At 45.8% G+C, this 144,179-nt stretch overlaps 1 non-coding gene across 1 annotated transcript; it reads right to left on the bottom strand.

Annotated features, from left to right (window-relative positions):
- Nucleotides 1-115,276: 115,276 nt before the first annotated feature.
- On the bottom strand, nucleotides 115,277-115,430 carry LOC144756852 (5.8S ribosomal RNA). The gene has a single exon (XR_013595357.1). It is a non-coding gene; the product is annotated as a 5.8S ribosomal RNA (ribosomal RNA).
- Between the last annotated feature and the right edge of the window lie 28,749 nt (nucleotides 115,431-144,179).

Raw genomic sequence — 144,179 nt, 5'->3', positions numbered from 1 at the left:
CGGCGAACAGGAAACAACAAAGAACAATGTCTGGATTGTTGGTCATTCATATGTGAAACGAGCGGAATGTGTATTCCTGTCAGGTGATAAGAAAGAAAGGGCGGCACAACTAGGGTTGAATATCACGTTCTTTGGCAGAGGCGGGTTGTGTCTTCACGAGTTTAGGGGTTTCTTCCAAGGGCTGTTAGCACGCCAGCGGTCTCCACCGTCAGTGGTGATACTTCACCTTGGGGAGAACGACTTGGCAACACTGGGCAGGCGCATCTTGATTGAAGAGATTATCTCGACAGCGGGTTGGATAGCTAGGACCTGCCCCGGGTGCACGCTAGTATGGTCACAACTCATACCTCGACTTCAGTGGCGGGGGGGTCATTCGGTCAGGGCGTTGAATCACTCGGTAAAGAGGATCAACACACGGTTGGATAGGTTGTTTCGAACCCCCGTGTTACAATCAATACCTCATGGGTGCATCTGGGGTCACAAGTATTACTTGAAGGACGGGGTTCATTTGACAGAAGAGGGTAATGTCCTATGGTCTGACAATATCTGGGCTTGGCTAGAGGGGTGGGATAGGAGGAGTGTGTCCTTAGGCAGGGGATAGAGGGGGAGGCCAGATCGTCGGTTAACAATACTGGCCTGTGGCGGTAAGGTCATTATCGGTGAGCACATATTTGAGGTCTGAGGGGGCGGGCATCATCCTATGGAGGTTCCCGCCCGGGGGGAGGGGCCTGCGGGCCACTCCCAGTACTCCAGGGGCAAGGTAATATGCAAAGGAGCGCGGGTAGGAGTAGTTCACGCTTTCCTTAGGCTGGTAGCCACCCCGCGCGCGTGGACTCATGACGCCACCGGCGCAGAGTAAGGGCCCTCCTTTAGTGGGTAAATGGAGTTTGGGGCGTAGACCGGGCAATTCCCGGGGTAACACTGCGCATGCGCACTTCTAGGGGGAAGGCGCAGCTTGTAGGACCTGACACCGGTAGTGACCCTGCCATATGGCCAGAAATGTACAAAAATCAAGGTAGGATGTTTAGTTAAGCTAGGAACAACTTGTATTAGAGTTTTGTTAAGGTCAGGCTCTCAAACTTGTTGATAACAATTGTATAACTGAATGTCCTGCTGATTTTTGTATTCATTGTTGATTATGCAATTAAAACCTTTTTTAATTTCATACTTTAATAAATACGGCCGGGCGACTAGCGCCCGCCTTCCAAAAAGTAAAACACGTCTCGTGTCCACGTTCCTGGGTGTTGGGTGCCGGATTGGGGGGGAGGCGGCAGCTAGTCGCTGACCATGTGAAAAGGGGGGGCCCTCGGCCCCCCCGCACGCATGGCGGCGCGGCGACCGCCTCACCTCCTCTCCCCCTCGGGTCCTTCGACGGTGGGGGCGTGCCCTGGGGCGCGGCCCACCGCCGATTGGCCGGCGCCCCTCCTGACCCGGATTCAATGGACTGGTTCCGGGTCGGGGGGGGCGGGCGATAGGAGGGGCCACCCGGCCCCTCGGGAATAAGAGGTGGGGAGCGCCCAGGAGACCCCCTTGTCCCTGGACGCTCCCTCGCTGAACGCTGTGCCCCGCGTTCGGGGCTTCTTTGTTTCCCACCCACCATCCCTTGGTACAAAGTTTAAGCAGCATTATGTCCGGTTAATGGTAAGTTTCAAAGGTATGGACCACGGGAGAGAGTAGGCTGTTGTTATATTTTGTGATCTGTTGTTAGGACTTTTTCCCCTTTGTAGAAAAGTGATGTGTGAAGTGAACCGTATTTGAAGATATGTGTCTTTAGGCCTTTTTTCCCTTAGTAGCTATACGTTGGTATTGTAATTTTGAGTAACATGAGTGAACCAAACTGTAATGTTATGCCAGGTGTCGTTAGGCCTTTTTCCCCTTTTAGCTATGCGTGGATACTGTTATTTATTAGCTCAGTGTAGTTGTCCTTTAGAATTTTTCCATAGGTCGTCGTATTTATTAGGTATGGGACATGCGGTAAGGTCATTATCGGTGAGCACATATTTGAGGTCTGAGGGGGGCGGGCATCATCCTATGGAGGTTCCCGCCCGGGGGGAGGGGCCTGCGGGCCACTCCCAGTACTCCAGGGGCAAGGTAATATGCAAAGGAGCGCGGGTAGGAGTAGTTCACGCTTTCCTTAGGCTGGTAGCCACCCCGCGCGCGTGGACTCATGACGCCACCGGCGCAGAGTAAGGGCCCTCCTTTAGTGGGTAAATGGAGTTTGGGGCGTAGACCGGGCAATTCCCGGGGTAACACTGCGCATGCGCACTTCTAGGGGGAAGGCGCAGCTTGTAGGACCTGACACCGGTAGTGACCCTGCCATATGGCCAGAAATGTACAAAAATCAAGGTAGGATGTTTAGTTAAGCTAGGAACAACTTGTATTAGAGTTTTGTTAAGGTCAGGCTCTCAAACTTGTTGATAACAATTGTATAACTGAATGTCCTGCTGATTTTTGTATTCATTGTTGATTATGCAATTAAAACCTTTTTTAATTTCATACTTTAATAAATACGGCCGGGCGACTAGCGCCCGCCTTCCAAAAAGTAAAACACGTCTCGTGTCCACGTTCCTGGGTGTTGGGTGCCGGATTGGGGGGGAGGCGGCAGCTAGTCGCTGACCATGCTCTGGCACCCACCTGACCACCACCCCCGGAAGTTCTTTTGTCAGTAGTGGTAAGAATTCGTTCTTACTACGGTATTCCCTAGGTGCCATAGTTCAGTCATTGGTCCTCTTTTCCATCCTTTCTCCAGTTTTCTTTTCTCCTGATACTCTCCTTCTGCAAGTCTGGATCCGACGCCATCTTGTCAAGACGGCGCCTCTGATGCCTGTGGGGGTCTCCGTGCCCGCGTCGGCCCTGGAAGATGCCACTCTGAGCTGGCACCGGATGCCGTCCTGATTCTCCCTGCCCACTTTGTTTATGTAAATACAGTCTTCTGATTGCCTGGCAGTGTGTCGCGGCGATCAGCAGGACCTGTCCTTCAGGCTGTCAATTTAGTGGCACCGACGTGCTTATCGTTGGCGCGCTCTGGGCGTCACGCCGCGGCCTGTCATCCTCGCCCTGCAGGACAGTGTCGCCCGTGGCTAGGAGAGGAGCTGTTGTCACACTGGCCTCGGGGAAGTGGGGGCGGGGGAGGGGGGCGGGGGGGCGGGGGCAACTATAGCATCTTCACCGTCCCTTTACCAGCAAATAATGAATTACCTGATGTGCAGACACAGTGACAAGGGATGCGTGGCGGACTTTTCTGAACTGCGCCATCCAGTCAGAGATGGAAGTGGACACGAGTAGGGGACAAAGGGAGGGACTATCGGAAGTGAAGGCTCCTCAGAGAGACAGTTACTCCCAATGTCTCCAGAGACCGAAATGTGAGACGAAAGGCTGGGTGAGTAAAGGCAGCAAGTGGCGCACTACCAAACGAAATAGAGGGGGGTTTGTTACTTTTTTCTACATCGAAAACATGGTCATAGGGGAGACCAGAGCACTTCACAGCAAGGAAAACTAATTCGACGATGTGCAGAAGTAGTTTTAACAGTCCAAGTCGTGGAAAGAGACATTACATTATTTGCCGATTGGTTGAATGATGCATTTAAAACCTCGTCCTGAGCCGGGGTTATTATAACCCATTATTGTTTGTTTATTTTTTATTATGGCTTTTAGCAGTTTGTATAGCACGGGGCGCCGAAATGCATAGCTGCTCTTTACACAGTAACAGTAACTGCGGTGCACCGTCCTACGATGACCTGGATTCCGCAGCAACCACAGCACCGAGACCGCCCTCCTAGTCGCCACTGATTAAAACTGCATGCTACTGGACCAGAGACACACGTCAGCCCTCATCCTGCTACACCTCTCACCTGCTTTCGACACCGTTTCACATCGCACACTCACAGCCAGACTTCAGGATGCAGGGATCCATAGCTGCCAAGGTGTCAGATTGCGATGTGTGACATTTTCATAATTTCAGTGTAATTATGAGTAACGTTTCAACAACTATGAGTGACACACTCTCGCCAGCAAAATCCAGCAATGAAGACAATTGTGATTTACCACCCTTTAACAGTGACCCGTAAGTCTCCATAACCACTTTCTCTCACATGCTTTTGTGTTGCTTTTTAGAGCTACTTGTACCATTTTAGGGTGTCAGAGGACTGTACATCAAACATGGAGACATCCAAGACAATAAATCATACGAGTGTAAAGCAGTGTATATGAAATGTTGCAAAAGAGGTATAGGAAAGGAGTCATACGTCATTCATACTGGGTATAGTTTGAGTGCTTGATCTGAAGAAGCACAAACTCAGAATTTAAAATATCCCACCGTGGTTTGGGGTTGTCATTACTAATAACAATTGATTTCTACCCAACTGAAGCCGTTTTGCAACATTAGGATAATGAAAGATCAGGGGAGATTTTCATTTGTAAATTGCAACTATTAAAAGGATCTCTCCAACAAAAGCAGTAACCAAATAACCAATTTACATTATATGCACTTCTGTGAGCTGCATGATGCTCGTGCTTTGCAGCAGGCACATTAACCTTCTGTGTAAAATTTCCACTAGACAAACCTTGATCAATCCCCAGCGGGTTCATTAGTCACCAGAGTTTACTTAACAGTTTTATTGGTGCTCGAAACATACTGGAGGCAAGCAAACTGTCAGGTGCCTTTGGAATGTGGTAGACACATTGGCGGGTGTGGGATATTGCCTGATGGGAGGTTAGTGCCCCTCACCATGGCCAGTATATGTGCAAAAGGAGGTGGGTATGATACCACTGATCCATGAGAAGGCCTGCGGGGATGTCTGAAAGGCCTTGAATTAAACTCTGTCAAGTCAAATGAAGCAATCGGGTGAGCACGGAACAGCTGTGCACAGTGATCATGTCATGTGTCAAAACATCAGTGCTCAAACCTGCTGCCATCTTTATCAAACATTGTTCCAAATATGTAATTTGGACTGCGGGTTAGGGTTGTTTAAATGACACGACCCTGTGCGCTGCAGTGCACTACATTTGTTGCTGCAGTCATGAACCGGTGCCCCATTAGCCCATATACATACAGCGGGTCAAGTGCTCTTCTCTGCCTTCCCTGCTCTTTGGTGTACATCTGGGCGTTGGGCGTTGCTTCGCTATCTCAAGGAATTACACACTTATTCTTGAATTACTTTAACAGCAGGCACGTACTCACTTTGTGAGAGGAGAGGAGCGGCAATTCAGTGTGGGGCGCATCGTGGCTGCAGCGACTTCCAACGCAAATGTCATCTGCTCGGGCATACTTCAGTGACTCTCAGCAAAAGGTGAGAGTTCCAGCAGCAGCCATGGACTGTGGGGTTGGGGCGGCTCCGGACGGTCGCGGGGATCTGAATTTTCATTTTTTTAATTTTATTATTATTTACTACGAGCAGCTCTGCCATTACAAGTGAAGCCTTCCATCCACAACCACCCGCTCGCGACGGCGCGCTCTTACTGATGTCATCTATCAGGGTTGCGGTGCCACATGGTTATTACTAGTGTTACAATGTAGCACTTCAGCTCAGCCACTTCCGAAGCCTTCCAGAAGCAGGGTGCATAGCGCACTGCTAAATTTAGCTTTACGTACAGTCTGCATTGAATATTAGTGCATGATTAGCAGCGCTACGGCCTGAGAGCTGAGGAGGTGCTATACCATTTATGCGTGACTTTCCATTTCAATGCGGTGATACGAATCACCACACTGAAATGCATTAGTGTCACGTCTGATGCGTGATACTTGACAGGGCTGAGGATACAAGGAGCCGCCCTCGACTGGATCCAATCCTTCCTCTCCGGTTGAAGGCAGAGGATCAGACTCCCTCCCTTCCACTCCAAACCCACCGATATCAACTGTGGAGTCCCCCAGGGATCATCTCTCAGACCTACGCTCTTCAACATTTACTTGGCCCCTCTCGTCGCCATTGTCAAACATAATGGGCTCAGCATCGTATCCTACGCCGACTACACTCAGCTCATCCTCTCCCTCATGAAGAATCCCGTAGACAGACTCTTCTTCCAGGAAGGAATGAAGAATGTGGCAGCCTGGATGAAAGGCAGCTGTCTGAGCCTCAACTCAGAGAAGACCGAGGTCCATATCCTCAGACCCTGCTCCACCACCTGGGACGACACCTGGTGGCTGTCCACCCTCAGAAGCCCACCCACCCACACCGACCACGCACGGAACCTTGACATCATCCTCAACTCCTCCCTTTCCATGAACCGCGAGATCAACGCTGTCACCTCCACCAGTTTCAATTGCCTTCGCATCCTCCGTAAGACCTTCAAATGGATCCCCCCGACTGCAGAAGGACCGTCACACACAAACTAATAACCATAGACATGACTACGGCAGCTCCCTCTACGCTGGAATCCACAGAACTTTTCTAAACAGACTTCAAACCATCCAGAACACCGCATCCAGACTAGTTCTCGGAACCCCACAGCGGGAGCACATGACCCAACACCTACATACCCTCCACTTACTCCCCGTAGAGAAGAGAGTCACTTTCAAACTCCTCACTCACACCTACAAAGCCCTCAACATCAGACCTGAATACCTCAACGAGAGTCTCCTTCCACACACCCAAGAGAAGCCTCCGCTCCACCAACATCACCCTGGCAGAGGTCCCCTGCATCCGCAGAAACAAAACCGGAAGAAGAGCCTTCTCATACATTGCAGCCAAGACCTGGAACAAGCTCCCAGTGAACATCAGACTCTCCCCGACCCTGCACACGTTCCGGAAGGACCTCAAGACGTGGCTATTCGAACTGATCCGGAGCCGTCCTCCCCTCCCCCGAGCACCTTGGCACCCTCACAGGTGAGTAGCGCTCTATATAAACCCCTAATTGATTGATTGATTGAGCTGTAGACAAAGAAGCGAGAGGGATGTGAGGAAAAAGGTGAGAGACTGTGTATATTGGTGTGGGAGAGCTTAGAGCGTGGCAACAAGGCAGAGGGTGAGAAAGGGGTGGAAGGTTAGGTAGGAGACAATACAGAAGAAGGTGAGGAGACGGTCAATGGGCAGAGAGAAGCACTAGGCTTGGGCAGTGAAGTCCACTCCGGTCATGGAGTTTTCCGCATTCCGCATAGCATGCTGCGTTCCAAAAAACTCCGCTCCGACGTTAAGTTGGTGAGTGAGGAAAATTCAACACTAGACCACCTCCCAGTGAGAATTCTCAACATGGATGGTCGCGGATGGTCACGAACGCTCAAATTGAGAAACCATCCATTCCCTTTGAGGAAGCTGCCACTCAAGTAGAAAATCTACTCAAGTGGTAGAAAGAAGCAGCTCCCTCTTGTGCTGTGCACAGTGTCACTCGTGCTGATTTTCCAGCGCAGGACAAACAACCTGTGCTAAAAATCAGCGTGACCTATTGCACTCCTGCGCAGGCCTAGGATTTTCGTCTATTGTTTGAAATAGGTAGAGATCACAGAAGTTGTAGATTATTGTGGAGGCACAGGGCAGTCATGAGAGATATATGCCAGACATATGCTAGGTATAGTAGGAACAGTGATGATTGGTAGAGTGTGTAGGAGGGAAGGAGGACAGGGTGCGTAAAATAATAGGGGGGCTTTCCATAATTCAACTGGTAGAGGTGGACAGAGGCAATGAGTTTGAGGGAGCACACGCTTATTTAGTCCACAGTAACTCTGTTTCGGAGAAACTGAGAGTTATAATTGATATCATAGTAGACCTGAGGAAAATGGGCTAAGTAGAAATGAAGATCCAGAGAACTTTCACAATCCTTCAAATATTGATTGGTGTGAGTATGGGAAAAATGTTGTCAAGTGGACCACTCTGTCGAACAACCCTTTTGGCATTTTAAGTCAACATCACTTTGCATTAAGGAGCTTAGAGTTTTGATATTATTATTATAGATATGGGTCTTCAAGGCACTGCTTGTAAAGTGCTTTGCATAAAAAAGCAGGAATAAATGTGGGAGAGGCACGTGACATGGGCCGCTTGCCATCTCCATAAAGGATGGAAAGCTAGGTCTGAACTGGAAACCTAAATCAGTCCTGGCAAAAATGTTCAAACCAGCCTTACACTGCAGGAAACCACAATTAGAAAGGTACATGGGTGATACCTGTGTCATGACAGCCCATTCTGTGCTTCAAAAAGCTCCTAAGCTTAGGCTCCCCGGGAAAGAGTAATTGTGGCGGAAAGTCCAGTTTGGATGAAGACGGAGAGTCTGGAAACAAAGAAAACGGTGCAGTGGGGCTACAGAGGCATAAAAGAGAAGGACTAAAGTCAGTGGCGGCTCTCCCACTAAGGCAGAAGAGTGTCACGCCACTGCTTTAAGAGCAGTGTAGATGACAAATAAAATGATAACAAAATATTATTATCATTTATTTTTCAATTCCTAGGTGCAGGGAGGGGCGGGGATGGCCAGAGCTGGGGCTAGGGGAGGAGTGGTGAGCACACTTAAAGAGAGAATGAATGTTTGACAGGCCGACTTGGGCTGGACAAACATTCATGCACACTTTGCATGTTCCTCACCAGGCTGCATTACACAGCCTGGTGGGGAAACATGCACAGGCTTCCTGTTCCCGTCTGAGGGTCGAACCATGGTGCTCAGACCAATCACAACTCTGCAGTGCAGCATTGTTTTTTGCTTAGGAGAACCAATGTTGTCATTGGCTTAGGGAGCTTGGGTGCCCCTGTGCTTCCTGCGACAAGGAGAGGTGGCAGAGAGATGGCGGCTGGCGACACAACCAGCAGGTACGTTTTCTTTACTTTTTCTTTATTTTTTTATTTTCTACCGACCCCACATCCCCCTGCCGCTCCGCCACCATTCCCTACCAGCTGCCATCGACTAAAGTAAAGGAGGTAGGATACCTCTAGCACCCTTTAGGAATTGGAATAAAATTGGGTGTTGAAACACGATTTGGGGGCTTATTTACAGGCCCCTTGCACCGCCGGTGAGTCATTTTTATATAGGAAAAAGTGACGTACTGGCGGCACAAGGGGCTTGTAAATAAGCCCTTGAGTTTCCACCGGCTTTTAAGGTATCATTGCCACCAGCCTTTTCTTCATGTTATTTGGGTTGCTATAAGATGCAGTGTCACAAGGGCACCTACATTTCAAACCTGGCTTTTGTGTTTGCTTATTGTTATTTTCAGTTGTCACAACCCTCTGACTTACACAGAACGAAACGCAACGAGTCCAATAACACAGTGATTGGTAAATAAAACCCAGAACTGCAAACCAGGTGAACCCGTGACATGCAGCCATGTGGTTACCTTAGCTGTATTAACAATTTTTTTGCCTAGTGTGAACCAATTTAATCCTGAACATAGTTCCTCTTATAAATTCAAAATGAGAGGACACTGAACTGAATTCACCACTATATAAGTGATAAGAAGAGAAAGGAGAACTGATGGGTAGATGACGCTAAATGAGAAAAGGTAGGCAGTAAATAGGTGAATATTGGTACCTAAATAAAGGACCATGAGGTAAAAGGAGAGCCATTTTCCAACAACCATTGCCAAGTAGAAAATCAAGCTTTGACAATGCCTGTGGTTTGGGGTTTTATATAGCTCAAAGTTGTTGATGTTCCACTACTGGTGTCTTAATTTGGATCCACAAACACTTCAGAGTCGGCGCCAGTGTCAGAGGATGTATTTGCTGTTAAGCTGTCCAAGTTTTTTTTTCATCCGTATTTATTGATCCTTTTTCAAAGACCACATAGCAATTCAACAGTTTATAACATGGACTTCGTTATGCACTCATTCGTCATATCAACTGGCAGATATGTATCTGAGTGCTCCAAAATCATAACCAACATTGGATCTAAAACCCCAAGTTATCCCCTCCCCCCGCGAGTAATGATGCTTTCATGGAAAGCAGCCTGAGTGAGTACACTCATAAGGAGCATTCGACAGACGATGAGGGAAAATTAATTATTTACTTAATTTCCCCTTGTGATCGTCTGTTAAATCCCCCCAGCCAGGCCCCACCGCCTCACTGCTCTTACCTGCATGGGCAGCGGCTGCTGCTTAGTCTCCAATGCACACACACACACACATGACAATGGTACGTTCTCCCCTCGTCCTCTGCTTTGGCTGCTGCCTGCTCTGACTTGTAAATGGATACAGAAGCAACACTACTGCAGGTGGCAAGTGTGTGTCAGTCAGGTCAAGGGTAGGGAGCTGCATCTTGGATAAGAAGGGAGGATATAGAGGCACTGGAGATTTAGGGAAAGAGAAGAGTGGAAACCCACAAATGGTAAAACAAGAGTGAGAAGGATGGAATGAGAAGAAGAGGAAACAGTGGAGGAAAAGAAAGAAGAACGAGAATGAAAGAGTAAGTACATTCACAGAATTAAGTAGATTCCAAGCAGAAAAGAGCCATGAGCATGGGAATGAGAAAAATAATATTGCAGAGAAAAATAAAGGAGAACTTGATTTCAGGTAATCCTCAACTTAAACAGAAAAACAAAGTCAGCACTTTGGCTTGCATCTCATTGGGGAGGCCAAGGACTGAATGGTCATGGAAGAGAAGTTTGCTGTGGAGGACTCTAATCTAGCCCACCATTGCAGGTCCCAATTAGCTACACACTATAACCGCTTTTTTACATCTCACAATGACATTAAGATATGGGATGATAGAGTGTGATGCAAGCTGGCTCTGCCAATTTCATTCTTTTTTTTAGGGAAGCTTGTGCTGTTATTACTGATTATTGTATTCTCTGTGTGCGATTTTGGTATACCCTGTATAGACAGGGCAACTGGAATTATGAGGCAGGGAGGACACAATTATGCAGCAGGGTTGACTAAATTATGCAGCAAGAAAAGGCAAATAATGCCTCATGATTTGGCACATTTTGCTCTTGTGTTACCTCCTTATTTTGTCATATTTACATGCCAAAACTAATTGGGCAAAGGGTTCACTTCATTATTACCCGAATAGAGCAATAAGCAACTGAACGTTGGCCAGTCAGTTTTTGTGTGGCGATACGTGTCACAGCATATTTAGTAACTTTTGTTCTATGTAAATTAGAGCTATTTCTTTTTCAATCTGCAGATTATGCGGTAGAAAATAGATTATGTGGCAAATGTGGCAAACCTATAACTATGCAGATAATCCTACTGATGCAGAATCACACAATTCCAGTGGCCCTGTGTGTAGTCTACTCATTGCGTTGTGAGTGTTACTTGCATGAAAACATCTTGCAGTACTGCTTTATGTGCTGTCCCTGTCCCCTGATTGAGAGAGTGCACATGGTTGCCACATATACCATTTGATGTGTGTGAAGAAAGCATACACCACTGTTGTTGCCTACTCATGCACCGCTTACTTCATGTGCAAACATGAAAACCTTGTATCTGATCATCATAGTGGTAACCAATACAATTATCAATTGTACTAATAATTTGAAAATCTATTAACTCAAAATCTGTCAAGGAAAGGATCAATAAATCCAATTTCTACATATTTACCAACTGCCCACTTTAAATGCTTGACTATGAAAGTTACAGAATTCATTCAAAAGAGGGCTTGGCTCATGCTATTTGGTTTGGAAAACATCTAGGCCCTGCTTGATTAAGGTTTTCTGGTACCCTTGCACCATGCAAGGGGATGCAAGGTGATGCAAAACCTAGAATGAGATTTACCAAGCCACCTTGGGTGCCCTGAGTGGCCTGGCAAATCTAAAGTAACGCTAGGCAGCGCAAGTCACTGCCTTGCGTTACTCTACATTGGGGGCCGTTACATGAGTGGAGAGTGGGTGTTCCCACGTATTCCCACAATGTATTCTGAAGTATTCCCAGATTTACCAACACTGATAGACCTGGGAATGTGTCATAATAGTACATCTTCCCACCAGAGGTAAATGAGGAGACATATATTAATTTCTCATCTTGGCTTCCTCTTTCTAAGTGTGCTGCATTCTGCACAAAAGTAATCCTGCTTGTAACACAGGCACCCTTGTGCAAGAGCTCCTACGTTGGCGCTAGGCTGCAGATTTTGTGCCAGGGCAGGCAAAGAACAGGAATACACCATATCTTGATCAATAATGTGCTGCACAGTGCAGTAAGTTATTTGCTGCATTGCGTTGCATGACATTTTTTTTAATCTGGTCCTCAATGAATATGGAGCAAAATGTATAAAAGTGATAAAAAATCGGGTTTCCGAATTTCTAAATTTCTAAATGATATCAAGGCAAACACCATCAAAAACACTGATCAACCAGAAAATATTAAACTACAATGCAACCCAATATAACACATCCCCAGAAAAAACATCAATAGTTTCAGGTAAAACAAGCAAATCTGCATGAAATCTGATCTATCTCTCCCACATACACTTTTAACACAAGCAAGCTTATGGACTGAAACACAGTCTCTGCAACACCTTCTTACCATATTTGGACCTCACACACATCCCCCAATGAATGCTTTAAATCGGAATAAGGAAGCCCATGTATTTACCAAATTGAGTAGAACTTGGTTTGGGGTGTGGCTAACCAAGGAGCATTTAATTAATTTTATATTTTCTTGGTGTGCAGCTGCAGTAGGCTCCCATTATGCAAAATGGGCTTCAGGCACAGATTTACTAACCCTTTGTAATGGATTTGCATCACAAAGTGGCGAAAACAAAGCGCAAAGTGCTATAGTGGACTTTAGTTTCCAACGCAATATATGGTTGGTGTTGGAAAGTTATCTAAAGTAACAAAAAGTAGTACTATGATTTTCTTTGCGCTACTTTGTGTCGAGGGGGTATACTATGGGCAGTACATCGGGGTTCCCACGCAACCACCCATGGGTTTTGTTGCAAATTTCTATCTACTAGCATTGGTAGAGAGGGATGTATACTTAAATATTACGATTTCTTGAGGCAGACGTAATTGTAGAGCATCTTTGAAAAGTTGGCACATTTTCCCAGCTTGGCATGTGTGTTGCACTTTGCAGCACATGTGCAAAGTGGGTTAAAGTATTAAAGTATAACTTGTGTACTGGAAGGGTCCCCTTTCAATGCAAAACCTGTGTTTGGCATCATGCATAGGCACTTGCAGTACGGTGCAGAGGTGTGTGCATGGCACACATCAACCTAGAGTGCTCCAGTGCAGGGAGAGAGGGAAACTGTGACATATCATGGTAATGCCACCTGGTAAATCCAGGCCTGCACAGCAATTCCCCATTCCGTGAGGTTTAACTCGGAATTGCATGATACTCGATGTTTGTTAATGCACAGTATTGGTAATAACTGGTGTGAAGTTTGCACCCCGCAAGTCAGGGCTTTAAGTGGGATGAAAAAACTGGGGGGTCTCGCAAAGGAGTTAGGCCAATGTAATTAAGGGCATGGCTTAAAAACACATAAGCTAAAAATCTATGCTTAGCATAGTGTGACGCCCAACATGTATTTTGCTGTTTCTATCATTGCATCCAGATGTATGGTACGACAAGTAACATCATACCTGCAAGTCAGGACTATTGGCATTGTCAATGGTTGTTAGTTGCATAAGATAAATAAGCAGCAACTATGGCTTGTAAATAATATTGAAAAAGCTTCAACTTAAAGCCCTGCTGACACCACGACAATGTTGCTGCTTCAGAATTTCAAAAAGAGAAGGGAAATACAGAGAGAAAATGACTCTCTTTAAAGGATTTTCCTCCTCCTACAACGCTCACCTGGCATGACGTCAAGACGTAACTTCAACACTAGTTATAAGTGAGCAGTGTGAGAACATGCACATCGATGTGCCTGCTGTCACTGCAGTCCGGAAAAAAACAGACTGTCGGTGCCAGGGCACCAAACAGAGCCCGATAGAGACCCATTTCGAGTCTTTCTTTAAAAAACGGCGGGTCCTCAGCACCTGTGAGACCCGGTCCACTCAAAGCCCTGCCGCAAGTACTGGGCAACATTTAATTGTAGCCATGTTGAGCTCCTTAAGGTGAAGAGGAACAGATAAGCAAGGGTGTAAGGCCTATTTCTCACACTCTACCACATTTAAAAATACACAACAGGGGCCATATCACAGATACTGTTTAAATAATAAAGGGGAATGATTTGTTTGAAGAGATCAGAGGCTAGAATAAAAAAGCTAATTTCAACAAAACAAGGTACCTCTGACACCATAAATCATGCTAAATTTTTAACAGCAGGAAGCCGACGCGTTTCGACCTTGCAGTTGTGGGACCAACACGTTAATTTATCTCAAGGTCTTCATCAGGACTGGTATCAGTTGTGGTAGGACAGATTTAGGTGTCGTCTTTGTAGCAAAAGAACATGAACTTTTTCCTTTGCTACCCTCTCTCTTATGATTTATGTATTTTCCGTGGTCCAAATTTATCGATGTTCATGCAGCTGATTAAAAGGTCGAAACATGTCGGCATAACTCAGTGGTCTAGAAAGATCTATTTTAAGACAAGTTGGCTTTTCTCCATCTGGTTGAGTTGGAATAAGATAAACTCTTCCGTTGAAAATAAATTATAAAGTTCTTTTCAGACCACTCAAAAGGACCACAAGTCAGGACAGGTGGATGAGACTAACACTGTATATACTCTTGACACAGTGAATAACAATAGGACATTAGAATTTTGTAGAAATACGAACAATGCTCATAAACGCTGAAGTTAATTAAAGAAGTCAAATGTTTTTCTTTGTGTGAAAACATGTAAATGTTAAGTTTGAGAGACTTTAAAATATTCGCAAAAACGTAAGTATACTGTTGTATATGTACAATACGTATTTTTTTGTATATATGTTCATGTTTTGTGTGTAAATGTAAAGGTTTCCCCTTTTTTAAGATAAATATTTGTGTTGTGTACACGGTGAAGGATACTTAATTGCAAAAATTATACAAAGATGCCAAAAATAAAATAAGTGCAGGGTCAATAAAAGGGATTCCTGCTGTTAAAAATTTAGCGTGATTTATGGTGTCAGAGGTACCCTGTTTTGTTGAAAATATGACAGATACAGTGCATTTACCTTGCTTTAACCAGGCACACCTTTTAACCCCTTCGCTGCTAGGCCTTTTCCCCTCCTGTGCTGAGGCTTTTTTTGGCGTTTTGGAGTAGTGCGCGCTTAGGCCCTTGTAACTTTTTGACCACATAAGGTATCCACGCCAAATTTGCGTCCTTTTCTTCCAACATCATGTGGATTCTAAAGGCGCCCAGGGTTTGTGGATTCCCTTGGAGGGGGCCCAGAAATTAACCAAAATATAGTGATTTTTTTGTTTTTTTCAGAAAAATGGGAAAAACGGGCTGCAAATGAAAGCCTCTGGGTTTTTCCCTGAAAATGGTATCACAAAAGGGTTTGTGGGGCTGAAATCTCCATTTTCTCAGCTTTCAGGGAATGACAGACTTTTGTCAGAGAACCGAAATTTTTCACTCAGTTTTGGCATTTTTCTGGGACATAGCCTATTTTTGCTATTTTTAGAGCTTTCCACCTCCTTCCAGTTAATGGTAGAAATGAGTTTGAAAGCAATAATGGATCCTGGAAAGCTTTACATTTTCGAAAAGTAGACAAACGTCTGAATTCAGAAAGGGGTCATTTGTCTAAATCCATGAAGGTTTCGTTATAGAAACTAACAGTTAGATATTGGAATATTTGAAATTTTGTTGAAAAAAACAGCCTTTTGTCTCAACGTTTTCACCTATAACTTTTTCTAATTTTGACAGCTCTTGGAAAGCAATATACCGTTACATCCGTTAGACTTTCCTGGTTATGGGGATATATAGGACTTGTAGTTTCACCAAGAACCCGACGAACCCAGATCCAAAAACTGAGCAGCAACTTGCAATGGTATTTTTTCATTTACTGGGTATAGTGCACTTTGTCTTGGAAAATGTATACATGGAATAATCTGTATGAAAGACACCTATGTATTTCTGAATTGGGTACAAATTATAGAGTTCAGAAACAGTATATAATTGCACATTTTCAAAGTTGGGAATACTCATACTAGCATGAGAATTATTGGTCATTTTTCATAAAGATTTTTTTTTTACACAGTGTCTTTCATTCAAAGGGAGAAATGCATGAAAGCTCAATTGGTAATAACAGTTGATTTACAAATCTGAATTACCCCAAGTGTCCCGATAAAAACGGTACCTCACTTGTGTGGGTCGGCCTTGTGCCTGCGACAGGAAACGGCGCAAAATGCAACGTGGTCACACCTAAATTTAGCAGTTACAAATTGACCCTTTTTTGGCAAAGTGCCTACCTGTAGTTTTTGCACCCTAGCTCTGCCGGCACCTAGGGAAACCTAGCAAACCTATACATTTTTGAAAATTAGACACCCAGGGAAATTCAGGATGGGGTGACTCGACTGCCTACCACCAGGTTTTGTTACCCAGAATCCCTTGCAAAGCTAAGATTTTCACAAAATAAACACATTTTCCTCACATTTCTGTGGTGGAAAGTTCTGGAATCTGCGTGGATCAACAAATTTCCACCCACCCAGCGTGCCCCCAGGTCTCCCAAAAAATATGGTACCTCACTTGCGTGGGTAGGCATAGTGGCTGCGACATGAAACAGCGCAAAACGCAGCATGGTCGCACCTCAATTTCCCAGTGAAATTTAGCACGATTCGGACAAAAAGACTACCTTTTGTTTTTGCGCCGTAGCTCTGCCAGCGCCTAGGGAAACCTAGCAAACCTATACATTTTTGAAAACTAGACACCCAGGGCAATTCAGGATGGGGTGACTCGTCTGCCCACCCCCAGGTTTTGTTACCCAGAATCCCTTGCAAACATAAAAATTTGACCAAAAAAACAAATTTTCCTCACATTTCTGTGGTGGAAAGTTCTGGAATCTGCGTGGATCAACAAATTTCCACCCACCCAGCGTGCCCCCAGGTCTCCCGAAAAAAATGGTACCTCACTTGCGTGGGTAGGCATAGTGGCTGCGACATGAAACAGCGCAAAACGCAGCATGGTCGCACCTCAATTTCCCAGTGAAATTTAGCACGATTCGGACAAAAAGACTACCTTTTGTTTTTGCGCCGTAGCTCTGCCAGCACCTAGGGAAACCTAGCAAACCTATACATTTTTGAAAACTAGACACCCAGGGCAATTCAGGATGGGGTGACTCGTCTTCCCACCCCCAGGTTTTGGTACCCAGAATCCCTTGCAAACATAAAAATTTGACCAAAAAAACACATTTTCCTCACATTTCTGTGGTGGAAAGTTCTGGACTCTGCATGGATCAACAAATTTCCACCCACCCAGCATGCCCCCAGGTCTCCCGAAAAAAATGGTACCTCACTTGCATGGGTAGGCATAGTGGCTGCGACATGAAACAGCGCAAAACGCAGCATGGTCGCACCTCAATTTCCCAGTGAAATTTAGCACGATTCGGACAAAAAGACTACCTTTTGTTTTTGCGCCGTAGCTCTGCCAGCACCTAGGGAAACCTAGCAAACCTATACATTTTTAAAAACTAGACACCCAGGGCAATTCAGGATGGGGTGACTCGCCTGCCTACCCCCAGGTTTTGTTACCCAGAATCCCTTGAAAACATACAAATTTGACCAAAAAAACACATTTTCCTCACATTTCTGTGGTGGAAAGTTCTGGAATCTGCGTGGATCAACATATTTCCACCCACCCAGCGTGCCCCCAGGTCTCCCGAAAAAAATGGTACCTCACTTGCGTGGGTAGGCATAGTGGCTGCGACATGAAACAGCGCAAAACGCTGCATGGTCGCACCTCAATTTCCCAGTGAAATTTAGCACGATTCGGACAAAAAGACTACCTTTTGTTTTTGCGCTGTAGCTCTGCCAGCACCTAGGGAAACCTAGCAAACCTATACATTTTTGAAAACTAGACACCCAGGGCAATTCAGGATGGGGTGACTCGTCTGCCCACCCCCAGGTTTTGTTACCCAGAATCCCTTGCAAACATAAAATATTTGACCAAAAAAACACATTTTACTCACATTTCTGTGGTGGAAAGTTCTGGAATCTGCGTGGATCAACAAATTTCCACCCACCCAGCGTGCCCCCAGGTCTCCCAAAAAAAATGGTACCTCACTTGCGTGGGTAGGCATAGTGGCTGCGACATGAAACAGCGCAAAACGCAGCATGGTCGCACCTCAATTTCCCAGTGAAATTTAGCACGATTCGGACAAAAAGACTACCTTTTGTTTTTGCGCCGTAGCTCTGCCAGCACCTAGGGAAACCTAGCAAACCTATACATTTTTGAAAACTAGACACCCAGGGCAATTCAGGATGGGATGACTCGTCTGCCTACCCCCAGGTTTTGTTACCCAGAATCCCTTGAAAACATAAAAATTTGACCAAAAAAACACATTTTCCTCACATTTCTGTGGTGGAAAGTTCTGGAATCTGCGTGGATCAACACATTTCCACTCACCCAGCGTGACCCCAGGTCTCCCGAAAAAAATGGTACCTCACTTGCGTGGGTAGGCATAGTGGCTGCGACATGAAACAGCGCAAAACGCAGCATGGTCGCACCTCAATTTCGTAGTGAAATTTAGCACGATTCGGACAAAAAGACTACCTTTTGTTTTTGCGCCGTAGCTCTGCCAGCACCTAGGGAAACATAGCAAACCTATACATTTTTGAAAACTAGACACCCAGGGGAATTCAGGATGGGGTGACTCGCCTGCCTACCTCCAGGTTTTGTTACCCAGAATCCCTTGAAAACATAAAACTTTGACCAAAAGAACACATTTTCCTCACATTTCTGTGGTGGAAAGTTCTGGAATCTGCGTGGATCAACAAATTTCCACTCACCCAGCGTGGCCCCAGGTCTCCCAAAAAAAAGTGGTACCTCACTTGCGTGGGTAGGCATAGTGGCTGCGACATGAAACAGCGCAAAACGCAGCATGGTCGCACCTCAATTTCCCAGTGAAATTTAGCACGATTCGGACAAAAAGACTACCTTTTGTTTTTGCGCCGTAGCTCTGCCAGCACCTAGGGAAACCTAGCAAACATATACATTTTTGAAAACTAGACACCCAGGGCAATTCAGGATGGGGTGACTCGTCTGCCCACCCCCAGGTTTTGTTACCAAGAATCCCTTGCGAACATAAAAATTTGACCAAAAAAACACATTTTCCTCACATTTCTGTGGTGGAAAGTTCTGGAATCTGCGTGGATCAACAAATTTCCACCCACCCAGCGTGCCCCCAGGTCTCCCGAAAAAAATGGTACCTCACTTGCGTGGGTAGGCATAGTGGCTGCGACATGAAACAGCGCAAAACGCAGCACGGTCGCACCTCAATTTCCCAGTGAAATTTAGCACGATTCGGACAAAAAGACTACCTTTTGTTTTTTCGCCGTAGCTCTGCCAGCACCTAGGGAAACCTAGCAAACCTATACATTTTTGAAAACTAGACACCCAGGGGAATTCAGGATGGGGTGACTCGCCTGCCTACCCCCAGGTTTTGTTACCCAGAATCCCTTGAAAACATAAAAATTTGACCAAAAAAACACATTTTCCTCACATTTCCGTGGTGGAAAGTTCTGGAATCTGCGTGGATCAACAAATTTCCACTCACCCAGCGTGGCCCCAGGTCTCCCAAAAAAAATGGTACCTCACTTGCGTGGGTAGGCATAGTGGCTGCGACATGAAACAGCGCAAAACGCAGCATGGTCGCACCTCAATTTCCCAGTGAAATTTAGCACGATTCGGACAAAAAGACTACCTTTTGTTTTTGCGCCGTAGCTCTGCCAGCACCTAGGGAAACCTAGCAAACCTATACATTTTTGAAAACTAGACACCCAGGGCAATTCAGGATGGGGTGACTCGTCTGCCCACCCCCAGGTTTTGTTACCCAGAATCCCTTGCAAACATAAAAATTTGACCAAAAAAACACATTTTCCTCACATTTCTGTGGTGGGAAGTTCTGGAATCTGCGTGGATCAACAAATTTACACCCACCCAGCGTGCCCCCAGGTCTCCCGAAAAAAATGGTACCTCACTTGCGTGGGTAGGCATAGTGGCTGCGACATGAAACAGCGCAAAACGCAGCATGGTCGCACCTCAATTTCCCAGTGAAATTTAGCACGATTCGGACAAAAAGACTACCTTTTGTTTTTGCGCCGTAGCTCTGCCAGCACCTAGGGAAACCTAGCAAACCTATACATTTTTGAAAACTAGACACCCAGGGGAATTCAGGATGGGGTGACTCGCCTGCCTACCCCCAGGTTTTGTTACCCAGAATCCCTTGAAAACATAAACATTTGACCAAAAAAACACATTTTCCTCACATTTCTGTGGTGGAAAGTTCTGGAATCTGCGTGGATCAACAAATTTCCACTCACCCAGCGTGGCCCCAGGTCTCCCAAAAAAAATGGTACCTCACTTGCGTGGGTAGGCATAGTAGCTGCGACATGAAACAGCGCAAAACGCAGCATGGTCGCACCTCAATTTCCCAGTGAAATTTAGCACGATTCGGACAAAAAGACTACCTTTTGTTTTTGCGCCGTAGCTCTGCCAGCACCTAGGGAAACCTAGCAAACCTATACATTTTTGAAAACTAGACACCCAGGGCAATTCAGGATGGGGTGACTCGCCTGCCTACCCCCAGGTTTTGTTACCCAGAATCCCTTGAAAAAAAAAATTTGACCAAAAAAACACAATTTCCTCACATTTCTGTGGTGGAAAGTTCTGGAATCTGCGTGGATCAACAAATTTCCACCCACCCAGCGTTCCCCCAGGTCTCCCGAAAAAAATGGTACCTCACTTGCGTGGGTAGACATAGTGGCTGCAACAGGAAACGGTTCAAATCGTACGGTGGTGAATTTACATTACCTTATTGCAAAACTACCTTGATTTTGGGGGGGGGGCATCTGAGTTTGTGGCCCGGGGCTCGGTGGTATTCTTTGCAAAGTAGCAAACCCAAACAGTTCTGAAAACTAGACACCCGGGGGAGTCCAGGGAGGTATGGCATGCATGGGTCCCCCAATGTTTTCCTACCCAGAACTCTCTGCAAACCTTAAAATTAGGTAAAAATTGCGTTTTTCCAAACTTTTTGGCGTGGGATCGCCGGGCCGGCAAAAAAGTCATACCACCCTGCGTTCCCCTTGTTCTCCCGAGTAAAAGGATACCTCACTTGTGTGGGTGCCCCAAAGCAGAACACGCCAAAAATGAATTTTGAAAAAAGTAGTTTTTACTCATATTTACGTTTTACAAATTAAGAACCCCAGCCTAAGTCACATGCCTTTGGCCCACCCACACAAGTGAGGTATAATTTTACTCGGGAGAACAAGGGAAACACTGGGTGGTAGGACATTTGTTCCGGCAGCGAGATCCCACCCAAAAAAGTATGGAAAAGTGGGTTTTTTGACCAAAATTTCAGGTTTGCAGGGGTTTCTGGGTAGGAAAACATTGGGGGACCCACGCATGCCATACCACCCTGGACTCCCCCGGGTGTCTAGTTCTCAGAACTGTTTGGGTTTGGTAGTTTCCAAAGATGCCTGCCAAGCCCCGGGCCAAAAGCTCAGGTGACCCCCTCAAAAAATAAGATTATTTGGCTAAAGGTAATGTTTTCGTCTCCACAGTATGAATTGGGCCTTTTCCTAAAGCAGCCGCTATGCCTACCCACGCAAGTGAGGTACCACTTTGTGTGTGCCCAGTGATGCCACGCTTTCCCACACTAAAACGTGTGAAAAAACTGATTTTTTCCATGCAAAAAATGAGGTTTGCAAGGGATTCTGGGTAAAGGAACGTTGGAGGATCCACGCAAGCCATACCTCCTTGGAAGCCCCCGGGTGTCTACTTTTCAGAAATGTGTGGGATTGGTAGGTTTCCCTAGATGGCTGTCTCGCACAGGGCCAAAAACCCAGGTAACCCCTCTTACAAAAGCTGGTGGACTTAAGATTTTCACCATTGTTACATTCAACTGCTTTTGCAAGAGGGGTTACCTGGGTTTCTGGCCCCGTGCGAGACAGCCATCTATGGAAACCTACCAAATCCAAACAGTTCTGAAAACTAGACACCCGGGAGAGTCCAGGGAGGTATGGCATGTGTGGGTCCCCCAATGTTTTCCTACCCAGAACTCTTTGCAAACCTTAAAAATAGGTAAAAATAGCACTTTTCCAAACATTTTGGCGTGGGATCGCCGTGCTGGCCAAAAAATCCTACTACCCTGCGTTCCCCTTGTTCTCCCGAGTAAAAGGATACCACACCTTAACAGAGTTACTCAAAAGTCAAACATTCAAGCACAGCTATGTATTCCTCAAAGACACACACATACAGGTTGGATTTGGCACGAGGGCGAGTGATGGTTCAGTACATAAAATTTTATTAACAAGATATTTCAAAAAAATGAAATGCTCTGTCAATAAATAAATGCATAAAAACTGAACCAGTGACTCGCAACTCGTGAGCTGTAAAGCCACGACAAGGCACCAACCGTTTTACAGGCCATTCACGCACCTTTCATACCTGATACAAACCAGACCATTGACACCATCCGAATGGAAAAGCAACACATAACAACAATCACAATAAGGGGAAAGGTACACCCTACTGCAGAAAGAGAAAAAAAACAATTATTACTGCACACCCATCTAATCCGCAAGCACACACACATACTGGTTGGATTTGGCACGAGGGTGAGTGATGATTCAGTACATACAATTGGATACGCAAGTAATTTCATCAAAAATGAAATACACTGCGTATAATTGAAAGTATGATAAACTGAACCACTGACTCGCAGCTCGTGAGCTGTAAAGCCACGTCAAGGCACCAACCTCTTTACAGGCCATTCATACACCTTTCGTACGCGTGACACATACAAAACATTCACACCGCCAGCTGCGGAACCATCACATTTCAACACTCATACCAGCAAACAGCGCCATTCAAGGGCAATCACTTTCACACGCCCACATTTCTGACACTGCAACTACACAAAATGATGGACTGTGTGGAGTGTCACTCAACTAGCAGTGTGTGTATTGACCAACAGAAAGTAACTACTCACACACCGCCTGCCTAGCGCCAGTCCACCCACACCACCATCCAAGCACCAGACCATGCACACTGCCAGCTAAACACCACTCAGCGCACACCGACAGCCAACTACCACTCCACACACACCACCAGCCAAGCATCACTCCACGCACACCACCAGCCAAGCGCCACTCCACAAACACAACACCATCCAAGCACCACTCCACACACGCCGCCAGCCAAGCACCACTCCACACACACCGCCAGCCAAGCACCTAACCCTACACTCCGCCAGCCAAGCAAAAATCCACGCACCCCCCCAGCACAACTCCAATCCATGCACTATGCCAGCCAAGCACCAGACCACGCACACCACCAGCCAAGCGCCATCCACTCACACCACCAGCCAAGCACCTAACCATGCACTCCGCCAGCCAAGCAAAAATCCACTCACCCCCCCAGCACAACTCCAATCCATGCACTATGCCAGCCAAGCACCAGACCACGCACACCACCAGCCAAGCGCCAGTCCACGTACACCAACAATCCAAGCACAATCCTGCACACACCACCATCGAAATTAGAATTTTTTAAAGAAATACCACAAATCAAATGTAGAAACCTACAAATCTGCTAACACAAATTCAAAACCTAAATGCTTTGCACTAATGCAAACCTAAAAGCAAACAAAAAAATATTACAGAAAACAGACCAGACAGTACACTTACAAGCTCAATGAAACTCCCAAAACTTCTTTTGTGTGTGGTACGATTTAAAACAAGCTGGCACACACAATCCAGGATTTGAAGGACAGTCAGGACAGTGCATACGAGACTCCCTCCACACTTCTCTTCGCCAACAGACTCTACATCTTTTAGTGGGATTGTCTTTTGCAGTTGTGGGAGGAATGTATTCTGGAAAGTGGCGATCTTTCAGTCTAGCCACTTCCTCCACCACTCCAAATCTTGGCACACTTGCCTGTTCCACTAGTACAAGGCTGCCTATTATAGTCTCCTGAAACTTAACAAAAGGCATCTTTGACTCAGGACAAGATTTCTGGAAAACAACAAAAGCATTAAAGGATGCCAAGTGGAAAAGATGGATAGCCAACTTCTTGTACCAAACGTAAGCCTTTCGAAGAGCAGCATAAGGTTCCAACCTCTGATCTACTCTGTCAACACCACCCATGTGCCTATTATAGTCTAAAATGCACACAGGTTTACGCACTTCAGCAGTCTCACCCCGAACTGGCAGAGCTTCAGTGCTTTCGTCATGGATAGTAGTCAGCATGTAAATATCTCTCCTGTCTGAAAACTTCACAGCTAGAAGCTTCCCACATCGCAATGCAGTAGACTGTCCCCGCACAAGCCTTTTGCAAACAAGTTCTATTGGAAAACCTTTCCGGTTACTGCGCGTCGTGCCACATGCAACAGTGCCCACTTTGGCCAACTCCTTGAACAAACGCACACTAGTGTAGAAGTTATCTACATATAAATGGTGGCCTTTGTTAAATAATCGTCTACCTAGTTCCCACACAATTTTCTCAGTCACTCCAAAAGTGGACGGACAAGCAGAAGTGTTAATGCTGGAATCCTTACCGGTGTACACCCTGAAATTATAAACATATCCAGTCTCACTGTCACACAGCATATACAGTTTGATGCCATAGCGTGCCCTCTTACTAGGAATGTATTGCCTAAAAACCAAGCGGCCCTTGAACAATACCAAAGACTCGTCCACAGCTATTTCTCTTCCAGGTGCAAACATCTCAGGAAAACGATCAACAAAGTGATCAAGGACAGGCCGAATCTTAAAAAGACGGTCACAATCAGGGTGATCGCGTGGCAACGCTAAATCATTATCAACAAAATGCATCATGCGAAGAAGAAGCATATATCGATCACGAGTCATAACTGCTGGAAATATAGATGTTGCCATCAAGGGACTAGTGGACCAATAAGAAGACATTGATGGCTTCCTTAGCAAGCCCATCAAAAAAGTTAATCCCAAAAACTTCTTCATCTCTTCAACATATGTGGGAGACCAATGGGTAGCTCTGGAATGGGGCTTAAGACTGGCACTGTGGTCCCTCAAATACTGCTCTGCATACAAATTAGTTTGCTCCACAATCTCCTGCAAAAACTCATCGTCAAAAAACAACTGAAAAAATTGAATTGGCAAAAAATTGTCAGTATTCACTCTACACCCTGGAACACCAGTGAAGTCTAGCAATTCCGGCTGCACCATGCCAGGGGCAACCCAGACGTCATCACTAACATGAGGAGAAGAAGCCACCCTAGCCTGCAGGCCAGATGCCTCTTGCTGCACTACATCAACGGGAACACTAGCATCCCCAGATGCCTCTTGCCTCACTACACCAACAGGAATACTAGCATCCCCAGATACATTTTGCATCTCTTCACCAACAGGAGAACTCACATCCCCAGCTGCCTCTTGCATCTCAACATCAACAGAAGAACTCGCATCCCCAGATGCCACTTGCTGCTCAACAACAACAGAAAGACTAGCAGCACCAGATGCCTCATGCTGCTCTACAACAGGAAGACTAGCAGCACCAGATAACCTTTGGCGCACCACAGCAATGTGAAACCTTTTGGGCGCAGCCTTTACCACACTTGCCTGTTCCTGACGAGAAAAAAAGGGAAACCTTGAGGACCTAGGCTGCCGCTCACATGGCTCTTGCCTCTCTACCGGCACATCAATGTCCCTCTCTACCACAGGCACTTCATCAGCACTAGAAGAAGAATCATCATCCGATGATACCATGCGAAGAGAAAACTCACTGCCTGAATCTTCTGCACCTACCTCATGCTCCGAATCGGAGTCAGTGTCTGGACCATGGTCAGAAGAAGACTCAAAAAGCAAACTAACAACCTGCTTAGCAGTAATCCTGCGAGCAGCCATTATCCTTACAAATCAAGAAGACTACACACACAAGTGAACAACAACCTACACTGTGCAAAGGAAGAAGTAAACAAGGTAGAGTCTTCACACAAAAATCAATACACTCAAAAACAATTCAAATCTAACCAAATATAAGAAGACTCACCAGCACCTACTCTGCTGAAACACAGCAAAAAGAAAGGAAATCCCACTGGAAAGAAAAAAAAAAGTATAGATTAGACAAAGTACACATCAAGCAGTAATACAAAAAAAAAGTTAACAATCAAGAAACACAAAGCCACACAAACAGCAATAACTTCACTTTTCATAACAACACATTTATCTAGGAAAAATAGTACAAAAAACATTTACTTACCAAGCACATGCAACTACACAAGCTGCAAAACCAGCATTAACCGAACCACAACCTACACCAATACAAACAGCAAAAGCCTGGATCAAAAACAAAGAAGAAAAAAAATAATTTAATACTACATTTCACAAACAACATAACAAATGAATAAACAATACACAAATTTACCCCCAAAATCACATCCACACAGATGGGCCATCAAAAAGGGCAAAACGGACAAAAGTACGGGTTGATTTGCCCACCGGGGGGAGGCCAGAAAATCTAAATTTAAAATCCGACCCACCTGAAAGCGACCCTTGCCCAATGGGTCACTTCCTACAATCTAAAATAAAATCCCTGGTGCTAGTGGGGGCATTTCCACCGCACAATCGCAATGCTGTGCGCGACCGTGAGCCAGAAATGCCCTGCAAAGAGACATCAGAAGAGAGGAAAATCACTTACCTCTCCCCTGATGCCTCTTTGCAAACCCCCCCAAATATCTCAAAACCAACCTAACACCTCCAGGCGCAGGAAGCAAATGGCTTCCCGACCGCCTGGGAATCCCTGAAGATGTTGGCGCGTGCTGTGCGCGCTGACGTCATCAGGGATTCTCATGGGGAGGGGGACAACAGAATTACTGTGGTTAACTGCGATGCTGGACAGAGGCACTTGCATCCTTGATTTTCACAAGCGCAATCCTAAAACAGTTCCTATGACCAGGAGCTTCTTTCTCCCCATCTGCTGCTCTCAACAGTCTCTGACCATTTATACACATAAGAGGCATGTGAACTCACACAGAAGATCCCCGCTTGGCAACGCCCACCAACTAGCGGAGTGCACCATCTTTCCTAAATTTACCCACTATGATGGACAGCTCACTCAAGGGACCTGTGCACACATTGGTGCGATGGCATAGTAACACACACGGACACTGGAGACAAAGCAAGCGCTCGAGTTGCAGCACAAATTCAGGAAAACATTCATCAGCCCAAAAACATTTGTGACCTTCCCACTATGATTCACAGCTCACACAAGGGACCCCTGCGCACATCTGTGCAATTGCATAGTAACGCACACATGGACACTGGAGACAAAGATGGGGCTCGAGTTGCAGCACAAACTCAGGAAAGCAATCATCAGCCCAAAAACATTTGTGAACTTCCCACTATGATGAACAAATGGTCTCTGTTTCCAGATACCTAAGAGCCTTGCTAGTTTATTCAGATAACAACCAACACACACTGGGGTCGATTGTGAAAATATGGTATTGTGTACAAAAAAGGGGAGAAATGCTCCTCTTTTAGGTGTCCCCTCACTCACCAGGGTTGCCCCACGGTGACATGCTTCATCATTGGGGCCATCCCAGTCCTCTACGGGCTGGGGCGTGCTGCGACTTGCGAAAGTTACGTAGGAGCACTTTATTAGACTATGTGTGGTGCATGTGTATTTGAGGAGTGGACTATGTGATTTGTGAAATACCTGCCCAGTAGGTTTACAATAAACTTTATTCTTGCCTCTAGGTGGTAATAAACGGGGTGGAAAGATAGGCTGCCCTAAACGTAATGTGTCCAGATGTACCTATCAACTCCTATCGTCGACATGTTTCGTGCATACCCCAAGCACTATGATGGACAGCTCACACAAGGGACCCCTGCGCACATCTGTGCAATTGCATAGTAACGCACACATGGACACTGGAGACAAAGATGGCGCTCGAGTTGCGGCACAAACTCAGGAAAACAATCATCAACACAAAAACATTTGTGAGCTTCCCACTATGATGGACAACTCACTCAAGGGACCCCCTGCGCACATTTGTGCAGTTGCATAGTAACGCACACATGGTCAATGGAGACAAAGATGGCGCTAGAGTTGCAGCACAAATTCAGGTAACAATCAACAGCCCAAAAACATTTGTGAGCTTCCCACTATGATGGACAGCTCACTCAAGGGACCCCTTCGCACATGGCATAGTAACACACACATGGTCACTGGAGACAAAGCATGTGTTTGAAAAGCAGCACACAAAAACAAACATTCATCAGGCCAAAAACACTAGTGAGCTTTGCCTAGGCAGCACAGGTGTGTTTTTTAGCCACTTCAGAAACACACATCAGTATAAGTAATGAAGGACAGAGGCACTTGCATCCTTCATTACAATGAGCACTATCATTTTACTTTATAAATGACCACCATCAGCATTTTTGTAGAAAAAACGGCCTTTCAACAACATTGCAGCCAAGAGAAGACTTCATAGATAATGTTCCCCCAACAAGGGGAGCGACCCTTCCCCAAGGGGCCGCTCCCCGAACTACGAAATTGATCACGAAACAAAAAAAAAAAAAACCCTAACATTCCTGCTGCACGATCGCACGATCGTGCAGCAGGAAACCTCTAAAGTGCCATCGAGGGAAAGGAAAAGCCTTTCCTTTCCCTCGATGCAAGTTTCATCACAATCCCCCCGCCCCAGCCGCAAAACGAACCTGTTCAGCAAACGACGCGCAGGAAGCAAATGGCTTCCCTGCGCGTCTGTAAACAAAAGGAGCCTCCGGTGACGTCAGCGCGCCTCGCGCGCTGACGTCATTGATGACGCGGGCGGGGAGGGCGGGGGGAGGCAGGGGAAGGTCTTCCCCTGCCATCCCCGCAGAAACTAACAAAATCGGTCAGACTCGGGGGGAGCGCTGGCGCTTCCCCCGAGGGTGGGGCTCATGACGAGCTGGGCTCGTCATGAGCGTGCGAGGAGGCTACGCCATCACGAGCCCAGCTCGTCATCAGCCCCGAAGGGGTTAAAAGGTGTGACCTGCATAAACACTGAAAATGCTCTGTATTAGGATGAATGCACTGGCCCCAGGCAGCCTCGAACTCACGCTGCCCCCAGGGTATCACATTCATGTGAAAAACAGAGCGGCTGGTTTGAAGCCGATCTGTGTTTCACAGTGCAGGCAGGAACTCGCCTGCACTTTGACGGGGGATTAGAGATCCCTTTGCAGGCAGGGCGTAACTTCAACCGCCTGCAAGGGGTTGTCTGGGGGTCCCACCCTCTCCAGAGGGCTGCCATCAGAGCATGCACTGACAGCAAGGGGTTGTCTGGGGGTCCAAGAGACCCCCTTTACCCTCTCCAAAGGGCTGTCATCAGAGGATGCACTGACAGTGCACCACCTTTTATGGGGGGTGATATCAGTGCACCTCCTGACAGCTTCTTTGCCTCTGCATCTATGTCTGTAATACGGCCCAGGTGCAGAGGCAAAGGGATTCACTCCTTTGCATGGTGCCACACCCCCATGCAAATGATATAATGCGCTCTGTAGATAGCTGTGGCGCTTTATGTAGGTCAGGTCTATCGGTATTATAGAAGGGGACGTACAAGCGCCTGTGGCCCCTTCTGTAATACCAACGTGCCCACGGGCGTGCAAAGCAGGCGCAAACACTCATTGCATCCCAGGGCACTTCCTTGATAAGGCCCCAGGTGTACTCCACCAAACTTTAACCTTAACAAAAGATTTAATCAGAATGTAATAGAAAACGTCAGTGATACTTTATGGCATTGTCATTTGCATAGCTATTTTTAGGTTGAAGCCTACCGGGAAGCTTAAATCATCTAGGGGACATTAAGAAAGCTTCCCTGTGAACGCATTCTGCACATTGCTTACCAATGGCTTTGTGGTTTCTAACTCACATTTCCTTACTTTCTATTTGCTAACTCTATTTGTTTTAATCTGTTCAGCGTGAGTGGATCACTGACACAAATATTGTGTGGGCAAAATGTTGTGTCAAAAATATCGAGGACCAAAATATCGAGAACGTAAGTGCAAATAGGTTAGTGTAGATTTACTATCCTTATCTACGTACCTTAAAGATACATATATCATGAAGGTAAATATATATGGAGATATATATAATACAACTTTACTTACCTACAGAAACTTGTCCTCACAATATTTGTGTCCTCGAAATTGTGGACACAATATTTTGTCCATGATATTTGTTTTCAATATTCTGTCTAAATACCACTTGAGTTTGTCCCTTCCCTTGTCCAAACCTTGTTTACTGTGTACTTCTGAGATGTTACCTTCTGTAAACATGCCTTTAAATCTTGTTCTTATCAAGTTACATTTGCTGTGCATTTAACCACAAAGGTCAAATGTCAGGCTCTGTCTTCCGAGGCATCTTGGTGTTTACTTTTCTTTCTGTGACTTCAAAGTGAGAACGTTTATAGGAAAGCAAGAAGAATGCATATTATTCTCCTCATGGATCTCACTCATGCCCCTCCTCTGCTCCAGTTTACAAGGCTGCAGCATAACCCTCAAAACAGGCCTGCAGGGAGGGGCTGCACACACATTCTGTGGTGATCTAAACAAATATTCATGACTAAGATCTTCTATTAAGGCACTGTTGGCTTTTGCTTAATGTGGCCCTCTACTGAATATCTAATGATCTTTCTGTTTATAGTCAGGGAGTCCGAGTATCAAACCCTTTTAATAAAAACACACATTGGCAAGCCAACAGGTGTAGCTTACACAACTACACTTAATGAGCAATAGGCTCAGTATGTGCAACAAGTGCTGTAGCACTGTGCCATAAAAACCTAGACAATACAGATTACTGTTTTCCTGAAAACTACTAACAAAAGCCCGGAAACCCACTACGTTATTAATACTACAGCCTCAAACATCCCGCCCATGTCAAAATATAACGTTTATACTATTTGGTGGATGCATGTGTTGTCGACAATGAAATAGGCGAGCATGTTCCACTGAAACAACAAAAGCCTACCACCAGGACCAGCTTTAGCACTGCTGGAGTGTAGTGCAACACTCTATGTCTCTCTAGTCTACACTACTGTACTCTATGCTAGTTCACTCTTTCCCACTCTACTATCCACCACAGAACTCTTCGCCACTGCACTATTCCCCACTCCAGTCTAGGCCACTCCCCTATATGCCACTTTACTCTATGCTATTCAACTCTGCAACACTGCGCTCTATGCTACTGCACTCACACCACTATGCTATGCCAATGCACTCTATCCTGCTCCACTCTACCCTGCACCACTCCACTCTACGCCAGTTCACTAAACTCTAAAACAACCTACTCTACAGCACTGCACTCTATGCTACTCAACTCAACTCTGCACCACTCATCTTTATGCCACTTTACTCTATTCGCAACAAATGATGGACGGAATGCTGAATGATTCAAACATTCTCCCCAGTCAAGAGATCTGGGTTAAATCCATCATTCTTTTGTCTACTACTCCACCCCAGTTTGGACCCAGCCACATGCAAATCAGTCTTGACCCTGTGCCTCATTGGAACAGTCCAGACCAAACTGCCAAGCCAGGTCCTCCCCACAAAAGAAAAGAACGCATAGAATAGCGTAGTGCCTGGGCTTGACAAAGAAAGCACAGATGTAGAGTTCTAGATTAGTACTCTGACCCCCATAGGACCCCAAAAGTATTAAGCACAGAGGATCTAAATAGAACAGACCCCGGTATTGCACAAAAGAATGTAGGACAGAGGAGTTCTTCACTTTTTTCACTGATTTCATTTATGTTTTCTGTTTAATAATGTATTAAATGTATAGTTTTGTTATGTTTCAATTTTATCTTTAAAAAACTAAGATGCATTGTCTGCGTAACATGCAAATTTTGTAATGTGTGTCTACATCGTTTTTTACAAAGATCAAAAAAGATATTGAGATGTATGTTTTAATGTTAAAAAAAGGAAAAACGCAATGAATATGACAAAGAGTAACAAATATCACAGTTCAGAGTTAATAAATATGACTTCTGAAGATTAAAAGAATAATGATTTATTTGTGGTGAGAGAGGTACCCTTTGAAGTGCTACTCTATTCTACTCGGCACCATTGCACTCTACGCAACTGCTCTCTGCCTCTCTGCACCATTACACTCTGCCTCACTCTAATCTGCACCCCTCAACTCTACGCCACTCTACTGCACTGTATGACACTGCACTCTGCATCACTCCATGTCACTCTAATCTATTCTGCACCACTGTACTCCATGCCAATACACTCTACTCTACAACACTGCACTCTACCCTGCACAACTCCACTCTATGCCACTTGAATCTACTCTGAAACAATCTACTCTACATCACTGCCCCATTGCACTCTACTCTGCATCACTCTATGCCACTCTACTGTACATCACTGCACTCTATGTCAATGCGCTCCACCCCACTATAATCAAAACAAATGCACTCTACACCACTGCACTCTCCGCCAATCTACTCTGCACCACTGTACTTTATGCCACCTCACTCCAGGTCATTCTATTCATCCCCACTCTAAGACACTCTACTCTACAATACTCCACTCTATGAAACTCTACTTCATTAAACTCTAAGCCACTCTACAACACTCTAAACATAATAATACTCAGATTTGTTTAGAGCGGCTAATCACCTGTGTTGTTCTAGGCACTGCTCCTAGGCATGTGGAGATTAAGGGCCATATGTGGATGTATGACGTTACAATGCAGGCTATTACAACGCCTGCCTTTACAACGCAGTTTTTACACCGCAATCCATTACAACGCATAGCGCTTTGGGGTGCTGGATAGTGAATAGTTTAATTTACTATTCCAACTCCAGTCCCCGTGGACACTAGGGAAGGTGTTGGATAGTAAATTAAACTTATTCCCTATCCTAGAGCGCCCCCCAGCGCAATGCGTTGTAATGGTTTGCGTTGTAATGACCGCGTTGTAATGGTAGTGCGTTGTAAAGGTTGTTTACCGCCATATGTAGGTAATCTCTATTTACCGATTCTTAAATACCAAATTTTACCGATTCAGTATTTAAGAATCAGTAAATAGTATGTAGGTAAAAATTCGGTAAATGTTACTGATTCAGTAATATTCTGTATTACCGATTCGGTATTTACCGATCCGGTAATTCCCATTCATTCCTATGGGCCTGGAGGCCCATAGGAATGAATGGGAAGCCATTCACTATTACCGATTCGGTAAATACTGAATCGGTAATAGGGGGAGCATATTCAAGGGTGGCAGGGTGTCACATTGACACCCTGTTGCACCCCTGATTCGTGCATTTGTGCACATGTGGCGCACATACATGCCCTAAGGGCATGTATGTCTGCCACATGGCACTTTTAAAAAAGCACTTAATTGCTTTTTTAAAGGTATTCGATATTTACCACCAACTTGTAGTTGGAGGTAAATAACGAATCCTTAAATAAAAACTGCACTCACTTGAGTGCTCCCTACATAGGATTTAAGGATTCGGTAATTTACCGATTCGGTATTTTAAGAATTCGGTAATTTACTGATTCCTTAAATTACCGATTCGGTAAATTACCGAATCCTTAAATCCAGCCACCTACATTAGAAAAAGCTAAATACAGGTCGGTAATTTACTGATTTTCGGCCGTTACCGACCGGTATTAAGCTTCCTACATATGGCCCTTTGTGATGTGCCGGAATCACAGGGCGTTTAGCCAAGGCTCGACCCTGGGTCCTAATCTCCAATGTCGGCAGCTCTGTCCATTACACTACACCCCCACTATCTATGCCACTCTACAGCACTACTCCACTCTGCAACGTTCAACAAACTCCCTCTAAACCACTTTACTCCACTCTATTCTATGACACACTACTCCACTATACTCCACTCTACACCACTCCACTTCACTCTATGACACTTCACTCCCTGTACGCCATTCGATACCATTCCACTATCCTACAATACTCAACTCTATACCACGCCATGCTACGACTATCGACTCTGCTCTACACCTCTCTACTCTACGACACAGTACTGCACTCTACACAACACCCTTTATGCCACTCCACGCTGCTCTACACTATACGATGACACTCTATGCCACATCGCAAAACTCTACTCCACTCTCACACTCCATGCGACTCAACTCTACTTCTCTCAGTGCCCTTCCACTCTGCAACACTCTATTCCTTCCACAACACTCTTCTTCACTCCATGACACTCCACTTTACTCCACTCCATTACAATCAACTCTACTCTACAGCACTCTATAGCACTCCACTCTACTCCACTTTATGATACTCCACACCATTTTCCTTTACCCCACTTCCTTTTATCAATGCTGAACAGCAGCCACTCTGGTGTGCAACTTGGCTAAAACATATTCACAAAGCCCAAAGCTCTTGCATAGGCTAGACCTATCGGCTTTGCTGATGCTTGTTTAATCATTGAGAGGCTTAATGCCAGATATGGGGGAAACTGTAGATTGGTTTTCATTTTCTTAATGCACTAAAACCATGTATGAGTTCAGGCACTACTTAAACGGAAAGTGAACAAAGAAATTATATATTCTGCCATCACGTTTTAGCAATGATTCTATATGATGCATCAACCCTCCCAAGCCTGTCGCTTTCCCGATATCAAGTGATTGTTGCCTTACGCAAAGTGTATTGTAGTTGCAGTTGGCCCTATCATAGTGTGAAGTTAATATGGCTTTTTCCTTCCACAGAGGCTGTTGGGGTTAATTGAATGCACTCTTGGGCTTCATAACTGTCAGAATACTATAGTTTGCACCTCTACACTGTTGTTCCCTTCATCGCTGTGCACTTTCTTAGATCTGTGTTCCCTGTGGTTTGAACTGTATATTAAGTGACCACTCCATTGATGGTAGGTATTGGTTCATCAACCTTCCCAAATCTCTACTACACCTATGAGTATGCTCAGCTACATGCTTTCTTGACACAGTTTCAGCATGTTCAGCCATATCCGCACATAAAAACACTTCAGACATAGGCCAGACTTTATTAACATATTTCTGTCTATCAATTAGAATTGAATGCTTAACCCTAATTTTCTCTTCGAATTCACTATGAAACAGTGTATAAAAACAAATACAATACAACATACTCGAAACCTACTGCATTGTGAGGCCTACACAAAGCTAGGCAAATCACTATTGACATACCCTATCCCTCACTTCTATAAATGTGAGGACTTGACTTAGACCCTAAGTCAAAATAGTTTTTTTAATTCTGATCGATGCGCAAATGGATGTTTGCACATGGATCAGGATTCTGAGTTATACATCAATGACCTCACGGTGCAATTTTCTCTTGACTGATTTTTCCAGAACAACCTAGTTGAAATCTATACAGATAAAAAGCTAAGATATAAATACAAGACATAAAGTAATTGGTGTTGCAAACATTGATTCCACATGTTAGACTTCATCCTGAGATGGGGAACTCAGAAGTAAATTATGAAATCCATTGTTATGAAGGCAAAGTCCCTTGCATGGTGATGGACACGCACCCCCGACCTTAGTGCCCCAGCTGGAATGATATCTGGATCCAAGGATTGCGGTCTTTATGCACTGGAAGGATCGCCCAAAGTGATACCCTCATAGTAGTGAACGGTTACTTACCGTTGTCAGGCATTAAGAAGCATGAGCGCAGTAGTGGCATCATAATGTGTAGTGATCAATAGAAGTAAACAAGTCTTTCCTACCTGTGTCACTGGAGTGAGGCCTACTGGCTCATTTATGCAAAGTTGTGTTGCTGTCTGCTTAAGTCCACCATTCATCTACCTCAAAAAGTATGTGCTGTGGGTATGTGTGCTTGTGATTGATGCATCGATTAAGTCATTTCATAAGTGCAGATTCCCGCCAGCGATACTGTATGCCAGAGAGGGCCGTCAAGAATGTATCCATTGTTGCATTGATTTGGTCACCGCTTCCACCTTGAAGTTAGCCGTGGTTATGCCTATCAAAGTGTCGCCAGTGTGCAGAGTGAAATCGTCAACCCCATATGAAAAGGGGGCTGCAGGGAAGATTGCCGGACTGCCATGTGATTTGGCCATCATCTGTGTGCAGTGGGAAGTCAGCGACCCAGTATGCCAGAGGGGGCTGTCCTGAAGTGGAAATTATTTCCCTGCTGATCGGGCAGTCACCTGAGTGAGGAGTGAAGTTAGTGACCTCATATACCGAAGGAGACAACCAAAAAGGACAAGAACCTTTACCTGGTTCAAGCCATCATTGATAGGAGAGACCATTGTGGTGACCCATGCAGGGCCTAGCCCTCAACTGAGGATTGGAGTCAGAGCAGTTCACCTGACCACCCCCATCTGTGGGAAAGATCAGAGAAACTTAACATTTCACAGTCTGAAGCCCCCCGCAGAGCTGCGAGTGCTACTCACCAATAGCAGTCTCTGCAACCTTCGGTAAGGCCTGCAAGTGAAACCACTTCCGGAGACTCCGGTCGCTTAACCTCTGCAGGAGCACGTAAGACTGATCGTAGGGGTGGAAGGCCCCAGTGGAAATTGTTCTGCCACATAGCTCTTTCAGTGCCTGAACACCTCTAAATTTTAAAAGAGTTTGAGTGCGATCCCTGAGATTCAAACTACTAGTGGGGCCTAACCTGAATGCCACCTATAGTGAATGGAGAATAAACCCTACCACTAGTGAGAAGGCAGTAGGACACAGGCATTTGATTATCGAATGCTAGAGCCCTGACTTTAGGGGACTCTGTGTATTGATTGTGTATGATGTATTTCACTTTGTGTTCATATAAAAATACTCCTTCCCCAAGAATATTTGGACTGCTTAACCCATGCTACTACTGAACTCCAAGTACTAAAGGGGCACTTGGCCCAGTTACTCAGGACCCATAGGAAATCGGGTCCTGGGACTTCAGGAGTAACATGCCTCAAACCCCACAGTTGGGCCCAGTAGCTCCTGCTTGACCTGTGGCCCTCTAAAAGGCAGTCTGGCACCCATAGAATACCCCACACCATGGTAGTGGTAAATTCTGTGTGCAGTAATTATCACCCAAATTCTACATAACTTGGGACAAAGGGGTCTCACAATCTGTCTGTGTTGCTATCATGATGCCAGGAACAAAGTTTACAATATAGGAATCTCAGTTTTAGCAGCAGTGTAACAGTAAATAATGCCAACACCGCAGAATGGGATGAGGGGCCTCTGAGTCTCCTATATCTTAGAGATATTAATTGTCCTTTGACTGAATACAGTCAGCTGGAAGAGTTGGGGCCCCAGTGAGGGGTTGTGGTACTCCTGCACTGCTGGGACTTGAGTCTCTCCCCAGAGTTTAGGGTCAACAAGTCCACTTTATTTTCTATCAACTGTAACCTCACAACCTCCATCTCATTCTTTGCCTTGACAGTACAATTACATATTGTTAATAGTGTTGTAGGTTTATCTGTGTGTGTGAGGTGTGGGGGTCCATTTATTTTGTCCGTTTTCCTGCAGTCACCAGCTCTATCTTTGCTCTTGCGCTAAGATAACTTCATATAGGATAATTAAAAATGTAATCAAGAACTTGCATAGATGTAGATGACATACAAACACCACATTCTCGCCTGATATGTTAAATACCTGCCTGCTATAGCCTTGAAGTCAATGCTTAGAGACACATTTAGAGCCTGGTGAACAGTCAGCAGATTTGCTGGGGGATAAGCACATGGTTGATGATACTCAGACAGAGAACTGTCCGCCCTATTTAGAGATCCCCATCTGCCTGGCTGAGATTTCTGTCCTGTGAGAAAGCTGCAGCCTGTGGTTGAGGGTGGAGGGGGCCCCCTTCCACCACCTTTTCAGATGCATGAAGAGTGTCTGTGAGGTTGAGCGCCTGGCTGCCTGATTCAAAATTAGTCAGGCTGAAGATTTCACAGCTGTGTAGAAATGACCTTTTTAGCCTGGCAAACTCTTCTGTGAGCCTCCCCCCATGACGATGGGAAGTGTCACTGATAGACACGAACATGGGCACTTCGGTTTTAACCCCTTGCATGCTGATGACGGAGCCGCTCCGTCATCAGCTGCGGGTGCGCTGTGCTGATGACGGAGCGGTTCCGTCATGGCTCGCCCAGCTCGATAGAACGCTCATGCGAGGCGCGAATTTCGCGCCTGCGCTGAGGGTTCTATTGAGCGGGGCGGGCCGTTCCGTCACCAGTACAGCTCAACCGACGCTGGTGACGGAGTGGTTCCGTCACCAGCATGTGGCCGCCGCGTGGCCGCCCCGCCCCCTTAGCACTGCGGCGGAATAGCCCTGAACCCTGAACCCTGAAGTCCCCAGGTCTGAGTGTTAACCAGTGGCGCTTCATCACAGAGTGCAGGAGGATCAGAAATTCTCACTGATCCTTTCCCAGTCTCTGGAGAGTGAGGGATGGTCTTTCAGCCAATGAGAGGAGGCGGGAGTCCCAGTCCTCCAGGAACTACAAAGGCTTCTCTTCTGCCACCCAAGATGTAGCCTGGTTTTCTTTTTATTGTAATGTTGGGTGCATGTATGCATGTATAAATGTTTGTGTGTTTGTAGGCTCATGCCATGAATGGGTATCCATGTGTATGTGCTGGGTGTCTCCGTGTGAAAGACAGTATGTGCATGTGTGTGTGTGCGTGCCCTACATGCTACATATTACAGACCGCTACTGCTGTGAGGGCAGCCGCGGATGGGACACCCTGTTCAGGCACTGCATACTTTCTGAGCGGGCACTATTTTTTATTTGATTTGATTTGATTTAAACATTTATATAGTGCACAACTGCACGAAGGCGTCTAGGAGCTCAGACCTGATGGAAAGTAAAAGGTTACCACACAAACTAGGGACTGAAAGGTCAATTTATAAAAAGCCAAGTTTTTAGAGCTTTTCTAAAGGCCAACATTGTTGGGCAATTCTTTATCTCACCGGAAAGCAAGTTCCAGTTTTAACAGTCCCTATCTCTCTTGACGCTGGGAGTTTTCAGTGACCCAACCTCAGATTTCTAGTTGGTATATACCATTTCAGTTGCTTTTTCAAGAAGTCAGGTCCCAAACCATTGTGCCTTGAAGGCTAGACATTAGGCTTTGAATATGATTCTTTCCTTCACAGGGAGCCAATGCTGGGTCTTCAAGTTATGCGAGACCGGCTGGAATTTCGGGATATCCAGGAGCAGTCTAGCAGCTGCATTTTTAAGCCGTTGCAGATTTTGAAGGTGCTGCTTTTGGATCCCTACATACAACGCATTTCCATAGTCCAATTTGGACAATGCCATTGCTGTGACCAAGATTTCTCGGATGGAATTAAGGGGCGGATTTTTCTAATCATCTTCAGGAGGAAAAAGATTGAGGAAGTGAGGGAACTAATCTGATTTTTGAAGGTCAATTTATCGTCAAAGATAACGCCTACATTTTTTGCCTTATTTACCGGAGTTGGGGTGTCTCCCAGGCTGGTCGGCCACCATCTAGGTGTCCAGACGAGGTATCTGAGCCAAATAGGAGGACCATAGTCTTTCCGCTATTCAGTTTCAGGCAGTTCAGACTCATCCACTGAGGTACCTGAGTCATACAAAGATTAAAACGATCTGCTATCTCTTCAATGTTGCTGGATACTGACGCAAGTTGGGTGTCATTAGCTTACAAGACCACTGAGAAACCACATTGCCTGATTATTTTGGCCAAAGGGGATACAGATTGAACAACGTAGGGCTAAGGGCTGAGCCCTGTGGCACCCCACAAGGGAACAAAAACTGTTCTGAGGCAAAGGCTTCAACTAATTGGATTCTGTCAGAAAAGATGGAGGTCAACAGTTTAAGGGCCAATCCTCTAATGCCTAGTTCCTTAGAGTCTATTGATATAAATAGCGTGGTTCATCGTATCGAAGGCCGCCGACAGATCTAATAATATCAGTGCAGCCCTCCCCCAGCATCTAAAATAGATCTCAGTTCTTCAGTGGCCATAATCAAGGCTGTTTCTGTACTATGCCCCTACCGTAAACCATATTGCATTGGATCCAAAAGGTCCTCGGAGGTGCTCGGAGGAGATAAAGGTTGAGAGTTGCATATTTAATATTTTTTCCAGTACTTTTGCTGGGAAGGGTACTCTTGAGATGGGTCTATAGCTGCTAGGCTCAGGCAGGTCCAGATCAGATTTCTTCAGGAGCTGCAAGATTGAAGCTATTTTCCATGCAGCAGTGAAAATGGCTGAGCCAATGATCCCTTTAAACATGACTCATAATTGCTCACTGACCACTTACTTCAGGGACCATTTGCAATATTTTTGGAGGACAGGGATCTAGCGGGGCCCCAGAGTTGGAGGCCATAACCACCTGGATGATCTGCTATATGGGAGGTATAGAGAAACAAGTCAGCAGGCAAGAAGAGGAGAGTAGCATGCCCACTGAGGGCTTCCAATAGGGCTTTGAGGGGGGAGGTCGACCATCGGGAGGCCTGCCCCTGCCGGGGGATTTTAGGCCAGGGGGTGTAGCCCAGAGCCCAATTGGGCTTGTTGGGCTTCCCTTGGGCTAGGGTTGGGCTGGGGGCTATTTAGCCAGCCATTTTGTGGCACTGGCCACCATTTTGGTGGTAGTAACACGAAAGCCGGCTGGGTAGGGCAGGAGAGCAATTTTGTTGCATGATTAACCTGTGGCTTAACTGGTTGTGGTGGTGTTCGGCATTGTGCAGAGTAGGCAGTGTGAAATGTTCCTTAGGGTGCTCGGGATTTCATTGGTGGTTCAGCAATGGTGGCGGAGGATTCACGTGTGGCGGAGGCACTGTGTCTTTTGACAGAAGCTGGCCACATGGACATGCTGCAGCCTGCGATCGAGGTGAGACCCCCCCAGGCGGGCTGCAAGCGGTGTTGCGGCGGCGGTTCTTTTTTGTTCGCTACATTGCTGCGGTGGCCGTGCCTCTCGCAGAGTTGGGTGGGAGTGCCCGCACAGCCACGGTGGCTGCGCCTTCAAGTCGGATGGGTGGGGCGCGGCCGCACTGCTATGGCGGCTGCGCTCTTCGGGCATGTGGGGCCGCGACTCAGTGGAAAACTGGGGAGCGTGGCCGCACACCTACGGCGGCCACGCAGGTGCATGTGGCAGGGGGGCACGGCTGCAAGACCACAGTGGCTGCCCCTTTAGGGCATTCGCGAGGGGATAGGCAGACCGCGAAGGCACGGCCCACACTGAAATTTAAGGCTAGGGCTGGGGGGACCCCTTTGACATTGAAATTAGAGGGATCCGTTAGGGGCAGCGGGGGGTCCTCCCACACGGAATTAGGCAGCGGTGCAGTCTCCCCCCCTATTGCTAGATAGCAGTGAGGAGGAAGACCGGACAGGGGGGCAGGGGAGAGTGAGTTCTCCAGGGATGCAGGGGGGCTCAGGGCCAGGTCAGAGCAGCGTCAGGGATGGGGAGGTGGGTGGGGCAAAGGCAAACGGTTGGGGGGCGGGGTAGATTCAGGACCGGCTGCCAGTAGGTGGGAGTACAGCGGGGAGGCGGGGGTATTCAGGGGGCAAAGGACGCTGCAGCAGAGGGGGGCCCTCGGTGGGGGCCGATGCCGTCCCTGAAACTCAGGATTTGGGGGGTCGGCGGGTAGAAATAACCCCGGCATGTTGGACTCTACTTTCTTTTGGCAGGGACAGCAGGAGAGATGCTTGGGAGAGTTGCATGTGGCTCCACCCCACCGAGAGGATGGGCCAGCTCTGCCTCATGCGGGCGGCCGCGAGGGACTTGTGCAGCATGTTGGGAACATGCGGAGGGGCGGCCGGTCGCCGGTGCCCCGGCCCAGGTGGGTTGATGCGACCCGAGGGGGCAGGTTCAGGTTAACGCTGGTACATCCAGGGACAGAAGCAATCAGCGGGCGGGGCAGCAAAAGGGGAGCAGTAATTTAGGGGAGCTACTTCGTACATGCAGAGAGAGGGCAGGCTTGAGCAGGCTGGAGTCCACGGAGGGCGGCCTTTTGCCAAGCCGAGCAGACCGGAAAGTACATGCGTGTCTGGGCTGGAGTCCGAGGTGGACAGCCCTTTGCTGCTGGACTATGGCGAAGAGAGTGTGGAGGAAGGGGAGGTTGTGGAGGAGGGTCAGGCGGGAGAGAGGGGGAAGGCAAGTAATGTTGTATCTAGTCTCTTGCAGAGCGGCCCGGTCGAGCGGCACAAGGTGGACAGCGTGGCAGCCCCCCCTTCACCACTGGTTAGGTGGCGGGATCCGGTCAGGACGCCGACCTTGACGCAAGGTAAGGTATGGGAGTACACGCCGGGGGGGAAGAGGAGAGTTGGGACAGAGGGAGAGTCGGCAGGTGCTGGATTGACGGCCAGGGTGTCGGTGGGCACAGACGCAAGGGCGAGGGGGAGGAGGGGGACGTGTGCCTACAGAAAGGAGCGTATGTTAAGGACACAGGCATGGGGACTGACCCGCTGTGGCAAGGGGGTGAAACCGACAGGGCACCAACGGTTGGGGCCTTGGAGGGACAACCATTGTCAGGGGTGGTCGCTAGGGGTGGGATGGACGATGGAAGGATGGCAAAGAAAGAAGGGAAAGAGAGTCACGAGGTGCCTGTTAAGAAGCTACCGTACATGGGAATCACGAAGCCTCTGGTGGCCCATCTCACACTGCCCACCAATGAGAAAATTTGGAAGGGCGAATACGTTGACATGCTGTGGTTGCTACATAGAGAGCTCACAGCAAAAGAAGGGTTCAAGGAGGAAGAGATAGTGCTGGCCAAGAGACCGAGGGTGCCTATGACCATTGAGAATTGGTCGGCAGCATTTTTGATATTCGCTAGTGTGTACTGTGAGAAGTACCCCAAGAGATCCTTGGCATTGTTCAAGTACATTGACGTGATCAGGCGGGTGCAGGTCACGTATGGCGGGTACGCATGGTCACATTACGATGAGGAGTTTCGGGCCCGGTTGGCCTGGGACCCAGAGGCGAAATGGGGAGAAATAGACTCAGACCTGTATCAGCAGACAATGGGGGAGGCCAAGTTCGGGAAAACGATATATACAGCAAGCTGCATCCCCTTAGCCCCTTCCCACTTTTATAACTGCCTCATCTGTCGGGCGGTGGGGGCAGCCGGGAGCAGCACTGGGGGCACAGTGGGAGCATTCTGGGATTTCAACAAAGGCAGGTGCGCCAGGCAATATTGCAAGTTTGAGCACAAGTGTTCCTGGTGTGCAAAGAAACACCCCGTGGTGCAATGCTGGGGTACAGGTAACGGGGGACAAGGACAGGGGTCCAACCAGGTTGGGCAACAACCGACGGGGGGGAGGGGAGAACGAGGTGGATGGGGGACTTTGGGCAAAGGCTTATACTCCCATTAAACGTGGTTGTCGTGGATTGAGGACGCTGCAAGGTTGCAACAGGGTTTTCAAGAAAGGTTCAGGCTGGGCTTTGAGGGTCAGCGGGCAGCTAGGTTGGTGGAGAACCTGAAGTCCGCATAGTCATATGGTACTGTGGTTTGGGACAAATTGTTCAAAGAGGTCCGCGAGGGGTGCATGGTGGGTCCTTTTAGGAGTAGCCCCATTCGGGAGTTGATCATCTTGCCAATTGGGGTGGTGCCAAAGAAGGAACGGGGGCAGTACCGGTTGATTCAGCACCTGTCATGGCCGGAGGGGGCATCGTTGAATGATTTCATAGCGTCTGAGTTGTTCTCGGTATCCTACTCCTCAGTGGACGTGGCAGCTGGTCACGGCGGTGGGGGCGGGCGCCCTTATGGCGAAATGCGACATAAAGTCTGCATTTTGGTTACTCCCTGTACATCCGGAGGATTACCAGTTGTTGGGAATCCAGTTTGACGGATCTGTCTTCATAGACAAGGCGCTACCCATGGGCTGTTCCATATCATGCGCCTTGTTTGAGCTCTTCAGCACATTTTTGCAGTGGGCGTTTTCCTGGCTCACGGGCAAAGTGACGGTGGCTCTCTATCTGGATTACTTTTTCCTGGTGAGATTGCCCTGTTCGGCGAACTGCCAACAGCAGCACGCTAGTTTTGAAAAGCTCATGGGCTACCTGGGCGTGCCACTGGCGCCAGAGAAGACGCAAGGTCCCAGTACGGTGTTGTCATTTCTTGGCATCGAACTGGGTTTAGTAGCGATGGATGCCCATTTGCCGGAGGACAAGAGAGCACATATGCTGTTGTTGATCGAAGCTTGCTGACTAAAAGGAAGGTGACAGTCAGAGAGGTACAGGTCCTGTTGGGGCACCTGAACTTCGCGTGCAGGGTTGTGAGCGCGGGCCACACGTTTTGCAGGCGGTTAGGTTTGACGCTCCCACATCACCACATGCGTTTAGCGGCTGGCACTAAGGAGGACCTGCGCATGTGGTGGACCTTTTTGGAACGCTTTAGCGGCATTCCCATGGCACCTCAGGTGGACTGGGAATGGGATGTTGCCATATCCTCGTACGCGGCCGGGGCAGGAGGTATTGGCCTCTACTGGCAGGGGCGGTGGTGCATGGATGAATGGCCAACACATTGGAAAAATGGGGGGAGAAGCATTGCATTTCTGGAACTATTTCCTTTGGTGGTGGCCATGACAGTGTGGATTTGAGATTTAGCGCACAGAAAAGTGATCTTCAAAGTGGACAATATGTCAGTTGTGCAGGTGAACAGGCAATCAGCCAGGGATGCGCAAGTTCTCAAGTTGTTGAGGGTTTTTGTGCTGCAATGTTTGGAACATGATATCCTGTTTCAAGCCAGACATGTGCCAGGAGTGGACAATGACATTGCGGATGCTATGTCTTGTTCACAGTGGCAGAGGTTCCATGGGTTAGCCACGGAGGCGGACGAGGTCAGGACGCCGGTACCAGCGGGGATGTGGTCAGTAGGAGACAGAGGGTCGTTCAGTTGGTAAGAGGGTCAGTGGCCCCATCCACGTGGAAGGAATACAAACAGGCGTGGTGAGAGTTCCTGGACGGTGGCGCAACGCCGGGGGAGCAATGGGTGCGGGAGGAGCAGGTAGTTCAATTCATATTGTCCATGATTGACAGGGGTCTGTCCAGGATGATGATACCAGGCAAACTGTTGGCTATGGCCTTCATGGAGAAACTGTGGTTGGGCTTTGCGCCGTCAGTGGGGGAGTTGGGTACTTGACTGCTGGAAGGCTGGGCAAGGGAGAGGGGCAGCAGATCACAACGGAGGAACCCATTATCGGCCGTGATCCTGGCTGGTTTGATTCCGGTCTTGCCCCTGATATGCCGCAATACATAAGAGATAATTTTGTTCTCCACATTAATTTCGTGGATGTACTTCTGGGCCTTTCGGGTCTCGGAGTTGTTGGGCGCGAGATGGAGGTGGGGTGTGCAGTGGGGGAGGTGGAACTGAGGGAGAACGTGGTGGCGGTAGGACTCAAACGTTCCAAGACAGACCAACGGAGGTTGGGGACTTGGGTGGTCATGGGGGCGATGGTGGACAAGGCGGTGTGCCCTGCTGCTGGCGGTGTGCCCCGCTGCCTGGAGCGGGAAGTTGGCTAGTGGGGGGAGCGGGATGACAGGGAGGTATTCCAGCACAAAGGGGCCAGCAGGGTATCAGCTTCACAGCTCCTTTGGGTTTTGAGGCGGGCACTCCAGGGATTGGGCGAAGACCCCGGGCTCTTTGGGACTGCATCAGGGCGGCCACGGACGCAGCCAAGAAGGGATGAGGAGGGAGGAGCTTATGCGCTTGGGGCGTTGGAAATTGGATTGCTTTAAAACATACATCCGTTTGAGGAGGCTCTGGGGCGCGGGAAGCATAATGTGCATTTCCTTCCACATATATGTGTCTTTGCAGGTGCAGTGGCGGGGCCTGCGGCTGTTGTCTATATACATCGTAGGACATTCATTTGTGAAAAGGGCTGAAGGTTATGAGTATGGGAAAGGAAATGGTTTGAATTTGGGTTTGGACCCACAGTTGTTTCGGTGTCTTTGGTGGGGCAAAGGGAGTATGAGATGGCATGAGTTGGCATGAGTTGTTCCCAGTTTTGAATTGGGCGGTCAGAGGTGGAGTTTGCCCGGATGTTTTGCTTATCCATGTGGGGGAGAATGACTTGGTGCAGTGTAAGGAGCTCGCCCTGTTAAAACAGATGAAAAGAGACATCTTAGAGATCAAACAGCAGTGGTCAGGGTGTTACATGGTTTGGTCAGAATTTATTCCCTGGAGGCAGTGGAGGGGAGCAGACCTGCCAGCTGCAGTAGACAAAGCAAGGAGGAGGTGTAAGAATTATTTTCAGGGGGCAGTGGTCGGGTTTGTTGGGAACAGGTGCACCGGGGGAAAGAATGTAAGTTTGGTTGTCGCTTGAAGCAGGTGCTGGTTTATATTTGAATTGTTGTGATATTTGGAGAACTTTTCCTGGGTAATAGTTGCCAGGTCTGTTTACAGTTACAGTTTATGGGTTGGAAAAGGTCACTGGAAGCACGCAGGTACGGGAAGTAGCATAGAAAGGTTATATAGTTAACTAGGTTACGAAAGGTTAAGAAGTTGCAAGTTCTGGGGTTTTTTAAATGTTGTAAACGGGGAAACTTTAGGGGAGGGGGTGGGGGTAAGGTAGGAAGTAAATATTTAGTGAGGTTTCGTTTTGTACGGCACAGGCCAAGGAATTGTTTTGTAAGGTGCGTCTGTCTTCAATAAAGTGGCCTTTTTCAACTAACAATCGAGTCTGTAGTCTGTGCTGCACCCCCCCTGTTTGGCCCAATCAATGTATTGCCATATCCACTAAGATCTTTATACACTGCCTCCACTTTGTCCCTAAAAAATGTAAGCCAGTAGATTGCAGTAATCATTGCTGCTATCCATCCTTGGAGGCTCTGGGAGTTTAGCTAGGCTTTTCACTGTTAGAAACAATTCCTTGGTTGAATTCTTTGCCTGTTGTATTTTTGATGTAAAGTATTTGCTTTTTTCTTCCTTCAGAAGTAATTGTCAGGGTTTAGAACTGCGCCTGCCTGAACTACATATCCCATGAATCCCTAGCCTTGGACTACATCTCCCATGAGCCTCTGCTGCTCGGGATATAGCAAGTCCAGGATGTGAAGGGAGTGTACTTGATTTTGACCTGTTCCCAGCGGGAGCGCCTGGCTCTCGCGTCTCTGATTTTCCTCGAGGCTGTATCTTCGTGAACGGCTGCTTGCTGAGAAGACTTCGACCTGGTAAAGTTCAGCGCCTTCTGGTTGGGGGCGTTGCTTTGAAAAATGAAGAGCGGTTAGCTCTTGAACTTGGCAATATTGCTGTTCTCCTGTTTGGGCTCGTAATGTCATTTCGCCGTGAGGGAGAATATTACATTGTTTGACCGCTATTGTTCTGTGGCCAAGTGGGTCAGTCCAGTGGCGGAATGCAGGGGGGGCTCCTCCTCATTGCCGTCATGAATCTATAACGTCTGGAGTTATATTCATATTTTGGAATACAAATGCCAAAGCGGGCGGCAGTGGTGCTGGAACTACGCCCTACCGTGTTTGGTTGTTTCTTATCACTAACATTTGCACTTTTGATTTCCATCGGTGTGGATGAGGAAATCTGCACCGGTTGCTTAGGTACCGCCTCGGGATTTTGTTTTGCTGACATACAAATTATTCACCTTTAAGGAGTTTGGACTATAGTCATGTTTAGTGCCTTAACTAGCATGGCTGCTTTATGTCGGGGTTATTAACTCCCCAGGGGTATGTACCATGCCTTAGCGTTTAATACATAGAATCATGTGGCAAAGACAGACAGTATAGACTAACGATGATCTTTGTGTTGTTTAAAGGAAGGAAGGTGTAAGGAGTTTGTTGCTGGCTGGAAGCTCAGAAGCCTAACCAGGGCAGGTGACATTCCATTCTATTAGCGAGAAATTAATGAGAGTAGGTTTAAGGAATTGTATTAACCTATTGCATTTTGTTTTACAGCTTCCCTTTCCCAGCAGTCCCCTTCCTTTCCTTTCCCGGTTTTTTCCCGTTTGGGGTGTTTTCCCTCACCGTATCACTTGAACACCCTGTGTTTACATATCAGGGTGTTCGGGAGGTCCGGAGGTGGAGCTTTATCACGGTGCACTGATCCTGCGGAGTGCCAACCTTGACAGTAATTTCTTATAATCAGTCAATGATTGCTTATATTGTATTTTATCAGTTGTATCATTCTTCAGTCTCCACCTTCTTTAATTCCTTCTACAGATCTGTTTCTGATTTCTTAATTTCCCAGAGGACCAGGGATCCAATGGCTTATACCGCCTATTAGAGATGGTCTTGATGGGGGCCAAAGGATCCACTGCATTTTTAATCCAGGTAGAACATCTGTAAGCTGCTGTGTTATCGTCTGTAGACAGGTCTGGCTGGGTTCTAGCTAGGGAAGCTTGAAAGGAGGGTGTGTCAATGATGCTTCAGTCCCGCCCTTTGTCTATGACACCAGGGCTGCAAGAATTTGTAGAGTGTTTGTTGATACTCACAGAGAACATTATAGCCTTATGATCTGACCATGGGACAGATACTACTTCTAACACCTTTAAATTGGGGTCAGACGTAAATATACCATCTAATGTGTGTCCTGCCTTGTGAGTAGCTTGTTCAACAATCTGTCTAAGAGAAAAGCCGGCCATACGTCTGCCAGGAGAGCTGTGTCATGTTCATCCTGTTTTTCTAAATGATAATTAAAATTTCCTAGCATGGAAAAGTCAGCTGCAGCACAGCTAGATTAAATGAATGGAATGATGGAATCTAAAAAAGTGGCTCTAACCCCGGGTGGCCTATATACCAACACGCCCTTGAATGCATAGGTTGGACTTATCCGAAAGGACATGACTTCACAATCTGTTGTGCTTCCTCCTGCTGAGCCAGAGACTACTAAGTGATCTCTGTATATAATTGCTAGGTCCCGCCCCTCTTGTCAGCCCAGTCGGCTTTAAGAATAGCACAGCCCGCTCGGAAGGCCTGCCCAGATCTATATTTGCGGTTTTATCAGATCAAGTTTCGGTCACATATGCTAGATCCAGTTTGTGGGAGCCTACCATCTCTGCAAATTCCACATTGTGTTTAACCAGGGACCATGCATTAATATGCATTGCCGAGATCAACTTTGTGTCTCTTGCGTGCGGCTGTTTGTGAGGTCTTATAGTCGAGCATTTTTTGATTTTGGCAAAGCTAAAAGTTAGCTTGCACTGTTTACACTGTCTAGGTTCACTCTGTAAGTCAAGTGTGCACATAGACTTATTATCTGCCCTGTTAAATGTCAGTAAAGCCTCTCTGGAATATTTGCGACCAGACCCATCACCATTCAGAAAACGGGCTGGATGGGCGCAGACGGGCTTGCTTTCGGCACGCCTTAGACGCGCCCGCTGTGCGGCATCTACGCGCATCCGCTCAGGCATCTCCCTGAATAGGTGGAAACAACACTCCGCCCCACCCGGAAATGTGTGCGTAGTGCGGTGCGTGGCCGGAAAGGCACATTTGATCTAATACGCCCTCCATTCAATCAGCACCAGCAGTGATGGAATGGGGCTCAGATTGTGAATGCCAAGCAAAGTAAATGTGCAATGTGCAGATAAGCAATTTTAAGATAGCAATTTAAAACCGGAATGCAAAGGTAAATGTGCAAATGAGCAAATTCAAAATAGCAATTTAAAAACCACTGTTCGTAATGGCAAACGAAAACTAATGGCCCTTAGATTCTAGAAGTCTGACGCCTTACAGCAGTTCATTCAAGGTAAGGAATGGCTACAAGGTATTTTGTTCATAAACTTAGTACCTATGATTTAACACATATCATTCTAGGGTTGTTCAAGCAATTGAACCCAATGGTATCCACAGGATAACTAAATCATTTTTCAGTTGTTCAAAAGTTTAACAAGCAAAATGAACTGAAGAAAACAAAAAAGGTAAAGTAAGCACACAGCAAACTAATTTGATCTGAAAAATTATTTAGTATTGACTCAATCAAAGGAAACAAATCACGGGGATAAAAAAGAAACAAATCCAGTAATCACAGTTATGAATGGATGTACATACAAATCAACAAATCAATTCATAACATATCTACAACTCCATAGATAATAGAAGAAGACCAAGTTCAGTGATGTACAAAGGTGTCCTTCAAGCAATAGTGCTGTGGAGATGGAGATTGGGTCGACATTTCGGTCTTGCTTGTTGAGATCTATAAGACCATCATCAGGACTAGTTTTTTCAAAAAGAGCCCCCTATATAGAAAGCAATTGTATAGAATTACTGTGGTGTTTCAATTGTGTATATGAAAACAACAATAAGCTGCTAAACTAGGTTTTGTCAGAAGCTGTAGGCTTCACATCCTAGTGATGTGACTTAAATACCTATGTCAACCAATGCAGTGCTTCAAGCTTCAAGGTGTGCAGAATGTGGCAGCATGAATAGTCACAAAGTTACTTTTTTCTTGTTGCTTCATCTGTTTGGAATGCACTCTGTCTTGGCCCGTGCAAAATAGAGAACCAGACTATTAAAATTCACATATTTAATTGATTATCTTCATATCTTTACTGATGTTTAGTCAGATCAGAGCCAAGATGCCTGAGAGTGTTTGTTTCCCTTTTTAAGTAACAACTACAGAGGTTTTCAATATATTTAGTGGGTGGCCTTAGGCACTAAATGCAAGGCTAATGGCAATTTTAGAAGAAATCGAGCATAAATTATGGGTTGTGGCTTTGTCTTTGGTGATGGAGAATTAGCACCTGAGGGATAGCTTGGGTGTGTTTTTGCCTGACCCAAGGGTAGAATGAAAGATATCTTTGTTATGTGATGCCTGAAAATCTAATTCACGTCTAATCAGAATCATAATTCTTCTGCCTAAAACATGATCAGCTTCTCAGAGTGCGTTTGGCTTGTGTTTTTTTTCTGGGATGAGGACTGTGCAGAGTAAATACACCAGAGCTTCCATTGTGTAGGCATTGCATCACAGCATCCTGCCTCTTCAAACTATGCGTATGTTGGCAGCAAAATGTTTGAGAGCTTTTTCTGCTGTCAAACTAAGCCTGGGTCTGTCGAAAACAGCATAACTCTGATATTGTGTCAATGAAAACATTATTTTATGCACTACTTAAAGCAGTGTTATAATGACAAATTGGTAAGTAAGCCTTTTGTTTGCCTGGTGTCTCTCTTGTGCCCATTCAAAGGTGTCCTTTTCACTACCTAGGCAAGACTAATTGGTATAATTAAAATAGACATTTAGTAACAACCACTTTAGAGAATAGGGTCATTCTTCCCAAAGGAATTCTGCAGAAATGTTTAATATATTTTTTATTTCATAGTGCACATTGGCCCTGCAGGATTTAATAACAACATTGACATTTAGTGGACACTATATGTGGGGGGAGGAGGGGGGGCTTCAGAACAGAATTGAAAGTACGTTTTTTGTTATTGGTAGAAATGGGGGTCGCTAGTTGGCAGGTTTTTACACTGTCCGAGTAGGGACACTTCTTCCCAGGCAGCATAAGGGGGATAGACTTCTAGAATAACCCCTACTCACCCCCTTGGTAGCTTGGCATGAGCAGTCAGGCTTATCTCAGAGGCAGTGTTTCAGGCATTTGCACATAACTTACAATAATACAGTGAAAAAGCTACAAAAGGACGCCATAGCAGTTTTAGAAACATATCCAATATTTTATCTGTACAAACAAGATCATAGACAATAAAAATCCACCATACAGTAATCAAAATATGCACTTTGCAAGAATAGCCTTAAAAATGCAGTTCCTTGAAGTTGGTAGCCCTGTCCAGTGCTTCAGCGGTGCTGAAAACAACCAAATACAACAGTTGCGGTCGACCGCGTTGGTGCGGACTAGCATCGGTGTGAGAAGACTTCTAAACATTAACTTTGTTCTAGCTGACCGCGGAGGTGTGGGCCGACGGCAGCAGTCCTCGACGCTGCAGTATGAAGCTGTGCGGTGCAGTGTGCGGTGCACTCAGATTGCGGTGGAGGCAGTTGCTCGTGGAGGTCATCCAGCTGCGACAGGAGAACAGGGCAGTGGTGCAAAGCAGGGCGGTGCTCATTGTGGGGCTGACGGTCACTGTGCAAGCGACGGCATCCTTCGAAGATCTGTGGTCAAAGGGGCTGGCGATGGTAGGCCGTGGCTGCGGTGTGAGATGGTTCTTCTTGTAGTTTTCGAGCGGTGCCCCCAGACCACGGGGCAGACCATGGCAGCGATGTCAGCTGGGAACGGCATAATTCGTGAGACCAGGGCGGTGGAATGAAGCGAGGTGTTGCAGAGTGCGTTGCCCACTGTTCACGGTCTAAGCAGGGGCTTGTTGGTGGCAGTGGTCATCACCGTCGATGAGACCAGGTTTGCGGTGCGAAGTGCGGTGGTGCCCTCTGCAGTGCCTTCTTGTCACGGTAGCGCTGACGGCGTGGGGTTGCGGTTTCCCTCTGTGGCAACTGAGACACTAGTTTCCAGAGGCGGTAGCCAGAGGAAGGTAAAGTCTTTGCTGTTCCTGAGACTTCTTGGACAGGGAGCAAGCTCTACCTCAAGCCCTTGGGCAAACTCAAACAAAGCAGTTGCAGAAATGTCAATCCAGTTCTTTCTCTTCCCGACAGAAGCAGCCACTGCAGACCAACATAGTTAAGCACCCAGCAAAGTGGTAGTTCCTCCTCACAGCTTCTCCGGCTCTTCTTCTTGGCAGGTTCCTTGATCCAAAAGATTTCTAAAGTCATGGGGTCAGAACCCAAACATTTATACCACATTTACTCTTTGTTCTCTTAGTGGCAAGGGCCTCTGAGCCCAGTCCAAACCAGTTCTGCCCTCTCCGGTCCATCTTCACTACAGGAGGTGGAGATAGCATTGTGCACCTGAGACAGGCCTATTCAGGTGCAAGGAAAACTCCTCCCAATACTCTAAATGCATCCCAGGTTCATTCAGCTCAGCTTTGAGTCACCCAGGAAAGGCAGGATACACCTCAACCCCCCCCCCCCCAAATTGGCTGTCTACATTGAATGCACATCCCCAGCCCCTGTCACTCTAAAACCAGACAGTCAATATATAAACCAGCAGAGGCACATAGAATGGTTAGGCAAGAAAATACCCACTTTCTAAAAGTGGTATTTTCCAACACATAGTATAAAGTAATATTTTCTACAAGATGCATTTTTAAATCCTTGAGTTCAGGCATACCAAACTATTTTTCTCTATCTTGTCCCAATGAAAAGTTAGGTTTGAGAGCGGTTACAGAGCAACTCCCATGTTAGCCTATGGGACAGATAGCCTGTCAATAGTGAGAACTGAAATTGGTGGTATTTGACTATCAGGACATGTTTCACACACGCCAGGACATGTCTTACCTTTCACATACTTTGCACCCTGACCTTGGGCCTACCTGAGGGGTGCCTTACATGTGAGAAAAGGGAAGGTTAGGGCTTGGCAAGTAGATGTACTTGCCAGGTCGACATGGCAGTAAAAACAGCATGCTGACACTCTGGTGGCAGGTCTCAGACACCTTTGAAAGGCTGCTTATTTGGTTGGCACAAACAGTGCTGCAGGCAAACAAGCAGCATTTGATTTACAGGCCCTGGGAATACATTGTGCTCTATACTAGAGACTTAGTAGTCAAACAAATAAGCCAAACATGGAAACACCAATCCATAAACATAATTTACCACAGGAGCACTTGCACTCTAACACAGAACAACAGTGAGAAAGTGCGCAAAGGCACTAAACCAGCAAAACAAAGTCCACCATGCCATTCAAAACAGGAGGCCAGAAAGCAAAAAGACAGGGGAAACACGCCAAAAGATGCCAGGTCAAACACTTATTATATAATATTAAGAGGCCTTATTTCTCCTATAGATGGAGTGATCTCTTTGCAGGACATTTCCCATCAGTCATACCTTCTATGTGTTCTGGAGATTGAAGGTAATTCCTTTGTATGCTAGAACACCATTTGTTTCAAAGTTATTTCAAGTCAACTGCCTATTTAGCCAGTTATTTAGGCCTAGTGGTTTCCTCATGGATGTAGCTCTGTCATCTCACATGAGAAGTGCTCAACACAGAAGCTATTTTGCTGTTTCATTTTGATTTACAATGGGCAGAGTAATTGGCAGGTGGTAATATTGCCAACTGATTGCCACTTACTTATTCAGTCATAGAAGGAATGGAAAATACGTTAGGAAACTAGCCCATGACTTGCCAGTCAAACACCTCGATATCACGTGCATTTATCTACTAAGTTCTATATTCTGAGACATGTACACATGTGCAGCATTCAACAAGCATTTATTGAAAATTTACCTTTGGTCAATAGTCAGACAGCAGCTCCTTTCTGAAGATGGAGTTAAAGATGTTTCGCGAGCTCATTGTCAATTCACAGAAGGAATTTTCGTAGCACTGGCAAAAAGGGCCATTGTCCTGAAACAACTTCACAAAAACTGATTCTAAAGTATTTTGCATTGCAATCTGTAAATGCAGCTTTATAGTTGCCAGACATTATTCATTTACATATTTTTTTGTTTTACAAATCTTTTCATTAACATTGCTCATATCATCAAACAAAACATGACAATCATGTTAGTGCATGTGGTAGAATCGCAGTCTACAGTATAGAATAGAATCTCCAATGGTTCATTTGTATTTTTAACGATCTCTTCCTGTAGTCTATTAAACATTGTTGAATCCACTAAAACATGTCAGTAGCTAATAAACATTGTCAAATCCAGGGTTTGAGCAATATGTTTAAAATTTACAATGTATTGCTATATTCTTGTATTGGCTTAGGGATAGTGCTGGACCGTTGTTTTAAATGTTAGCACCAACTCCATGTATTGTCCTGTTAGCCCATTCCCTGAACTTCAGGTCTAATTGAGCCACTGATCTCCAGACAATTGATCCTTGAAAACGATTGTGTAAATAGTCGATCCAGCTTTCAGTGCTTTCTAGAAATGATTTTTTTTAAATTCGTAAGCCAATTGATCTCGCATATGTGGGAGGTATTGGCTTTGCCAATGTCTTTTAGCCATGTTGTAGAGCAGCGTGGCTGCTATGTAGCATGGTATAAAAGTAATTTATAAAAGTGCTATAAAAGTTATTTTTAAAAAGTGCTATCATAGTGCTTATTTCAGCTTTTCCAAAACTCGGCCGGGCGCCTTTTAAGTATGGTCCCGTGGAGATCTTCCATTTCCCCCTTTCTTAAAGACTTACACTGGCTCTGCATTGAAAGCTGAGTCAAATTTAAGGCCCTCTGCTTTATGTATTAGATCAAGCAGGGGTTAGCTCCGGCCTATCTCCAGTCTCTTGTCCAACAATGCTCTCCATCTCGCCTTCTCAGATCCTCATCTCAAGGGAACTTTCTGATTCCACGTTTCAAATTGAGTAGAATGGGCGGACGCTCCTTCTCTTGTTTGGCTCCAAGGCTGTAGAATTCTCTCCCAGTCACGCTGAAACTCGAGCCATCTTTGACGAAATTTCGCAGAGACCTTAAAACCTGGCTCTTCCCTCAATGATAATTGTCGGATTCACTTTAGTGCTACCTCAAGCGGCGCCGGGAGACCTCATGTGGGTAGCTGAGCGCCTTACAAATGTAATTACAAATACAAATACAAATTATTTTTCTTATGGCGGGTAGGTGGGGGACATCACAGGCAATGGGACAATAGTGTGTGGGAGGAAAGAGCAAGCATAGACAACTGGAAGATGGAGAGGGGGAGGGAAGAGGCACGTGGACTGTGGGGTTTGAAGGGAAAAAGCAGCAAGGACAATGGGAGGGTGGGGATGGGAGGGAAGAAGCAACACGGGCAATGGAGGGATTGAGGTGGGAGTGAAAAAGCAACACGGGAATGGGAGGGAAGAAGCAGCTTGATGGGAAGAATAAATAATAAAAGAAGCAGTAGCACAACAGGATGAAGACATTTTTTTTTACAATTGTACCTCAAACACAGCGGAAGCAGCGAAAGGGCACTAATCAAGGTGAAGCAATCAGAACGTATTCCATGCTCAGCAAGAAAGAAGAGGAAGTGAAGCCGGAATCATCTAACCAATTAATGAACATCAAGTAAGAGAGACATGGAAGTCAACAAATGGGAAGCAGTGGGCAGGCTCTAAGTTCCCTGTAAAAAACAATATCTCTTGGATGCAAGGAAGCATGCACTTTCCCAGGTGAGACCTAAAAGACAAATGTTCTGAAATGACACTCATAAAAAATTCCAGTACTTTCATTATGTATCTCACCAGGTGTTTTGCAAGTTTACCTGTCTCAAGAAACGTTTGAGAAAGTGGTGGCAAAACTGCCCCCAAAATGTCTTGAAAAGCCATAGGTGCTACAGGCAGTTCAGGCTGTTGGTGTGTGATTGGTCATGAGCTGAGTACAAGCACAACCATGAAGGCTTCATCAGGTACATTGATTTTTCATGGTGTCTATCTTAGTTTTGAGAACCATGTAATTAAATCAAGCCTCGCACTTGCCAGTAGATTTGTACAAAAGGCAATGTTTATGTGGGTCAAAGACAACTCTTAAAAGTCCTATGGGGACTACTATTGATTTTAAAATGCTGGTTGTTTACTAATTAATAAACCAATGTGCTTGATCATTAGCACAAGCTTTGTTATTTGCTGCTCTCTATTACAAGATACCTTCTTTGGCCTAAAATTGCCGTACCCATTCTAATTAAAGTTAATTCAATGTATTCAAGACCTCAGCTGATGGCCAAAAACACCACAAACATCAGAAACAAAAAGAGAACAAGAAAAAAGTTATACAATGCTGAAAATAAATAATGTACCAACACGAAAAACTTGCTAATCAGAAGAGCTAGTTGGAGTTATAATAAATTCCAAAGCTTCTTTTGCAGTCATTAATTTGTCGCAAAGAAATATGGGGCTTATTTACAAGAGGCCTGCATCACAGGAGCATAATTTTTTTTGAAGCTCTAGTGGCGCAGACCTGTCACTCATATCTATGAGGCAATGCAAAGCCACCTTGCGTGTCTTTGCGTGGTCTCTAGATATGGAGTAAGCAAGGCAGCACAAAGCGCTGTGGGCCTCATTTATGAGGCTGTGAGTCACTTTTACGCTGCCGGTGCATCACTTTTTGTGACGCACCAGTGGCGTAAAAAATGCGCCTTGTTGCGCCATATTTACAAAGTGACGCATCTATGTAGATGCGTCACTTTGTAAACCCCTGCGCCACATTATACCTGCTCCAGGTATAATGTATGCAAGGGGGGCGTATTGACGCAAGAAAGCTTCATGGAAGTGACGCAGTGAAATCAATGAGATTTCACTGCGCCACTTCTAAGACTCAAATGCGTCAAAATCTTATGCCTTCCTCACAGCAGTCGTAAGACTGACGCAGGCCTTTTCACATGGCACTTTTGCGCCCACAGATGCGTCAGAAATACTGACGTTTCTGTAACTCCTTGCGACATGATGCGTCATACTGTAAATATGACGCTTCATTGGTGTCGCAAGGAGGGTGCAATGAAAAGTGACGCATCTCTGTTTTCATGCAGCGATGCATCACTTTTCATAAATGAGGCCCTGTGTTCCCTCACTTTGCGTAAAGGTGTTTCATGGGCACTGCGGTGGGTGTTCCCACGCAACACCCATGAATTTTGATGCTGCCCCACATTTACAAAATCACGTAAACCTGGGGCAGCGCCAAAACCTTATGTCTCCCCAGAGCAGGCATAATATGGAGAAATGTTTTTATTTCTCCTCATTTTTTCCTCTTTCCATGTGTGCTGCATTCTGTAGCGTGCATAGAATTAGGAAAACACCACTCTGGATTGTTTTTGTGCAGGAAGATGTCCCTTCCTGCTCACTACAATCCTGCCAACAATGCAGACACCCTTGTACCATGGTGCAATGGTGCCTGTGTTGGCGCTAGGCACCAAATTGAGCACTGGAGCTGGCTAAAAGGACAGGAATACACAGCATCTTGTAAATATGGTGCATTTTTGCCCCTTCACATTGGCATAGGGCAGCACAGCAAAAAGACTTGTGGCACTGCCACACGCAATTTTGTTTGTAAATTAGGCCCTCTATTGGTAAGAAACCATACATGGGGAGAGGAGTTGGCCTAACGGCTAGGGCGCTCGACCTCGGACCTGGGGATCTGGGTCCGAGTCTCGGTAACGACGCCAAAACCTCCTGTGATTCTGGGCAAATCACTTAATCTCCCCGTGCCTAAAATGAAAGTGTGTCCTCATGTAACGTAACTGGAAAATATGTAAAGCGCTCTGATACCTGATTCGGTTCGGGTCTAGTTCGCGCTATATAAAACTCTACAAAAAAAATTAAAATAATAATACACAAGCTGTATGTAGCTTAGGACAAACAAAGCATGATTCATGTCATGACTTGCATTGTAGCATGAGGAGCACCAATTGATACCAAGAAGCAGGGGATTAATTGTCACAATATTCTATGAGGCTTATTTACGAGCCCTCTGCCTTCTGCAGCACACATAGAAGAGGAAAATGCCTCTTCAGATTTTTTGTGTGCAGGAAGGTGCCCCTTCCTGTACAAAAACAACCCTGCCGACAACTTGCACTAGGATGCCAAAATGGCGCCAGCGCATGGAGAAAGGACAGGAATGCACATAGTATATAAATAAGGGGCATTCCTGCCCTTTCACTTTGGCATAGGGCAGTGCAGCAGGATGACTTGCTGCACTGCCCTACGCCAGATCCTCTAAATAAGGCCCCATGTTTATACCTCTGCCTCCGATGCTTTTAATTGCTCAAATCGAACCACTTGTATTCAAATATGTGTATAGTGCCTCACTGCAAGGAAGTCTATAGACTTTTAAAAACAAATACGGACTTGCACATTGTATTTGCAGTTTCAAGGTTTTTGTGTCATCTGTGGTGGGCAAGGACAGAAATTTTAAAATCAGGATGATTTTTAAATTATTTATTATTGTCACTTTTGTAAAAATTGAATTTCCCTGGTTTTTAACGTTTTTAAATATTGCTAAATGTTTTATTCCTTCTGCTTCTTTTATGGCTTATGCTGAAATAAAGAATTTTTGACTGATATAGTGCCTCAATATACCATATAACGTTGATTATTAGCACTCTCATTGTTGATAGAAAATAGATATTTGGCGCACATGGAGCGTTGAAGTCATTTCGCCCGGCATCGTGAAATTTATGGAGGGAGGAAGATAAGATTGACAACTGACAGTCTAAACATGAGAATGCCTTTTCTTCTTCACAACTGATATTTTTTGTTCAAATGTGCATCAAATGCTAAAAATATGCCTCGCCAGAATCAAAGCCTGTCCGGAGAGTTCTCTGTTTAGAAATGTTCCTTGGTGCTTCAGATTGTCCAACATCTTGTTCTTCTTGAAGGAGCAGGGAGCAGGCAGAATATATTAATTATAAGACGTTTCAAAATTCTTCATGATACATGTCTGTTTCAAAAATTATAACGAGACCTTAAACCCGGCCTTAATGAAAAAAGCTCTCTTCAAAACCCCAGGACAAATGAGCTGAAACAAATGAGCATCAGCTCATTATTTTAAGAAAAGAAAGAAAATATATATAAAAATCATTAGTGGCTCGTGTCCCAGCAGAATGGCGATGCCAGGGGGTGGGGGCGGGGGCGGGCGGAGCACAAACAAAGACACAAATTAAAACGTACCTGCCGCTTCGGCGCATCTAGCTCTTCTGCTCCGTCGTCACTAGTGCAGGCTCCCAGAATCCCCTGTGGCCAATCCTGACACTGCTTTCATGATGCTGAAAGCAGCATCAGGATTGGCCTGAGCGCTGAGAATTTGCACTCCCAGTGGTACTGGGAGCCTGTGATTCCTCTTTTCAACACAGCAATTCAGCTGGGGTTGGTGAGAGCTTCACTGCACATGACGAGTTGGCCGGCCTGAGACGGCGGCTAAAATCTTAATGCACAGTGACAACAGTGCCCTGCTCACCACGCCCCCTCCATGACAGCTCCACCCCCAAGCCTCGCTAGTGTAAGAAAAATAAAATGATATTAAATACTTTTGTTATCGTTTTCTTTTTCTAACTTTTGAGGCTGACGGGGGCAACGATCCTCTGCCACAGAAGAGCAGCCATCGATTATAAAAATGGTCACTTAGGGGGAGGAGCTACGCGCGCATCCAAGATGCCCGCGTGAGCCCGGGGCTCCCGAGACCCTCGCCACCTCCCGCAACTATCCTGAATATTATCCTGCCAACATCGACGGGCTATTGAAGACGCAACCCAGCTGACATACAAGCTGTTTTCAGAAATTGATTTGGACTCTGGAAACCGAACTTATGACACTCTGAACCTTTGAGGCCTGCTCCATGGACACCACCGGGCCTCGGGTGGTCTGAGTGCCCAGGCTACAATTCAACAACAACGGCGGCGGAGTCTTGGTTGCTGCCCCGAGTTTACTTTCGGTTTCGTTTTCGGATCTTCACCCTCACGCCTCTCTATCCTGCGGAGATAGCCTGTGTTGCGCCCGGACTCTGGATTTACTGTGAGCCCAAGGCGGCGTGTCGGTGTTTTGCGCCGTGCGCCCGCCGGCTTGCTCTCAGTGATATTGGGTGACAACGCAAGAACCATTTTCACCAGATCCAGGATGCTTCCTGGGGGCTTGCCGGCCGCCATGGCGGGCAAACCCGACAGCGATAAATGCAAAACCAAGACCCCTCTCCGAGGTGGTCCAGTTCAAACGAACGTCATGGACCGCTACACCCAACCTAAGGTGTCACCCGGAGGGGCGAATAGAAATCGGGGTGAAGTGACCGAGGACCCCGCCATGTTGGCTGATCTTACACTGCAAGACGTCATGGGCGCCATCACTGGTATGAAGACTTCTATGGACCAACAATATGAGGCCATCGCCCACAAGCTGGACACAGTGGCCATCAACGTCAATATTATCAGAATGGATTTATCGAAGACCAATGAAAAGGTAAAATCTCCTCCGCTACAACGGTTGCGGTCTGACGTGGTGGGCTGGCGCGGCCTTCCTCTGTCCCCCCTCGGGCGAGCAACCCTTTTTAAGATGATGTCTTTACCGCAGTTTTTATACGCGCTCCAGAATACGTTTGACGCAATTCCGGAAAAATACTTTCGGGAAGTGGAGAGTCTACAAAGACAGCTGATTTGGGATGGGCGTGCCCGTATCGCCCTCCCTAAACTCACTCTTCCCTGGTATGACGGCGGTATTGCTCTTCCCGATATTAGGCGTTACTATTGGGCATCTCAATTGAGTGCAATTAATCACGGTATGTATGGTCCGGGTCTGGATCCCGCATTTGAGATGGATAGGTGGCTTTTACCGGGAGGGAACTATAATAGGGCGCTATACTCTAGATCTGCAATTTGGACGCTTACTGGTCCTACCAAGATCGCCGTGCAGGTGTGGAATTGTGCGAATGCGGCAATGGGGTGGAGCGAGAGATTGTCCTCGGTCTCAAACAGTCTGATTATAGGGCCTTAGTGACTGATGCCGCTATACTCATGAGTAGGGAGCGACAGGGGCGGCTGTATGATGTAGGGAACAAGGCTGGGAAATTGATTGCTTGGTTGGACAGAAAGGAGAGAGCGAGTCGAGTGGTTCCGATGATTGGGAGGCCTGATGGAATGCGTGTGACTGACCCGGTTGGGATAGTTGAGTGCTTCGCTGATCATTTTCGTGAGGTTTATTCGCCAGTTTCTGGTAGAGCTGAAGAGGACTCTCACCTGTTGTTGAGAGATATTTCACTCCCGTGCCTATCGGACTCAGACAGGGAGCTGTTGGAAGCACCACTTTCGGTAGATGAGGTAGCTACTGCTATACGTTCTCTTCGCTTGGGAAAGGCTATGGGTCCCAATGGTCTCCCTATTGAGTTGTACAAGTTGCGTCCGGATAGGATTGCACCGTATCTCCGTGGTATGTTCATGGAATCGAGAGATACTGGCTCCCTCCCTTACGATCAGCGTCTTGCATCGATAGTTGTGATTCACAAGGAGGGGAAGCCAAGGGCTTGTTGTACGTCCTACAGACCCATTTCACTTCTTAATGCAGAGCCAAAGGTCCTTGCTAAGGTATTAGCTAACCGTCTAATTAATGTGATTAGTGACTTGATCCATCCAGACCAATCTGGATTCATTCCGCGCCGTAACACAGCACTGAATTTGAGACGCTTGCACGGCGCTCTCGCGAGAGCCCCATATCTTCGGGAGTCGGCCATCTTGGTCTCTCTTGACGCCACGATGGCTTTTGATACCGTGGAGTGGTCTTATTTGTGGGCCGCTCTGGCGAAGTTCGGCTTTGGTCCTGGCTTTATTAGCTGGGTGAAACTTCTTTATGAGGCTCCGTTGGCACAGGTAGTGGTCAATGGTCGGGTATCCAGTCCCTTCGCACTGGGAAGGGGTACTCGGCAAGGCTGTCCGTTGTCTCCCCTCCTCTTTGCACTCGCCTTGGAGCCTCTGGCTGCATGGTTATGCTGGGAACCATTGATGAGAGGTATACAGTGGACCCCTGAGTTTGAAGATCGCATTTCACTCTATGCGGACGATATTCTGTTGTACCTCACTTCGCCCAAAAAGTCGTTAAACGTGCTGTTTGATGTGTTGCTTTCATTCGGACGCAATTCTGGCCTCGTGATCAATTGGTCCAAGTCTTGTATATACGTACTCGTGGGTGTCGCCCCTGCATTACCGCGTGGTTGTCCAATACATGTTACACAAGTGGGTTTTAAATATTTGGGGATTTTTATCACTTTGGATCCCGTAGCCAGATATGAGCGTAATTTACTCCCTCCGCTACAACGGTTGCGGTCTGATGTGGTGGGCTGTCGCGGCCTTCCTCTGTCCCCCCTCGGGCGAGCAACCCTTTTTAAGATGATGTCTTTACCGCAGTTTTTATACGCGCTCCAGAATACGTTTGACGCAATTCCGGAAAAATACTTTCGGGAAGTGGAGAGTCTACAAAGACAGCTGATTTGGGATGGGCGTGCCCGTATCGCCCTCCCTAAACTCACTCTTCCCTGGTATGACGGCGGTATTGCTCTTCCCGATATTAGGCGTTACTATTGGGCATCTCAATTGAGTGCAATTAATCACGGTATGTATGGTCCGGGTCTGGATCCCGCATTTGAGATGGATAGGTGGCTTTTACCGGGAGGGAACTATAATAGGGCGCTATACTCTAGAGCTGCAATTTGGACGCTTACTGGTCCTACCAAGATCGCCGTGCAGGTGTGGAATTGTGCGAATGCGGCAATGGGGTGGAGCGAGAGATTGACCCGGGCGACCCCCTTGTACGATTCTTGTAAGCTGGGGAGTATATGGCAGACGAAAGGCTTCGAGAAATGGGATGTAATTGGTATCAGTAGAGTGGGCGATCTCTGGGTCAAGGATAGGATTAAGACTATTGAGGTCCTGAAGGCGGAATATGACTTGAGTGATTGGGGATTTTTTCGCTATTTACAGATTCGTCATGCGTTGGGCTCGATTTTCCCCGTTGGGACCGTTATTCCGAAATCTTCCCCGTTGGAGGATCGGATACTTGATGGACATGTGCCCGATAGCACAATTTCTTTGATTTATAAGAAATTAATTAATGGTCGGTCTGCCCTGTCAACGCCTTTAAGGGAGGTCTGGACCAGAGACGGTCTACTATTAGATGACGAGGACTGGCAATCTGCGATTTCCTCACTCAAGGAGGTCGCGATACCGGCCCGTCTTCGTCTAGTCCAACTCAAGATTTTGCACCGTGTGTATGTTACTGGCCCGCGATTGATTCGAATGGGTTACTCTGTCGATGGGCTATGTATCCGTGGTTGTGGTCAACTTGCTACTTTCCTTCACAACATTTGGGAATGTCCGGAGGTTGCTGTATTTTGGAATAGAGTGCATGCTGTCATGAAAGAGGTTACGGGAGTTGAGATTCAACCGGAAGCTAGGCGGTGTCTGTTGAATGTATGGGAACCGAATGACTATGACGTGGCTCAGACCCGGTGGGCGACCCTGGCCAACATGATTGCTAAACGAGACATTGCACAATTGTGGGGCGCTCCCCGCCCGCCAACGGTCTCGGTGTGGAAGGAAAATATGGATTGGTGTATATTTAGAGAGAAGACGGTATATGTGGCATGAGGTAGGCCCCAAAAATGGGGGGAAATTTGGAACCAATGGAACTCCTACAGAGGGGATATATGCACACCACCCCTTCCTGATGTATCCGATGATTCACATTCGCCCTAATCCTGACGTTCCATGACTTGTTTTGATCCATAGGTTTTTCAATTTTTAGTCTTTTTCCCCCGATTCTGCCCCCCCTTTTTTTTTTATCTTTGTTCATTGCTTGCATTGTAATGCTATTGCCTTTTCCTTCCTGCTCCGAAATAGCGCCTGTATTGTAATGCCCTTTTTGCCTTGATTGTTTGTTTTCTTTACAAAATAAAAAGAGTTTATAAAAAAAAAAAAATGGTCACTTAACCTATACGATATTCAAAATAAAATTCCCCTCATTGCTAGGGAAATAGAAAAACAGTGCTTCAAGGGCAATATGTCTATTCCAGGCTTTAGATACCATGGACTGATCTGACTTCCCCGTTTGATGATTTTGTGTGCTCTTGAACAATGCAGTTAATCTCCCTGTGCTTCAGGTTCCACATCTTTATGTTAAAGTCAACAAATGGCTCCAAGCGAGTTAGCATAGGACATCGGGGAGAATACTTTTTCGAAACAACAATGGTCCCATGCACAGAAATGTATAGGAAGCAATAAATATAGACAAAGTCAGTCCTATATTCAGAGCGACATGTCCAGCCGGACAGAGGTCTTCAATTTTTACTTAATTGAAAGTTATGCAGACAAAAGATACATTCAACAAATCACCAGTGTGGGGCACAAGCCTGTACCCAGACACAATCAGATCAGTACAAAAGGTTTACAAGAGACAAAGCAGGACTTATAAGGCAAAAGCAGCGATTTCTTTGGTTATCCGAATATACAGAAACATCAGGCAAGCACCATTACATATACATAACATATAAATCACGTTTTGTATAAGGTGCACAAAGGTCGACGGCGTTTAGGTCCCACTACTTAATCATGGGGACCATCATCAGGACATTTAGTAAATGCCTTAATGTTGAAAGCCTCTGATGCCTAAGGAGGGGAGTAAGGGAGAAGACAGATATACATTTAGTTGTAGAAGCACACATAGCATTGTTTATTCAGTGACTTGTGTGAGAACAGTGATAGTGAAAAGTGATCCGAGCTACAGTCACAGATGAGCACAATGAGGAGTGTTCGAGGTAATTAATATTGTGGGTGGCGTATCTCATGCTGCCGGATGCAGAGTTGTAAAGCTAGTATGTTGAAGTGGTAAGTGACGAGGATAAGAGGATGTCCTGTAAGCGTAGAAATTGCTACTCAATTCTACATTGGTACAGTGAGACGGCAAGTAAGTGACTGAGTTAATGCAGAGAAGGGCAAGTGAGCACAAGTGTAGCATTCGTTTTTATCTATAACCATAGTATCCGGGTAGTTATACCAGTAATATTAAAAAAAAAAAAAATTAAAAAAGGAGTCTGGAATCCACAAGTCTACCCAGTGCGGACGGCGAATATTTAAAAGCAAGCACGGGTGAGTGATCATGGCTCAGTGAAGAACGAGGAGGAAAATTGAGAACGGCTTACCGAGGGGGAGGTGCCCCGGTACGCTCGTGCTACGAGCAAGGTGAAAGAAATGCCTAGGGGAAGGCGGATCTGCCCTAAAAGTCAAGGGGGGGAAAAAGACAAAATATTACACGGGGGCCAGAACAATTTGGGAAGTGATACCCGGGCATGGGGAAGCTCTTACCAGAATCAGGAGCTTTCTATCTATCGCGCCACAATGGGGTCGATGCGCGGTGCCGAGGAGGTGCTTGTAAGGGAAGGCAGGCGATTAGGGAATCAAGAAGTCAGGGTGTTGGAGTGATTAAACGGCGCAAGCAGTTGTAGTGGCTTACCGGATCAGTCGGCTTGCTAGATGTACCTCCTGGCTTTCTGGTGGGGGATGCCGGGAGAGGCCTTAGTAAAGGCTGGGTGTTTCTGATTGGGTGCCGGAAACCCGGGCATAGAAATGGACAAGGGGCTGGGTGTTTGGCGGCCATGTTGGAGTGGTGGGGCCACAGGTGGGTAGACTAGGTCGGGGATAAAAGAGTAGGAAGAAAGTAAAGGTTGCATTGTGCACGGTGAAGGTGAATAATAATTATAAATATAAAGTTAAAATTAACGACACACAACATAGCAAGGTTGAAAAACCAAGATAGCAAGGTTGAAAAAACAAATATATACATCTGAGCAGCCCTAGAAGTGTAATTAAAGCAGACACAATGTTCAAGGGAGCCAGGGAGGGCTCTTAAATCAAGGCAGTCCAATCTTCTTGTAGGTTGAGCCCAGAATTGAGACTGTCCGTTTTTAGTATCCATTTAATTTCTTCTTTATTGAGCATTCGTGTCAGATCACCACCTCTTGGTGGTACGATCACTTAGCTAATCACAGTCCAACGCATTTCATTTTCAATTTGTCCTTTGTTAGCAAAATGTTCAACCAAAGGAGCATTGGGCGTGCCGCAGTGGATCCGGCTCCGGTGTTGGGAGATTCGCAATTTGATTTTTTTGTTTAGTCTGGCCTTAATGGGTCAGACTAAACAAAAAGCAGGGCTGCTAAGAGATCATTTGTATAGTTCCTGAAAGGAGCATCCGGAGAGCGCCTTGGATGCTGGCCGGTGGGCAGACACTTCCTCAGCAATACATATATGTGCTGGTGCAGCCTAGCTGACAGCTGTAGGGGCCAGTGGACATCGTCGGGCAAACAAAAGTGACAATCCAGAGGAGTAGGAGTACAGCCCAAATAAACTGGGAATGACTCTGATAGTGGGTTCATATTACTGCAGACTGGCAAACCGTGCCCAGAGATTATAAACAGGTTTCCTTTGGGCAGGGTGATACTAAGTGAACAAGCGCCATGGTAAAAATAAACTAAAGACTCACAGGCTCTAATCAGGGGAAGATTGACAATTTGCTTAACAGATCACCTCACTTTAGGGTGCAGAGGGTCGTGGAGCACTGGCAAGAGTATCTGCAGCACCAGAAGAACTAGTTTCCCCGGCTAGAATGCTTCAAGCCATAAATGTTACTCATAAAAACACTGAAGAGAAAATCAGCAGAGTAGGGGTGAAGGGATTCTCCCTCCACCAGGACGTGAGAAACGTTTCTGACCACTCAAAAGCAGCAGAAAAGACAACCTCCGCTTTAAAGGAAGAGGTGCGCGCCGACATAAAGTAGCTGAAATGACTGGGTGACCTGGTAAACCTTCTTGTGTGGGGAGTGGACAATGAGGAAGGCAGATTGCACAGAAACAACCTACGACTGGTGGGGCTGCCCGAAGGTGTAGAGGGTCGGAGATCTTGCTCTGAAAAGGACACAGAGGGCACTGGTCATACGGCCCCAGCCAGGCGCTCTCTCAGCCCCATTAACATCAGTGTCCTCAGCTTGGTGGATAGAGACACTATCCTCCAGGTGACATGCCAACATCTATAAATTCACTGTGAAGCTTAAAAAACCCTGATATGCCAGGACAACATGAACAAAGTTCAGAACCAAAGTAAATCTTTTATGGGGCCAAAGCTAAACCTCAAATCGATGCTCATTAAGGACATGTTGCTCTATCCAGCCAAGTTCAAATTTATATTGCAAGGCAAATCCTTTTTGTTTGAAAGCTTCGAGACAGCATGGAAATGGGTAGAGGAAAGGAAATCATTCCCCAAGATCAAAAGTGGAACCTTGAACATTCAGCGTGAGGGGGCAGTGGGTCTTTATCTCCTGCAGTGGGAATGCCACCCCAAATGACCGAACAGATGTGTCAAGGCTCTTGTAAATGAATAAAAGACTTGGGTAAAGAATCCTCTGCAGAGGGATCCTGTATAAAGGACACACAACTCCTGACACAATGACCCAAACAGACTTTAGAAGTGAGAAGGTAAGAGGCCACAGACTATTTTCTGTTCTTGAGCCAAGCAGGCCTCCATAATGAAACTATGCAATGAAGAGTGCTTATACTGTTGCAGGAAGAAGCATCTGCAGGAATGGCGGGACTGGCAGGAGCAGGGGCTGATCTTCTCCAGCACATTGTACAGTGACTGTTATATGAAGTTTTGCATTCGTTTAGTTATCTTTTACTTCGACATCAGCGAGATAGATACGTAACGTTCAGAAGAGTTGGGTGGAGTTACGAAATGGTGCTCATTTAATCTTTACCCCAACACAGCACATTCAGTTAGCTCCTTAAAGGTGCTCGACATTCCCTTAATTGATCCCACCGTGACACACAATATTGCAATTCTAAGTCGCAAAGTGGTTTCATGTAATGTAAATGAGCTCAACGACATGAGGGTGATACTATGCCAGGTTCACAAAATGGCTGTGAAGGTACTCTTATTGCAAGAAGTTGCATGCTGGGCAATAGATTTGAAGTTTTGAGCTGTTATGGCTTTAATAGGGTCTACCATGAGGGAGTCACATGTGACCCCAGACATGTGCTGTGATTGCACTGTATCCCTCGAGATAAGTGTCCCTCCTGAGCACTCGTGCAAATTATTCCATAATTTGTTAAAAAAACTTTTCTTAGAGACTTTTTCTTTTTTGGTTGATATCTTTCTTTTATTTGTTCAATTTTGTTGTAAATTCTTCACATTATTGTTTTCATAATGTTCAGGCAAATGGCCCGATGGCCCAATGCATTTCGGGCTTCGCCCTTCCTCAGAGGGGCCGTGTAAATTTCTCAAAATGACCAAGTACATTATCAAATCATATGTTCATTCTGAATAAATGTGGTACATACGTTAAATCTTTATAATGCGTTTGTAATCATGCAAAAGGGTAAGGTGGGGAGATTCCAGAGTAAATCATCAAGTGTAACGCGTATTGACGTGTAAACGTCGTGTATGTCTACCAGTGAGGGTGACTGAAAGGTGATAAAGTTCGTATAACAGAAATTACCAGCAATATTGCTGAATAGAAGTGGGGATGTGAAAGTTATGTGACGGTATTGTTCGTAACTCGTGCTCCCATATAATCGGTGAAATACATGCAACTTGTGCTCTATGGCGAGTCTGACCTGATTCGGTTGAGAATCTTGTCTTTGAAAACGGTTACTGCGCGGCTGCAATGAAAGTGACACAGGGTCAGGTACACTGGTCAATTGGATAACGAATTCACTGTTGTGTCCCGAGGACAAATAGTACGTTGTTCCAAAAAAGTTAATTTGCTAACCCGAAAGTGAAGGAACTGTTTAAGTTCCGCGCTCGTAGGTTCAGGATTCTGACTATGTTCGTAAGTTTGAGTGCCGTACTCTAATAGGGTATCATGTGGTGAGGGAAATGTCAACTGTGCTCAGATTGGCTAATACATCGTCACGTGTGGTCGCATAAGTGTTTAATCGAAAATGAAGGATATTTTGTGCTTTCAAAACAGGGCGATGATCAAAGAGAGATAATCGCCGAACTGTAAAATAGTGTAAATCAGATATACCTCCGATTTTAGAGAAAATCAAGTCTCGCCTGTGGTTGGGGATGCGGCTAGTCACGTGTTCACCCGGTGAAGTGAAAGGGTTGAAAACTTTATGTGGGTTGGGAACCGAACAAGGTGATGTGTACACGCGATTGTAAGTGATATGCAGTGAATCTGCTTGGTGTGTAAACACATTACATATCCAGATGGATACTACATTCCTGCTAATTACAGTAAAATATGCTCAGTACTGATGAAATTACATGAAATAAATTAAAAGAAATTAATGTTCATGTTAAACAAGTTCTAAATCCAGAAGTTGAGTCTTGTCGCTTGTTTATAAATGACAACTAAATTCAAGTCGTTCATTTAATCCTCTAGGAACGGTCGATGAAAGTCTATGTATCCAATAAAGTTCTCTTCTCAAAAGATATTGGTCATTGTCTCTTCCTGGCAAGATGGGTACCATTTCGAGTCTGGAATATTTCAATTGGCTTGGGTTATGTTGATGTTCATTATAGTGTACTGCAACTGTAGATTTGGTAGATTTCAATCTGATATTGCTTCTATGTTCTGTGAATCGAGTTTTAATTTTTCTTGATGTTTTGCCCACGTATGGAAGTCCACATGGGCATTTTAACATGTAGATCAGATTAGTGCTATCACAGGTGCCAGTAACTTGTAATTTGATTTTGGTTCCACTTGATGGATGATTGATTTCGTTTCCTTTGATGATTGAATTGCAATTTCCGCAATTGAGACATGGTAGTGTGCCTTTTTTATGTTTTGGAAGGTAAGGTGGATTTTGGTTTCAACAGTTCTTTGAGGTTTCTAGTTCGTTCATAAGCGAACCGTGGATTGAGAGTGAAAATTCCATGAAAGTCATCTTCAAGAGCTAGTAAAGGCCAGTGTTTCAAGATGGTTCTTTTTATGCTCTGGCTTCTTGTGGAATATTTTGAGACAAACACTGACCTCCTTTCTTCCCTTACGCATGTGGGTGTTAATAATTGTTGTCTGTTCATAGTTTCTATTCTATCCCTTTTCACCCTATAGTAATTTATGAAAGCAGTCATCTAGAGTAAAAATTAAATTGTACAATAGCTAGCAGGAAAAGGGATATATAGATGGAAAATAAGGTAATTGAGCAGCAGCAAATGGCATTTCAGGATGAAGAAGGGTGGCGTCTATTGGAGTACACTAGGCTGACCCAAAAGCAGCACCTGCTGGACAGCAGTAAAACAGCTTTGACAACTACAAAACATAGGATTTATGAACTTGAGGACAAACCAGGGAAACTGATTAAATAGTGTCCAGATTTGTTCCAAGAATAATTGACCTGGATGGAAGGTACTTCATGATGCTTAAGGGATCAATTATGTCTTGGCGGGCTATTATGAGGGATACTACCTGTAACACCAGCACAGGTTGATAGAGAGGGAACACCCAATAGTTAGAGATAATGATAATTCCTTCACTTTCCTTAACCAACAAGAATGAACTAGACTCTTTGCTCACAGAAGAGTAATTGACAACAGTCATGCCGGGTGTGACCATGGGGAAAGCTCCAGGCCATGCAGGGCCGGACTGGGAACTGAAACCGGCCCTGGCAAAGTGCTCGGCCGCCCCCCCCTCCCCCCGGGGGATTGGGGGGTGCGACCGCGCTCTTTGCTAGGGCCAGTTTTCGGCCGATTTTGTTACAGTGCCGTTTTTGCAGCTATGCTGCAAAAAACGACCCTGTAACAAAACCGGCCCCCTGGGGTCCAAAACCGGCCCCCACCCTCGCAGCCGACCGGGGAATTGCCCGGTGCCTGCAACGGCCAGTCCGGGCCTGAGGCCATGACAGTTTCCCGTAGATATGCCCTTAGATATCTGAAGTGCCGCTGTGGTGGTTATTCCCAAGCTGGATAAGCCACAGGCGAACTGTGCCTCATAGAAGCAATTTCCCTGATTAACATTGAGGGAAAGATTGTGGTGAAAGCTCTAGCTTAATAGATTGACAAAGGTAATGAGATCTCCAGTTAATAAAGATCAAAACTGATTCACGCCAGCAAGAGGGACCTGACATTGTATCTGAAGGTTCCATACATTGCTGGCACACCTAGGCTTTGGAGATGCCTTTGACTCCATCTAATGGCAATTCCTTGATAATGGGCTGGAATTGCTCAACATCCATCCATATTTCTGAAAATATTTAAAACTGTTGTATTGCTCCCCTTGGACAATGGTGCGTATGGGGAAATATCGTGGGACAAAAATATCGCCGCAGAAATATCGTTTGGAAGAAATATCGATCATAAAAATATAGATGACAAGAATATCGACTGACAGGTAAGTAATATCGATTACAAAAATATTGTTGTAATAAATATCGTTTACAAAAATATAGTTTACTAAAATATGTTTTTTTTTATTAATGTTATGTATTTTAGTGTTTTTAATAAGAATTGTTTGTCATTTTATGATATGTTTTAGAATATTTCTACTTATTAATTTATTTTAAATTTAATTTTGTTTTATTAGTTCCGTAGCAGATTGTGGGTTTATAGGGAAATAGGGTGGGAAGTAATTTAATTATGCAATTTATTAATTAATTATAGTTTAATAATTAGTTGTTAATTAATTTCAATTAGTTAATTAATAATTAAGTATGTTAGTTGTTTAATTTATTTTAGGTGTGTGTTGTGGTGTTTATATATGTAAATGGTGTGAAGAGTGGTGAGTAATTAATTTTTTATTGATTAATTATTGCAAGTTTATTTATAATTAATAATTAGTTTCTTTTAAATATTTAGTCATTATTAATTGTAATTGTGTAATTAATTTTAGGTGTGTGTTGTGGTGTATATATGTGTAAATGGTGTGAAAGCTGGTAAGTAATTAATTGTTTAATTAATAAATATTAAAAAATAAATTTTCATTAATTAATTAGTAAATATTAAATGTCATTGTGTAATCATTTTTAGGTTTTTGTTGTGGATTTTATAGTGCTAAATAATTATTTTTTAAATCTTTGTTAATAATAATAATATATTTATATTTATATATTAATTATGTTAAAGATAGAAATTAAATTTATTGAAAATGTTGATATTTTTATTTTGTATTGTTTTGGGATCCTGCGCTTTCCCTACTGTTGCACTCACTGGAGTGGGAATAGTAATTTTTACCCCTATGCTATCCAGCGCTTTCCCTACTGTTGCACTCACTGGAGTGGGAATCGTCATTTTTACCCGTCCGCTATCCAGCGCTTTCCCTACAGTTGCACTCACCGGAGTGGGAATAGTAATTTTTACCCCTCCGCTATCCTGCGCTTTCCCTACTGTTGCACTCATTGGAATGGGAATAGTAATATTTACCCCTACGCTATCCAGCGCTTTCCCTACTATTGCACTCTCAGGAGTGGGAATAGTAAATGTTACCCCTACGCTATCCAGTGCTTTCCTTACTGTGGAACTCTCTGGAGTGGGAATAGTACATTTTACTCCTATGCTATCCAGCGCTTTCCCTACTTTTGCACTCACCGGAGTGGGAATAGTAATTTTCACCCCTACGCTATCCAGCGCTTTCCCTACTGTTGCACTCACTGGAGTGGGAATAGTAAATTTTACCCCTATGCTATCCAGTGCTTTCCCTACTGTTGCACTCACCGGAGTGGGAATAGTAATTTTCACCCCTACGCTATCCAGCGCTTTCCCTACTGTTGCACTCACCGGAGTGGGAATAGTAATTTTCACCCCTACGCTATCCAGCGCTTTCCCTATTGTTGCACTCTCTGGAGTGGGAATAGTAAACTTTACCCCTACGCTGTCCAGCACTTTTCCTACTGTTGCACTCTCTGGAGTGGGAATAGTACATTTTACCCCTACGCTATCCAGTGCTTTCCCTACTGTTGCACTCTCTGGAGTGGGAATAGTAAATTTTACCCCTATGCTATCCAGTGCTTTCCCTACTGTTGCACTCACTGGAGTGGGAATAGTAATTTTCACCCCTACGCTATCCAGCACTTTCCCTACTGTTGCACTCACTGGAGTGGGAATAGTAATTTTACCCCTACGCTGTCCAGCGCTTTTCCTACTGTTGCACTCACTGGAGTGGGAATAGTAATTTTTACCCTTACGCTATCCAGCGCTTTCCCTACTGTTGCACTCACTGGAGTGGGAATAGTACATTTTACCCCTATGCTATCCAGCGCTTTCCCTACTGTTGCACTCACCGGAGTGGGAATAGTAATTTTCACCCCTACGCTATCCAGCGCTTTCCCTACTGTTGCACTCACTGCATTGGGAATAGTAAATTTTACCCCTATGCTATCCAGTGCTTTCCCTACTGTTGCACTCACTGGAGTGGGAATAGTCATTTTCACCCCTACGCTATCCAGCGCTTTCCCTACTGCTACACTCACTGGAGTGGGAATAGTAAATTTTACCCCTACGCTGTCCAGTGCTTTTCCTACTGTTGCACTTTCTGGAGTAGGAATAGTAAATTTTACTCCTACGCTATCCAGTGCTTGTTACCCCTATGCTATCCAGTGCTTTCCCTACTGTTGCACTCACTGGAGTGGGAAAAATAATTTTTACCCCTACGCTATCCAGCGCTTTCCCTACTGTTGCAGTCTCTGGAGTGGGAATAGTAAATTTTACCCCTACGCTATCCAGTGCTTTCCCTAATGTTGCACTCACTGGAGTGGGAATAGTAATTTTTACCCCTACGCTGTCCAGCGCTTTCCCTACTGTTGCACTCACCGGAGTGGGAATAGTAATTTTCACCACTCCGCTATCCAGCGCTTTCCCTACTGTTGCACTCACTGGAGTGGGAATAGTACATTTTACCCCTACGCTGTCCAGCGCTTTTCCTACTGTTGCACTTTCTGGAGTGGGAATAGTAAATTTTACTCCTACACTATCCAGTGCTTGTTACCCCTATGCTATCCAGTGCTTTTCCTACTGTTGCACTCACTGGAGTGGGAATAATAATTTTTACCCCTACGCTATCCAGCGCTTTCCCTACTGTTGCACTCTCTGGAGTGGGAATAGTAAATGTTACCCCTACGCTGTCCAGAGCTTTCCCTATTGTTGCACTCTCTGGAGTGGGAATAGTAAATTTTACCCCTATGCTATCCAGTGCTTTCCCTACTGTTCCACTCACTGGAGTGGGAATAGTAATTTTTACCCCTACGCTATCCAGCACTTTCCCTACTGTTGCACTCACTGGAGTGGGAATAGTAATTTTTACCCCTACGCTATCCTTCGTTTTCCCTACTGTTGCGCTTACTGGAGTGGGAATAGTAATATTTACCCTCCCGCTATCTAGGGGTCAATTGCGATCCTGGAGAAAATCTGTCCGTACGATTCGTATCCGGAGCCCTCTCCATACAACTTGTACAGACGCCATACGACCTGGCGAGTACGATCCGGACCGGGGTATCAGGACGCGATTCGTACGGTCCACGTCAGGTAAGTACAATTCGTACGGAAAAGCACACATTCACATACACACCGTACGGTGGGTACCCCCCATGATCGCAGGGGTACGCACCGTACCCCTGCGATCATGGGGGGTATGCACCATACCCCGCGATCATGGGGTATATGCACCGTACACCCAGCGAACATGGGGTACGCTGCGTACACCTCATGATCGTGGGGTACGGTGAATACACTTGGAGTATTGTTTCATGACAAAGTCACCATGTGGATATAACATGTGACCCACCAATTAAATATCTTTAAAAAGACTACTATTGACTACGTTTGTTTAAACTCTACGGATTCTTGCGACAAAATCTTAATTCAGGAGTCTTATCTCCCAACGGAGTGCCTTTTGGAAACAGTGCAAGCAGTCCTTGCACTCCCCCCTTATTTTCATATTCAACAGTCCTTACCGGCCGGAAGGGACTATTTCCTGGCACCCTTAAAGTCTAACCTTAATTTACATTAATTACATTGATGAACAATTCTCACCACGAGTGCCGCCAGTCCCATACTAATCTTGATTGTACGGTGAGACCCCCCATGATCGCAGGGGTACAGTGCGTACCCCTGCGATCATGGGGGGTATGCACCGTACCCGGGGGGGCCATTGCATACCTATTTCGGCGCGAACTCTGCTTTTACGGCTGTTTTCAGCTCCCGTAGCAAAACGGTCGTAGGGTGCGTACCCGACACGTATCGTACTTGCTGGGTGGTAAAAACTAGCTGCGAACCGTACAGATGTCGCACACAGTGGGTTCCGAGGGAGAATCATACGGAGATTAGAGTGGCACGGTCTCTGTACAATACGTATGGAGTCCAGCTCCTGGTACGAATCGTACTTCGTCGTACGTACCGGGGACGTTGCAGGGTACGATTCTATTGGGAAAAACACTCCGAACGGCTATTCGGAGCGGTTTTTCCCGAATCGGAATCGACCCCCTACTGTTTTAACTATTAATGTTTTTATTTTGTTATTAAATGTATGTATTATTTGTTTTTAATAGTTTAATGTGTTAATTAAATATAGAATATATTAAATATTTTTATTTATTTTTTATTATTTATATGTTTTTATTTTATTTTTATATAATTAATAAAGTTTATAAATTAAATAAAGATAATAATTAATAAAATGTATTTAAGTAAATATATGTATATGTACACTTTTTGTGTTTATATTAATTACATTTAGTTTATTTGTTATAATTAGTTAAAATATATATTAAAATTAATTTAATTTGTTAATAATAATAATAATATATATTTTTTTCATCTATATTTTTTACATCTATATTTTTGAGTCGATATTACTGTACTTACCTTTTTAAGTATAGGGAGGCTATATTTTTGTTATCGATATTTTTACATCAATATTTTTTTCATCGATATTTTAACATGGATCCGGTGCGTATTATTGACAGAGTGTCCAAGTGTTTCCTGATTCTGCGGGGCACCTGCCAGGGCTACCCCTCCCAATTTCCTTATTCTACCTATGGAGACCCTGGCTGAATGGAACCGAGAGATGCACAGTTGAGGGGACTGTGGTGGGAGGGTGGCATAGAAACCACCCCTTCCTATTTTTAGCTGATGTCCGGCTATATATACAACTGTCTGAGCTTTCCCTCCCTAGGCAGATGCAAATGCCAGGGGTAGCATCTAGACTTTGTATTAACTGGGGTAAATCAGCCATTATACCATTGGTGGGGAGCCCCCTGCCCTTGGGCCCCAACACCCAAAGTCAGAACCCCTCTCAAATTGAGACAGCTTGATGATTTTGGGGCCCTGTTTAGCCAGGTCACTGAAAGTGCACAGGCACACTGGGCCAAATTCTAAATGTGTTTGTATCTAATATTCAGGGAGAGCAACGTGTGTTTTCAAATTGTACCACAACAGCAGGTCACTAATATAACTACAAATAATCTATGCAATACCCTTCTATTTCTCATCTGTGAGGTCCTATTGTCCTCTAAAATAAACTTTTATGAATGTTGGATGAAACAAACATATTTCACTGCAAAATGTCTGTAATAGACTCTCACACATCACATACACTAAAAATTATTTAAAGGAAGACAGTATTTAAAACAATCTAATATTATTCAAGTGTATCAAGGCACTACTCTCTGCAGAACAGTGTTGGCTCTATCAGGGGCCCTCATAAAAGGATAGGGCCCTGGGCCAGAGCCCACTTTGCTATTGCCTTAAAACATCTCTACTCTCAAAGGACCATGGGGCATAAAGGGCCTGCTGGGATCAACCGTGGTGGTTGAGGCCTTTTACTCCTGACGTCCTAGGGCCACTCCTACTGTGGATCCTGAACAACTGGTCAAAGTACCGCTTCTGCACGTAACTCTCAGTGGTAGCTGTGGTCGAGCAATCAAGGCTCCCTCGAGGGGAGTGTAGATAGAGAACAGTGAGCACGACTCATAACTCAAAGGTTACACAGTACAAACAATACATTTAAGTCCAATCAAACACTTGGGGGGTCATTAGGATGGCGGGAGGACTTAGTCCGCCCGCCATCCTATCGGGTATTGGGACCGCCCGCCATAAGGGCAGGGGTCCCGTGGGGGATATTAGGATGCGCCCGCCACTGTGGAGGGCGCATCCTGCATTGTTAGCATTGTAGCGGGCGGTGCTCTCAGCACCGCCCGCCACAATGCTAAAAATGCACAAATGCATTTGCATTAACAAAGTGGCAGGCACCGTGCGGTGCCTGCCGCTTTGTTAATGCAAATACAGGGGGGTACCACAGGTAGCCCCCGTGTGCACCCCCCACCTCTCCTTCACTCTGGGGGCCCGCAGGGGGCCCCAGAGTGAAGACCGCATGTTTTTCCAGGCATCTAACTAAGCCCATGGTAATATGGCTGGCGGTGTCTAATAGACACCGCCACCATATTAAACCTTTTCCGCCCCGGCCGCAAGGCAACCGGAGTGGAAAAGCGGCGGACGGTCTTTCCATCCGCCACGGTCCCCCCCGCCATAATAATATGGCGGGGGGGTCATTTATGTGAGGATGGCAGGCGGATTGCCCCCGCCAGGCCGGCGGTGGCTACCGCCAGCCTGGCGGGGGCAATCCGCCTGCCATCCTAATGGGCCCCTTGGTTTTATACAACATAGTACGTATTTTATTTCTAAATCTACAGATGCAAAGGTATATGACATTCAGAAGCAAAAGCACAATACCCTAGCGGTCATGGCTCTAGTATTTGTTAGGCAATTCTCTGTCAAAACCCTCCCTTGTGTAAAGTGTTCTAGGTTATTTCCCATTCACTGCTGGCCGCATCTAGGGAATATATACTACTCAAGAGCTCCCCTTTGACTCTTCAGAATTTAAGTCAAAAGTGCCTATGCCGCAATAGCACTGTTAGCAGCTTCTCTCCTGGGGCCCAACCGGCCATGTTAATTTCGTACCCATTCTCGGAGCATGGAAGAGTTTGGGGGAGTAGCGGGTGCCCTCTCAGTGAACACCTGCAAGTCCTGCTCAGTTCAGAGAAGTCGGGCTGCTCACGACCCAGGCGGCAGCACACAGTGGTGCTGGCTCTCTCTCCTGAGTGGTCATACCAGAGTCCTTCTCAGTTGTTTGAGCAGCTCCCAGCTCACAAAGACGCAGCAAGTTGTCCTCACCCCGCAAGGGAATCATTTCTCCACTCCGGACTGGAGCACAGTGAAGGTTTGATGTCATCCATGGCATCTTTGGAAGCCCTCAGGTCAGTCAGATGTAGTTCCCTCACAGTGCAAGTCCAACCTATGGAATGTAGGTTCAGTCTCTCCTTCGGATTACGACCCTAATCCTTTGGCACATTGGTACCGGCAGTCCCTTCTGGCATATGAGGTTGCCACTGTACTTGGAAAACATAGGCACCAACTTTGTAGTTGTAAACACCCACGCCAAGACGGTCATGAGTACCAGCGATTCAGCATCTGTAACTTTACGGGTGGCCACCTCTGGCATAGGGGGTCACAGCAGTTCTAGTTTGTCCAGGCCTGTAGGGCGAGTTACTCTTTGCTCAGTCTCCAGTGGCCCTCTCCTGGCATATGGGGGTTGCAGATCTGACATGGCACATGGGCAATGATCGATCAGTGCACAGCCTCAAACCTTGCTCAGGGAATCCTTTCACAGGGCTCCCCACTGGACCTATCTCCCTCCAATCCTCTTCTTTTCCTCACAGTGCACACTGGTGGTGGTAAAGAGGCAGTCACCGGTGCTTCAGACTCCAAGGCAGGTGATGTTGATGTCCTGGGTGATGTCCCCTTACCCAGCAGGGAGACTAGCAGAACTTTGGCCCCAGTCCTGGTCAGGCAGGAGTGCTTCAGAGATTTCCCATCGCATACAGCCCATCTGTTTCTTGGCAGATGACACATTTTTGGGTCTCAACCTCCCTTTCTTATAGTCCCCTTGCAAACACCAAAATGTCATTTAGGGTCTGAGACTTTTACGTTTTATGTTGTGGTTCTGCTTTGTTTTAAGTGGACAATTCTTCTTTTCTTCTTTCTTCTTGAAAGACTGTCACCCCAAGCAAAACTCAGAAGCTAACAGTCTTAAAACAAAATTCATGGGAATGACCAGAGTATACACCTGGATGTCAGCCCCAGTGATATGTGCTTTGAAACGTTTATCTCAGACCCCCATGATTCCCTTATCGGCCTCATCTTCCTTCCTGAGATATGTCCAGGCCTTTCCTTGTGATCTATCATTAAATCAAAGCGCAATGTTTTGAAGTGTAAATGGAGTCCCTTCCTTCACCCCCTGCCCCTCCCGGCAGTGTGTGTCCCACCCAGCTCACAGTAATGCAACAATACACAAATCTATCTGGGTGGATTCCTCTCCTCCTCAAGCCTGGGTTTACCAGAATGGAACTCAGGGTCCTCCATGTAATGTACCATTTTAGGCACACTTACTCAGTGTAGATTCACAGTACACGTACTGTTCAGCACCGGTACCTCTATGCATTGTACATTGTACCCTTACATACAGGCATGCATTCCACTCACACTCAGTCTGTGTGCACTGTTCAGCACTGAAGCTTTTATATATTCAACCAGGGTGTGGTATTTACTAAACACACACACACACACTTACTGTGTGTGCGTTGCACAACACTTCTCTCTTTATGTATTGTACTTTATGCAGGCACACATAGACCCAGCACATACTCTCATTGCACATGCACCGCACAGCACTCTATTTCTTCTGTCATGTATACCTTACAGACATACTCCCACCCAGTAAATGCACTAACCACACACATACTGCACAGTATTGCCCTATCCCTGTATTATACCATTCCAAGGCACACTTACAACTAGCACAGAGTCACTACACCTGCTCTGTGCAGCACTCCACACCTACCTGATGAAGGCCAAGGGATGAGTTAAGCACACACCAGCGTATCAATAGTAAGGTGAGTGAGCCTGTAGACCTCACTGCAGTGACACAGGGTGAGAAAGGTCCTGTTCCCAACTACTGATCACTATACTTTATGCTGCCACCACCACACTTGTGTTTCTTGTGACGGCGTTAGACTTCGTACTACGATGAAGGTAGCTCTTTGTGGGCCCCTCCCAGTACAACAAGACCACAATCTGTCAGGCAGGCCTCTGTCATGGCACACAAGCATGATCCGTGTTCGCCTACGACAAAAAAAATCTGTATTAGGGATTACCAAACAACAATACAGTTTAGCACTCAGGGCAGGGGTGAGCGTCTTCAACCATGCAGCATACATTTCTGTCCCAATACCCATACCCTTAAATGTGAGAGGGGACCCTTCAAATATCTGAGAATGATGATCTCAAGAGACCTGTTGGGACATTAATATTACAACCCTATCACAGAAAACTAGGGCCACGTATGTCATGCTGGAGTACATTACCATTAAATATGCTGAGGTGAGGTACATTATTCAAAATGGTGGCATTAACACTGATGCTTTATGTCCTGCAAAATTACCTGCATAGGATCACATCAGACTGGTTTTCCAAGCTTCAAGCCAGAATAAATAGCAACATGTGATGTGAGGCCCGCCCTAGAGGAGCACTCAATATTTGCATTCAAGCTCCATATGTTGGAGAGATTCTGTCAGTAAAGGACATCTGTGATTTTTCAAATAAATGCCAGAATGTTTGGTGACAGTGAGGAACTAGCATTTCGGCATGAGCGGCAACATTTAATAGGACAGCTCCTTGTTCATGGCAATATGGGATCAAAATCCAAGTAAAAATGCCATATGTAACGACAATACAATCAGAATGTTGGCACCTTCGTGCTATTCGTACAAAAACGTATACAATATCTAACTTTATAGTAGTTATTGTGTATATGTTGGTACAAGCAGAGTGAATGAATGAATAGTGGTTAATGAGATACATGGATGGGTCTTCCTATAGGTTATAAAATGTCATGAAAAAGTTCCCAAAATTGAGTTGTGTGCTTGGAAATTAATTACCTTATTTTTTGCTCCAGGTGGAAGGTGATGGTATTTGATAATTTATAACACCATAGGCTTCTGGGAATATGTGTTGCTTGCTATTGTGATATATACAATTGTATTTTGTGGATGTTAGGATTTTTAATATTTTTAATTGTAAATATTGTTGGTACATGTTTTTTACATCGCTAATGAAGTCCGCTGGAAAGGACAAAATGCATTCTCTAGGCTGTCAGTTTGTGATATTGTCATAAAGACGAATAAAGAATCAATGGATTGCATAATTTTTCACATGCAATGGTCCTTTTTAATTTATTAATGGACTAAAGGTAGATTACTTAGTTAGTCACAGATACTGGATAGAGTGATTGTTGACTAAAGGAACTTGGGCCCTCAGGTAAGGGATTTTGGCATAGGGAGGCACAGCAAAGCACCTTGCTGCGCTGCCCTACCCTAAAGTAAATGGGCAGGAATGCAACATATTTATGCAATACTGTGCATTCTTGTTATCTCCCTGATCTGGTGCCGTTTCAGCAGCCTAGCGCCAACGTAGGCACTCTCGCACCATGGTTAAGGGTGCCTCCACTTCATGCAGGATTGTTCTTGTGCAGGAAGGGACCCCTAACGAGTATGACGCAGCTATAGCTGCTCTCAACAGGCACTTCAACCTGCAGATGAACCCGGACTACGAACATTTCAAACTGTGTCAAGCCAAACAGACAGACTCAGAGTCTGTAGATATGTTTTAAGCCAGAATATGGAAACTTGTGCGCACATGCGTGGTGATCGATCAGTGCGAGGAGATCCACACACAGATAACCCAAGGGTGCAGATCAGTCACACTGCACGGCCTCATACTCCACCAGCCAGGTATATCCTGGGATGAAATCCTGAACCTCGCATGCTCACATGAACTCTCCAACAGCCAGGTGGAAGAGATGGAAGCAGCCCGTATTCAGAGCACACCCACCCCGCAGTCCAGAGGGCGACCTGCATCAATGTAGATAGAGTAGATATGATCCAACAATGCCTGGCGCTGCCTCAGGAATGGGGTACATCAGGAAAACAACACAACAAGTGCGGATACTGCAGTGTTGACCACAAACCATCATATCCGTGCCTGGCAAAGGAGCAGACTTGCTCCAAATGTGGGAGAATCAACCACTATGCGAGTATTTGCCGCTGCGGCAGAAGGGGACCAAGAGGAAGAGGCACAAGGGGCACGCAACGGCCCTAAGACACCTAACTCTGGAGGATCCCTGTAGCGCAGAGGCTATGTCCTCTCCCGGGGCCACTGCCCACTTCGAGGATGATGACGACAACATCTTTGTAATCTCCTTTACCGGATGTTCTGGTTGCAAGAGACATCCCTCGACCATGTGCACAATACAAGTGAAGGGTGTCCCTGTACATGCCCTAATAGACACAGGTGCTTCACTGAACATAATGGACTTGTCTCAGTACAAGAAGCTATCACTCCGCCCACCACTTACCCCCAGCCTGGGAAAATCTACACATATCTGGGTACTGAATCACTGCCGCACAAAGGCACCATTGAGGTCGACGTCACGAGGTCTGACCACACTCTCAAGACCAAATTCCATGTCACACAAGGCCAAGAAAGCACACTTCTCAGATGCCACACCACAGAGGACCTCAAGTTGGTGTTCTTCGTGAGGCAAGTCCATGAAACCCATGCAGACGACATACTAAGGGATTTTCCTCAACTCTTCCAAGGGCTTGGGAAACTCAAAGGTCACCAAGTCACTCTGCACATCAGCAAAACCATCAAGCCCACGGTCAGGTTGACTCGTGTCCCGTTCCATCTCCACCCCCAAGTAGAGAAGGAGTTGCAAGAGATGGAAACCCAAGGAGTGATTGAGAAGGTCTCAGGCCCTACTCCGGGGGTATCTCCACTGGTCATCACACCAAACCCCAAGCAGCCAGGAGCCATACGGCCCTGTGTGGACATGAGACTATTGAACCAAGCCAACTGGAGGGAAAGACATGTGACCCCGACAATGGATGACATTGCAGCAGACTTAAATGGTGCACAGTGGTTCTCGAACCTGGATCTGAACTCAGGATACCACCAGCACGAGCTAACATTGGAAAGTCATCACATTACAATGTTTTCCACACACGTGGGCCTCCGACGGTGCACCTGGCTCAGCTTCAGTGTCTCTTCTGCAACAGAGGTGTTTCAGAAATCCATCAAAGAAACACTCTCTGGGCTGGTTGGCATAATTAACCTGAGCAACGATATACTCATCTACTTTCAAGCCTAGAGGAGCACCATGTCCGGCTGCGAGCCACCCTCCAATGCCTGGCAGACAGCCGCCTCGTCCTTCATAGAAAAAAAGGCCTGTTCTTTCAGAACTCCAACAACTTCTTTGGATATGTGTTCTCCCAAGATGGACTCAAGGCAGGGGCCATCCGCAAGGCACCTATACCGCAGAGCCTGATGGAAGTACGCAGTTTTCTGGGGATGGCGACATACTGCAGGCGGTTCATACCCGGTCTGGACAGTTTATCTGAACCCCTGTGCCAACTCACAAATACAGGCATGCCCTGGAGATGGGGCCCAATGGAAGAAAAGTTGTTTGCAGCATAAAGGAAGCGCTCTTAGACCAGGCCTCCATGGCCTACTTCCATCCACATTGCAAGACCGCGCTGGTAGTGGATGCCAGCCCAGTGGGGCTCGGAGCTGTCCTTCTGCAGGAAGATGCTGGAGTAAAGTGTGTCCCAGTGGCCTACGCCAGTTGGGCATTGTCGCCGACAGAGACTTGCTATGCCCAGATAGAGTGCAAGGTCCCTGCTATCAAATGGGCATGCCAGCACTTCCACCTTTACCTGTGTGACCACCAGTTCAGGGTGGTAACAGACCACAAACCACTCCTGCCGCTCTTCAATGGGTCATCCCGCCTGGCTCCCCCACGGATCCAGAGGTGAGCCATACAGTTACAACCATATGCCTTCCAACTGGTCTACAGACCCGGTGCCAATAATCTAGATGACTTCCTGTCACAACACTCTCCACAAAACGCATCCACCGGCCAAGCCCTGGACAAAAAAAACACCAAATGCTTCATAAATATGGTTGAAGCAACAGCCTGTCCAGTTGCAGTTACCTAAGAAGACATATTAGAGGCTACGGACAGAGACCACACTCTACTAAAGGTAAAGGAGGCCCTAGATCAGGGGCAGGGGCACCGGTTCTTCGACGGATCCAGGTCAATGGTGGCAGAAGAGCAGAAGATGCTTCGCCAGCTCTGGAAGGTACGACACGAGCTGAGAGTAAGCTGCTCTGGCTTGGTACTGCGAGGACAAAGAATTGTCATCCCCAGATCCTCCAGTCGGATGATCACAAGGACATCAAGGGGCAGCCAAGGCCAAAGCGAGGCTCAGAACAAAGGTCTGGTTTCCGGGCATGGAAGAATTTGTGGATGAAGAGCTCAGGCGTTATCACCCATGTGCCATCACAGGCAAAGACCCCTTTCCGGCACCCATACTGACCAAAGAACCCTGCTTCACTCTATGGACAAGGGTCAGCATTGCCTTTGAGAGCTTTTTCCGACGGGCGCAACACTTTGGTGATAATAGACTCGCTCTCCAAGTTTCCTGTGGTCTAACTAGTGCCCTCCACCACATTTGTCCATGTTCAGTCTCCACTGGAGAAAACGTTTGTGCTGCTCGGCCTGCCCGAAGAGATAAAGTCAAACAATGGACCCCCCTTTGAGGGACAGGAATTCCAAGACTATCTCGCAAAGAGTGCAATATGGCATCGGAGAATTACCCCTCCCCCCCCAGTGGCTGCAACCCAACGGGGAGGTGGAGAGGTTTATGAGGACCCCGAACCGAGCACTCAGGATCAGATTCGACCAGCACCAGGATGCTGAAGTGTGTCTACATCAATTCCTCCAGATGCTGGATAGTCGTGGAGAGGTGCACTACCAGATAGCCTTTTATGATAACAGAAGACTGACCAATTTCTTTATGTGAAGAATTCCTTTATTTCAATGACATCAAAATTGTGGACTTAAACCAACACGTTTCGTTCAATGTCTATTGAACTTCATCAGGGCAGATTCTCAAACGAGTGGCGCGACACCAGATATGGATGCATATCATGAAATCGTGGGTAAGCATGGAAATAATAGGACATGCGTCCTGTCTTGGCTTCCCTGATAAGAGCCTGGTGCATGAACCTTGAGCGAAGTAAGTCAGCGTCTAGGACCTGGATCAGTCCAAGACACCGACTTACTTCGCTCAAGGTTCATGCATCAGGCCCTTATCTGGGAGACCGAGACAGGAGGCATCGTCTGTGTCTGATCCTGCGAGCGCGTGAGGGCCAATACCCACGCCCGGGGCAGCCCGCTACAGCTGGGGACGGTGGACAAAGGTGTCCCTCGGAATGATTCCGCCCCAGCCTCATTCACCAGCCCTGCGCCACATTTTTCCATACTCTCAATTGGCAGTCTCTGAGTAAGCACACGAAGCACGAAAGGGGGTATTTATAGAAATGCCAATTACATGCGAACTAATTGGCGCTGCTCTTCCCAAGGTAAAAAAGACACAACCTGTGTGTGAGGAAGGTAGCGAATACGAGGCAAGTGAGAGTAATCATGCAAATGACACACAGCACTGCATGGCCGAAAGAAACTACTGTCTGACGTTGAACGGTCAGGGGTATAATCATGAAGTATGTTCCAGAAGAGGCAGAGCAAAAATTGAGAGATATACGGAGAACTGGAAATGTGTTACTGCTTCAGTTTATTTACAGAACGTCTGTATGTCAGGTAAGCATGTGCACTCACGCGCGGATACAACACACTTTGTGACAGACAGATTTTATGATCATCCCTTTCACCCGATAAAAAGCAGGAATGACCCCGAGGGACCCGGGTCGCTAGATTTGAGATGAAATCTGGGCCTGCTGAGCAGTCTCTCCTCCCGCAGACTGCACAGCTTTCAGTTGCAGGTCAATACTCCACAGCCCTGATCACAAGAGACGTCGCGGGCGAGCCATCAGCGGCTGGCAGGGGGGAGCGCGCAGTCGATGGACTTACAACCCCAGCCGGCCTGAGAGTCCCGAGCGGAGCACAGTGTGGCGCGAGGGACAAAGGGGCCCAGCGGGCCCCGCTCTGCACCCTCCCGACTCCCACAGAGGGAGCTGTGTTCCCTATTAATCTGTTTATTCCGACATGTGCATCAAGCGCCCGCGTAGAATCTTTATCAGACAGGAAAACAGCGCCATTCGGCGTTGCATTGCATTAGAGTTTTGCAAAGGTCAGGGAAAGTAGTTTGGTCTTAAGTTTTTGCATTTCGATACATACAACTTCTCTTCCCTTCATCGGGATGAAATTCACCATGGAAGCCAATAGGAGCAATGCCTTGGTTTTGTTTTGTGTTACATCCCAGGGGCCTTATTTATGAAGGCCTTGCGCCACTGGTGCGTCACTTTTTCCCATTTTAAAAGTGACGCACCGGCGGCGCAAGACCTTCATAAATAAGGCCCCAGGTGTGTACCTCGGAAAATAGTGCATGTTGGCTAGAGTGTGCATCATTCGTGGTATGTGTGCGACTCCGTGAGTACGGCAGATTAGCATTCACATCCACTTCATAAACTAACTTCCAACAGGTCTGGTATTGGCCTTTGGATTAAGCAATGCTTGTTTTGCTGGTTTGTTTTTGTAAAGCTTTACTTTTGAGGAGTTGCCAGTCCCTTCCCAGTCTAAAAAGTAAACATTGGCAAAGCATTAAACTATTTTTTGGCCTCACAAAACATACTCTGCTTATGAGTCCCTGGTACTGAATAGAACTACTTTGAATGGATCTGCTCTTTGTTTAAGAGCAGACGCCATCACTCAATGAAGTCAGCCAATGGATGCAATGTGCTGCCCTATTGCCCCATGCTGTATACTGTAGTGGACAAAAGAAAAAATGTGAATGACACAACAACAGACCAAAGGATGAAAAGGGTTGCCTGAAAGTAAGTATTACATAAATATAATTTTAATACAATTAAAAGGTTTAAGCAAATGCCAGACCTAAATAGGAGCAGTTTCAGCATCCCTTAAAACAGCCTAAACCGTTTTCCCGCCGTAAGGGGCTCTAAGAATTAGAGCCCCATGTCTTCTTCGAGGCAGTTGGTTTCCTTCATAGGTGGGACATAGTGCATTTGGAAACAGCCTATTTGTACAGGACCTCGGGCTGGGAAACTTTGCATCCATTAAGTTGGAAAACCTACACCATCTTTGCTGATGCCAACTTCTGAAGTTCGTCAGTCTGCTGGTGAAGGTAAAAATCTGGTCAGACTCTACTATGGGTCAGTGTTTTCTTTATTTATTTAGTCATGAATAACATTTTGAAAATAAATGCATTAAAAGAGAATGATAATTGTTTCAAAATGATATGTCTCACATTGACTGAAATGAAATCAGCAAGTGTGGCATCATTGGATTGATTAACAGGAACTGGTTAATGTGAGAATTATCTAATGGCATCAATAGACAAATGCAACATTTCTTAGACACAACATTACCACATAGTTAGGCAGTTGGGTTTTGAAGGAAACAGGAGGGTTAGCAAAAAGTGAAGATGAGTCATGTTTGTGCGAAACCTGACATCTAAGGTGGGCTGTTAAAGTGACCATTAAGGCAGGTAATGAGGGAACAGCGCAAAAAAAAAAATGCAATGAAAATGAGCATGAATGGTGTGCAGAATTCATGAGGGCCATCTCGGAATGATTGTCAGACCCCATTCCGGTGGCCATACAGGGATACAGGCTACCAGATCACAGCGGTGGTAATTGGGTAATTTGCCACTAGTATCTTGGGGCCCGTCCCAATATGGCTCTGCAACAGGGCCAAGTACACCCTTTCTACACTTGAGTCTCAAGATAGAGAAGGAGCATAATAAAAGGCTTCTCAGGGAGGTAGTAGAGGGACAAAAACTCAAAATTCAAAAATCAAACAACAGACACAATATTTCACTTTCAAACTCAATGCTTCTCTTTAAGAAAGGAAATGTAGTATTAATGTCACAGAATAACAACATACTTCATACATTAATGGGATAAATACGGGTTCCCACTAGGAGACCCACCACTTAAAGTGCCCACTCCCCTGTTCCTGTGGGTTCCCATCTGTCAGGAATATCAGAAGGGATAGCAGCGTTAGGCAACAATAGCGCATGTGTAAGTTCACTAAGAGCTCACGATGAGATATACTCATAGGTCAGCTTGTGTGATCTTGAGTTAAAAGAGTTCATGGTGGCATTGCTATGCCACTCATGCTGAAGGGCCTTTATAGTTCAAGATATGGTCTCGGTCTCTGTCTTTCAGATCTGTGTTATCTGTTTGCAGGGGACATGGCTCCGCCAGCTCTGGTTGGTACTTTTGTCTGGTTCATGCCTCTGAAGTGGTGAGGGACAGCAGACGGCAGCCTCACTGATGCTAATGTCGGCAGGCTTGGTTGTCGGATTCTACACATTGGGCAGTTATAGCCTCTCTGCTAAAGGAGCGGGGGGTTCACCCTTACAGTGATACCAGCAGTTGTGTTTGCCACATCGCACAGTGAGCAGCTGAAGCAGTAAACCTCCAGATACACTGCAGATGTACTGGACAGCACTCAGTTGTCTCGAGTTTAACATTTTCTTTACAAGACTCACCAAAAACTATGTGAGAGACAGAGTGGCCTATTACATTTTGGCTGGTTTTGACCCGATTGCAGTCAGCCTCTTCTGTGTGTTTCACATGCTAGAAACTTTGCTTGGTTTCCCCTGGACAGCCTCATTTGTTGCAGGGTGAGGGACATTCCTTCCCTCTCTGAGCAGGCAGCCAGGCCTCTGAGTGGTAGAAAGACCCTCAGTTTCCCCAACATGTAGCAAATACTTCAGGCGATGTCCCTTCACCTCTAGGAGAATGGATGTCATGCAGACACCAGTCTGCTCTCATGGCAGTACTTAAAGTACTCTTTACCACACACCCCATTGGTCAGTGAAGCAGCTGTGAACTTGGAACCGAAAGAAAGTGGAGTGGTTTGGCCCCCACTATTGTACTCATTTTCAAGATAAGGGATGCTGATCCACTGACATAGGATTTGGAACTGGTCTGTGGAGGTTCTCTTTCAAATGTTGTTTTCTAGCTCCAGTGCAAACACAGCCTTTGTGTAAGTTGATGGCTCCTACTGCAGGCATTGAAGATGCTGGTTCCAAGCACGAATCTCCAAAACATGGGTACCATGAAATGAATGTGAAGGCCTAGCTACTCAGTAAAATGTAATACACAATACTTCACCAGCCGGTCCTAACAGAATTTCTAAGGGCAGCCCTGACTTCACTCTCACTCACTTCAGTGTCTGAATCTCCACCCACTGGCTTCAGGAAAAGAGTCACTACAAGTCTAACTAAGGAAGCTGTATCCATCCTTCATCCTGCCATATGCTAAATCCTGGTTCATCTGAAGTGAATGCCAAGGGCCCTAGCAAACATACGGACATTTTATATTATTTTATTTTATTTATTTTGTAGTTTATAGAGCGCACAGCTACCCCCTAAGGGGTGTCCCGGCGCTAGAACCAGAGCCTCAAGGGCAGAAGAAAGGAAGGAAGCAAAAAAATGGAAATCAGAGTCCGGAGAACAGCCAGGTTTTTAACCTGGCACGGAAAATGGGTTCAGAAGGACAGAACCTTAGATCGATAGGGAGACGGTTCCACAGTTTAGCAGCGATAACGCTGAACCCTCTGCCGCCCATTCTGGCGCGTCGGAAGCGAGGAGAGACCAGAAGGCGTAGGTTGTTAGATCTCAAGGATCTAATGGAGTGAGATATGGACACTCGCTTTTTCAGATAGTTGGGCCCAAGGTCGTTGATAGCTCGGAAAGCGAGGGTGAGGATCTTAAACTGAATGCGGCTAGCAATGGGGAGCCAGTGGAGCTCCTTACGGTAAGCGGTGACTGACTGGCGGTAGGGGATGTTTCCGATCAGTCTGGCCGCCGCGTTCTGAACGATCTGGAGACGATCGATCAGATACTGGGGAGCGCTAGCGTATAAGCTGTTAGCGTAGTCCAGGTGGGACGTTATGAGGGACTGGGTGACTGTTCGGCGGGCGTCCAATGGGAGGTAGGGAAGTATCTTCCTGATCATTCGTAGCTTCATGAAGCAGGCAGAGGTGACTTTGTTGACTTGGGATTTGCATGAGAGAGAGTCGTCAAACTGATAGCCAAGGTTGCGGGCTGCATGGACAGGGGAGGGAGCGGGGTCAAGTGCAGTGGGCCACCACCATGAGGAGGGGATAGGGTTTTTCTGGTTAAAAAACAGCACCTCTGTCTTATCCGCATTGAGTCTTAGATGATTGTTAGTCATCCAGACGCGGATGCCGTCGAGACATTGGCGGAAGTTGGCAAATGTGGAGTCCGAGTGGTCGCTGAAGGAGAATATAAGCTGGGTATCGTCAGCATAAGAGACCACCCTGACTCCACAGGATTCCACCACGGCGGCCAGGGGAGCGAGGTAGACGTTGAAAAACAGAGGGCTGAGGGCAGAACCCTGCGGCACGCCACACAGCAGGGGCTTATCCTCTGATTTAAAAGGCCTGAGCAGCACCCTCTGACTTCTTCCAGTGAGGAAGGATTCAATCCAGGCAAGAGCGGAGCCACCGATGCCGACCAGCTTGAGACGGTCTAGGAGGATAGAGTGAGAGACCGTATCAAAGGCGGCGGATAGGTCGAGGAGGACAAGCATGGCCTCCTCGCCCCTATCCACACATTCACGGATGGTCTCAGCCACCTCCAGAAGAGCCGTCTCCGTGCTGAAACCCGCACGAAATCCGGATTGCACACAGTCTCACTGTTCTGTATGAGTCACACACTCACAATTAACACACACACTCAACACGCACATGTAATGTCACAGAACAAGATTTTGGTGTTAGATAAAAGTGGAACATGAATGTGACCTGTACATTGTTTTCCCTTCTAGAACAGAAAATAAAATGCCTTCAGGACTAATAATCCTTCAAAATCCCTATACTCCCATCACCTCTTTATGTCAACAACCCAGAACATGAGAGTGGTCCCATTTCATCAAAAAAGAGCTTGATTTGTGAGCCTTTCCAGGTCACAGAACAGGGTATAGACCTTGCCTTTACCATGGAGAGCTCTAGCTCTCAGTGCACATATTAGATTAGTATGCTAGCTATGCCAGCAAAAAGTCAGGATGCCAATTTCACATACTGTCGGGTCACTCAACGCAGAGGTACCTGTCAGTATACCATTCAAGGGGCATTCCCAGCACAATGTTCTTACAAATATCCATTGACAAAAATACATATTTCTTTCATGGGATCTACTGTTGGGTAGCCTACCCAGATACAAGTCAACTGCAGGCATTAAGTGCCTGTTGAGAGGGGCAGCACCACATACCTTGTTGTCCTTGTGAATCTTTAGCATTAGGTACCTGTTGGGTTGGTGTCCGTATGACATACCTCATTACTAAATACTTCACTGCCAAGATATTTATTCTAGCATTGAAAAGAAGGACTCTACAGCAAAGAAGCATTTGAAAAGAGTACAGGTCTGGCTGTATTATGTTAATGCACGCACAAACTGGTGTATGAAAAAAGATTTGCATGGGTTAGTGAACGAATACTAGACCTATTGTAGTAATAATAGTGCATTACCCTCATCTGAAAGGGCAATAGCATTCATAGAATCTCCATTCAATCATATATTGATTCTCTTCTATGGAAGAATCCCCCTAAAATAACTTTTTAACTAATCAGTATTGCCAGAGAAAGTAGAGATGCCACTTTTGTGAGTGAGTGGCTAATGCACACAATAAGCTTTACACTTACATTTTGCCCAGGTGCAGCCCATGCAGGTAAGGGCGGTGAGGCGAGGGGGGCGTGGGGGGGGGGGGGGGGGGTTGGGATGTCGACAGAGGAAGACGAGGGGAAGTTAATTATTTATTTAATTCTCGCTCTGCGTTGTTGATCGATTTCTCCCCCACCTCTCCCTACCACCCCACTGCTCATACCTGCACAGTCTGCTCCTGATTTTGCCGCTTGTAATCGTTCCTAATAATATTGCAGAGATTCTGTAAATTGCAAGTGACAATATCCCAGGTCAGTAAATGAACATGTTGCACTTCATTTAGGACATGATATAAAAGAAAACATCTTTATTCCTACAAAATTAAAAAGGAGTAGATGTGATTGTACAAAGGTTTGCAGGCATACACATTTTAGTCCAAGTCTTGCTTATGCTTTCCCCTTTCAGTCTCCCCCCATCAGCAGTGGATTGCAGTCCGTCGGCAGCCCCTCTCCATTTGATACCAAGGGACAGATTTTCAAGGATTTTGCATCGGGTTTGCATAACTTTTTTTGATGCCGACCTGACACAAAATCCTTTGTGGTATTTACTATGCCAAGCAAATAGTTTCTAGGGTTGCTTTGAAAAAATAAGTAATGCAATGCAGCACATTGTGCAGCTTTATCCTTACTTTGCTTCAGGTAGGCATTCCATCGGAGATGCGTTCCTCTGCATCCATCCATGGATTTTGACATAAACCCATATTTGCAAAGACTTGTAGACATGGGTTTGTGCCATAATATTGTGCCTTCCCGAGACTGGCATAAGGAGGAGAAAGAACTTTATTTCTCCTTATTATTTACTCTTTGTATGTCTGCTGTATTCTGCAGAACACATATCAATAGGAAATAGCCTCAATGGATTGTTTTTATGCAAGACGTTACTCTTTCACACACAAAAACTATCTTATCCCTAAGGTAGACACCCTTGTAATATGGCGCAAGTTTGCATGCATTGGCGCTAGGCACCCACAAGGGCGCCAGTGCATGGAGAGGTCAGAACTGTGACATTTTTTTTTTAAATATGGCGCAGTTATGCTTCCTCCTGTTACACTAGCTGTGAGGCATTGGGTGAACCTTTGGAAATATGCCCCTATGTTCATATTGGAGTCACGCAGATTTGAACGTTTTTAGTTTTCTTTCTATACTCTGTGAAACACTATCATAGGAGACAGGCATCTAAGCTTTCACCTGCTTGGCCACCATGTTGTTTGCTATTCGGGTGATACTGAAGTGAGGTTCACGGGAAAGATGGTATTAGGAGGAGTGGCTTAAGCAGACTTGGACTGAAAATTTGCATACCCACAACCTGTCGTGCAGTATTGGGATACCAATCATCTCTGGCAATGAATTCTTGGAAAAATAAAGACCTTTTTTAAGTCAAGCCTAGCGCAGCCCGCATGTGCTACTCTAGGAAAATGACCTCTTGGAATCACTCTGGACTTTACACATTGCTTGTGCGTGTCTTCTTTTCTGCATTATTTCTATTGGTCTTTGCTTGTGTCTTTCTAAAAAGACAGCACGCAATTGGGTAAAGGCTGCTGCATGTCCCACCTTTCCCAGTAAATGTTTCCACCCACGGCCTACAGTTACGAATAGGGGGCGCCATCTGTTCCGGGTCATGTCACCATCTGTTTTTACTTAGCGCGTTTGCGGTTGCCGTGCTGCCGTGCTCACTCACCCCCGCTTCTCTCTTGCGCCATTCTTTTTAACCAACACCTCCCTTTACATTCCACATGCACATGCACAGCCCTGTCAATGCTCTGTTTGCAATGAGAAACTTGTGCAATCGCTGTCATGCTAGGCCCATTGCTGTTGACTTGTAGGAGTAAGGAATTCTTAACTTTAAGGCAATCACCCTATTAATCTTATGTTTGACCTCACAACCGCAGGTTCGTACCCCAGCGTGTCTGCTCAGCCTTTCATCCTACTAGAGGCCGACGAACTAATTAACATTCATTTGGTTGGCAATAAACATCTGTTACTCAGCACCAAGATGCTGCATACTCTAGTCTGTAAGCACTATTTTCTTTAATGATTTTCTCCTACTGCAGGCACAGAATGCTTTCCTGCTACATTCAGCGCGCCATACGCGCTTTCACTTTCCAATCAGCCCGGGACAATGGTGGCCGCTTCTTTGAAATGAAATAGGTCTTGCATTTACAAGAGTTTGAGCTATTGGCATTGTAAATGACAATGCCTTTTTATTTATGTGTTAATTATCAAAACAGATAAATAAAAGGCATTGTCATATACAATTCCAATAGCTTAAACTCTCGCAAATGCGAAATCTATTGCATTGCAAATGCTTGATCTACTGCTGCTTCTGGCTGTGCTCGAATTCATTTTGCAACGGCCCTTAGACAAGGGGATTTTCTTTCCTTTTCCATGGGCCCTCATTGATACATGAGGGGAATTGTTTCGTATAAGGGGTCACGACCTAAATTTGTGACAAAAAGAAGTGCAAACTAAACAAGCTACAGGAATGAGCCCACAGTGTTTTTGTTTTTTTAGACGTGTGGATGAGTGCCATGTAAAGGGACCCATTAATGGAGATGTGGATGTCCAGAGCACAAAGTAAAGTGACAGCTAAGCATTCACCTGGGCAGCTGCTGTTTTGTTTATTTATTGGCTCCTGTTGGGGTGTCATAGTGAAATGAAGATCAGTAGGGATCAGGCATGAAAGGTACCCACAATCCTTTGCTATCTTTGGCAATTTAGTCTCACAATAATTGCTTCATCGTGCATAAAAGTGCTCAGTTTCATTCTTCCTAGTGTGTGGCATTGATTGTATTGACTCAATGAGTTACCCTATTATTATAATGTAATGAGGAATTTGGGTCAACCTGGAACAGAACATTGTTAGTTCAACAGCCAGCACTTAGGGTGATGAATGTATGGTCTGGGAGCAGGCTCTAGTAGCAGGGCGCAGCTATGGCTCAGGGAGAGTGGTATTTAGTAGACTTACAGGCTGCACTTACTAGCAGACATAGACAGATGTTTAGCGGTTCAATATAAGTGAGCAGGCGGTCTATCACCACCCAGGAGAGCAGGAGGCACCTCCTACTGCATGGCTGACCCCAGCATTCAAGCCAGAGCACAGCAATAACCCTCTTTTAAAAGGATTAGAGGGAGACTGAAATTGACAGACTAAATTGTTAGGAGACACAATTGAATACCCTGTTTGATGTTTGAGAAGCCCATGTGTATGCACAGGGGGGCTGGATAGAATTGTAATCATTTCCGCCCAGGCGTATAAATAAAGAGCTTCCGGAGTCTGGGTGTGACGTAATAGGCGAGAAAGGTACACGGGTTCCCTTGGTGCCAGGCTGGATGCATCTATTTAACCACAATTTCCCTGATGTCAGTTTCTCCCCTAACAAGCAGCGCCGGCTGTGCTCCGCCATTACAAGCCCATAGACAGCTCAACAAGGAGCTTCCGGATTATTTATTCTGTCTAAATTAATTTTCCTGCTTAATTAAATACAACGAGGGCTCTTCTTATCCGGCTTCCTAATGCGTTTTAGATGGCATGCCAGTTGTTATAAGTCTGGGTACCAAATACCTATTGTGTCTTTGGCTTCCGCGCTCTGGCATGAAGTCGCATTAGAGGCACGGCCTTTGCTAGGGATGCTGGGGCCGGTCTTTCCCAGGGATACTGAGCCATCTCTTTGGGATGTCACAACTCCTGTGTTTTGGCCTGGTGTTCAGAGGCATCGCTCATTCAAGGGTGCTGGTGTCTCCCAATAACACTGAGCATCATCCTAGGCGGGAAGTTACTCTGGCAATGTGGCCAGTGCTTAATTTGAACCAGTGGTTGCCGGTGCGGTCTACTGGCGCTCATTTTTGTGGACCAGAACTTATTTTTCCGCTTCAGATATTTACAGAGAGCAAGAGAGGGCAAAAACACGCAAAGGACAAAGGAGGAGGAAGAAATAGACGGAAAAACCATCACACATCGGACAAGCATTGGTAAATGTTTTGTCTATGTGATCAATATTAAGCTGTTTTCTGTTGCAAGTTGTAGCTTACTGAGTAGTTGTATGATATAAGTTACAGGACGTCTGTTAAAGTGTTATGACTTGTTTATGTACAAAAAAGCAATATATTGTGCTGTTACTAGTGGTATAGTGGGGGTAAGTTATAGCAAAATGTTGAAAAATAAAATGAAAGAGGGAAATAAAATGTATTGATGTATAGCGATATTATGTGTTTAAAGGAGTTCTGACAACGTTTTGGCCCGTGTCACTGCACCTGCTGCACCATTCAAATCATGACCCTATTACCTTTAAGGTAACTGCACCTGTAACTGCCTGTTTATTGGTAAAATATTGCAATATTTGGTGTTTAGAGGGGTTTCTAGATCTTTGGTCCCAGGTGTCTCTGCACTTGCCGCACCATTTAAATCATGACCCTAGTGCCTGCAAGGTAACTGCACTTGTGCCAGCTTATTTAGTAGTTAAATATAGTAACATTTGGTGTTTAGAGGGGTGCCTAGAGCTTTTGGTCCAGGCGCTACTGCACCTGCTGCACCATTCAAATCATGACCTGCTAGATAGATGCACGTTTTACTCTCTTGTTTAGTAGTAACGTTTAGCAATAATCTGGGTATAGTGAGGTCCCTAGAGCTTTTGACCCCAAAGCCACTGCACCTTCTGCACCATTCACATCATGACCCTGTTGTCTGCAAGCTAACTGCAATTGTGGTTGCCGGTTTAGGAATCAAATATAGCAATATTAGGTGTTTAGTAGGGTGCCTGAAGCTTTTAGTCTCAGTCCCAGTGCACCTGCTGAACGTTGATACCATGACCCTAGTGCTTGCTAGATAACTGCACTCATGACTGCCTTTTTAGTGGTAAAATATAGCAACATAAGGTGTTTAGAGGAGTTCTGACAAATGTTGTACCCAGTGCCACTGCACCTACTGCACTATTCAAATCACGACCCTAGTGCCTGAAAGATAACTGCACTTGTGACTGCCTGTTTAGTAGTAAAAGATAGCAATATTTGGTGTTTAGTGGAGTTATGACAACTTTTGGCCCTGGTGTAACTGCACCTGCCGCACCATTTAAATCAAGCCTCTTTCAACTGCAAGTTAACTGCAATTGTGAGTGCCTGTTTAGTAGTAAAAAACAGCAATATTAGGTGTTTAGAGACGTTGTGACAACGTTTTGGCCTAGTGCCACTGCACCTGCTGCACTATTCAAATCATGAGCCTAGTGCCTGAAAGATAACTGCACTCGTGACTGCCTGTTTGGTTTGCAAAATACAGCAGTAATCAGTGTTTTATAGGGGTACCTGGAGCTTTTGGTCCCAGTGCCACTGCACCTGCTGCACTATTGAAATAATGACCCTAACACTTGCTAGATAACTGCACTGGTGACTGTTTGTTTAGTTGAAAAATATAGCAATGTTAGGTGTCTAGAGGAGTTCTGACAACTTTTGGACCCAATGCCACTGCACCTGCTGCACCATTTAAACCAAGTCCCTTTTAACTGCAAGATATTTGCAATTGATACTGCCTGTAGCAATTTTCGCTGCGACTTCAACCCAAGGCCATCCGACAATGATGCTCCCTCCTCGGGCATCTCCTGCAGCCTTGCCCCGCTGAACTTTATCTTCTTAGACACTTTTCTTCAGAAATCTTTCTAAATCCGAAGGTAAGTGCTGAACAGGTCCAATCCACTTCTTGTATCCGTACTGCGCTCTGTTGCGGTCGATCCTTAACTTTTGACTTTGTCCCGGTCTCGCACGACAAGATGCCTGCCGTTAGCACTTTGATCTTTTAGCAGCTATTTTGTACCTTAAACTTTAAAAATTCATAACTTCGGTGTCAAATATTTTACTAAAATGTATTCTATTTTTTCTATATTGGTTTAGGATTTTTCTTGTGTTTTGTTTTCATTGATTACTGTTTGTGTGCTCCAGAAGTACTTTACACATTGCCCCTAAGTTAAACCCGACTGATTTTTGTGCCAAGCTACCTAGGGTTAAGCACAGGTTAATTTAGTGACTTTTGGTGGTTCACCCGTAGCGGCTGCTACCGAAAGGGAGCGGAAGACCTGGGGAGGGGGCAGAGGGGCGGGAATTACATTTTTTTTTTTAAAAAACACTTACCTGGATACGCCAGGCCTGCTGGCCAGCCGCCGCTTCTCCTCTGTCCTTTTCCTGGCTTCTGTGTAAGCAGGAAGCACTCAGGCTCCCCTGATCCAATCAAAACGCTGTAATATAGCATTGTGATTGGCCTGAGTGCCGTGGTTCGACTCTCAGACAGGGAATGGGAACTTAGGCATGTTCTCCACCCAGGCTGTAATTCAGCATTGGTGGAGAACATGCAAAGTGCGCATGACATTTTGGCCAGCCTGAGAGGGCCGGCCAAAATGTCATGTGCACTTAGGTACTGCCTACCACTCCCCCAGCCTCTAAACAGTCCCATCCCCAACCAACTGATCCAGTAGTTTAAATAAAATGTCAATAAGGTTAAGTTATTTTCATTTTATTTTTCTGTTTGCAATTGCTGCCTCAGCGGAGCAGTGGGGTGACGCTATTCCGTCTTAGCGGAGGAGCCGCCACTGCGGTTCACCCTGCAAGTGATTGTGGCTGTTGCTTGACCAGGGCTCACACTCCAGTCAACCAAAAACCCAATTTCTCATAGCAGTCTTGCTATTCGGCGTCCAACATTTAATAGCATCTGCCACGCGCTTCTGCTCAGAGCTTTGGGCACTAGCACCCATTCTTTTATAAACTAAGCACAGGGTGTGGTGCAGTGTTTCAACCCCGGAATGATTCCTTCTTGGGATACAAGGAACAATGTTTTTTGCCAATTCTTGTTTCGGTTGCATCAGATCAATTCAAAGTGTTCCTGAAGAAGTGATCTGTATGGTCCAGAATCAGACCAATTGACACATTATATTTGCATTTACTTGTAAACATGTTATGCGAGCAGGGGAAGGGGTGCATGGCACATAGGTTTTTGGAATTTTCCAAAGTTCCTAAATGTGAACCATGGCTTGGCTCATGTTTTAGTTGATGCTGGGCTTTGATCGCAGAAATGCTGACTCCAGCAAGTTAACACTTACACAACTTCAACTGATCACAATTCAAGAGCTGATCAAAGCTGTCAAATTACTTAAAACCATAAACTGTGCACCTGTTTCTCACAGTTCTTCTTTCATCACACTTCTAAGTGCCGGGTCCCATAACACTATAACTGCATCTCAAGGGTCATCATGCAAACAATTCCCACATATTTTCAAAACAAAAACAACAAGCTTCCAACCACACACCCGACATGTTGTAGCATGTTACCCATGTAGGCAAGCGCTTCAGTGCCCCACGTATGAGTAAGTTAGAACTACATACATGTTACAATACTTCTTAAGAGCCTCTCACTAGCTCCTAGATACCCAATCACATATCTGGAGAGACCTGACCTCTCACTAAACCATTGTTCATGACCTGACTTACACCATGTCTATGCTATCCCTCTCTCGTCCACCCATACCTATATTACTTATCCCTGGTTCTTATTCACATATCCTTGCCTATGCACTTATATCAAATCGTCAACACATATTTATCTGTGCTACCAATCTTAGAACACCTCTCACAAATACTTAGCTACACCATTTCTCAGAGATGTGCTCCACACCAAAAATCCTCCCTAAAACCAACTTTCATTTCACTTGCATATATATAGCAGATTGCCTAGCAGCTCTTTGCTTGTGACAGAGTTTTCTGAATTTATCAGAGGAGTGCTTAAAATCTACACGCTAACCTCAGCTGCCAGGTGGAACCCCTCTCTCCCCTCTGAAGCACAGTGGGTGCCTTCTACGGATTTTTAAACGGGGATTACAAGAATTGGCTTCTATAAAGCAGATATATTCACAGAGAGAACCCTGAGCCTCAAACAAGGGGATTTTTGGAAAAAAGGGACTAGGGACAGAAGAAAAAGCTGATACAAGAGAAGTTTAGTGTTGATCCTTATCGCAGGTTTGCAATTTCAAGGTGGATTAGGGATCAGGGTTCTTATCTGGTGTCGGGCTCAGCAGGAGAAAGAAATGAGGCCTGACATTAAAAGATGGTGCCTCTGTGTGCCCTGGATGCGGGCTCTCTGCTAGGTCTGTCCGCCTTTACTGGCAGGGTTGCATGTAGGCCCAATTAGTGTAGACATCCCTTCTGACAATGTTAGCATACACAGAAATGAAGACAGCATTAAGTGGCAATGGCTACACAGTACTGTGTTTTTGGACAACAAAATGGCACTGACAATATATTTCTTAAATTACCCTTTGTGGTTTGCACTTCTATAAGTTCTTGAGTGTTCTAACAAACCAGGGAGTTTTTATATTGACGTACACTTAAATTGACTGCATAATATTGATCAGCTCCACAATTACGCTGCAACACGTTTCGCCATTCCCTGCCTTGATCACACAGTGATCACTTCCTGTTTAGCGCGCATTTAACCCGTTGGCTGCTTCGAACGTTCTGCGCCAGTGCTGAACGTTCGAAGAAACGGGTGGGTCCTCATCGGCCAGCAGACGTGCGCAGCACTACCGAGGTAGTGCTCACGACGACCGTTGGCCGACAGCAGCAGCCAACGGGTTAAATTAAAAACCAGCAGAGTAACCCGATCACATGATAGAAACCTTTTCCATAGACCATGAAAACAGACTTTGTTATCGGCACATCTCACAAGTTCCAGTCACTTTTTGTAAATTTCAATATTTGCATTAGTGTGCTCGATATTTGTAGGCAAGGTCTCATAATTAATTCTATACACTTGGGTTAAGTACAAATCCATAAAAGCAGTTAGCAGTTAAAATATACAATGTTTAACTATTTACAATGTTGGATTCCAGTAAAGTGCAAGAGTTCATTAATAAATCCTCATTAATTCATGAGTTCCTTTCACATTTCTATGCACTTCTTCCAAAGTCCAATAGCAGGCAAGTGCCTGTAAATCCATGTTAAAACCTCACACTGGGGGCACTTATCTTATTGTATTCTGTGCATCAATCTCAATACAACTAATCTTGAAAAAAACAAAGCATTGTCATTTGAAAGTCATGGATCATCATGCAATGCAATATTCAATAATAATGATAAAAACACTTATTTTATCATTAAAAAGGCATCTAAAACCCAACATGTAACTGCTTTATACTGCAATACAATAAAGGACAACGTTATGTTTATGACGGTTTCAATTATCAAACCCTCATACCCAGAGTAGTTTGGATGTCAATCTTATGTCCATATGAACAGTATTCTCAATATTTTCTTGTGGACATTTTCAATATTCTTGTAGGATGTAATTTGCCACGATCTAAAATGAGAGATTTTTTTCATATAAAACTTTCATAAAAATCCACTGAATTCCTTAAAAATATACAAATAAGAATGTTAAAGTGTTTAATTATACGTCAGTGCCTATGATCTATAAACACAATCAAATAAATATTGTTTTCTAGTCAAATTGGTGCAAACTTCCGCAATAAAGTGCTAGTGCATTACAGTACTTTTATATATGTCCGCCAACATTTCCAATGCTAGTGCAAATTCAATTTACTGTTATATTGGCATTCATACATAGTTCAAATTAGCTTTCTGTCTCAAAATGCACGTGCATTACAGTACTTATAATTAATCCTAAAAGACCAGTTCTCTGTTGAAGGTTTATGTATTTTTCTTTTTTATTTTAAAGGTTTTATATAGCGCTCGAGGTATCAGAGCGCTTTACATGAGTATCAGAGCATAGTTACAGGTTACATTGTTACAAAGGTTACACAGTTAATAGAGCATGCCAACATAGTTACTTGTAAGGTTAAGATAAACAATAAGCACAGATACATAAGGGGAAAAGCAGGCCAGGGGGAGAGGTTCAGGGGAGGGAGGGGGTAGGAGCAGGGGAAGAAAACAGATAATGAAGGCGGAAAAGAGGAGGGGAGGGTGAGAGACACAGCATGAAAAGGGGAGGGGAAGGGCAACGGGGACACAGACCGGTAGACGAGTCAAAGAAACGTCCAAAGTCCAGTAACATGTGATCCCAGGGGAAGTGGTATCATTTCCCTTTCGCTGTTGCAAGAGGCTCCCTTTATGCAGTGGACTCTCTCAGAGGGGTCTCTGTGACTCCAAGGCTTACATACTGGATCCTACCCCAAAAAGGGGAGATGGAGTGCTTTGGCAAGGGGTGCCATACCATACCTCAGCTGTGGGTGACTCCCTTGCAGCAGTGGACTCTCTCAACGAGTTCGCTGAGACTCCAGAGTATAAATATTGGATCTTTCCCCAACAAGGGGAGAAGGAGCACTTAGTCAAAGGGCACAAAGGACAGCGGGATAGGCAGAGTAGCAGGCAAGGGGAGAGATTCAGGGGAGAGGGGATAGGAGCTAGGGAAGTAGACAAAGAGAGAAAGAGTACTAAATGAGAACATATTTAATGAATGAGTTTTATATAGCGCTGGCTAGACCCGAAGGAATCAGAGCGATTTACATGAGGAACAATAATGTTGCAATTTACATCAGTTAAAAGTTACATAAGTATCAAAAAAAGCATTTAAAGAACATAAGGGACAAGGTGGATGGATCAGGGAAGGGTAAGGGGAACATGGGGGACAAGGTGGATGGAGCAAGGAAGGGTAAGGGGCAGATTTGAAGGCATTGAGAGAAGCGCTGATGTCAGCTTTAATGTTGTTGCGCAGCTCTCTTTTAAAGTCCATGAGTGTGGCCAGGAGATCATCGCGGGTCAGCCCCATATTCTCCTTTGGCTGTTTATGCCCTAGCTCTTCTCCGTCTTCCATGTTAGAATTTCCAAAATAGTTTAAGACCTTGTTGGCTTGTGATTTTTTGGGGTTTGCGCGATACCACTTCACTCAGTACCGGGTCTCACTGGACTAAGTGCCAGTGCCTACAAAGACTATCTCTCACTTTAGACTGGTAGGCACTGTATCCTGTGATCATCCTTATCTGATTATATGCCCCAGACTACTTTACTTTGATCTTCTCAGTATCTGATTTTAAAAGTGTATGTCTGTCTATGGAGGACACTTTCTTTCTGGCTTGATCTAGAATGACACGATTATATCCTCTCTCAACACATCTCTTGGTTAGGGAATCTTGTGCCTCCAATAGGGCCTGGGCCTCACTGCAGTTGTGTTTCATCCTCAGATGCTCAGCATAAGGAATACTTATTTTGAGCTTCTGAGGATGAAAGCTCCCTGCATGCAAGATTGTGTTCCCTGCTGTGGGCTTCCTGAAAGTTCTGGTTTGAATCAAATCTTTCTCAACATATACCCCCAGGTCCAGAAATGCCACTAAGTTCTTGCTAATGTTATCTGTGAATCTCAGATTTAGATCGTTGATGTTAATATTACATGCAAACCTCTTTGCTGTTTCCATGGAGCTCTCCCAGATCACAAATAAGTAATCTATGAACCGGATCCATGTTACAATATTGTTGTTCCATTCTTCAGCAAACTGGACTTTGAGCACCTGCTCCTCCCACCATCCCATACACAAATTAGCATAGCTGGGGGCGAAGCAGGTGCCCATCGCCGTGCCTTGAAGCTGCCTGTATGTCTCCCCTCCAAACATAAAGTGGTTGTTAGTTAGGCATAGTCTGCACATTTCCATCAACATTCCTGAATGTTGGCATAAACTGATAGAATGTGTGTTCAGGTAATGTCGAGTTGTTCGGAGATCATCTTCATGAGCTATGCTCGTATATAAGCTAGTGACATCTAATGTCATCAAATGATAGGTCTCCTTCCAACGCACATCACAGATCTTATTTAAAAAATCCCTGGTGTCCTGAATGTAGGCCGGGAGAGCTCGAACAAAGGTTTGCAAAAAGGAATCTAAGTACCTTGAGGTGGGCTCGAACAGGCTTCCGATTGCAGATTTCATTGGCCTGCCAGGAGGGGGTTCTCTATTTTTATGAATTTCTGGTATTAGGTAAGGAATAGGGGTGACCGGATGCTCTACCTTCATGAAGAGGTACTCCGATTGCGAAAGCAACCTCATCCCTCTCCAGCGAGCAAGATCTTTCCAAAATTTGAGCTTCACCTCTTCCAAGTTACTCTGTGGTACTTTTATATAACAGTGGCGGTCCCTTAATTGAGATTTCGCCTCAGTGCTAAATGCATCTAATGACAATGGAACTAAGTTCCCACCGTTGTCCGCTTCCCGGACTATCATATCATCCCTTGATTTTATCTTGTTAATGATCTTTTGGTAATCTTTCTCAAATTGGCCATATTCTTTAGGGAAGACTTTACTCGAAGTGATAGCTAACTCTTTAAGATCTTTAATTACTCGATCTGAGAACATATCTATTGCATCTCTCGGGGTATTTCGGGTGAAAGTCGATTTGGGTTTAAAATTTGACATTTCATTCTCAAAAATATTTAGACCCATCAAGTCCACAGTCTCTCTCATATTAGCAGCACTTGACAGAACCTCTCCCTCCCATACAAGATTTTGCAATTCACATAATACCTCCATGTCACCAACTTCCAAACCACCTCCTTCTTTTATGTTGTGTTCTCTTTTCTCTGGCGCTTGCCTCCCGTTGTTGTGAACTTCAACTTCCTAGTGTACTTAAAAAAGTCAATTCGAGTTTGTGTGTAGTTGAAATTTGTCCATATGCAAAAAGATAGACCTAGTGATAAGATCTGATTTGCCTATATATATACATATATATATATATATATATATATATATATATATATATATATATATATATATATATATATTCACTGAAAAAACCATAGGTTATAGACCATATATAGTTAGGAATTAGCATTTAAAAAACCTTATTTTACTCACACAAAACCATTGAAATTCCATATATAGTTAGTTGCACTAACTATATATCGTGCACCCGCAATCCACTGCTGATCATGTCACATATTACATCATTCATGACATGGTCAGTGACATCACTGATGACATCACTGATGACATCTCAAATGACATCACTGATGACATCACTGATGACAACATCCAGTGACTGTATGTTTCTGTAAAGTTAAAATATGTCTTACATATTGAAGAATGAGTGGATGTATAAGTGTCTGGATGAAGGATTTAGTAGGTGCGTGACTGACTGTATGAGTGAGTGATTAAATGTGTCTCACTGAATGCATGGGTTAGTGACTAAACTGTCTTAATTTGTGCATCATTATGTCTGTTGTGATGTAAACTGCTGCATGTGTTGATCATTAGCTATACGAGAGGCTATATGTGTTATTAATTGGTTGCCCAAGTATTTCTATGGGAGATTGAGTTTGTGTGGGGGTGGCTGGAAGGTGTGTGACTCTATGCATAGATGTGTGAGCAGTTTATTCACTAGGTGTATGAGTTCAAGACTGCATGTGGAAACAGCTACATGGGCAGTTGACTGTGTGCATGAGTGTATTGATGAGTGAATGGATATCTCAATGCTACATGTCATAGTAAGTACATATGTTAAACACAGTACATGTGAGAGTTGGCATATATAAATAACTGTGCATGAGAGCCACTGAATGAGTGAGTGGTTGTATCGATCATTGTGAACTTGTATCAGGGATTGTATAAGAGAGTAAATATGTGTTAGTATATGTTTCAATAAGTAAGGTGTGTTTAACTGTATAGTTGAAGAAATGGAGGTGAGATTGTTTCTTTGCATGACTGACTGGGTGTGTGAGTAACTCCATGGATGAGTGGCAGTGTGTGAGTGTCTGTATACACTGAGTGTATCTAAGGTTATATTAGAGTCTGAAGAGGTTTATCGTATTAACACAAGAATGATGTCAAATGAGATGTCATCAGTGATGTCATCAGTGATGTCATTTGAGATGTCATCAGTGATGTCATCAGTGATGTCACTGACCATGTCATGAATGATGTAATATGTGACATGATCAGCAGTGGATTGCGGGTGCGCGATATATAGTTAGTGCAACTAACTATATATGGAATTTCAATGGTTTTGTGTGAGTAAAATAAGGTTTTTTAAATGCTAATTCCTAACTATATATGGTCTATAACCTATGGTTTTTTCAGTGAATTTCAATGGTTTTTTAATAGCAAATATCATAAGCTGTCGAATGTCAAGTACGTGGTAAGTAAAAACATTTTCGTGTTTATGCACACTGATCTGCTTTGAATGCTGCCCCCCACCCCTCATTTCTATTAGGAGTACTCTCTCTTTGCAGATAGTGAAGGGTAGTTAACGCAGGCCTTTGCCCCCGTTGCCCCCGTTGTAATCCGTCGTGCCTGCTTCTCTCTCCATTTGATTGATTGTTCTCTTTGGTTCATTCTCTATTTACAAACAAGCACAGAGTCGCAATACTCTGTTTAGTCTTTGCAGATAGCGAAAAATCGTGTAAAAAAACAAAAGGAATCGAGCAAAATCAGTAGGCCACTAATGGGATCTCTTTTTGACCTCCCTAAAATAGAAACATTAGGAACAACCTGTTGATAATACCAATGAGTATGTACATAAGCGGCGTTCATTTGTGTTCACAGTACCCCTTGTTGATTGTTTGAATCGAGCATTGAATTGTTCGAAGTTGATTCTCTTAAGAATCTTCTCTGCCTGCAAACGAGGAAGAATAGGAATATTCTCTCTCCCTTTGCAGATAGTGAAGGGTAGGTAACGCAAACCTTTAACACGTCGTGCCTATTTCGTTCCTCATTGATTGATTGTTTCCCCAAACATTGACTGTTTGGGAATTGGTTCTTTTTGGAGGTATTCCCTGTTTGCAAATATACGTAGGAAAATCTTTGCAAATAGTGAAAGGGTACGTAATGCGGACCTTTCTCCCCCGTTGTAATCTGTCATGCCTATTTACTCCCCACTGATTGATGCACCTGTTTCACCCGGACCATTTACTAGAGATACGTCATCTGGCCCGACCAGAGAGCACCCCTAGTGAAAAGGACATATGCAATAATAACGAAGTGATCACTGTATCCTGTTAACAGAAACTTTAGCATGAAACAACCTGGAAAGAAAAGAATAGGAAAACGAAAATCAGTAGGCCACTGATGAACATGAACTTTTATTAAACAACGAACAAAGAAACGATAACATAACGTAATGATAAAACCTATTAATGTCCTAGAAACAAGAAAACGTTAAAATATGCCAGTGGTGAGAGACCAGAAAAACAGTAAGAGAAACCAAATCACCCCTCGCTGTCCCACCGCCTGCCACGCCAAAAAAATCGATAGACTAGGGAAAATGCAAGTCAGTAGAACATCCGCCCCCACTCTGGAAACTTCCAAGGTGGGGCAGGGTTGCGGCTACGCCCAGCCGGGAGCAGCCCATATAAGGCGGGTCCTGCTGCCACGCCTCGGCCAGGAGATCCTAACGTAGGGTGTAGCCGGAGGAGAGGCCGAGGCCAGCGGGACCCGGCCAGGGGATTGCCTTTACAACGCTGAACAGTTGCAGGGGGGGGGAATGTCTCCTCGACCCTCCCCTCTCTCTCCCAGTCCGGCCGCGGTGGCCCTTGACAGTTTCAGGTAGTCCCGCCACATGCTCTTCCGGTCCGGCCACCAACGGTCGGGGGCCCGAGGCCGACGGGATCCGGCTGCAGCCGATAAACCAAGAAACCCGTTCATGGGGCCAGAGCCAGGGGCGTCCGGCCGACATCTACCGGAAGCCCGGCCCGAAGACGGACGGGACACTTCTTCTTTCTTGAATAATGGCTGCGACAACACTGGGGGGGGATGTCTTGCACATGCCTCCGACCCCCCCCCCTCGTCCTCATCGCCTGGTCCGGCCATAACAAATCTCAAGCGAGACGCCGTGGGGTGCACTGGGAGGGAGAGACGGTGCGAACAGGCCTCTCCCGCCTCCCCAGGTGGAGGCTTCCCAGCTGCACCCTCAGCGCTCCAGGCGCCCGGAAAAGGGTTCTTCCACTGTGGCCATGCTGCAACGTCTCGCCCGGCAGGGTGGAGCCCGTCCGCTCATTTGACCCCGCGATCGCCAGTAGCTACCGAACTCTCAAAATGGCGGTCGACCTGGCAAGAGCGGGCCCAGCATAAAGAAATGGCCCGGTCACTGGTTGACTCCACCACCGTAGTCCTCCACGACCTTGAAGATTCTAGAGGAGCCGCGGGAGTCTCCGACCCCCGATGGGGAATGACTGCCATGATCGCCCGTGGAGTGACGAAACTGTATCTGCGGGACGTCGGTGCTCCCATGCTGGCGCCAGCCTCACTTTGAATTACTAGAATCCTGCAGACCTCAGTTCCGGTGAAAGCACAGTGTGACCCGGTAGGAAAAATTGTTGCACCCCCTCCCCTTTTTGACTGATAGTTCAAACCACCGATCCTTTCCTTTGCCCTTTTAACGGAACTTTGGACTGCCTCCCCCTCTTTTACATTTTCTAGAGAAAACAAAACATTAACCACTACATTAGCATAGCAGTTGACACCAGAACTGTATTCAAATTGAAAACCAACAACATCTTCAACAGAATCCTTTTTGTTTCTGCTGTGACCCTGCTACAGCACAGGCATTGTCCCCAGCAGTAATTCTGCAATGCCGGTAAGAATAGCTGTGGTGCCTACTGGACTCACTCACCCCCGCGGCGCCCCACGCCGTTATTTGCTGGGCGGCAACTTACTAGACATCACTTTCGTGCCATCTAGATTTCAGCGCGTTCTGCTGCCTTGGAACTATTCGCACAACAGACTGCTACTGACGACCCACCCCCAGGCAACATCTTCTGAATTTTCATAATTTGAAAGAACTAGTAACATGTCCTCATCAGGAATTCAAAAGAAATTGCCACGGTCTCTTCGTTGTTTAAATGTTTTTACTGTTTTTGTTTTGTTGTATATATTTATATGTTATTAAAGTTTTATATTCCTACTACTTTGTTGGAGTGCTATATATTTTTAATGTGACACATAATTGTAAAAACTTTGATGTACAAAGAGTCATTCCTGGAATCTTCCGCTTCAGGCTCGGTCCCCTCCCCAATCACAATACAGGATGGTTTTCAGATAGTAGGAACACGTGTGGTGTGACGGATCTCATCGGGTGTGGGCCTTGATCTACTATAACTCCTTTGAAGAGGGGTGATTCTTTACAGCTGGGGCCATAAACTACATCTGCAGGGCTAGGTGATAGCCTGGACAATCGGACACAGAGGAAGAGGAGTGTCAGAGGGTGCGGTAGTGAATAGGGCGAAAGGGAGATGTCGGGCGGGCACAGAGTGTGATTTTCAGGGAAGAGCAGCGCAGATGGGGGGAGGTTTATTGCCGATGCATAAGACAGAGAGCGGGGGTGACCAGTGCCTGGGGAAGATGCTTGCGAGGGTGGGGAGCCATGCTACGAATCGACAGCGTGCAGAGAGTGGGTCTGGTCAAGGCATCTAAAATGGCTGCCGTGCACGACAAAAGTGTGGCATTTCAAAAAAGGCAAGATGGCGCAGACAATGTTTTTCAACACTTCCTCATTTCCTTCGAATCGAACGTTAACAGACGTTGGTGCATATTACCAAAGTTAAGCGATATTTATCGCTAACGATGCTTACCAACGAATTTTTTACCGCTAAGCATCGTCAGAAATTATCGAAGATAAACCTTGCTATTATCAAGGTTTATCGCAAATGCGATAATAAACGGCCGCAATGCATGAATATCGCTAAAAAGTCAGCGATATTCATGCATTACCGAGCTAATGCTCTTAGCCATGTTATCCACCTCCCATTGGATAACATGGCTAAGAACTGCTCAGGGCAGGTGTTACTTTTTGGAGATATTCGCGCTTAGCGCGAATATCTCAAAGTTGGTAATAGGAGATAGATATCTTGCATGTTGTAATGCAAATTATTGTGGTATATGGAACTCATACCATAATCTCTCAGGAAAGCAGAAACTGATCCTTTTGGGACCGCCTAAAAAGGCCTAGGGGGTGAGGGGTACTCTACTTTGCCCCCTTTTCACGTTCCGAACTATTTTATTTTACTCTCTTCTGTAATTACACAAAATAGCAGCGATAAGATGCATCGGAGACACACAGTGAGAGAAAGGAGGCCGGAGATGAAGAAGAGATGTCAAATACACATTGGAGATAATATAGTGGCAGAAGGGAAGTAAATATGAGTAAACTTACCATGTAACATAAAAATGTTGCACTCTATACTATAAGTCTCATTTTATACTACAATCACTTCGCTACAACCTCATAAATTAAAAATAAAAATGAATAATGTCTCAAACAATTTTTGATTTCTAAATATAAATTTATTCTTCAGAATTTTCTAAATTTGAAAGAACTAGTAACATGTCCTCATCAGCAATTTCCTCATGAAAAGTCTGCAATGATGATTCTTGTAACTCTATGGTCTCCAAACATTCGATAAATTCGCCATCAACAGATTGATCAAAAAAATCATTCAAGTCATCTCCTCCTTGTGACAATATTTCATTATTGGTGCTGTCAATTTCAATCAATGTAGTGGAATCATTCAAGTCATCTCCTCGTGACAATATTTCATTATTGGTGCTCTCAATTTCAATCAATGTAGTGGAATCATTCAAGTCATCTCCTCCTTGTGACAATATTTCATTATTGGTGCTGTCCATTTCAATCAATCTAATGGAATCATACAAGCCATCTCCTCCTTGTGACAATATTTCATTATTGGTGCTCTCAATTTCAATCAATGTAGTGGAATCATTCAAGTCATCTCCTTGTGACAATATTTCATTATTGGTGCTGTCCATTTCAATCAATCTAATGGAATCATACAAGTCATCTCCTCCTTGTGACAATATTTCATTATTGGTGCTCTCAATTTCAATCAATGTAGTGGACAATTCAAAAGAAATTGCCACGGTCTCTTCATTGTGAGCCATTTTATTTTGAAATTGCTTGCTGTAAATTGCAGAAAAAAATAATCACTTTCATTTATCGTTTTTAGTAATACATAATATAAAACTAACTTTATCAAGTATTTAGTATAACAGAAGGACTGCAAATAAATAACAGAAAACATTTTTCAAATTATCTTCAAGTGTACAACATAGTTCCCCTTACAAATTAACAACTCACCTTTTTAAAAGTAGGAGAAGTGTTAGTACTGTGTAAATCAAACACCAGAAATTCACCACCAAAAATTCCTCACAAATGTACCTCAGACAGTAGTATCACAAAATGGCTGTGGTTTCCTCTCATTTGACATATATACATAACCAATTAACTTTCATCACACACAAATACAAAACCAAAGTAACATTTTAATTGGTTCTAAATTTCAACACTTTCAAATGTGTTTTCCCCATGCAATTTTCCATAGGACATTTACATACGTCTACAGCCTGAATGGCTGAACGGAATTACACCAAACTTGGCAAAATGGTACATCAAACCTAAGAGGTCAGGAAGGATCTACTATGCCCCCTTATGGTCATTTCCCCCTTCGCTTTGGCCTCCTCTTGTCTCTCAATCCTACCGAGAGACAAGATGGCGGCCGCTACGGACTGTTTGGAATGTTGACAGACGCCGGAGAACCAATCAGCTTCGCAAAGCTCCGTAACGCGAAAAGTACGCGAAGCGGAGCGCTGTTACAGATATATATCTTTTTTTGAACGTTAATTTCTCAAAATCCACTGGAGCACACATATTGAGACCTAGCAAAGGCACATCGGGCTACCAGTCCCTAATATTTTACCAAGTTTCGTGCAAATCCATTCAGCCGTTCGATTATTATTATTATTTTTTTTTTTTGCCCCGCGGGGCCCTTTTAAAACCTCCACATCAAACCTAGGGGGTCAGCGAGGATCTACTATGCCCCCTTATGGTCATTTGCCCCTTCGCTTTGGTCTCCTCTTGTCTCTCGATCCTACCGAGAGACAAGATGGCGGCCGCTACGGACTGTTTGGAATGTTTACAGACGCCGGAGAACCAATCAGCTTCGCTTCACAAAGCTCCGTTGCGCGAAAAGTACGCGTACTGGAGCGCTGCCCGGTCCGCTGTTACAGATATATATCTTTTTTTAAACGTTAATTTCTCAAAATCCACTGTAGCACATATATTGAGACCTACAAAAGGCACATCGGGCTACCAGTCCCTACAATTTTGCCAAGTTTCGTGCAAATCCATTCAGCCGTTCGGGCTAAAAGTGAGGCCAACCGCCCTATGGAAAACTCAATGTTAAAAACACGTTTTGGGACCCCCCTTTTTTCTCGACCCCCCCAATTTTCAGGGGCTGCTCAGAAACAAAATGTGCCATTTTCCTGAAAATTTCAGCCAATTCCGTCCACAAACGCCAAAGTTATTTGACATAGAATTTTCAAAAATCCCATAGAGAAAAAATCCTAACTATATATACCTACTGGCGACCGCCAGTAGGTAATATATATATATATATATATGTTTTTTTAAGGAAACCTTTGTATCACAAGTACAATACAAGGAAACACTAGCACTCCAGCATCATGGTCACAAGAAAAGAATTGTTATATTTGTTTTAACAGCAACACGTTTCGACCACAAGGTCTTTTTCCAAAGCCAATTTGCACAAATTAAAACCACCATTATATCGTGTTTACATAAAGTGAGATAGAAGACAGACAATACACTTCCAGCTGGGCATGCAGGCATGAAAGACAGACCTGGCATAACTATTGTATCAGCCAATGGGAGCCTCCTCGAGAATACCTTGATATTTCTAGATTCATTCTTGCTCCCGTATGTCCTAAGTCTCCCTTCATACTGCAGGGCCAGTACTGATTTCATAAGGATGTTTTGCGGCATGTAAACAAATCTTCAGGGACAAATCCATTTTTGTGTATGAGCATTCGATGATGTTATTAGATATGCTTACATTCTGCTTAGAGAATCATTTCTTTCTGTTTGAGGATAAGTGGTACAAACAAGTGGTCGGAACTGCCATGGGAAGTTGCTTTGGACCGAGCTACGCCTGTATGTTTATGGGGTGGTGGGAGCAACAGGTGGTGTGGACTGAGAAAAATGATTAATTGACTAAGGATATTGTCTTTTGGACAAGATTCATTGACAACATTTTTCTGATCTGGAATGGTACAAGATCAGATTTGGAAAGGTTTTTTGAATTAATAGCGGCTATTGAGAGAAATCTGAAATTCACCCACAAATGTGATCAATTACAAATGGAGTTTCTGGATGTGTGTGTTAAAATTGAAAATAACAAGATCTTAACAAAATGACACAGGAAGGCGACAGGAGGCAATAGCGTGTTGCATGCGGACAGCCAACATCCGCCTAAACTCAAGTGGGGCATCCCTTTTGGGGAGTTCATTAGCGTGAAGCATAACTGCAAAAGACACGAATCCTATGAGGAGGAAAAAGAGAGAATGATTGGAATGTTCAGAAGGAGGTGATACCCAATTAAAGTATTGAGAACAGCGGCTAGTAAGGCAGCAAGTCTGAATAGGGCTACCCTTCCAGTCAAAAGAACAAAGGACACAAATGAGGGGAACCCAGTTAGATTGATTACTAAGTTCAATACCGAGTCAACAGTTGTCATGAACATCTTGAATAAACATATAGTGAGAGGCGAGTGGTGGGCCCACATATATCCACATACCCTTTGCATAGCTATAATGGCAACACGAGGGAGAAAGTTGGTTAAAGCAACAGAAACAGACCGCTACGGACCTCCACCAGAGTTTCCCCTGGCTTCGCCCTGCCCAGGCATAATTCACCATCTTTTGGGTCCTATTACGCACACTCATGCTCCACCTCCCTGATGGAGCGTGCGAGATGGGCCGGTGGGGCGCCCGCCGCTGGAAGTGCGGCGGGATCCCACCTCAGCCGGCGCGCGCCGGCCCTCACCTTCATTGCACCACAGGGTTTCGCTCGGCCCTCCGACTCGCGCACAAGTTAGACTCCTTGGTCCGTGTTTCAAGAAGGTCGGGTGGGTAACCGACATTGCCGCAGACCTCTGGCACCCGCATGGGCCTCCCCGCCCGGCGGCACGACGCAGTCGGGGCGCACTGAGAACAGTCCGACCCAGTCGACAGTCGTACTGGGAGCAGGGGGCCCGGTCCCCCCTTCAACCGCCCAGGCGCGACCCGAGGGGTGGCCGGGGACGGGTGCCCGGGGGAGGGCATGGAGACAGTCGAATCTCCCTCGGACCCGCGGACACAGCGAAGCTGCTGCCAGGGGGACTATAACACCCTCCACCGGAGCGCAGGGCCACCTGCCACCCCAAAGCCTTCCCAGCCGACCCGGAGCCGGTCGCGGAGCACCGCCGTAGAGGAAATGCACCCTGCGGGGGCCAGGTAGGGCCCGGGCCCCAGTCCCACGGAGGGGATCTGGAACTCCCGGGCCATAGACCTTCCGGCCGTGTTGAATCGTCCGGGCGGACTGCACGGACCCCACCCATTTACCTCTCGACGGTTTTACGCCCTCTTGAACTCTCTCTTCATAGTTCTTTTCAACATTCCCTTACGGTACTTGTTGGCTATCGGTCTCGTGCCCATATTTAGCCTTAGATGTAATTTACCACCCGCTTTGGGCTGCATTCCCAAGCAACCCAACTCCGAGAAGACCCGATCCTGGTGTGCCGGGAGCCGCTACGGGCCTAACACCGTCCGCGGGGTGAGCCACGATCAGAAGGACTTGGGCCCCCTGAGCGACGCCGGAGAGTCGGTCTTCTGTACGCCACATTTCCCGCACCCGCCGCTGGGCGGGGATTCGGCGCTGGGCTCTTCCCTCTTCACTCGCCATTACTGGGGGAATCCTGGATTAGTTTTTGTTCCTCCGCTTGTAATATGCTTAAATTCACCGGGTCGCCACGTCTGATCTGAGGTTGTAGTCGGAAGAATGATGCCGGTGCATCAAAGGGGGTTTGCCGGGGAAGGCCGGGCCCCCCAGCCGGAGCAGGGGGGCCTGGCGTCCTGGCAGCATGCGCCCTCTTTTCCTGGATCGCATCTGGAAGGGTTTCGCCCTCCCCGGGAAGCCGGCCATGGAGGTGGGCGCCCGAGGCGCATCTGCGCAGGCAGCCGGTGGGACACCAAAGACAGCCACGCGTGGCACGCAGCCAGGCATCCCAGGACGGGTCCTGGGGCAGACCGGTCGCCGGGCCCCTTTCTCTGGGCCAGCCAGCGGCGTACCTCCACGGCAGGACCCGGCGAGGGACCCTGCCACTGGCGATCGGGGGGTCTGACCTTGTGGGGGGACGAAGGGGAAGCAGAGCTAACCCTGCAACAGGCCTAGCTGCGTCCCGGGGAAGCCCTGGGGCGATTGACGATCGAGCGACCCTCAGACAGACGTAGCCCCGGGCGGAACCCGGGGCCGTAAGATGCGTTCGAAGTGTCGATGATCAATGTGTCCTGCAATTCACACTAATTCTCGCAGCTAGCTGCGTTCTTCATCGATGCGCGAGTCGAGTGATCCACCCCCAAGAGTCACAGGCAACTTTTCAAAAATGTTCGCCTAGCTGCGGGCGCAGGAGAGGCAGGAGGAAGACGACGCCGTCCGTCCGCCACCCGTGCGGCGAGACGGCCCGTGCACCCCGTTCAAGGCTTCTCCTCTGGGAGTCAGACTGCACCGTTGGGAGAAAAAAAACATTGCCAGGCGCTCGGCCCGGGAGTCCCCCCCACCCACCCACGGGAGAGGAAGGGGGCTCCCGGTGCAACGGGAGCAGGCAACCCCGCAGCCGCCGGTCCCTCCGGGGTCACCGAGCGAGTCTTTCAAACCCCTCAGCCCGGCCGCACGGGAACAGGTCGAACTGGGTACCTGGCAGCAAGGGAGGGTCGCTCTACCTGCACGCCAGCCGTCGGTCACCGGGCGGCCCGAGCCGTGCCGGGGGGCTGGTGATTGGCCCACCCCACCCTTTGCCCGGTTCGGAGGTGCCGGAAGGGAAGAGCCAGGTGGCTCCCCCTCCCGCACGCCTCCCACCGAGAGGAGCCGGGGTCCCCTCGCAGGCCCTCGACCCCTTCTCTTCCAGGCCGCCCTGCAGCACGAGAAGGGCACCTCCTCGGTCGCTTGGACCCCGATCGGGCTGGGACTCGGGCACGGGAGGGCCCAGCCGGCGCCAGGGCCTTTTGCCGGCAGGGGTGGTACCAGCCCGGAGATGCACTGCCATTCGGTTAACCCCCCCACCCCGCGGTGGGGGGGTCTGTGCCGGGTGAACTTGGGTTCCGCCTCACAGAGGGACAGGGGATGGGGACGCCCCCATGCCCGGTCCCTCACCAGTCGGCTGGGCCCTTCCCCAGGGGAAAGAGGCCCGCCAAAGTCCCGGTCCTAAACCCGAGCGCCCCATGCAGCCGCGGACCGCTCCGCCAGGCCGGGGCGCGCCAGGGCAGGGCCAGGCCCTGTGCCTAGGGTGCGTGCTTGCAGGAGGCGGCCGAGGACTTCGGGCTGGCTCCGTCGGTCACTCGGGCCGCTCCGCCGTTAATGATCCTTCTGCAGGTTCACCTACGGAAACCTTGTTATGACTTTTACTTCCTCTAGATAGTCAAGTTTGATCGTCTTCTCGGCGCTCTGCCAGGGCCGTTGATGACCCCGGCGGGGCAGATCCAAGGACCTCACTAAACCATCCAATCGGTAGTAGCGACAGGCGGTGTGTACAAAGGGCAGGGACTTAATCAACGCAAGCTTTGTCCGCACTTATTGGGAATTCCCTGTTCATGGGAAATAATTGCAATCCCCAATCCCTATCACGAACCGGGTTCAGCGGGTTACCCACACCTGTCGGCAAAGGGTAGACACATGCTGATCCGTTCAGGGTAGCGCAAGTGCAGCCCCGGACATCTATAGCCCCAGCAGGGAACCGCCAGCACAGGTGTCCAGGCATACCCTGCCAATAGTGACAGAGGGGACCCAGGTGGCGAACTTGCCCAACCTTCAGGAGCCCTGGATTGGATCAGGGAGGCAAATGGCACCTCATCTGGACTTCCAGGGAAGACCGGCCATCTGGTCACCCTATTGGAAAGCATTGCGTGCGACCAGATGGCCGAGGGGATAGGTGCGACCAGATGGCCGGGATCGAAAGGACTCCCAGCTTCCCACCCCGAGCCTTCGCGGTAGGGCTCCTGCCTGCCCACGCAGGGCTCGGGGACCCTGGCTGGGCCTCAGGCACGGGGAGGACCACCGGAGCTCCCGGGCCCGGGGGAGGACTGCCCGAGACCCATGGAGCCCGTTCCGGGGCACTTTTCCATGCCGTTGGCCTGGAGATGGGAGCTCCGGATGCCTGGGGGAGGACTGCCCGGGACCCGTGGAGCCCGTCCCGGGGCACTTTGCCATACCGTTGGCCTGGAGATGGGAGCCCCGGACGCCTGGGGAAGGACTGCCCGGGACCTGTGGAGCTCGTCCCGGGGCACTTTGCCATGCCTTTGGCCTGGAGATGGGAGCCCGGACGCCCGGGGGAGGACTGCCCGGGACCCGAGGAGCCGGTCCCGGAGCACTTTGCCATGCCCTAGGCCTGGAGATCGGAGCCCCGGATGCCCGGGGGCATAGCCCATCTGGTTCCCGGCAGAGAACCGCCAGCCCGGGGGGAGTGTCCGGGCATACCCTGTCCCTAGTAATCCGAAGGAAGGCTACCCCTCTTTCTTGGAACCCGCGCGCGCTGAGTGACGGAGGGGACGCAGGGTGTGGAGGCGCCCGACCTCCTGGAGCCCTCGCTGGAATCGGAGAGGCAAATGGCACCTCATCGGGACTTCCAGGGAAGACCGGCCATCTGGTCGCCCCATTGGAAAGCATTGCGTGCGACCAGATGCCCGAGGGGAAAGGTGCGACCAGATGGCCGGGACCGAAAGAAATTCCTGCTGCCCACCCGAGCTCGGGGGCTGCAGGGCTTCTGGGCTTCCGGGCTGCAGGGCTTCAGGGCTCTGGGGCTGCAGGGCTCCGGGGCGGCAGGGCGGCAGGGCTTGGGGGCTGCAGGGATCGGGCACTGCAGGATTCCGGGCTGCAGGGCTATGGGGCTGCAGGGCTCAGGGGGCTCCAAAACCCCATGCTGGGCCTCAGGCATGGGAAGGCCCACAAGCGCTCCTGGGGCCCAGCTGCCCGGTGTAGGACTGCCCGGGAGCCTTGCAGGTCTCTGGGGCTCTGCAGCAGGGACCCTTTTCCTGGGCAGATGGACTCTTGGCAGGCTGTAGGATGGGGTTCCCAAACCCAGGCCCCGGGGCTGGTCGCTGCTTTTCAACCCAACCAGGCGGGGGAGATCAGGGAGTCTGCCCAGGCATGAGGGACCCTTGTCTCAGGCACACGGACCCTCAGGACGTGCCCCCGTTTTCCACAATTTTTTCCCCCAAAATTCTGCATAGTGGCGCTACGCAAATTATGCTCAGCCCTACTTTCAAGACAATGATTGGTGCCACCTGAAACGGAGGAGCCCGCAAAGCTTTTTCCCTTCCTGCTTCTATTGCCCCTTATGCTGTACCCCTCCTCATGTAAATAAAGTGATTAAAAAAAGCGGACCCACATGTCATTTTTTGGATGCCAGACGTTGGACCTAATCAGTGGTGGATGGCATTACGGGCGTTGGGGGGGTGAAAAATGGGGTCATCGCGGGGGATGGTGGAAGGCGGGAGGGGTTTAATTAAATAAAAATATAAAAGTATCAAATAAAAGTACTTACTAAGCTTATGGATGGGTCCGACTCCTGCCGTCCTGCACCAATTCCTGCAGCTCTCCTCGTGTCTTCATCATTAGGAAAGCAAGCCTCCCTCCCTCCGCCTCTGCCAACCACAATGCTGCAATGGCAGCTTTGTGATTGGTGAGGCGCAGGGGAGAGCGCCCCAGTCGCGCCATTTTCTCCTGCATAGAGAACATGGGAGAGTGGGCGGTCACACTGGAGGGCAGGTGGGGAGTGGCTTACCCACGGTTGTGGGTACTGACTGTTTGGACGGCTCCAGGGGCGGACCAAACAGTCAGTACCCACAACAGTGGGATAGCCACTCTCCCCTGCCCTCGAGCATGACTTCCCACCCTAACGCCCCCAACCAGACACTTCTGTGCGAGAAGCAGAAACATAAAATGGTAGTCTTTACCATTTTATGTTTCTGCTTCTCGCACTGCGAGAAAGCAGTGGGGCGATGCCCAAACGCCCCTAAGCAGGAGCCGCCACTGCTCATAGAACTCTACCTCTGAAAAGTCTGTAAACAACACTTTTCTAAGATAACAAAATAAATTCTGGGCTTATGAGTATTTGAGGACAGAGTTTAAATCCTATAAAGGAGCAGGAACTGTTATCATTGAGATTGGAAGTTTGGATCTTGACTAGATTTCTAAAAAGTAATACTTTATTCTATTTTGTAGATGTGCAGTAACCACAAGTAGGTGAATGTACCGATGTGTACACTGACCCAGCCTGTTTAAATTAAGAGGAAATACTGTACAGTGTCTGAACTCAAGAATGAACTGTGCCAGCAGGGCCGGCTTTAGGGCAGTGCGACTGATGTGGCCACACTGACCTGCAAAGGGGGGTGCTGTGACCTCATGGGGGTGCTGTGTTTAGCAATATCTTATGATAGGAGAGATGAGGGGCACTTTTGCAGGTGGTAGGGAGAGAACCCGAGTAGACGGTCATGAGACTTGGGGGCGCCAAAAGTGATTGTTCCACCGCGCGCCACCAGCACTAAAGCCAGTGCCAGTGCTTTGCGAAACACAAGTGATTAGCAAAGCACATCAAGTTAGACTGGCAGTGGCGTAGCTAGACTTAATACCGCCTGGGACGGTCCCTGCGTTTGACACCCCGCGGCGGGCACCTTGGAGAGTGGTGGGGGGAGATGCTGGCAGATTCCTCTGATTGTTGCCGCCCCGTGATCTCCGCACTGAAGAGTGGAGGGGACGATTGCTGCCTCAAGATAGCAGGTAAGAGCTGAGGGGAGGTCGCTGCCCCCAAAAAACGCGCCACCCAGCGTGGCCCACCCCCTCGCTTCCCCCTTGCTATGCCACTGCAGACTGGTCATTCACATCTGAGGGCAAATGTAAACAATGTAATATCTAAGTCTCATCACCTTCCACACTGTCAGTCACTATGACTCCCGGGAATGCCGGGCGCTGGAGGGACAGAAGGTATGTGTGTCCTTCACTGAAGACATGCACGGAACACCTGAGGCTGGAGGCCCTTAAAGTCTTATTCTTTCATGTTGATTCCCATACAATGCTGCCATATATGAAGGAACAATCCTAGACGCTGTGGTTGTCGAAGGGTAATCAGCCACTGCTGAGTCACTCAAATCCCTTTACATTCTTCCAGAGATTTCACAGGGGTCCTGCTAGATCTCACACTGGCAGGCACAGAGAAACCTTCCTGTGAAGCCTCATTAGGAGAAGAGCACTGGACAGGCTGTACAGGAGTGTAATTATTACTTACTGTAGGCGGTGGGGAAACTAGTTGGAGCAGAGGAGCACAAGAAAAGGGCGACTTTGGCACTTTAGACAATCAACATCAGGTAGGGAAGCTTCAGCCCTTGACCAAAAAAGAATGCTATTGTGGGCAAATCATTATCTGTGTGTCTCAAACTCTCAGTGTAAGAAAATGCTATTAATGCACCAATGTGTGAACTTAAGTAACTCTAAGGTCTCAAACACATTCCAGCTCCACACAACATTGTTTCTATAATATTGTTTCCTCAAGTCACTAACACTACTTGCACCACCGCTATAAGCGAAGAGTACGGTGAGGATCTCAGTACAGCACACAGTGGCGGGTGAAGAGCGTGCGTAAGCTTTGAAAGGCAGAATGATCTACAAAGCAATATGAAACACCTCAATCCTCATGGATATTTGGCCAAAGCTTAACTAATTCCCACACGATGAGGTTGCTAAATAGAATTTATAAAGAATGGAGTTCCTCTGAGGGGGATCTTTTGGCCGAATACAATCTGATTAGGTAAGCTGCACGGTCACTCAAGGATAGGTAGATAGAGTGAACATCAATGGGTCATGAAAAAACAAATGGTTATATTGGTAAAGTACAGCCTCCTGGGTGTATATACAGAACAGTAGGGATTTTAAAGGTAAGCTGATAGTGATCAGAGGTAATGAGCTGGTGTGAACATGCATACACATTTGACTTAGACTTGTTTTGAAAGCAATGTGAGAATGACAAGGCACAGTAGATCAAAGAAGCAGAGGCCTGAGGTCAGCTTGTTAACCTTGAGTTTAAGAGAAATTTAATTGTGGAAAACAAATTCCTGATTAGATACTGTCTTTCCTGGCATTCTGACACTTGGTTGCCTAGCTCAAAGTTGAGGCTTTCCTTAGGATGAGGACCTCCATTATGTCAATGTTGAGTTTTTCAGAATTGTACATGTATCCAGGTGATGTCTGATATACAACAAACCTGAAAGTAGGCTGGTAGTAACACCACTCTGTCCAATGAATTGTGTGCCTTCAGTGTTAGTAGAAGAGAAATCTGAACCGAACATAAGTGATGAGAGGATTGATGTAAATCATGAACATGTAGGCAAAAGTTTGAGTCAGGAGGATGCTACAGGGAAACTGTGCAAAATATCATGGGAAGACAAAGGAAAATGCTCAAGTGCAGTAATCAGATTGCCAGATCGTGCAACATTAAAATCATCTCCTACGCCGATGATACTCAGCTCATCCTCTTGCTCTCAGCTGACCCCCCTCAACGAAGACCACCTTCCTCAACTGTATGAAGAACGGCTCAGCCTGGATGAAGGACAACTGCCTGAAGCTCAACATGGACAGGTTTGAACTTCTGATCTTTGGCAAACACACCACCCTCTGGAACGACTCCTGGTGACCGTCGGAACTCGGAAACCCCCCACGCTGAAAGACTACATCTGCAACCTTGGCATCTGTCACATTGTCAACGCCTCTGGATCGGAATTAAGCTCAAAATGGTCCATCTCTTGATAGCCTCAAGTCTGAGTTGCTATAATGGCACAGAGTATTGAAGCAGTCAAGTGAGGGAAGGATAAGGTGGGAACAGCTGGGAAAGAAACCTAACGACAGAAGAAAGCACATCATATAGTAAAACACTTCTTATATAAGATTTTAAACTAATATAATTCTGTAATATCTGTTAATATCTACCTTTAAAAAAGAAAATAAATTATATTCTTCACATTTGAATTGGTGTGATCCTTAAAATCAGTTAGAGAAGTACCCACATTTATAGGTGGACTTCCGCAATTGATATATATATATATATATATATATATATTACTGCTCCAACTCCTCCGTTTGAAAACAAAGAATTCTCCGCACTCCGGGGTAAATTTCCAACGGTTGCTTTATTTAGACATGACAGACGCCCTCGCGTTTCGGCAATTAGCCTTTCTCAATGTCAATGACCCTCATACAACATCCTGTTTTTAAACAATTACTGAGGTAGAGGAAGGACTACAGGCCAACTGGTGATAACCAGCGCCATCTTAGAGTGGTACATATTTACATATTTACAAATAAAAATATATTGCAAGCATGTTTCCTCGTTTTGTTTTTCTCAAAACATGTCTGTCCACCCTTAACATAAGTCTTTCAGATAGGTGATTTGTGCAAAATGTTTTGACAACATCACAAACACTTTCATAGTGCTTACTATCGATTTGACCCATGTTACAAACACAAAAATTAAGCCGTGTATCGGCAATTCTCCTTCCCTACCAGTATTCAAAATTGTTTAACCAAATCCATAATAAATCAACCATATGTTCTTTACCAAACCTATACACATTTTTTTACAGTATCATATTTAAGTTCATTTTTCATAGTTACTATTTACAACAAAACACTTGAAATCGAATTCATCCATTGATCATATTTCTGAAGGAGGAAACCAAGGTTACTTAAGGCTACCGTAAATCATTCACAGTTCCATTACATCTAAATCCAAAAGATGAAGCCCTATTTACATATATATACCTATATACAAATGTGCATACTCAATTTTATGAATTCATCACTGGTATGATTGCCATGTACATACATTCAGATTTTAAGTCTCTATCCAAAGCTCTACACCTCACAGGTTATATGTCAAGTTTCTACGCATGTTGTGATTCATTCATATACCTATGTGTACCATCATGTCTTCGCCACTGTTCAGACCCCAAGGCGTTTTGGTATGGAGATCAATAATATATCTTGACTCCAACCTACGCAGTTTTCTAAGTCTGTCCCCCCCTCTGATGTTATCAGGGACTAAGTCTAAGCCATAGCACTGTAACTGGTTACGGTCACCCTTATGCTTATCTGCGAAGTGCCTTGCCACGGGGTATGCTTGATCCACTTTGTCAATGGCCCTCATGTGCTCCAGTATCCTGATTTTAAACGGATGTACTGTGCTTCCAATATACTGGAGCCCACAGGGGCACACTAAGCAGTACACAACATATGGTGTACTGCAAGTGATAAACTTGCTGATCTTTTTCACCCTACCAGTATCTTGGATGGTGTATGTAAGGGTCCTTTTGCTGTTACTGCAAGCTTTACACTTATGACATGGAAAGAAACCTCTCATGTGCTTTAAGGTGTTAGTTTTTGGAGGTATTTTTTCAAGATGGCTGTGTACCAATTTGTCACGGATAGACCTGGATTTTCTGAATGTGACTAGGGGAAAATTAGGGACATCCTCACTAATGACACTGTCTGCTTTTAAAATGTGCCAATTTTTTCTAAGCATAGATTTCAAATGATTAGCTTCTGATGAATAAGGGGTGATTAGTCTAAATTTGCCGGTTACAGATTTTTTATCTTCCTTTTCACCCAACAAACTCTCCCTGGTCATGGCTTTCACTTTACACAGTGTTTTGTTCAGTGATGTGGGATTATACCCACGAATGGCAAACCTAGCCAGACATTCCGAGGCAGCCTGATCAAAGTCACAATCGCGCGTGCAGTTTCTTTTTAATCTTAATAGTTCCCCATAGGGGATGCTTTGCACTAATATATATATATATATTCACTAAAAAACCATAGGTTATAGACCATATATAGTTAGGAATTAGCATTTACAAAACCTTATTTTACTCACACAAAACCATTGAAATTCCATATATAGTTAGTTGCACTAACTATATATCGCGCACTTGCAATCCACTGCTGATGATGTCACATATTACATCATTCATGACATGGTTGTGAAGTTGCATTGCAAGTGCGCGATATATAGTTAGTGCAACTAACTATATATGGAATTTCAATGGTTTTGTGTGAGTAAAATAAGGTTTTGTAAATGCTAATTCCTAACTATATATGGTCTATAACCTATGGTTTTTTCAGTGAATTTCAATGGTTTTGTAAATGCTAATTCCTAACTATATATGGTCTATAACCTATGTTTTTTTCAGTGAATTTCATAGGTTTTTTAATAGCAAATGTTTATAGTTTTAAAAAATAATAAATTTTAAAGCGAATTTTATATTGTATAATTATGTCATTTTTTTTTTAAATTCTTTTTGGTGCGCTCCCGGGGCGCGGACCGGTGAACGCACGGGTAAGCGCAATCTTGCGGCGCGCCCCGGGGCGCGTACTGATGAGCGTCCCGATAGCGCTATTGCCGCGAACGAAAACAACATCGTGACGTTTTGCGTAGCCGCCACGCCTTGCGTCATAAGACACGTATCGCGTAGCCGCGAGATGCGTCTTATGATGCACCGCGTAAGCGCACCCGGAAGCGCATGCGATCGCGCAACGTAAACGCCCCGATGCGCTTATGAAACACGCCCCGGGACGCGCCCCGGGGCGCGTAGCGTAAGCGCGTCAAACCATGTGACTTTAAAATAACACTTTTCATTGGTTCAGAACTTTTTTTTTTCCAAATTGTGTGAAACCCACCCATTTCTCTCACTATTGCTTTGTACTTGGAGAGAGCAAGAGCTGTTCTGTGTACTGTCTTCATCTGCTACTTTCCTGATCTACAGCAATGGCTGCAAGAGAGTCATCCAGCAGTGATTCCGACGGATTTTTAGATGAGGACCCTCCTCAGCAGAAGAAAAAAGACCATTTCATCTGGAAATTCTATGACATCCCTGAAGGACAAAAAAAAGTCAATGCTCCCAAAGTAACCTGCAAAATATGTGGTAGTACTTTATCCAGAGGCAATCCTCTGAAAAAATATAGTTTTGTAAATGCCAATTTAATCAGGCATGTCAAAAGAAGACACCCAAACAACTTTGCCAGGGAGAGTGTCAGAGAGCTGGCATGGAATTTACCCACAGATGGCGGCAGCACCTCCACTGGTGGAGCAACACCTTCGGGACCACCCCGTGGAAGAATGGTCCCTAACATACAGCCGGTGTTTGCAGGCATCAAATTTCTGTGTGAAGAACTGCTCTGCTATGGGGAGCAGAGTGTTGAACTCATTGCCATAAAGAAACAGCAACACCGCTGCACTGCCAGTCCCTAAATTTTCACATTTTTTTGCTCCTGTTGAGCAGTTTTGGAATCCCTGTTTTTGTTTTTCCCCTGACAAAAATCCAAAAAAAATATAAAATCGTTTTAAAAAATCTAAAAAAATATAAAACAACAAAAACAAAAAAAAGTTCTTTTCAGAACTACCTCCAATTTATAAAAAAATGCTATTTTTTTTTTTTAAAAAGTCTGTCATTTTTTATCTCCATGGTACGCTCCTCCGTACGCTCCCCGGTGCGCATACCGGGCGCTCCCCCCGCGAAAATCGATTTTTTTTTTTTTTTTTACCCGCGGGACCCTTTTATGGCCCCCACATCAAAACTAGGGGGTCAGGGGGGTGTACCCTGCCCCCTTTTGCTCATTTCCCCCTTTGATTTTTGCCACCTCTTGTGTCTCAATCCTACCGAGACACAAGATGGCGGCCGCTGCGGACTGTTTCGAATGTTTACAGACACCCGAGAACCAATCAGCTTGCCGCGCGCAAGTCGCGTGGCGCGCCCGGAGCGCTCCCCGGTACGCGCACCGGGCGCGGCTCTAGATATATATCTTTTTTTAAACCTAATTTACTCAAAATTCACAGGAGCACATATCTTGAGACCTAGCAAAGGCACATCGGGCAAACAATATCTACAATTTTGCCAAGTTTCGTGGAAATCCATTCAGCCGTTCGAGCTAAAAGTGAGTCCAACCGCCCTATGGAAAAATGAATGGGAAAAACACGTTTTGGGACCCCCCTTTTTTCTCGGCCCCCCCTTGACAAAACCCCCCAAATTTTCAGGGGCTGCTCAGAAACAAAATGTTCCATTTTCCTGAAAATTTCATCCAATTCCGTCCACAAACGCCAAAGTTATTAGACATAGAATTTTCAAAAATCCCATAGAGAAAAAATCCTAACTATATATACCTACTGGCGACCGCCAGTAGGTAATATATATATATATATATATATATATATATCCAGATAGCTGCTCGAAAAGACCGCTACCCACGTAGAACTCTAGCAGGCAGCAAGCAAGCAGACACGAACCCAGATTAAGTGCAAATTCTTGTGCGTTTATTTGACGGCCATAACGCGTTTCACCACCGGAGTGGCTTGATCACATGACAACGCTAAAAATCGGCGGACCATTTAAAAGGCTGCACCTGTAGCACGTGATTGTGAGGTGAGTGGTAGACATAGAAAAAATGTTGCATCGTTCCTGAACGTAAAAGGATAATAAAAACGTTCGAGTTGTTACAAATACACATACACATTATGCTAATGAATTGCATAAAAGATAATTACACAAAATCATGTATTTCAGAGTTATTATTTGAATAAATTCAGTTATAACACATGCATGATTGCCGGCGAATTGCATAAAAATGATTGCATGGCGGACATGAATTACAAAATAACTGTATAAATACATATATGCTTATAAAGACTGAAAACAATCAATGATAGTTAAGTATGGTACATGTGTAAATGTTCAATAATACATTGTGTACAAACTGCGGCTAGTTAGTTGCAGGGGCCCCTAAGCGGACAGTGTCTCACTGCAAGCAGGGGCTGGGGTGGTGATTCTGTTAAGGAACAAAAAAAGTGAAAAGGTGCTGGAGGTGATGATAAACGATATGAAATCGGTTAAAAACTGGGTTGGGTATGGGGAAGAAAAAGGCGGTTGCAGGGATTAGAAAAAGTGGGTACCTAGGTAATTTAGGAACTCACCAGTTCAGTGAGGATATATGGAGGACAACGAGGTAGGTATCTTGATGAAAATAGTTCATGACAAGAAGTAAATTACATGGATTGCCAGATAAGTGGCCTTGGAAAGGAGACGATCGGGGGTTGGGCACAGAAGGTGTGACACAGAGTTACTGCTTGAGGGTAGTGGGTATCGGTCATAGGCAGGTGTGTAGGTCTTCGGTGTTGTTGAGGCCTCCCGGATTTTTGCTGTTAAAATTAAGAATGTACCGGGTTTCCAGTTTGCGCATTTTATGTTCTCTGTCTCCCCATTGTTTGGTTTTGGGGACTGTGTCAATGACATAATATCGGAGGTCCTGTAAGTTGTTGTTGTGGACCTCACGAAAGTGTCTGGCCACGGGGTAAGTGGGATCACGATTGATGATCGCCCTCATGTGTTGGATATATATCTTTATTCAAACAGATCCTGCCCGTCCCTCCTCACGGAACAGTAGCTCACAGCTCACAGGCACGGACCTCACAAAATCTCCTCAGGCAAATAAAGGACCTCCACACGAAGAATTGTGGCAAAAGCAGCGCAGAGATTTATTTCGGCATAGAATATCTCAGGCAAGTGCCCTCCATGACGCGTTTTGCTCCTCATGGGAGCTTGGTCACATGATGCCTCCATTAGCTATGACGACATTTAAAGTGCACAAATAGCCTTAGAAAAAAGGCTCAATGTTTTTCACACATAAAAACACCAAGCAGAAAGACAATGGCTTACAATTACACAATAATTGTTACGCTCTAGATGGACATACTAAACATAAAATGATCATTTATAATAATCTGTACATAGTGCAACAATCTCACAGTATCAAATGTTACCTCAAGTTGGACTCAGTGAGCAAAAATACGCTGTTGGTAAAAAAGTGCTAAGTGCAGGATAAGAATCAGCAATTGAATTCTAATAAAATCAAATCAATCTAAATGCAGATTGGCTATAATCATAGCTGATAAAATATTGTCCCATAATGCAAGCAGAATAACAATTTAAAACATTAAACCATTAGAAGATATGTCGATATAAATGTGCAAATACGCTGTTCAATAAGGTGCTTAGTGCAAAAATACATATCGACAATAGGTCTTAGCGCAGTGCATAGGTCCTTAATGCTGTATCCAATTAGAAGCATGAACAAAACTATTGAGATCATATCCTTTAGTACGAGCGATAAACTTCAAACCCCGACCTACATCACAACCATAATTGCAAAGGGTACACGCCACACAGCTGTGACCATCGATCCATTACAGACATCAGTACAAAAATACAGAGATATGATTAAAGTGCTGGTGCATTTTCATATTATGGCAGGTGCTATATACTTTTAGACCTGGTCGTAAAAAATATAAAAATAGTACAATGCAAATGCAGATTTATATGAACTCACCAGGTCTCAAAGCAAATACAGAACACAGCAATATAACCGACTATTCCAAAGGACGAATGGGCCAAACAAGTACATCTGTTTTCCCACTAGTTACTTTGCACGCACCGATGCAAAAAAGAGAAAAATATTGGATCGTAACTAGCCTTATTACAAATGACCAACCTGGTTGTTAAAGGTCGATTAGAATAAATTATAACTTAGCCTCATGTCTGATATGTGCAAAAAAGTGCTGTGCAAAAAAAGCTATGTAAAGTGCATATAATATCTTAACAGAATAGCAGCAGAAGCAAAAACATCTATTTATAAATGTACAAAGAATGGCTTGAGCCCAAGCAATTCTAAACAGTACACAAAATCTCTATCTATTCAAATATTCAAAGACAGCTAAGTAAAAACTGGGGAGACCTCAGAATAAATGTGATGCTTAAAAGGCTGACAAAGATCTTAAAGAAAGTTGTGTAGGTTTTCATTCATATTCAACCCATTAGGAACTCGAGTGCCTAAAGCAAGAATGAATTGGGATTCTCTTTGTCTCAGCAATTTATCACGGTTCCCCTCCCCGTCCGGGTTGGGAACTAATCCCAAAACAGTATGTTCGAGATCCTTAAGTTTGTTGGCATGGACTGATCTGAAATGCCTGGCCACCGGGTAATTATGATCTGAATTCACGATAGCCCTGACATGCTGTAGTATACGCTTATGTACAGGAAGCTTTGTACTACCTATATATTCCAAATTGCATGTACATCACAATTTGTATATAGCGTATTCAGTATGGCATGTCAGGTGCTCCTTCATGGCAATCAACTTCTCACTAAAAGCTGTTACATAGTGAGTCGAGTTTTTGGCAAACGTGCAGGCTCGGCAGGACGTACACTTAAAAAAGCCTGGTTTTATAAACCAAGTGCTTTTTGCTATCACCTCAGGCATAGATTTAACAAGGGCATCCCTCATAGAGGGAGCCCTTCTAAAGGTGATAGCTGGCAAGTCTGGTAGAATTGGCCTCAAAATGTTGTCAGTCATAATTATTGGCCACTCAGAGTATATAGATAGACTGCTCCTGTACATTGAAAGTGGTAATAAGCCTGACGGGTTGCACAACATTATCAGCTGCCAAAGTCATAGATATTTGATTAGACTTAGGTTGAAGAAGAGTTTACCTTTCATTGGCATTAGCTTTATTCAGAGCCAAAATCAATTGTTTCTTAGTATAGCCTCTGCTTAGAAACCGTTGGAATGCCTCCATTTGACACTTTCTAGATACCTGTTCTAAACTGCAGATACGACGTATGCGAATAAATTCGTCATATGGTATGCTCTTTATTATGTGCCTGGGATGTGAACTCCGGGCATGCAGGATGGAGTTCCCAGCAGTAGACTTACGATGTAACATAGTCTGCAACACTCCCTCTTCGACATATAGCAATACGTCCAGGAATTCTACCTTAGTTTTGTCAATAGTTGCAGTGAATCTATGGTTTAGATCATTGATGTTAATGTCTTTGACAAACTGTATGGCTTCATCCCTGGACCCTTTCCATATGAGACAAACGTCATCAATATACCTCCAGTAGTACGCAGCCGTTCTGAGAACATGCTTCTCCCACCATCCAACATGAAACATTAATAGCTGGGGGAGAAGCATGAACCCATTGCGACTCCATGTAACTGCTGGTAGATCTCATTATTGAATTGAAAGAAATTGGCGGTTAAACATAATTCAATAATTTGCAGCAACATATCATTGTGTTCCCTCATGGAGATATCACGCTCAACAAGAAAATGTTAGGCGGCCCTTATGCCATCACAGTGATTGATGCTTGTATATAGGGACTCAATGTCCATCACAACTAAATAAAAGTCAGGGCTCCAAATTACATCATTGACCTTGTTGAGAAAGTAAGTAGTTTCTTTCAAAAAAGAATGCAAACTATTCACATACGGCTGCAAAAAATAATCAACATATTTGGACACATTTTCATTATTGCTACCCTGGGCAGAGATGATAGGCCTTCCAGGCACAGGTTGAGTTAGCTTATGAACTTTTGGCAAAAAATAAAGGACTGGTGTGATAGGATATTCATTGACTAAAAAACTTGTTTCCTCTTTCGTGATCAGTCCAATCCTCCACCATTGATGAATCTTTTTGCGAGTTAATTCTTCAGCTTTCCTCATTTCATGTTTCGTTGACTTTTTGTAGCAGGTTTGGTCCTTTAAATGTCGATCCGCCTCAGTAAAATAATCTTTCTTTGACCACAAAACAATGTTCTCACCTTTGTCGGATTTGTTGATGATCACATCCGATCCCGACATATGTAGATAGTCATAAGTGGGACATTACTTGCTTACTTTCTTTTCTACCTATACCAACCATAGGTGTGTAGATACGATACAACTGAAATGAACACCTACCCACTCAAACTTTATGCTTAACTTCACATGGAATGGAAGAAAAATACTCTAGTGCTCTACAATAGGCCCCCTGTTAAAAGCTTCATAGAAAAGCAATCACAATATTCAGTATATGTGATTTAGTTGTGTGAACATTCACTTCATATCACACCACTAAACAAGAAGTAGTCTTTGTTTCCAAAATGAATTCACAAGAAAGCCATCCGATATATAGATATACATATATGTATTTTTTTTATGTTACAAATTGTGCCGCACACAGGAACTTCATTTTTCTCAGTTTATTGGCACAGATCAAGTCTATCACACCAACGCGTTTCGGCCTTGCGGCCTTTCTCACGGTAAGTGGCACTACTTTTACTATCTGTATTTAAAGGAATCACATGACATTACATTCTCCCATAGAATTCTGGGAGTTGTAGTTTCCGTATTAACAACATACAGAGCACCTATGTGATAGATATTTTGTAGTACTTTGTTTTGTCCATCTTGGGTTATACATAACTGAGATGCCATTAGTAATATACATTATATTGCGTGCTAACAGATGTATATAACAGTTAATTATATAGTATATATTATTATTGAATATTGTGCAACCAGATTTCCATTTTGCTTTTTGCTTTTGGGTTTTTTCCGGTTTCATATATGTATGTATAGAATTCCAAATTTCAACAAGAATTTAAAGAATCAAATATGCAGACCAATATGCAAAATTAATTATGGCAAAAAGAAACCTAGTTGGTAACAATAGAAAAGCTTCTGGGGTATCTGCTACAAGCGTATCATAGTGCGCACCAAAATCTGCATCGGTTTTTTCTGAACATGAAAATGAATTCCCCCACCTGAGGACACAACTGTGTGGCTCTCCAACAGAAGGAACTCCATCACGATGAACTTCTTTCCACATGAGAACACAAACATGTGTCTTGCCAACGGAAAGAATTTCCTGCAACAGATAGTGAACTCAACACACAAATGCCTTCAGGCATATTCAATACAGACCACCACAAAGTACTAAAAAGTCAGTCTTCCTTTCAACAGAACACAGAAAACAAAACAGGAATCAGGAAGTCTTTTGGTGCAACAGCACCCTTACCAGACCAGGAACGGAGCCTCAGCTACGCCTCAGCTTCAGCGCGGAAAGGAGAATAATTAACCAGGTCTTCCGACGTGCAAGTGCTTTTATCCAATATTACACTTCTCTGTACTCACGTTGATGCGGCCCCATCCAGAGTAATGAGACTTGTAGTTTTTATGTCCCGCTTAGATTCTCTCTTTTCAGTTTTTGCCTGGTAGTGTTCAAGGGAAGTTGTGACAGTATCATCCTGGACAGCGAACTCTCCATGAAACCTTAAGTCAATGCCATCTCCTCAGCCTGTTTCCACATGTTTCGCATGTTCCACAAAATCTTGAAGTGGCTCCTCATTGGTACCAGGAAAATGGTAACAGAGGCCCTCATCACCAGACAACTGGACTACTGCAACGCACTCGATGCAGGCACCACCCCTGAACTCATGCAAAGACTCCCGACGAAATAGAGTGCAGCCGCCAGACTGATTCTCAACCTGCCAAAGAGAACCCAAATCACCCAGCACCTGAAAGACTTCCACTGGCTCCCTGCCCATAAGAAGTGCCATTTCAAGCTCCTGACCCATGCCTACAAAGCCCTCTTTGACCAAGTACCAGCCTACATGAGCCACCACCTGCACTTCCACCAAACTCCCAGGAACCTCTCCTTCGCACACTTAACACAGATCCCTTGTATACGCGCCGCCATGCCAGAGGAAGCTCCTCCCATTTCACCACCAAACCCTGGAACGCCCTCCCCCTTCAAACTGCACCCTCACTGACTGACTTCAGAAAGGGGCTAAATACCTGGCTCATTAACTGAGACCTGTAGCAAGTGTGTGGATACCTTCTCAGGTGACAAGCCGTGCTCTACAAGTACGACTTGATTGATTGGTTGATTACAGTAGGAATAAATGTAGGAAGCTGGCTCTTTAGGAGATATATCAATAATCTGACATACTGTGTAAAGAGTCCAGGGATTCCCTTATAAATGGCAGGGGCCTGCTCTAGCAATCCTAAGGTGCTCTAGTTGGGGTAGTGTAGTCAAGCAGCCGTAGGCTTAACTAAGAAGAGTGCAAGACATCGCCAAACACACACAATAATCAATAAATGATACACACGATGCAGGGAAATCCACCACAATTTATAAAAATAGCAAGTATCTTTAAATATGTTTAGGTATCAGAGAAGAATCACTCAGGTAAGTATGTTTTTAAATATAAATTCTTTTCACTTCAAAAAGTGGACACACTGCAAGTTTTGAGCTCTACAATGCTATCCTATGAAAGGAAGAAAAAGTTCTGCAAATAGGTCAAGTACAGCGACTCACGGGACCACTCTCCAGGAGTTAAGCTGAGTGGTGGACAAGGTCCAAGGCAGCACCTTCAGTACACCACCAGTGGCATGGGGTCAGCCGGGTGCAGGGTGCAAAATAGCATCAGGAGCCTAATAGATTTCCATGGAGATCGGTCACTGCGAAAAGAGGCTGCAGGCTCCTGCTAGAAGGCCAGCAGGGGCGGCTCCTCCATTGGGGCAGAGGAGCGTTGCCCCATTCCTTTCTCACAGTGCGAGAAGCAGAAACATAAAATGCTATTTTAAATACCATTTTATGTTTCTGCTTCTCGCGCTGCCTGGTTACAGGTCGGGAAAGAGTGGCTTGCTCAATGCTGTGGGCTGTGACTGTTTGGTCGGCCCTCTGGGACCGACCAAACCAGTCATGCGCACTCTGCGTAGGTGCCTGGCTGGGCGCTGTCCGGACCATTCACAACTCTGCCATTGCAGCGTTGAGATTGGCTTGGGGAGGGGAGGGAGGCTGCCTGCTTCCTGTTCTTGCCTGAGGCAGGAGAACAGCAAAGAAGGAGGAAAATGCAGGACCCGGCCAGGAGCAGAGGCGGCGCGGGTCCCAGTACGGTAAGTTTTATTTGTATTTTTTAATTCACCCCACGTGAACTCCCGTGCCACCCCGCATCCGATACCCACACAGACGAGCCATGCCGGCTGCGACTGAAGGCCAGTTGAGTTGAACCAATAGGGGGGTGCAAGTCTTGCAATGCTCGGAGATGTAGGGACACCTGAGGTCTTCTTCTCCACGGTCCGGGGGCGAAGGATGTAGAGGTGGCTTTTGGCAACAGGTTTTCTTACCGGGAGTAGTCATGGTTAAGGGGGTTGCATGCAGAGGCTGCAGGCTACATCGGAGGGTCCATGAGGGGTGAAACCACGATGGACTCAGACTCTGGAGGGCTGGGGGACCTGGTTGGCACAGTTGGCCCACTTCAACTCAGGCTTGGAGAGACAGGTGCACTGGTGGCTTCAGGTGTCGGGTTTTGGTGGCTCCAGAGGCCTGAGTCCTTTCTTTTGGAGATATTGCAAGATGCAGGCCTGCTGTCGCATGGAAGGCCTTGGTTCTTTATCGGAGGCATGCATTCCTCCCAAGTGTCTGGAGTCAACAGTGGCTGGCAAAGTCAACTGTGGTGCAGTTTTTGACAAGGGATGCAGACAGGCCTGTGGAACTGGTTCCAGTTCACCTGCTTCTTACCTCCTCTCTGCTTTTGCGGCACGTCAATGTCCTCTCTCTCTTTAAGTCATTAGGATCTGTTTCTCTGGTGCTAGGGACTCTAATGAATTTATGGGTGTTAGGGGAGTATAGTGAGGTAGCCAATGGGCTGCTAACCATTGGGGTCACTATGCCCCCTTTATAACCAGTTCCTGTGGGAAGTGGACATAACCCTGTCCCAGAATTCCTAAGTATGCCATCATAAAGATGGATACTTCTGAAAGATTGTGAACACCTCAGTGTAGCCCACCTCAGTGGAGGAGGTGGCACACCTACATGACAAGCTAATGTATCCTCCTGTCCAGGTGCCAAGGGGGTCCTGGATAAAGGGGGGGCGGCTCCTTCTCCTATGAGGGGATCCAGACTCTCATTCCAAAGGCAGCAGCTCTTTGAAGCTTGGGAGCTCGGGAGGTTAATCAGCAGGTCATGCTGTGGGATGGCATGTTACAACCTCTTCCCAGACAGGCTTTTGTTCTGGACCTCCTGAGAGCAGAGGCTCACACCCTAGGAAGTCAGAACAGTGTCTCGGGTGGCAGGTTGGCAGCAACCAGTCATGGAGACAATCAGAGGCTGGTAGGTTTTCTGGGGGCATCTCTAAGGTGTTCTATGGGTACTTGTATTGGTAAATCCATCACAGCAATTAGTGTAGGTTTATCAATACGAGATGTTTGATACCAAACATCCACATTTTCAATAAAGCCATCATGTAGCTGGGGAACTCACTTTCACCAGTGTCCAGCACATGCTTTAAAATAAATGTCTCCCCTGTTCACTTGCACTGGCAGTAATAGGGCTGACCAGCACAGGGACATATCTGCTCATGCAGGTATGCCCTCACATGTAATATTCACCACCCTTCCTTAGGGCTGTCAGGCCTTCTGTAGGGATGACTTACAAATATTACATGCAGTGTTAGGGGACATGACTCACAGGGATGTGCGACATGTCGTGATTTCACTTATGTCTGCACCAAGACACGCAGCCTGCAATGGCAGCCTTGCATGTGCTTGGTGAGGGGTCCCTTAGGGTGGCACAATTTGTGCTGCTGCCCTTAGGAACCGTCTTTAGTACTTCAGGCCCAGGGGTACCATTTACTAAGGACCTACAGAGGGTGCTAAAGGTTTTTGCCAATTGGGGGAAACAATTGAACATTTTTAGGGAAAGAACACTGGTACTGGAGACCTGGTTAGCAGGAACCCAGTTCACTTCAGTCAAAGTTGCATCAAGTACCAGGCAAAAAGTGGGGGGTACAGCAACAAGAATCCAGCTCCCTACATTAAAACTAGGTGATGGCAATACCTCTCATGCTTAAATAAGAAGAGGGTTGCAGGAGATGGCCATGCTGTCTTTGTACAGTGTATCTGGAGGTTGTTTATAGCAACAGTCAATATGGACTCCACCCAGTACCCTGAGCTGTAGCAAAGCTGTGCAGATTCCAAAATGTGTTATCTTCCCGAAAAAGAGAAAGTTCCAGACTGACTGATTACTACATTATTATGAAAGGAAATGGGAGAAAACATGTAGGATGGGCTTCTTGTTCAGAAGTGGTAGGTCTCCTTTGAGTCTATAGGGACCAGTGCACACCGGAGAGATATTTCATATATTATTAAGCAGTAGAGTGATGGTCTCCACTTCCATACTAATAGTTCTCATGGAGCAGCATTCTGAAGAGAGTCAAATTACTACACAAAATGGGGAAGGCTAATGAGAATAGAAGGAGGGAGAAGTGTCTAAGGATGCCAAAAAAATACATTTTTCAATTTTGGTACAAAGTCTGTAAGAAAATTAGAGCTCAGTAGAAAGGGCTTCTGCTGAGAGACTGATAGGTCCTTAACAATGCTGAAGATACTTTTCACCATGTTTTGAGCTCCAAGGATACAAGTAACCAAGGGCATTATTATGACTATGGCAGTCCATCGGACCGCCGTAGCCACGGTGTCGGTGTGGGCACCACCGCACCAGCAGTCAGACTGCACCAGTGGTCTGACTGCGCCATTACAACTTGGGAAGTCGGACTGCATTGGCACCTCCACAACCACCAGGGATCTCTGATCCCTGGTGGTGTTGTGGCGGTCTTGAGGCCGCAATATGCTTGGTAAAGCCACTGTGGCCCTACCAAGCATGTTACAAGTTTCCTCACCACCACACTTTTCATGGCGGCATGACTGCCATGAAAAGTGTGGCGTGATGAAACAAAAGGGGCCCTAAAGGTCCCCCTTGTGCTCTGTGCCATGGGGTGCATGCAGGGGGAGCACATGTTGTGCCCCCCTTTCTGCATGCACCCCCAGTTCCTTCAGGGCAATCCATGCCCTGCAGGAACTGCCTTTGACACTCCCATTCAGGTGCCTTTTTCAAAGGCACCGCCAAAGAACTGCCGTCAGAGAATTTAAAAGTCATACTCTGGAGGGTAGTTTTTATAGCTTTGGCAGTCTCGGAGAGGGGAGGCTGCATGGCGGCCCGTTCCGAAACTGCCAAAGTCATAATAAGGCCCCAAGTCATCTGACTGGGTATCCCCTGCCCATGGTACAGAAAGTTTCTGCAATAACAACCCTCTCAGCCACCATTTAGATAAGGCCAAAAGTTGGCATATTATAGGTACTAATAAGGAAAGGAGTAAAGATCTAGGGCCAGATTTACTAGTGTTTTTTGTGGGCGCAAATGGGTTTTAGACCCGTTTGCGACCGCACAAAATGTGTGGCCCATGTACTAATCCTATTTTTATCGATTCGCAAAATAGGATTAGTGACTCACTATTAGGAAGGGGCGTTCCAAGGACGTCCCTTCCTAATAGGGAATCCTGAAGGTTGTATGACTGTTTTGTAACCCCAATTCCTGTCGCAAAACAGTCGCAGTTTACCACCCTTCACTGAAGGGTGGCAAACCACTCGTAAAGAGGAAGGGGTCCCCTGGGGACCCCTTCCCCTTTGTGAGTGGCTCTCAAAATATTTTTTAAGGGCAGGCAGTGGTCTCAGGGACCACTGTCTGCCCTTAACAAATTTAACTGAAAAGTTTCATTTTTATTCTTTAAATGCATCCCGTTTTCCATTAAGGAAAACGGGCTGCATTTAAAAAAAAAACTCCTTTATTTAAGAGCACCCCTAGACATGGAGGTCTGCTTACCCCAGCAGGCCACCATCCCTGGGGGTCCCAGCCATTCCCAATGGGGTCGCAAATTGCGCCAGCCTTATTAATATGCATGAGGCATTCAATTTACGACCCCATTGGGAATCTCAAAATGTGACGCAATTTGCGACTCGCAAATTGGTGGGTCCTTCATGTGGCCCCTAGTGACTTTTTTGTAGAAATGTCCAGAGGTTCTGAAGCCTAAGTTTTTTAATGAAAGTCTAGGAAAAGGGGGCACAAAGAGCAAACCCCTTTCAGTTAACGTAATCCTTATGCTGACTAGGGCACCAAATGTAATATAAAGTCAATCTTGTCTTTGTGCACCTAGTGATCGGATTGTTTTGTGTACATTGCGAACAGCTTCATAAAACTAGTTAATCAACTAGTGCTTGATTTAAACAAAGAGAAAAAAAACAAGAACAAAATGTTTTAGAAGTCTGCCAAATCTTGTACCCTGTATTTTAAAGGATCTACTGCACACAGTATCTTCCTTCCCTCACCCTCCATTTACAAAACACTTTGCAGTGCTATTGCAGCGCAATTTGGCTATGTGCTCCTAGTGTAAAGTCACCAAAAGCAGGTATCTGTAAGAAGAAATGGACAACCACAAAGCAGGGTCCAGAAATGTAGGTGAAAAGCAGGGTATCCAAGCCTGCAACATGTGTTCTGGAGGGCAGGGTCATGCTGCAATTGACTGCTTTGAGTAGCATTTTCTAGTTCAGCAACAAGATAACCACTGCTAGAAAAGAAAATGGTAAAGTGGTTTGTCTAAAGTGAATGATGTAAAGAAAATGATGGACACCCTCCCTTCAGTAACTTTGACTGCAACCTAGGATGATCCACGTAATCACATATATAATTAAATCCGATAAATATAATGCTTCACTGTCCGTAAAAGCCCATCATTCACCTAAAAATCTCTGTGGGGATATGGTCTAAGATCTATTTTTTGCACGTAAAGATTTAAAATGTGGGAAGGCAGTAGAGGGTGATAAAAGCGAAAACACAACAATAATTGATAAATATATAAAAGCTCCAGAACGTACTCAGTCCAGAATGATGGTTATGATCTGCGAAACACATACACCCAGCAGCAGTTTATAGCAGATGCCAGGGTCCTTACCTCTTCCGTTTTCAAAGCGTCACCTGTTTTCCCTCTAGGGCAAGGCACAGCTGTCTGACATACATACACGTGGAGGCCACGAGCAAAATACTGTAACCTGATTTTGAAGTCTTATATATGTGTAAAGTCTACGCATGAGTGTTTTGTGCTGTTTGTCTTTTTTTAAGCTCTGTTTCACCTGTACGGGTGGGTATCTTTGTGCTAGACTGCATTTAAATCGAAGGTGTAGACAGACTGTCTGGAGTGGTGTAGTACGAAAAGCCAAATTACTAAGTAGCTAGAGTGATCCTATTTGGCTCCAAGGTGCACTGGAAGACAGTATAAAGTTGAAATAAATTTCCTATTTTCCTATACCAATTCACCTCTAATCGAGTTTGGGTTCCGGATAAGCGTGCTGCTCCACGATTAGCGCTGTTATGCCTTATCAGGGGTACCAAGCACTATATAAATCCAAACCGCTCCCTCCTCTATCCCTCCACTATCCTTTTCAACCCAAATAACAGGCTCACATGTCCACTGCTCAAATTAATTTACTATTTCCCTATAATAATTCCCCACTAATCCTTTTTGGGTTCCGGAGTAGCGTGCTACTCACTGAAAAGCGCTTGGATGCCTCGTCGCGGGTAGTCACATCGCTATATGAATGCAATTACAATAACGTGAGGTATGCGAATGCTGTGCCACACGAGCTTATAATGCGAAAGCGAGGTATTAAAATAATTGGGTCAGATGGCTACCGTATTAGAGAAGGCGTATAATAAAAACATGTTGTCCCCCTAGAAGTGGTGGACTGATGACACTGTAAGTCCAGTGTACAATGTACAGGACCTTCCTTGTTAGTCACAGGACATCTGGCATACAGTGCAATCATTTCAACAGGTGTGCAGAAGAATGGAATTTACATGCCCCAGAAATGCGTCTGATGGCCTCGTTCTGGACACAGCTCTTGAGGTGACCTGGAAGCACCATGGGGCAGATTTATGAAGGCCTTGCGCGGCCGGTGCGTCACTTTTTTCCATGTTAAAAATGACGCACCGGCGGCGCAAGGCCTTCATAAATAAGGCCCCATGTATATAGCATTGTCCTCAGTACACATCAACTGCTGAAGTTATGCAGGAATGAGCCAGAATGTTACTTTGCCATGCGAATTCCATTGAAGGAAGCAGGTATATGAAACAGCAGGGATCTGAGGGCAAACTACAGGTTTAGCTTCTGTTTTGACTCTTTTGCCCTCACTATGATTGGCCTCTTACTTCAGGCCGGGCACAGGAAACAGTAGTTACCTACCTCCTTGGAATTATGAAACTCACAGGAACACCAGGGATCTCTTTAGTTTCACCCAGAGAAACAGTTGAAATCTCCTAAAATGAGGAATTTCAAGGGGGGAGGGGCAGACTCAGATATACTGATTCTCCCGATAATTTCTAATTTTTTGATGGACCCTGAGAGTCCAATTTGTGAAGGGCTGGATTTTCCTCTCTATAGAACTACTGGTAACCCCTGTATAAGTAAATCTGTCGGTGGGGAAAATCATGCCCCTTTATCAGTCCACGACTATTGAGGGTCAAAGGCTTTTGACGGCCAGGGACTGCCACTGGTTGGGCCCCTACGTAATCCCCCCATAATAGGGGCGCTGCCCATTCTCTCAGCCATCACAATCCTGATCTTCGTTCGTTTGTGTGTTACGCTTTAGTTGGTGAAGGTCCATTTATTAACCCCTTCCGTGCTCCCTGCCCACTCTTTAGAATGCCCGCACCGCGGCGGAAAGACCGCTGCGGTTAAGGTGTTAAAGGAACTCCCCCTCACACTGCAGAAAGTTGTCAGATACATGGGAGAGATCACAAGACATTCCAAAGAGAGTCTGGGGGGCTTATATACAAGCCACTTGTGCTGCCCGTGTGACACTTTTAATATCAGAAAAAATGACATACCTGTGGCATACGGGCTTGAAAATAAGCCCCTGAGTGTCATTGATGTTCGTATAAAAGTGGGATCAGTAGCTCAGAGTAACGTGTGGTCTGACATACAAAAAGAGTAAACCTATGTGTTGACAGAGAGGATCCCAATGGCAATCCACAATTCATTGGCTTTCATGTACTGTGTAAGGGACACTTCTTGTTTCTGGTATGTTATGATATTTTATAGCTGTTTATAGCTCACACATATCACCCGGGTTGCTATCCTGGTGCCTGGGGGAGGGGGAAGGCTTGGCTTCTCTGGTAGTCTATTGGTAGAGTTAGTTTTATTTGTTTCTTTCTGAAATCGAGGATGGAACTGAGGCTCTGTCGTGGCATTGAAGTTCGTTCCAGCCCTTGAAGGTGCATTAGGAGTAGGCTCGACCACTAGATCTGTCTGGCTCAGCGGATGCAGGGAATGTGGGAGAGGAGAAGGCGCCGAACAGAGGTGTCCGGCACAGGAGTGAAATCGGATGTGGCTGTTGAGATATGCTGGGTCTTGAATGAGGACCACCCCTGTCTTGTTGCCTTTGGGCTTGAGCCTGTTTCTCTTGATCCAGTCTGCTACCGCGGACATGCAGTTGATGAAGCTTGCTCGGGTGGTAGAGGTGTCTTCTGATAAACAGAGGACCAGTCAGCCGCGGCCACTGCAGGTAAAAGAGCTGTGGGGTCAGATGTGGTCGTCTCTCAAAATCCCCCCTCACCTGACCCCACCGCCCCACCGATCTTACCTGCAGCGGCCGCGGCTGGGATCAGTTGAGGGTCACCAGAATAAGAGATTAAGTTGAATCCATGAGAATGGATGGTATCAGCGAGGGGTGTCATGTAGATGGTAAAAAGTGTGGGGCAAAGGGAGGAGCCTTGAGGGTCTGAAAGGAAAGAATTGAACTGGTCAACAGCAGTGCATGTTACCTCTAAAGGATCAGAAGGAATGATTGATGGTGTCAAATGCCACTGATAGGTTCAATATGTCGCCTACACGGAGGCAATCAACCAACATGGCTAGCAGTCCAGATTCCATATAGGGGTCCAGAGCTCCCATGTGATTCATATAAAGGATGCGCTCAGTAATACTGCTCAAGATGGTTGCTCAAGTGTAGATGAGCATAGGCTTCCAGGATCACAGTTGCTGCATGTGGAACAGAAATACATTTAAATTTCTGAGGGTCTACCCAATAGATGATTTTAAAAAATTGGATGAATTATAGCATACCTGAAAGCCAAAATCAGCTCAACCTCCAGCAAAAATGAGTTCATTATGATGAGAAGGCACTAACTTTCCACTTCAAAGAAGAGGTGACTAAACTCTTGCATGACAAGGGACAAAAGGGAGTCCTGGGTTAAAGGGTTGGTTTGCTAATAGCAAATCCTCTACCTGATGGTGATGATGGCAGGCTAAAAGGCACATTTTCACCAAAGTGCAGCTTTCACTGACGGCTTCCTTCCTAAAAATGTTAGGAGCACCCCTGGGGTTATTTGTTCCTAACATAAGAGCAGCCCTGCATAAGCGACTATTTAACTTTTAAACAGAGTCACTTGTGAATTTGGGTAATTAAGTGGGGTGGCGAAAATGAGCATCAGGAACATTATTACATATTTATACATTGTAGAGTGTCAGTGTCACTATGTCTTCATGATTTATTTTAAGATTTTAAAGGGCAGTGTGACAAAGGGCCTCAAATAGATTTTGCCAGGGAAGGCGTGCTCTTCTGCCACAGGGTCAAAAAAGGCCACAATGGCAGAAAATCTGCCAAATCTAGGGCCTGGCACTTACCGCTAATATTTATGCCGAAAGATCATGGTGGTCCCAGGCAGAATGAGAAAAAAAATCTTAGAAATACACAGGAAAAAAACTCCATACCCTTGAAGCACATTTATTTTATGTTTCAAAGCAACACATTTGAAGGAAGTTTGTTCCTGTAAAGCAAAAAAAAAAATGCACAGTGTGTCTGCAGAGTAGGCGCACAGTTTCACTGAAAGTGCACCTGCAGATACACTTTCAGCGACAGTACCACGGCTAGCATGGCAAGGATCACTAAACTGAGCAGGCGGAGCCCTGCAAGTCGGGTGGTGGCAAGAGCCTCCTTTCCTTCAGTGGCTACCATAATTCTAAATTAGCCCCAAAATTACAATAATATAATTATTTCAAATATTGTTGCTGACTACGTGTTACATTCAGGATTAGCATGAAGGTCTGATAAAGCAAAGGTCAGTTAACTGAGCCTCAGAAGTACATCTCGGAGCTCCAGGCAGCTAACCTTTTGAAGGAAACAAAGGTGGGTCAAAGGAACCAGATGGAGACCAAAGAAGACACGACCAGGACTATGACAGGACCACTATTTAAATGTTTCCCATGAAATAGGGCTATGTTGTAGTCAAAGCAAAAACCTCTTCCGCTACTTGTCTCCAGGCGCGGCCCGTGCAGGTAAGAGCGGTGAAGCAGGGTGATGGAGGAGTCGACATTCGACAACGAGGGAAACAAAAAGAAAACCGTGGTTTTCTTTTTTCTAGCTTCCCTCGTCGTCGTATGTCGACTTCCCGTCCACCCCGCCCCACTGCCACACCACTCTTAACTGCACGGGCCGCGCCTGCTTGTCTCCCCTCCAAAAGCTACATATGCATGCATGTGCTATTTTTGGCTAACTGCTTTTCCCTCAGACTTGCAACATACAACTATCCTGGCATCATTGGGAGGGACATCTGCTTGAAGGGAACAGCCTGAGCACCAAATTGAAGATTGTTTTGGAGCATTTATTCTGCCCCCTCATCCCCTTCTTAGGGAGTCTTCAGTTTGCACTTCACTGAGCACTATGGAGCATATTTAGAGTTTGGAGGACGGGGGGAATCTATCAACAAGCATTGGCATGGCCAATAGCCAATAGTTCTCACATTTGGGACCTTATAAGTATTTAGTTATGCAGCACAATATCCTTGGTGCAACAACATCAAATGTTGCGTGGCTAAACACTTATAAGGTCTCAAAGGCGAGAACTATTGGCTATGCCAATGCTTGCTATTTTTTGTACTTGGAGGAAACCGGGCTAGTGCCAGGAGGGTCAAGGGTGAGTGGCAGCAAGGTGAGGAGTGAATGCCAGGAAGGACAAGGGTGACTGTCAGGCCATGGGGGTGAAGGGTGAGTGCCGGAGAGGTGAGGAGTGAGTGCCAGGGACATGAGACATAAGAGTCAGGAGGCTCAAGGGTGAGTGCCAGGGAGGGGAAGGGTGAGTGCCAAGAAGGAGAAGTATGAGTGCCAGGTGTGAGGGGTAGCTGCCAGGCCAGGGGAGTGAAGGGCCAGTGTCACGGAGGTGAAGGTTGAGTGCCAGACCAGTGGGGTGAAGGGCTAGTGCCAAGGAGGTGAAGGGTGAGTGCCAAGGGGGTGAGTAGTGAATGCCAGGAGGGACATGGTTGAGTGTCAGGGAGGTGAAGGATATGTGCATGGGAGGGGAAGTATGAGTACCAGGA

The sequence above is a fragment of the Lissotriton helveticus genome, chromosome 5_1, assembly GCF_964261635.1.
Source record: "Lissotriton helveticus chromosome 5_1, aLisHel1.1, whole genome shotgun sequence".
NCBI classification, from domain to species: domain Eukaryota; kingdom Metazoa; phylum Chordata; class Amphibia; order Caudata; family Salamandridae; genus Lissotriton; species Lissotriton helveticus.
The sequence above is the reverse complement of the archived record's forward strand: the minus strand, read 5'-3'. Positions and strand labels throughout refer to the sequence as shown.